A 144,179-nucleotide genomic window follows, 5' to 3' on the forward strand; every position below is an offset into this window, starting at 1 on the left:
ATGACATTGAATAATAACATTTTAGCTATGTCTGAATCTGAGTTCAAGAGAGGTATGAGCAACCTAGAATACCATGTGGATTCCTTCTGGAGAACATGCCCAGAATTGAGGTGAAACTTCTGATTATGTTAGCACTGAAGAAACCCGTCTAGTTTCCATTTGTAACCACTGAATCTGCAAATACACAGAGAAGCCATCTCACTTCAAATCCATGGGAAGTGCATAGATCCTGTAATCACTGAGAATGTGCTCCATGCAAATCTTCCCAGCGTATGCATGGACATTAAAGGTGATTGTGATGTAGAAACAGAACAGCACCCTGTAAGTCTATGGCTAGTGTAAGGCAATTTGTGAGAGGACAGAAGACAAAATGTCCTCAGATCTTTCCAGAGAGATCACAGGAAGAAAGGAGTAGAACATAGCAAGAAATCCAGAGGATCATATATATTGTTTCATGGGCAAAATTCACATGAACTGTACCAGAACTATACTCTGAGTAGCTCTTTAGCTGCCTGAGGCTGAAATCCATGTAGGTGGTCATTCACCCAAAACGGGTAATTATATAGGGAAAGGATATTCAAATGGATTCCAGCCTGTGTTCCTACCTGAACATTAATGCTTAATGTAAAGATTCCCCAGGATTCGCTGGAGGCATAAAAACAAATGTTGAGTGGGATATGTACATAGTGAATAGAGCCTATAGATAGCTCAGTCAATGATGTGCTGTCCTCTCATAAACCGACATAGACTCAGGGTTCTTTCCCTATTACCAATCTTGCTTTCCAAGTTCCTGAGGCTGTGTAGAGCAGTCTTGTTCCCCAGCAAAGGATCATATGTTGGTGGTAGACTAGACTCTTGTTCTTGTTCACTGTTTCAGACTTTCCCCAAAGTGTGCAGCTTCTTCTAATCTGAGCTGTCTTTACCATAGCCTGAGTGACTTCATGCCCAAAGCTAGAATCATAGGAAATCTCCATAACCAGGATCCAAATCAAGAATTTTTCTCCCTGTAATGTGATTGTGCCACAGATATTTTGAGTAAGTACGTAAAAGCTTGCATGGATTTTCTCAGACTGAATCAGAATCTATGGAAGGGCTCCACCCTATGGTACACTTTTACTCCTTTCCTGATGGACGTCTGGATAGATTCTCCTTCAGGGCTACTCTGGGACCACTACAACACTGATGTGCCCTAGTTGCAATGGCAATACCTACTCCTTGTTGTGGAATCACTGGGTTAACTAAAACTTCTGTTCCACTTTCTGAACATGGCTTTTCATAGGGCTACCTGTTCTTACACTCCCAGACCCATCTGAATTTCATCATTTCTCCTAACTCCATTTAGGCTGAAATTAACTGAGAGAAAATGATGTTGATTGACAGCACTTGCAGAATGCTACACAGATAACATAGGGGAGAGCTTTAGATTATCTGTGCACCTAAAGGGGCTCCTGACACTGCCCTTTTCTTGCACCACAGCATAGCTATGGGACTTTTGCTGGATGACAATACAACTCCAAGCAACTCAAAATCTCAGTGAATATAATCCAAGCCAAACTCCCAGGGGAAGCTGTAGTGTGCCAAGGTAGCTGGGAAGAAATGGTAGCAGGCAATGTTGAAAGCAACCTTGGAGAAGACACAGTGAGTGACACAACTTTCCAGTGGGCTTTCACCATTCACAAAGAACAGAGAAGCCGCATAAACTCATGGATTTTATAGAGAAGCCTAGCCCTTACCTCCCTTAATTCCACTCCTATGATGTGCTCCAAAGGATTTCAATGCAGGTCAGTAGTTTTGCCCACAATCACTTGAAAATCTAACTTTACAGGTGTTTTTGTGTCCTCTTTTTGGGGGTTGCATTTCTACAGGACTTTATTGTCCTGCCTCTACACCATAACAAAAAGGGACCTGCAAGCTCCAGGCCTGTACCATTTGTTACCACTGTGAAAAACGACTCACTTGAACATATTTCCACTCCTCCCCCAGACTTCACAAGATAATTCTGTTGCGATTTTTTTGTAAACAGAATAAATTAATAACTTAGGTGTCCTTTTGCTACATGGAGATGCCAAATGACTGGGCAGCTGTATTTCATGTTTCATGGATGTAAAGTGAACTCTTAGAATTCTTTTCTTATGATACTTGGAAATAGAGGGAAACACATTCACTACTGCAAACACAAACACACACACACACACACACAAATACACACTCGCATGCACAAATGAAAACTTTGCTCTTACGCAGCACATTTCCTGTTGAGTGAGAAATTAGTGGGAACAATGCTGTGTACGAGTCTCTTAGACTCAAGCAGGCTGTGCTGCCCTGGTCTGTACTCATTTCCACTTCAGGAAACCTTTCTATGCAGATACTTTCTGGTCCTACGAGTAAGTTACATGTTCTGCACAGATAGCCTAAACAACACAACATCAAATTCCCAAGAGAGAGGGAAAAGACTCCATCAAGCTCTATGTTGACTCATCATAGGCCCCTCACTAAAACTACCCTGTTTCCTTCTTAGAAGACCTTGGAAGCATCAGAGAAGACAGCGATTCATGGTCATTTACCAGGAACTTTTCATCACATTAGTGTTCATGTGATGTTAAAACAACCTCAATGTCAGTCAGAAGGAGGCTAAATAAATAACATACAGTGACTTTTCTGAAATGCAGCACTGTGTACAATATTGAGAGGGAATCTATCCTGAAAGAATGCCGTGCCCATGATATAGTCAGCAAAGCATGTCAGCAGAGGGTTGCACTCTAGGATTCCATGCAATATCATGGTGAAGCCAATAAGACAAACCAGAATCTTCCTGGGGGATTCCTCTGTTCAGGTAAAGTAAAGAAATCTAATCATTATTTTTAAAATAGCTGAATGGTTTAAGAATGTGTTGAGACAAATAAGAGAGGGGGCTCCACCTGGAACTGGACTGGAGATGCAAAGACTGCTGGCCAGAACAAAACACTAAGCTTCAGGTTTGTTGAGAGACCTGGGCTTAAAGGACTAAGTTGGATAATGACTGGACAAAATTCCATGTCATGAACTGGCCTCTCCACATGCTCCCTAAGATGCAGGTCAGCACAGCAATGCACCTTTCTTGGTGAGAATTGGGGGTACATACGTATAACTTTGTTCTTGAAGTCTCAAATCTCTCATGGCAACCGTCAGCCTTTGAGAAACATTTCCACATCCTTGCTCTTCTAACCAGCTTCAGATTGTAAGGCCCAGTTATGAACTCTCCAGGAGCACTCAAATAAGACAGGACTGACATGCTGCTCCTCAGGCTCTGTAGTTACCCAAGATCTATGAAGCATGAAGGCACCATCTTCATATAGAGGGGAAGGGGGGAGGAAGAACAAAAGCCACCACAAATGACAATGAGAACCATTTCTTTGGCATTTCCATGAGGGTCTCCTCCTTGAAAACTATTTACTTCCTGGAGTCTCACAAGATCCCTGAAAAGAAAATGAGCTTCAGGGTTTTGCTTCATCCCTCAAAGCCATGCTCTAGTCTAAAGAGGGGCTCCCACATAGCACCCTCCACACATAATGGCATGTAGTGCTGTGATGTGTGATCAACCTATCTCCCTTAATGAAGTGCAGATTCTCGAAGAGCAGGAGCATTTGCTTTCCAAACATGCAGTTTCTTGAAGAGGGGCTATCTCCACAGAAAGCCTTGTAAACCATCACATAAATGAACACTTGGATGAGACCTAGGTCAGGACATGGATCCATCAATAGACAGTTACATTGGTTTGTCTATGTTTACGGTAAGACATGAGGACAGCCTGACCCTGAGGACTAACCCTACCTGCTGTTGCTTGGCTCTGAGGACACAGATGTTCATTCCGGCCTCTTCACAGAACCTCTTTGTCTCCACAGAGGATGCTGGCAGTTCAGTCTGCTCCACCAGCTGTTCTCTCTTCTCATTCAGCAAAATCTGTATATTCTTCAATTGAGTTTGTTCACGCAGGAGCTGGGAGTGCCTGATGCTGAACCACAAACAAACAATGGTAAATCCCAGCCAGCTTCTATTTGCCTGTCACTCTTGCAAGTACAATCATCCCTTCAAGGGTCCTCATCCCCAGAAATCCCCAGAATAGAGCCACACTATACAGGTTAGCACCAATTAGAGGAGGTCAAATCCAGAATCCACATTCCACATGAATCAAATACTTCTCATAATCCTGACACGAAGACGGTTTATATAAATCAAGGAAGAAGAAATGGTCCATAAGGGAGCTCGTATGTCCATGGTATGGTGAAACCATCTTCATGTGGTGGGGAAAGCCCCTCTGAGGGAGGATAGAAGACCCAATAACTGTACAATCTTTCCATGTGTTTCTCATGGATCATAGATCTTTAAATCTCCTGTCAGAGTCCTAGAGATTCAGAGTTGATTGAAATTCCCATTATGGTACAAAACTTTCTATCTAGAGGATCCTTAATGGGGAAAATAACAATTGGAGGGTCTTCTACACCCTTCACATGTACGACAACTGAGTCCAAGAGCTACAAATCTAAGACCCTTGCCATAAGGCAGGCTTCTTGTTAAGAGTCAGACACTACAGAACCAGAGCCCTGACTTTGGTTCAAAGTCATACAGGACAGAAGCATCCCTGCCTAGTGCTGGGTTCTCATCTCTGTCAGCGACTCACTGGTAGGAACTGTTCACTTGTATGAACTCCTTGTACCTCTCCATGGCATCACTTATTGATTTAGTCATCATTTGCATAGCCATCATTCTCATCTCATGTTCGGATTGAAGTATTGGCAATTCGACATCCAGCCTGTGTTGGGACATGGCCCAAGGAATAAATAACCACCTGAACTCATGATTTCAGAATTAGGTGAATTGTAAATAAAAAAACCCAATAAAAAATTCAAATTTAAGAAATGAGGGGGAGGGAAGAATGTGGCAAATACAAAGACCAAAGCAAAAACACAACAGTGAGACTCCAAAAACAATTCTTTCAAGGAAATATTTCTACACAAATCAGCAAAGAATTATTTTGAAATATGGACTCTTTAAAAAGCTGTGGCAATATGGTTCTCCAAAGACCCTCTGTACTGCAGTGGCTTGGGTCCAACAGATAGTTGTGATGACATTTCTTTTGTTATGAAAACAGGGATTCTCAAACCTTGTTTCCTACTGTTCCATGAATTCCCAGAGGGCATAACTACTTTGACAGGGAAGAGGATTTGTAACCCCTCCTTCCCTCAGGAGAGTCCTATCTACCACCTAAGTAAATAGAAGATGCAAAGTGCTCAGTTGATCCATGTGGGCATCCCCACCATCATGACCTGCAAACTATCCACCACACAAATCCTCAGATCCCATCAAACTCCCCAGACTCCCTGACCGAGAGCTTAAACCCCACAAACACTTTCACAAACATACAAACCAACCCATATACAAGCACAAGCAGAATCCCAACTACATGCATGGAGGTGCCATAGAATCAGTGTATAATGAACAAAATCAGAGGAAAAGAATGATGACGTGCAGGCATTTCATTCCCTCACTTACAGGCAGCCAGTGTGACCAGGTCCTTCTAGCTGTTGACAGAACCAACGCTAATCCAAGGAGCTCAGGGTCAAGTACAAAAGAGGTTGACCCTAAACACACAGCACCTAGCTTATCTCACAAGCAAATGCTTGCCAAATCTCCTTAAAATCCAGGATGAGAGGTGAAACTCTCTCGTGCTATGAGGAAATCCTGGGTTAGCAGAGAGAGAGCACAAGACAGTGAACAGGTTACTGGGCATAATGACTACCTGTGGTCCCAATCATCATAGATATAAAGGTCCAGGATTTGATAAAGTTCATCCCTCTCCTTTTTTTTTTTTCCCAGAGCTGGGGACCGAACCCTGGGACTTGCGCCAAGCGCTCTACTGCTGAGCTAAATCCCCAACCCATTAAGTTCATCCCTCTTGAATTGACACTTCTGGATTCAAATTTGACTTCCTCCAGTTCCTTTAGATGCTCCTTTTCCTTACTGATGACAGTTTGGGATGATGCCTTCCTACCAAAACCTGTAGATAGATAAACCCAAGTGAATTCGCATATTTGATGGACCATGGGAGGAAAAGTTCATTCTGAATCCCAAAAGGAGGTTGAGGAAGGGGAAATGGCAGAGACTGGGTGAATCCCTGAAAGAGCAGAAAAGCTTGCTAAACGGGAGATTCTTAAGCTATGTCCCTCTTCCAAACCTCTAATGCCGTACACGTGCCACACTCACTATCACAGGACCCCTCACCCTGAACAGTGGGTAATGTATGCATGATGAACTTGAAATTCACAGAGTTGGAAACGCAGTGAACAGTGACTGTATAAATGCCTTTGAATCTCAGTCTCACTGGGAAGTAAGACTGATGCCCAGTCCCCATGCGAATGCAGAGATCCATCCCTCCCTGATCACTGTGGGACTTCAGATGTTGACATTAGTGATCAATAAAGAAGGTTCTTAAGAGTGAAGAGTTTGAGATTACTCCTTTATTTACCAGAATACATCCAATTTACTTGATAGTAACCAGATGCAGGTAGTCAATATATACAGTCTATATCCTTATCAAAATAGAAAACAAAATGAACAAAACAACAACAGATTAATAACAAATCTTCAAATGAATAGAAGGAAAACCAAATAACCAAATTAACAAAAACCGAAGCAAACTTTAAATAGAGGAATTGCGCTAAGCATTCGTTTGCTGCTCCTTTTGCAGAATAGACTTACAGCCTGTGGCTTGCCTTGGAGACATAGTAGACAAGCAGTTACTGATGGTAATAATATTTTCAAGAGAAGTGGAAGTAGGTCTGTTTTGTTGGAGTGGGAGTATTAAGGTAAAAGCCTACCAATACTGAGTATAAATGATATTACAGACTTTGTCTCAAAGACTTTCCAATATTGTGAACTGATCTCCATGAAACTCTTCTGGATGACCCATCAGGACAAGTACAAATTTACACGTGCACAGTCTTTCTGGATGACCAGCAGCTCTTGATTGATGTGCATCAACACTTCTCTGGGTCCCTCTAAAAGTGCACACTTGCTGGAGAGAGCTGGGGTGAAAGTACGGCCTATTCAATCCAAAGAAGTTAAACTAAAGGAGGAAAATGCAGTCCACAATTGCTATGGACATTACAGGTGAGATGCAATAGTGGTGTATTTGCTGTGCATACTTAGTTCTCCTCCTGTAGCTCTTCTCTCCAAGGGAGATCTTGTCCTGGTCTGTGTCATGTTCGAGTTTCTGCTGGAGAATTTCAGACCTAGCAGAGCAAGGGAATAAAGGTTTAGTGAGTGGTTGTCAATTCAGCTCTCCCTCTTACATCAGCTCTATTCAGTTGGACAATCAGCTGAGGTCAGTCCCTGCATTCCCAAGTGTCATAGAGTACCTGGGCTTGGATAAATATCTCAGCTTTTCAAACTGCTAGAATTTGAACTGTGGAATATGCACTGTACTGGAATTAAGAGAAAAATGAGCATATTTTGTCACTGGTCCAGGTTTATTATATTGAATAATAACATTGTAGCTGGGTCTGAATCTGAGTTCAAGAATGGCATGAGCAACCTAGAATACCATGTGGATTCCTTCTGGAGAACATGCACAGAATTGTGGTGAAAGTTCTGATTATGTTAGCACTGAAGGAACCTGCCTAGGTTCAATTTGTAACCACTGAATCTGCAAATACACAGAGAAGCCATCACACTTCAAATTCATGCTCACCGCACAGATCCTGTAATCACTGAGAATGTGCTCACAGCAAATCCTCACAGCATACACAAGGAACAGTAAAGTTTATTGTGATGGAGATACATAACAGCACCCCTGTAAGACTATGGTTATTGTAATGCAATTTGTGAGACAACAGAAGAGAAAATGACCTCAGATCTTATCAGAGAGTTAACAGGAAGAAAAAGTACAAAATACAAAGAAATCCTGAGGATTATACATATTGTGTCATGGACAAAATTCACATAAACTGTACCAGAACAAAACTCTGGCTAGTTCTTTAGGTGACTGATGGGGAAAACCTTGTCAGTGGTCAGCCATCCAAAAAGGATATTTATATAGAGACAGGAAATCCAATTGGCTTCTTCCAGTCTGTGTTTCTACCTGACCTCAAAAATATCAGAATGCTTCTACATTGTTCCACCCAAGCCACTTTCCTGGGTGATCAGTTCTTTCTGCTTCAGAATGTCCTGCATTCTTTCCTGTAATCCTTCCTTATCCTGGTCATCAGATGAGTGTACTGTCAATGGAAGCATGCATGCATGTGTGCACACACAAACAGACACACAGACACACAGACACACTAATACAAACTCGTAAACACACAAGCCATTTGTGCTTACACAATATAAACATAGTACATTGCAGTGTTTACTTTCCCTTTCAATGCTTAATACAATGATTCCCCAGGATACTCTGGAGGCATAAAAACAAATGTTGAGTGGGATATGTACATAGTGGTCATAGCCTACAGAAAGCTCAGTCAGTGATGTGTTGTCCTCCAATAAGCCGACATAGAATCAGTGTTCTTTCCCTATTACCAATCTGGCTTAGCAAGTTCCCAAGCCTGAGTAGAGCAGTATTGTTTCCCAGCAAATGATCATATGTTGGTGGTGGACTAGACTCCTCTTCTTGTTCACTGTTTCAGACTGTCCCCATAGTGTGCAGCTTCTTCTAATAGGAGCTGTCTTTACCATACCCTGTGTGACTTCATGCCCAAAGCTATGACCCCAGATCTTAGGAAATCTCCATAACCAGGATCCATATGAACAATTTTTCTACCTATAATGTGATTGTGTCACAGATATTTGGAGTAAATAAATAAATGCTTACATGGATTATCTCACACTGAGTCATAACCCATTGAAGGGCTCCAACCTCTCATACAGTTTCCCTCCTTGGACCACTACAACCCAGATGTGCTCTAGTTGCTCTAGTTAGACACCTATTCTTTTCTCTGGGATCTCTGGGTCAACTAACACTTCTGTTCCACTTAAAGAACATGGCTTCTCACAGGCCTTTCTGATCGTCCACTAACAGACCCATCTGAATTTCATCATTTCTCCTGACTCCATTGAGGCTGAAATTAACTGAGAGAAAATGATGTTGATTGACAGCACTTGCAGAATGCTACACAGATAACATAGGGGAGTGCTTTAGATTATCTGTGCACCTAAAGGGGCTCCTGAAACTGCCCTGTTCTTGCACCACAGCATAGCTATGGGACTTTTGCTGGATGACGATACAACTCCAAGCAATTCAAATTCTCAATGAATAAAATCCAAGCCAAATTCCCAGGGGAAGCTGTAGTGTGCCAAGATAGCTGGAAAGAAGTGGTAGCAGGCAATGTGGAAAGCAACCTTGGAGAAGACACAGTGAGTGACACAACATTCCAGTGGGCTTTCACCATTCACAAAGAACAGAGAAGGATCATAAATCAATGGATTTTATAAAGAAGCCCCCTTACCTCCATGTAATCTATTCCTTTGATGTGATCCAAAGGATTTCAATGCAGATCAGTCATTTTTCCCTAATCACTTGAAAATCTAACTTTACAAGTGTTTTGGGTTCTTTTGCTGTACAGAGCTAGGTGGAGATTCCAAGTGATTGGGGTTCTATATTTGATATTCATGGAGGCAAAGTGAACACTTAGATTCTTTTTCTCATGAAACAGGGTAATAGAGACTCAGCTGTGCAATTATGCACAGGGAAACACACACACACACACACACACACACACACACACACAAAGAACCCATACAAGAAGAACTTGAAAAATCATCCAGAATTAAACCCACAACATGAGCATAAAGATGCTGAGCCACAGCTGGTACACACACACACACACACACACACACACACACACACACACACACACTCACACACACACACAAAAGAACCCATACTAGAAACACTTCAAAAATCATACAGAATTAAATCCACAACATGAGCATAAACATGCTGAGCTACAGCTGGTACACACACACAGGCACACACACACACAGAGTCACATATACACACACTCACTAACACACACTCACACACACACTCACACACACACACAAACACACACATACTCTATCACACACACATGCAGACACACACACAAACAAGCACAAACAGACACACACACACACAGACACACACACACAGACACACACACACACACACACACACACACACACACACACACACACACCAAAAATCGCAAGTCGGCAGAAAACAATGAAAATCCCATCATACTGGAGGAACAACATAATATAGACTATTCAAAGCAAGTATTTTAAGAGAGAATCACTACTCAGCCATTTTTCCTGAGAGGAACAAAAAGGCCTAGATAGCACTCTTCTTGATGAGAATGGGGGTAGATAACTCTGTTCTTGAAGTCTCAAATCTCTCATGCCAATTGTCAGGTTTTGAGAACACCTTTCCACATCCCTGCTTTTCCAAGCATCTACAGAGTATAAGGTCAAGATATGAACTCTCCAGCAACACTCAAACAAAACAGGACTGACATGCTGCTACTCATTCTCTGTCACGTACCCATGATTTAGGAAGCATGAAGAGATGGTCTTGATATACAGGGAAAATGGTGGAGAAAGAACGAATCCACCAAAAGATGACAATGACAACCATTTCTTTGGCATTTCCACCAGGCTCTCCTCCTTCTAAACTATTTAGTTCCTGGAATCTCACAGGACCCCTGCAAAGAAAATGGGCTCTGGGCTTTTGCTTCATCCCTCAAAGCCCTGCTCTAGTCTAAAGAGGGGCACCCACATAGCACCCTCCACACATATGGCATGTAGTGCTGTGATGTGTGATCAACCCATCTCCCTTAATAAACTGCAGATTCTCGAAGAGCAGGAGGATTTGCTTTCCAAACATGCAGTTTCTTGAAGATGGGCTATCTCCACAGAAAGCCTTGTAAACCATCACATAAATGAACACTTGGATGAGACCTAGGTCAGGACATAGATCCGTCAATAAACAGTTACATTGGTTGACTATGTTTATGGTAAGACATGAGGACAGCCTGACCCTGAGTCCTAACCCTACCTGCTGTTGCTTGGCACTGGGGTCACAGATGTTCATTCTGGCCTCTTCACAGAGCCTCTTTGCCTCCACAGAGGATGCTGGCAGTTCAGTCTGCTCCACCAGCAGTTTTCTCTTCTCATTCAGCAAAATCTGTATATTGTTCTTCAATTGAGTTTGTTCACGCAGGAGCTGGGAGTGCCTGATGCTGAAACACAAACAAAAAATGGTAAATCCCAGCCAGCTTCTATTTGCCTGTCACTCTTGCAAGTACAATCATCCCTTCAAGGGTCCTCATCCCCAGAAATCCCCAGACTAGAGCGACACTATACAAGTTAGCACCAATTAGAGGAGGTCAAATCCAGAGGACACATTCCCTGTGAATGAAAGTATTTCTGAAAATCCTGACACTAAGACGGTTTATATAAATCAAGGTAGAAGAAATGGTCCATAAGGGAGCTCATATGTCCATAGTATGCTGAAATCATCTGCAAGTAGAGGTCAAATCCCCTCTGAGGGAGGATAGACCACCCAATAACTATATAGTCTTTCCATGTGTTTCTCATGGATGACAGGTCTTTATATCTCCAGTTAGAGTCCTAGAGATTCAGAGTTGATTGATATTCCCATCATGGTGCAAACCTTTTCTATCTAGAGGATCCTTATTGGGGAAAATAACAATTGGAGGGTCTTCTACACCCTTCACATGTAGGACAACTGAGTCCAAGAGCTACAAATCTAAGACACTTGCCAGGAGGCAGGCTTCTTGTTAAGAGTCAGACACCATGGAACCAGAGCCCTGACTTTTGTTCAAAGTCATACAGGACAGAAGCATTCCCTGCCTAGTGCTGGGTTCTCATCTCTGTCAGCGACTCACCGGTAGGAACTGTTCACTTGTATGAGCTCCTTGTACCTCTCCATGGCATCACTTATTGAGTTGGTCATCATTTGCATAGCCATCATTCTCATCTCATGTTCGGATTGAAGTACTGGCAATTCGACATCCAGCCTGGGTTAGGTCATGGCCAAAGGAACAAATAATGTTTTGAACTCATGATTTCAGAATTAGGTGAAGTGTAAATAAAAAATATATAATAAAAAGTTCAAATTCAAGGAATGGTAGAAGGGAAGAAAGTGGCAAAATCAAAAACCAGACCAAAACCCAACAGTGAGACTCAATCCACAGAAAATATTTCCATGTAAATAAGCAAATTTTGTTTTGAAATAAGGACTCCTTGGAATCCTGGGGAGATATGGTTCTGCAAAGACTTACTATATAGGAGTGGGCAGAGCCTGAGACCTGCCTGTTTGGAGTAACAACTGTCAAGAATTTATTCCCACAGTGACCCTTTCTAGGTCACAATAAACCATCACTGGATAGTTAAAAAAATAAAAAACTAACGATCAAAGCAGGTAAAAAAAATTAGGTGAAATCAGACTGTTCTCTCAATTACTTAAACCCAGTATATAGCACATTCTTGCTCCTTTGAAGTAGTTGTACTGATTAAACTTATTATCCTGGGCACAGGAAAACAGAGCCACGGTACCAGTTGGAGGGACCTGACCTTCAAGAGCTGGCCAGGTGAGCATGATGGAATTGACTAGTTCAGGAAGAAGATTGCTCCAGTCTGTGCCACAGCTTTGGGCCCAGCGAAAGCTGTGATGACATTTCTCTTGTTTTGAAAGCAGGTATACTCAATCCTTGGTTTCTATCATTACATGAATTCTCAGAGGGCATAACTATGTTTGACAGGGAAGAGGATTTATAGCACTTCCTCCCCTCAGGAGAGTCCTGTGTGCCACCAAGGTATACAGAAGGAGCAAAGTGCTCTTTTGATCAGTGTGGGCCTCCACGTACTCATCACTATCATGACCTGCAAAGTGTTGATCAAACAAATCCTCAGACCCCATCAAAGGTCCCAGATGTCCTGATCCTGAGTAAAACACCACATATACTTCCACATACATACATACCAACCCATATCCAAACACATTTAGAATGCCAACTACATCCATGGAGGTGCCATAGAATCAGTGTATAATGAACAAAATCAGAGTAAAAGAGTGATGCCGTGCAGGCATTTCTTTCACTCCCACAGTTGCAGCAAGTGTGACCAGGTCCTTCTAGCTGCTGACAGAACCAATGCCTCTCCAACCACCTCAGGCTAAACTACAAAAAAGGTTAACCCTAAACACACACAGCACCTAGCTTATCTCACAAGATAATGCCTGCCAAGGCTCCTTAAAATCCAGCATGAGAGGTGAAACTCTCTCGTGCTATGAGGAAATCTCAGGTTAGCAGAAAGAAAGCACAAGAATGTGAACAGGTTACTGGGCATAATGACTACCTGTGGTCCCACTCATCATAGATATAAAGGTCCAGGATTTGATAAAGTTCATCCCTCTAAAATTGACACTTCTTGATTTCAAATTTGAGCTCCTCCAGTTCCTTTAGAAGCTCCTCTTGTTTACTGATGACACTTTGGGATGATGCCTTCCTATCAAAACCTGTAGATAGATAAACCCAAGTGAATTTGTATATTTGATGGACCACGGGCAGAAAAGATCCTTCTGAATCCCAAGAGGAGGTTGAGGAAGGGAAAATGGTAGAGACTGGGTGAATCCCTAAGAGAGCAGAAAAGCTTTCTTAAAGGTGGATTCTTAAGCTATGTCCCTCTTCCCAACCTCTAATGCCATACTCGTGCCACACTCACTATTACAGGACCCCTCACCCTGAAAAGTATAACCTGACTGATACATGAACATCTGGGACAATGTTATCTCATATCAGATGTGGTGCAGTTAATCCTGGAGTTCATAATGCTTAGCACCATCAAGCTCTAATCATCTGTGTTGCAGCCAAAAGTGTCTAAGAACTCAATTCAAGACTAGGGGTGCATCCTTCCTTGTTCTCGCCATCAGAGACTTATGTAACCTACAGTAATCTAGAGGATGAAATGCTTCAACTCCCAACCATGGATGGTCACATTGTTAATCTCACAGTGCCTCCTCCTGCCATTCATTGACACTCACATTTAAAAAGCTTCAAGAAAAGACACTGAAGGCACCACTTTCTGGCTTTCTCTCAAATTAAAGATTAGGAACTCCTGACTCTTGGTTTGCCTTTGAGAAATCCCAAGGCTCCTGCTTGTAAGGCCAGTCTTAGAAGGCACATCTCAAACCTACCTCCTTGAGGATATACCCCAACTCTGCCTAGGACTCACCAAGCCTTCCCCAGCATGATTTCCTCCTTCTTGTTTCACTAGAGAGGGGGTCAGCTTCCCTCTGACCTGGTGTGGTCTCTCCTTGATCTCCCTTTTCCTTCCAAAATAGCCTGAGCAGCTGGCGAAACATGCCTGCTTGTGAACCCAAAGGGAACTGAAGGAATATCTCAAAGGCAGTTGGTGTCACCACAACACTGGTGACATCACAGAAGATTCTAGGGATCTCTTAGATACAAAAGATTGTCCAGTGAAGGGCTTACTGATGATGTCAATGGAAAGTTCTATGGCCTACCTACTAACCAACTCTCTCCAAAGTGATGAATTTCTGTGGAGACCCATTCCTCCAGTCTCTCATGTGTCACTGGGAATACCATTTGGCAACCTCTATTTCAAAGCTAGATGTTTCTCTCTGCTTCATTAAAAGTCAACAATGCTTTTGCTGGGGAGAGTTGCTTACAACCCTCAATTGGAGAACAGATTTTTCTTAGCACCCAAATCTCTAGGGGCCAAGGGGGAGGCAGTTTTTTCTTAAAAGTAAATCTACTACCTGAGACAATGCATGTGATACACATATCGATTCCTAAGCTTTTCCCTTTTTCTGGAGGCCAATATGTTTCTTCTATACCTCTGAATATATAAAACCAAGAAATAGTTGATTAGTGTGCAGTCCTTGACAGCTGGCATTGTTTCCAATTACATAGCCATGTATTTCACAAAATCAATGGTATATAATCCTATTTTTTTGCAATAAAAACTCCTTTTTCTTGGGAACATAGGGACCAACTACAGGGCATATATAAAATAATAAATTTCTTTCCCTTTTATATATAAAGTAGGGCATCCTCCCTTTCTCAAATATAACAAGAAAATTAAATTGGACATCAGTGAGCAAATGTCAACTTGGAGCTTGTGTTACTACATTGTAACCACATAGCCATCACTTCTCCAATATCATTCTTCCTGAATAGGCAAGTCTAGGCATGAGAATATTGGGGGCTGCACCATGATCCTTTACTCCTACCAAACATAAGAATCAGGAGGATGGGAAGGGAGTGTAATGGCCTGAGTTCAGGTTGAACCTCAATTTTAATGGGTCCATAAGTTCAGGAGGGAGTCCATTTGGCATTGTGATATATGGATTCTGTATTCTTATCCTAGGTGTTATAATAATTCAACATGAATGTGTGCTATAATGCCACCCCACCTCACAGATGTAAGAGTGAAAATCATGTTTGACCTTTCTGGGAAGAGCTCTGCCTTTTCCTACCATCTACAGTTATACAACATCACTTTACAAAGCTCAGAAGAGAGGGGTGCAGATGTGCACCCCTTAGAAGTTGAGGATCTTTTCTTCTGATTAGGGCACTTGTTTTTCCTATGTAATTTTTCCCTTGCTCTTTTACTAATGGTGGCTGACTTCTTTCCTGGCCTGAGGTAAACTAGAGTCCAATCTTTTGGATTACTGAACCTTCTATTTTTGAGATGACAGGCCCACCAAGGGTCCTACTGCATACAGAATGTATGAATAATTCTCATGGGCTGGAGTAAGTTAAAAACGTCTGTGACAACAAAGAACTGATTAAGAAAACAAGAGACCAGCTGCTCGTCAAGATCACAGTTGTATGATAGTAAGAAAATGTGAATAGGCATCAGGTGAAAAGATAAATTAATTAGGAGGTCATAGACCTAGAAGGGTTATCCTTTGCTCTCAGTGGAGCTGCCATTCTTTCTGCCATTCCTCACCCTCTACCACAGGACCAGAGACTTCCCCAAACAACTGGCTGGCCTTGTCAAAGACCTGGCAGGGCTTCTCCCTGTAGAATAGGACACTTAGAGTCCTTGTGGACTCACCAAGAGGTCTCCTCCACACAGGTTCCTTGTTGTCAAAGGGAAATGTTCCTGCAGAATCCTGCCATGGCAGCAGGAATTTCAACCTGGCTGCTCTTGGTCCAGCTCACTGGGTGCAGGCTTGAGGCCCAGGGGTATCTGGGGAAAGAAGCAGCACGCACTACCTCACAGCTCTCTCTTTGTTGGATGCAACTGCTAGGACTGTGATGGGATTTTTGTTTCTTTGTGTGTTTATTAGAAATACCTACAAAGCTGATTAAAGTTGTAACATGCCTTCATACCCAGCGTGCAGAATGTTTTTAAATCATTGTTGTTCCTGTTTTATGTTTGGATTTTGTTTTTTAATCCCCTCACGAAATTTCCCTGTGCTTAGAATGTTAAGCATGTGCTTGGGAGGGATCGATTATTCAAGTTAGGCAAAGCTTTTGTTCTCACCATCCACTCCACAGATGATGCCATTTCTTACTTTCAAATAAGAAAACAGTCATAGAGAAGTAAATTAACCTATAAGCTATCACAGAAGAAACACATCATGATTGTGGAATGGCACCCCAGTATTTTGTATTTCCTAAGTTATTTTTATTTTAAACTTTTTTTCTTTTTCTTTTTTTTTCTTTTTTTTTTTTTCTTTTTTTTCCGAGCTGGGGACCGAACCCAGGGCCTTGCGCTCGCTAGGCAAGCAATCTACAGCTGAGCTAAATCCCCAACCCCTATTTTAAACTTTTTATTGGATTTTTTGGGTACATTTCATTTTTTTTAAATCCTTAAAGGTATCTTTTATTCCTCTCCTCCCATTTACAAGGTGGAATTTCACCTGTGATTGTTAGTACAGATAGTTTGGTCAATGGCTTAGATATCACCCTGGCCTAGTTTCCTTGGCATAAGCTGAGTTAGAAACAGGCTCAAAGATTCAGGACCAACAAATAATGAATTCCACTACATCTGGATACCTAGCCTCACACCCAGGAAGGGACTGGATTTCCATTCACTATGTAAAAAAAAGATGCAGTTCATTAACATGTAAAAATATTTCTCACGTATATTAAAGTGTTTACCATGGTCATAGAGTTTTTCAAATACCTGGCATTCATCTTTTTCCAAATCCTAAAATTTCTTTCTTATTCACATTTTCTTTTTTTGATTATTTCTTAGTATTATTATCATATTTTTAAATTTTATTTTTTTAATAGATATATACTTTTTATTTACATTTCAAACCTATTCCCTTTCCCAGCTTTTGGTCCATAAGCCACCCTGCCGTGCCCTCTCCCATATGTATGGTCCCCCAATCCAGGCCACTTAGAAACCCCTTCCTGGACATTCCCCTGCACTGAGTGTCCAACCTTGTTAAGAACAAGGGCTTCCACTTCCACAGGTGCCCCAACAAGGCTATTCTCTCCTACATATGCAGTTGGACCCCTGGGTCAGTCCATGTATAGTCTTTTGCTAGTGGTTTATTTGGTTGGCATAGAGTTCTTATGGGGTTGCAAGCCCTTCAGCTCTTTGAATCCTTCTTCTAATTCCCATAAAGGGCGTCCTGTTCTCAGTTCAGTAGTTTACTGCTAGCACTGACCTCTTTATTTGACATGCTCTGGATGTGTCTGGAGATATATATCCGGTCGCTTTCAGTAATCACTTTTTAGCTTCATCAATCTTACCTAGTTTTGGTGGCTGTATATATATGGGCCACATGTGTGGCAGACTCTGAATGGCTGTTCCTTCAGTCTCTGCTTTAGATTTGGCCTCCATATCCCCTCCTATGGATATTTTTGTTCCCCATTTTAAGAAGGAGTGGGAGTATCTGCACTTTGGTCATCCTTCTTCTTGAGTTTCCTGAGATCTGCAGATTGCATCTTGGGTAATTCGAGGTTTTGGTCAATATCCACTTATCAATGAGTGCATATTGTCAACGAGGGGTGCTGAGTACCTGGAAGAGAATGAGGGACAAGAGATGCGAAGAAGGACTCCAAGACAAGAGTCTGATCAAGGCGACAATTTTATTTTTCCCCAAGGCTGAATTTGTACCATAAAATGGGTAACAGAGAGAGGAGAGAAGTAAGAAACATTTATGCACGCCAAGGACACAATATTCATGTGGTCAGGGAATCCGCTGATGTTGACAGGTTTCAGAAAGGTCACAGGTTTGTCATATCTATTAGTCAGCAGGCTGTTGGTTTTTCAGAGAGGTTACAGGACATGACATTTGGTATCTTAACGTCACACATGATCATATGATTATTCATTTTGACCACCACATTTGTATTAGTCTTCTGCAGCTGGCTGGGGATTTTCCATGAACCCAGTCATACTTAATGCTAACCATAATAATAACATCAATAATGGAGGGCTTCAAGGCCATCGCTCCCAACAGCATACCAAGTGTGTTTTTCTGTGATTGGATTACCTCACTGTGGATGATATTTTCTAGTTCTTTCCATTTGCCTATTTATTGAACGTAGTCATTGTTTTTTTTTTTTTTTTTTTTATTAACTTGAGTATTTCTTATATACATTTCGAGTGTTATTCCCTTTCCCGGTTTCCGGGCAAACATCCCCCTCCCCCCTCCCCTTCCTTATGGGTGTTCCCCTCTCAACCCTCCCCCCATTGCCGCCCTCCCCCCATGGACTAGTTCACTGAGGGTTCAGTCTTAGCAGGACCCAGGTCTTCCCCTTCCACTGGTGCTCTTACTAGGATATTCATTGCTACCTATGGGGTCAGAGTCCAGGGTCAGTCCATGTATAGTCTTTAGGTAGTGGCTTAGTCCCTGGAAGCTCTGGTTGCTTGGCATTGTTGTACTTTTGGGGTCTCGAGCCCCTTCTAGCTCTTCCAGTTCTTTCTCTGATTCCTTCAATAGAGGACCTATTCTCAGTTCAGTGGTTTGCTGCTGGCATTCGCCTCTATATTTGCTGTATTCTGGCTGTGTCTCTCAGGAGCGATCTACATCCGGCTCCTGTCGGTCTGCACTTCTTTGCTTCATCCATCTTGTCTAATTGGGTGGCTGTATATGTATGGGCCACATGTGGGGCAGGCTCTGAATGGGTGTTCCTTCAGTCTCTGTTTTAATCTTTGCCTCTCCCTTCCCTGCCAAGGGTATTCTTTTTCCTCATTTAAAGAAGGAGTGAAGCATTCACATTTTGATCATCCGTCTTGAGTTTCGTTTGTTCTAGGCATCTAGGGTAATTCAAGCATTTGGGCTAATAGCCACTTATCAATGAGTGCATACCATGTATGTCTTTCTGTGAGTGGGTTAGCTCACTCAGGATGATATTTTCCAGTTCCAACCATTTGCCTACGAATTTCATAAACTCGTTGTTTTTGATAGCTGAGTAATATTCCATTGTGTAGATGTACCACATTTTCTATATCCATTCCTCTGTTGAAGGGCATCTGGGTTCTTTCCTTTTTCTGGCTATTATAAATAAGGCTGCGATGAACATAGTGGAGCACGTGTCTCTTTTATATGTTGAGGCATCTTTTGGGTATATGCCCAAGAGAGGTATAGCTGGATCGTCAGGCAGTTCAATGTCCAATTTTCTGAGGAACCTCCAAACTGATTTCCAGAATGGTTGTACCAGTCTGCAATCCCACCAAAAATGGAGGAGTGTTCCTCTTTCTCTGCATCCTCGCCAGCATCTGCTGTCACATGAGTTTTTGATCTTAGCCATTCTCACTGGTGTGAGGTGAAATCTCAGGGTTGTTTTGATTTGCATTTCCCTTATGACTAAAGATGTTGAACATTTCTTTAGGTGTTTCTCAGCCATTCGGCATTCCTCAGCTGTGAATTTTTGTTTAGCTCTGAACCTGCTGCAGGCTTTTGAGATGTCTCCATCCAGGCCCTCTTCTGGCAGTCCCTGTCATTGTATGTTGTCCCCAGCATTAGCCAGAGCAATCAGACAACAGGAGGAGGTCAAAGGGATACAGATTGGAAAGGAAGAAGTCAAAATATCACTATTGCAGAGGATAGGATAGTATACATGAGACACCCCAAAAGTTACACCAGAGAACTCCTAAGTCTGATAAACAACTTCAGCAAAGTGGCTGGGTATAAAATTAACTCAAACAAATCATTAGACTTCCTCTACACAAAAGATAAACAAGCTGAGAAAGAAATTAGGGAAATGACACCTTTCATAATAGTCTCAAATTATATAAAAATACCTCAGTGTGACTTTTATGAAGCAAGTGAAAGATCTGTGTGACAAGAACTTCCAGTATCTGAAGAAACAAATTGAAGGTCTCAGAAGATGGAAAGATCTCCCATGCCCATGGCTTGACAGGATGAAGATAGTAAAAATGGCCATTTTTCCAAAAGTGACCTACAGATTGAAAGCAAAATGCCAAATCAATTGTTCATAGGGTTAGAAGAAATAATTTGCAAATTCATTTGGAATAACAAGTAAGGCAGGACAGCTAAAACTATCCTCAACAATAGAAGACTTCCCTGGGAATCACCATCCATGAACTCAAGCAGTTTACAGAGCATTAGTGATAAAAACTGTATGGTATTGGTACAGAGACAGGAAGATAGACCAGTGGAATAGAACTGCAGACACAGAAATGAACCAGCACACCTATGGTCACTTGGTTTTCGACAAAGGAGACAAAACCATCCAGTAGAAAAAAGATAGCATTTTCAGCAAATGGTGCTGGTTCCACTGGAGGTCAGCATATGGAAGAGTACAAATCATCCCCTTCTTATTGCCCTGGACAAAGCTTAAGTCCAGGTGGATCAAGGACCTCTACATCAAACCAGATACACTCAATCTATAGAAGCAAAAGTGGGGAAGCATTTTGAACACAAGGACACTGGAAAATTTTCCTGAGCAAAACATGAATGGCTTATGCTCTACGATCAAGAGTAGTCAAATGGGACCTCATAAAAGTACAAAGCTTCTGTAAGGCAAAGGACACTGTGGTTAGGACAAAACACAAACCAGCAAATTGAGAAAAGACCTTTACCAATCCTACAACTGATCGAGGGTTAATATCCAAAATTTAGAAAGAACTCATGAAGTTGGACAGTTGGAATGTAGGGAGACTAATAACCCTATTAAAAATTGTGGTTCAGAGCTGAACAAAGAATTCACAGCTGAGGAATATGGAGTCGCTGAGAAGCACCAAAAGAAATGTTTAACATCTTTAGTTATAAGGGAAATGGAAATCAAAAAAACCCTGAAATTCCTCCTCACACCAGTCTGAATGGCTAAGATAAATCACTCAGGTGACAGAAGATACTTGTAGGGATTTGAGAAGGAGGAACACTCCTCCATTGTTGGTGAGATTGCAGACTGGTACAACCATTCTGGAGGTTCTTCAGAAAATTAGACATTGCACTAGCTGAGGCCCAGCTATACCTCTCTTGCACATATACCCAAAAGATGCTCCAACATACAACAACACACACCCTCCACTATGTTCATAGCAGCCTTATTAATAATAGTCATAAAATGAAAAGATCCCAGATGCCCTTCAACAGAGGAATGGAAACAGAAAGTGTGGTACATCTACACAATGGAGTACTACAGAGGTATCAAAAACAATGACTTCATGAATTTCATAGGCAAATAGAATGAACTAAAACATATCATCCTGAGTGAGTTAACCCAATCACAGAAACACACACATGGTATGCACTCATTGATAAGTGGATATTAACCCAAATGCTCGAATTCCCCAAGATTCACAGACCAAATGAAATTCAGGAAGGATGACCAAAATGCTGATTCTTGACTCCTTCCTTTAAAGGAGAAGTAGAATCACTATTGATGGGGTAGGGAGGCAAAGTTTAGAACAGAGCCTGGAGGAATGGCCATTCAGAGTCTACCCCACGAGTGGCCTATACACATACAGCCTTCAAACTAGATAAGGTGGATGAAGCTAAGAGGTGCAGGTTGACAGGAACTGGATATAGATGTCTCCTGAGAGGCACAGCCAGATCATGTCAAATACAGTGGCGAATGCTAGCAGCAAACCATTGAACTGAGAACTGGACCTCAGTTGGAGGAATTACAAAAAGATTGAAAGAGCTGAAGGGACTTGCAACCCCATAAGGACAACCATGCCTGCCAAGCAGAGTTCCCAGAGACTAAACCACTACCCAATCACTATACAGGGACTGAGGCATGGCTCCATCTGCATGTGTATCAGAGGATGGTCTTCTTGGGCACAAATGGAATGAGCAGCCCTTGGTCCTGCCTAGGCTGGGAAAGTGGCTGGATGGTGAAGGGAACACCTTTATAGAAGAGGGGGAGGTCGATGGTATTCAGACTTATTTCTGGAAAACAAGGAAGGAATAACATTTGACTTCGAAATGAAAAATATCCAATTAAAATTCAACAACAACAAAATGGTGTTTAGAGCTTCAAATAAAAAAAGCCACAATCAGGAAACAGAGAATTGTATGCCTCTAGTTTTCGTCAAATATGCTCAGGGCCCAGGTAGATTCTGGGCCCAGGCTGAACCAAGCAGGTTCCTGCCGCTGACTGCTCCTCTATTCCTGTTTCCAGAGGCATCATGCAGATTAATATGGGGCCAGAGATATGGGAAGAGCTGGTCAGAAGTGGCTTTCTTTCCTGTGGTCTCAGGATTATCTGCATTCCTGGGTGTTCAACACCCTCTGCCCCGGGATTTGGGTGCAGGATTTCTGATTGCTTTAAAATCCCTTATACCATGTTTATATGTCCTAGGATCTATTACAGAAAAATTAATGTTTATCCCATTAATTTGTTCAACTTGCTCATCCACAGAGTATAAGTTAGAGGTAACTATATATTTGACAGCAAGCATACACAGTGGGTACGATATGCATGATGAACTGGAAATTCACAGAGTTGGAAACACAGTGAACAGTGACTGTATAATTGCCTTTGAATCTCAGTAAGATTGATGCACAGTGCCCATGAGAATGCAGAGATCGATCCCTCCCTGATAGCTGTGGGACTTCAGATGTTGACATTAGTGATCAATAAAGAAGGTTCTTAAGAGTGAAGAGTTTGAGATTACTCCTTTATTGACCAGAATACATCCAATTTACTTGATAGTAACTAGATGCAGGTAGTCAATATATACAGTCTATATCCTTATCAAAATAGAAAACAAAATGAACAAAACAACAACAACACATAAATAACAAATCTTCAAATGAATAGAAGGAAAACCAAATAACCAAAATAATCAAAACTCAAGGAAATGTTAAATAGAGGAATTTCGCTAAGCATTCTTTTGCTGCTCCTTTTGCAGAATTGGCTTATAGCCTGTGGCTTGCCTTGGAGACATAGTAGACAAGCAGTTACTGATGGTAATAATATTTTCAAGAGTAGTGGAAGTAGGTCTGTTTTGTTGGAGTGGGGGTATTAAGGAAAAAGCCTACCAATACTGAGTATAAATGATATTACAGACTTTGTTTCATTGTCTGTCCAATGTTGTGAACTAATCTCCATGAAACTCTTCTGGATGACCCATCAGGACAAGTACAAATTTACACGTGCACAGTCTTTCTGGATGACCAGCAGCTCTTGATTGATGTGCATCAACACTTCTCTGAGTTCCTCCAAAAGTATACACTTGCTGGAGAGAGCTGAGGTGAAAGTAAGGCCTATTCAATCCAAAGAAGTTAAACTAAAGGAGGAAAATGCAGTCCACAATTGCTATGGACATTACAGATGAGATACAATAGTGGTGTATTTGCTGTGCACACTTAGTTCTCCTCCTGTAGATCTTCTCTCCAAGAGAGATCTTGTCCTGGTCTGTGTCATGTTCGAGTTTCTGCTGGAGAACTTCAGACCTAGCAGAGCAAGGGAATAAAGGTTTAGTGAGTGGTTGTCAATTCAGCTCTCCCTCTTACATCAGCTCTGTTCAGTTGGATAATCCAGCATGACCTGTCAGCTGAGGTCAGTCCCTGCATCCCCAAGTGTCATAGAGTACCTGGGCTTGGATTTATATCTCAGCTTTTCAAACTGCTAGAATTTGAACTGTGGAATATGCACTGTACTGGGGTTAAGAGAAAAATGAGCATATTTTGTCACTGGTCCAGGTTTATTATATTGAATAATAACATTGTAGCTGGGTCTGAATCTGAGTTCAAGAATGGTATGAGCAACCTAGAATACCATGTGGATTCCTTCTGGAGAACATGTCCAGATATGTGGTGAAAGTTCTGATTATGTTAGCACTGAAGGAACCTGCGTAGGTTCAATTTGTAACCACTGAATCTGCAAATACACAGAGAAGCCATCTCACTTCAAATCCATTCTCACTGAACAGATCCTGTAATCACTGAGAATGTGCTCACAGCAAATCCTCACAGCATACACAAGGAACAGTAAAGTTTATTGTGATGGAGATACGTAACAGCACCCCTGTAAGACTATGCTTATTGTAATGCAATTTGTGAGAAGACAGAAGAGAAAATGTTCTCAGATCTTATCAGAGAGTTAACAGGAAGAAAGAAGTACAAAATACAAAGAAATCCTGAGGATTATACATATCCTGTCATGGACAAGGTAGCTGGAAAGAAATGGTAGCAGGCAATGTGGAAAGCAACCTTGGAGAAGACACAGGGAGTGACACAACCTTCCAGTGGGCTTTCACCATTCACAAAGGACAGAGAAGGATCATAAATCAATGGATTTTATAAAGCAGCCCCCCTTACCTCCATGTACTCCATTCCTTTGATGTGCTCCAAAGGATTTTGATGCAGACCAGTCATTTTTCCCTAATCACTTGAAAATCTAACTTTACACGTGTTTTGGGTTCTTTTGCTGTACAGAGCTAGGTGGAGATTCCAAGTGATTGGGGTGCTATATTTGATATTCATGGAGGCAAAGTGAACTCTTAGATTCTTTTTCTCATGAAACAGGGCAATACAGACTCACCTGTGCAATTATGCACAGGGAAACACACACACACACACACATACATACACACACACACACACACACACACACACACACACACACACACACAAAAGAACCCACACTAGAAACACTTGGAAAATCATCCAGAATTAAACCCACAACATGAGCATAAACATGCTGAGCCACAGCTGGTACACACATACACACATACACACACTCACACACACATACACCCACTCACACACACATACTCTATCACACACCCATACAGACACACACACAAACAAGCACAAACAGACACACACACACACACACACACACACACACACACACACACACACACCCCAAAAATCGCAAGTCGGCAGAAAACAATGAAAATCCCATCATACTGGAGGAACAACATAATATAGACTATTCAAAGCAGGTATTTTAAGAGAGAATCACTACTCAGCCATTTCTCCTGAGAGGAACAAAAAGGCCTAGATAGCACTCTTCTTGATGAGAATGGGGGTAGATAACTCTGTTCTTGAAGTCTCAAATCTCTCATGCCAATTGTCAGGTTTTGAGAACACCTTTCCACATCCCTGCTTTTCCAAGCATCTACAGAGTATAACGTCAAGATATGAACTCTCCAGCAACACTCGAACAAAACAGGACTGACATGCTGCTACTCTTTCTCTGTCAGGTACCATGATTTAGGAAGCATGAAGAGATGGTCTTGATATACAGGGAAAATGGTAAACAAATCCACCAAAAGATGACAATGACAACCATTTCTTTGGCATTTCCACCAGGCTCTCCTCCTTCTAAACTATTTAGTTCCTGGAATCTCACAGGACCCCTGCAAAGAAAATGGGCTCTGGGCTTTTGCTTCATCCCTCAAAGCCCTGCTCTAGTCTAAAGAGGGGCACCCACATAGCACCCTCCACACATATGGCATGTAGTGCTGTGATGTGTGATCAACCCATCTCCCTTAATAAACTGCAGATTCTCGAAGAGCAGGAGGATTTGCTTTCCAAACATGCAGTTTCTTGAAGATGGGCTCTCTCCACAGAAAGCCTTGTAAACCATCACATAAATGAACACTTGGATGAGACCTAGGTCAGGACATAGATCCGTCAATAAACAGTTACATTGGTTGACTATGTTTATGGTAAGACATGAGGACAGCCTGACCCTGAGTCCTAACCCTACCTGCTGTTGCTTGGCACTGGGGTCACAGATGTTCATTCTGGCCTCTTCACAGAACCTCTTTGCCTCCACAGAGGATGCTGGCAGTTCAGTCTGCTCCACCAGCAGTTTTCTCTTCTCATTCAGCAAAATCTGTATATTGTTCTTCAATTGAGTTTGTTCACGCAGGAGCTGGGAGTGCCTGATGCTGAAACACAAACAAAAAATGGTAAATCCCAGCCAGCTTCTATTTGCCTGTCACTCTTGCAAGTACAATCATCCCTTCAAGGGTCCTCATCCCCAGAAATCCCCAGACTAGAGCGACACTATACAAGTTAGCACCAATTAGAGGAGGTCAAATCCAGAGGACACATTCCCTGTGAATGAAAGTACTTCTGAAAATCCTGACACTAAGACGGTTTATATAAATCAAGGTAGAAGAAATGGTCCATAAGGGAGCTCATATGTCCATAGTATGCTGAAATCATCTGCAAGTAGAGGTCAAATCCCCTCTGAGGGAGGATAGATGACCCAATAGCTATATAGTCTTTCCATGTGTTTCTCATGGATCACAATCTCCTGTTAGAGTCCTAGAGATTCAGAGTTGATTGATATTCCCATCATGGTGCAAACCTTTTCTATCTAGAGGATCCTTATTGGGGAAAATAACAATTGGAGGGTCTTCTACACCCTTCACATGTAGGACAACTGAGTCCAAGAGCTACAAATCTAAGACACTTGCCAGGAGGCAGGCTTCTTGTTAAGAGTCAGACACCATGGAACCAGAGCCCTGACTTTTGTTCAAAGTCATACATGACAGAAGCATTCCCTGCCTAGTGCTGGGTTCTCATCTCTGTCAGCGACTCACCGGTAGGAACTGTTCACTTGTATGAGCTCCTTGTACCTCTCCATGGCATCACTTATTGAGTTGGTCATCATTTGCATAGCCATCATTCTCATCTCATGTTCGGATTGAAGTACTGGCAATTCGACATCCAGCCTGGGTTAGGTCATGGCCAAAGGAACAAATAATGTTTTGAACTCATGATTTCAGAATTAGGTGAAGTGTAAATAAAAAATATATAGTAAAAAGTTCAAATTCAAGGAATGGTAGAAGGGAAGAAAGTGGCAAACTCAAAAACCAGACCAAAACCCAACAGTGAGACTCAATCCACAGAAAATATTTCCATGTAAATAAGCAAATTTTGTTTTGAAGTAAGGACTCCTTAAAAGCCTGGGGAGATATGGTTCTGCAAAGACTTACTATATAGGAGTGGGCAGAGCCTGAGACCTGCCTGTTTGGAATAACAACTGTCAAGAATTTATTCCCACAGTGACCCTTTCTAGGTCACAATAAACCATCACTGGATAGTTAAAAAAATAAAAAACTAACGATCAAAGCAGGTAAAAAAAATTAGGTGAAATCAGACTGTTCTCTCAATTACTTAAACCCAGTATATAGCACATACTTGCTCCTTTGAAATAGTTGTACTGATTAAACTTATTATCCTGGGCACAGGAGAACAGAGCCACGGTACCAGTTGGAGGGACCTGACCTTCAAGAGCTGGCCAGGTGAGCATGATGGAATTGACTAGTTCAGGAAGAAGATTGCTCCAGTCTGTGCCACAGCTTTGGGCCCAAGAGAAAGCTGTGATGACATTTCTCTTGTTTTGAAAGCAGGTATACTCAATCCTTGGTTTCTATCGTTACATGAATTCTCAGAGGGCATAACTAAGTTTGACAGGGAAGAGGATTTATAGCACCTCCTCCCGTCAGGAGAGTCCTGTGTGCCACCAAGGTATACAGAAGGAGCAAAGTGCTCTTTTGATCAGTGTGGGCCTCCACGTACTCATCATTATCATGACCTGCACTCTGTTGATCAACCAAATCCTCAGACCCCATCAAAGGTCCCAGATGTCCTGATCCTGAGTAAAACACCACATATACTTCAACATACATACATAGCAACCCATATCCAAACACATTTAGAATGCCAACTACATCCATGGAGGTGCCATAGAATCAGTGTATAATGAACAAATTCAGAGGAAAGAGTGATGACGTGCAGGCATTTCATTCACACACACAGTTGCAGCAAGTGTGACCAGGTCCTTCCAGCTGCTGACAGAACCAACGCTAATCCAAGGAGCTCAGAGTCAAGTACAAAAAGGCTGACCCTAAACACACAGCACCTAGCTTATCTCAAAGGTAATGCCTGCCAAATCTCCTTAAAATCCAGGATGAGAGGTGAAACTCTCTCGTGCTATGAGGAAATATCGGGTTAGCAGAAAGAGAGCACAAGAATGTGAACAGGTTACTGGGCATAATGACTACCTGTGGTCCCACTCATCATAGATATAAAGATCCAGGATTTGATAAAGTTCATCCCTCTCGAATTGACATTTCTGGATTTCAAATTTGAGTTCCTCCAGTTCCTTTAGACACTCCTCTTGCTGACTGATGACATTTTGGGATGATGCCTTCCTACCAAAACCTGTAGATAGATAAACCCAAGTGAATTTGCATATTTGATGGCCCACAGGCAGAAAAGATCATTCTGAATCCCAAAAGGAGGTTGAGGAAGGGGAAATAGTAGAGACTGGGTGAATCCCTGGAAGAGCAGAAAAGCTTTCTTAAAGGTGGATTCTTAAGCTATGTCCCTCTTCCCAACCTCTAATGCCATACACGTGCCACACTCACTATTACAGGACCCCGCACCCTGAACAGTATAACCTGACTGATACATAAACATCTGGGACATTGTTGTCTCATATCAGATGTGGTGCAGTTAATCCTGGAGTTCATAATGCTTAGCACCATCAAGCTCTAATCATCTGTGTTGCAGCTCAAAGTGCCTGAGAACTCAATTCATGACTAGGGGTGCATCCTTCCTTGTTCTCGCCATCAGAGACTTATGTAACCTACAGTAATCTAGAGGATGAAGTGCTTCAACTCCCAACCATGGATGGTCACATTGTTAATCTCACAGTGCCTCCTCCTGCCATTCATTGACACTCACATTTAAAAAGCTTCAAGAAAAGACACTGAAGGCTTACCACTTCCTGGCTTTCTCTCAAATTAAAGTTTGGAACTCCTGACTCTTGGTTTGCCTTTGAGAAATCCCAAGGCTCCTGCTTGTAAGGCCTAGTCTTAGAAGGCACATCTCAAACCTACCTCCTTGAGGATGTTCCCCAACTCTGCCCAGGACTCACCAAGCCTTCCGCAGAATGATTTCCTCCTTCCTGTTTCACTAGAGAGGGGGTCAGCTTCCCTCTGACCTGGTGTGGTCTCTCCTTGATCTCCCCTTTCCTTCCGAAATAGCCTGAGCAGCTGGCGAAACATGCCTGCTTGTGAACCCAAAGGGAACTGAAGTAATATCCCAAAGGCAGTTGGTGTCACCACAACACTGGTGACATCACTGAAGATTCTAGGGATCTCTTAGATACAATAGAGTGTCCAGTGAAGGGCTTACTGATGATGTCACTGGAAAGTTCTATGGCCTACCTACTAACCAGCTCTCCACAAAGTGATGAATTTCTGTGGGGACCCTTTCCTCCAGTCTCCCATGTGTCACTGGGAATACCATTTGGCAACCTCTATTTCAAAGCTAGATATGTCTCTCTGCTTCATTAGAAGTCAACAATGCTTTTGCTGGGGAGAGTTGCTTACAACCCTGAATTGGAGAACAGATTTTTCTTAGCACCCAAATCTCTAGGGGCCAAGGAGGGGGCAGTTTTTTCTTAAAAGTAAATCTACTAGCCGAGACAATGCATGTGACATACATTTCGATTCTTAAGCTTTTCCCTTTTTGTGGAGGCCAATATGTTTCTTCTATACCTCTGAGTGTATAAAACCGAGAAATAGTTGATTAGTGTGCAGTTTTTGACAGCTGACATTGTTTCCAATTACATATCCATGTATTTCACAAAATCAATGGTCTATAATCCTATTTTTTTTGCAATAAAAACTCCTTTTTCTTGGGAACATAGAGACCAACTACAGGGCATATATAAAATAATAAATTTCTTTCCCTTTTATATATTAAGTAGGGCATCCTCCTGATCTTTCCAGGACTTTATTAATGAAAGGTTACTGAATTTTGTCAAATGATTTCTCAGCATCTAATGAAATGATCATGTGGGTTTTTTTCCTATGAGTTTGTTTATATGGTGAATTTTGTTGATGGATTTCTGTATATTAAACCATCCCTGCATCCTTGCCATGAGGCCAACTTGATCATGATGGATGATTGTTTGGATGTGTTCTTGGACTCAGTTTGCAAGAATTTTATTGAGCATTTTTTTCATCAATATTCATAAATCAAATTGGTCTGAATTACTCTATCTTTGTTGTTTCTTTGTGTTGTTTAGGTATAAGAGTAATTGTGGCTTTATAGAAGGAATTTGGTAGTGCTCTGTCTGTTTCTATTTTGCGGAATAATTTGGGCAGTATTGGTATGAAGTCTTCTATGAAGTTCTGATAGAATTCTGCACTAAATCCATCTGGTTCTGGGCTCCTTTTGGATGGGAGATGTTTAATAACAGTTTCTATTTCTTTATGAGTTATGGGGTTGTTTAGATGGTTTATTTGTTCCTGATTTCACTGTGGTACCTGGTATCTGTATAGAAAATTGTCCATTTCCTCCACATTTTCCAGTTTTGTTGAATATATGTTTTTGTAGTAGGATCTGATGATCTTTTTAATTTCTTCAGAATTTGTTGTTATGTCTCCCTTTTATTTCTGATTTTATTAATTTGGATATATTCTCTGTGACCTCTGGTTAGTATGGCTAAGTGTTTATTTATCTTGTTGATTTTCTCAAAGAACAAGTTCCTGGGTTTGCTGATTCTTTTGATCCTCGGTTTTGTTTCTTCTTGTTTGATTTCAGCCCTGAGTTTGATTATTTCCTGCCTTCTACTCCTCTAGGGTTTATTTAATTGTTTTCTAGAGCTTTGAGGTGTGCTGTCAAGCTGCTGAGATATGCTCTCTCTTGTTTCTTTTTGCAGGCACTCAGAGCTATGAGTTTTCCTCTTAGCGCTGCTTTTATTGTGTCCCATAAGTTTGGGTATGTTGTATCTTCATTTTCATTAAATTCTAAGAAATCTTTAATTTCTTTCTTATGTCTCCAATGACCAAGTTGTCATTGACTTCAACTTCCACGTATATGTGGGCTTTCTGTCCTATTTGTTGTTATTGATCAGCAGCCTTAGTCCGTGGTGTTTTGAAAGGATGCATGGGATTATTTCTATCTTCCTGTACATGTTGAGGCTTCTTTTGTGACCGATAATATGGTCAATTTTGGAGAAGGTACCATGAGATGCAGAGAAGAAGGTATATCCTTTGGTTTTAGGGTGGAATGTTCTATAAATATATGTTAAATTCATTTGTTTCATAACTTCTGTTAGTCTTTCTATGTCTCTGTTTAATTTCTGTTTCCCTGATCTGTCCATTGATGAAAGTAGGGTGTTTAAATCTCCTACTATTATTGTTTGGTGCAATTTATGATTTTTTTAGAAAGGTTTCTCATTGTTTAGGGACACAACTGCTATATACTTGACAAATACAGCAATAACCCAGAACATCCGCAGGAAGCCTGTGACCGTTGGCCACATGAGGATGACTGTCTTTCAAAATTCATCATGATTTTTGGTAAGATCTTCCATGTCAGTGGCTTGGCTTCCCACAAACATGGTCCAGTTGTCTAGAATCTACTCCATGGACAGCATCTCATGCTTGTTTTTGTCTGACTCATACACCAGATGCCGGGCTTCAGCCTTTGCATGGTCATAGTCCTGAGGAAGGATCCAATGGTGAATCTCATCCTAGTCCAGCTTCCCATCCTTGTTCAGATCTGGGAAATCATTGAACTGCTCCCCAGACAAAACCCAGTCTGTCTCAGGGCAATTGTCCTCGTGAGAAAAAGATGTCCACAATGTACTCATCCTGGTCCACAAAACCATCCCCGTTCTTGTCGATATCCTCCAGGGTTTCCAGAACTACAATCTCCTTCATATGTTCTAAATCCTCTTAGTGCAGAAAAGCAATGAACCAGTCCTGAGTAGCTGTCAGGTCAACTTCAAGGCCTTAAACCTCCTCTCATCTCGTGGAGGCATCTTTTTTTTTTTTTTTTTTATTAACTTGAGTATTTCTTATATACATTTCGAGTGTTATTCCCTTTCCCGGTTTCCGGGCAAACATCCCCCTCCCCCCTCCCCTTCCTTATGGGTGTTCCCCTCCCAACCCTCCCCCCATTGCCGCCCTCCCCCCATAGACTAGTTCACTGTGGGTTCAGTCTTAGCAGGACCCAGGTCTTCCCCTTCCACTGGTGCTCTTACTAGGATATTCATTGCTACCTATGGGGTCAGAGTCCAGGGTCAGTCCATGTATAGTCTTTAGGTAGTGGCTTAGTCCCTGGAAGCTCTGGTTGCTTGGCATTGTTGTACTTTTGGGGTCTCGAGCCCCTTCAAGCTCTTCCAGTTCTTTCTCTGATTCCTTCAATAGGGGACCTATTCTCAGTTCAGTGGTTTGCTGCTGGCATTCGCCTCTATATTTGCTGTATTCTGGCTGTGTCTCTCAGGAGCGATCTACATCCGGCTCCTGTCGGTCTGCACTTCTTTGCTTCATCCATCTTGTCTAATTGGGTGGCTGTATATGTATGGGCCACATGTGGGGCAGGCTCTGAATGGGTGTTCCTTCAGTCTCTGTTTTAATCTTTGCCTCTCCCTTCCCTGCCAAGGGTATTCTTTTTCCTCATTTAAAGAAGGAGTGAAGCATTCACATTTTGATCATCCGTCTTGAGTTTCGTTTGTTCTAGGGATCTAGGGTAATTCAAGCATTTGGGCTAATAGCCACTTATCAATGAGTGCATACCATGTATGTCTTTCTGTGATTGGGTTAGCTCACTCAGGATGATATTTTCCAGTTCCAACCATTTGCCTACGAATTTCATAAACTCGTTGTTTTTGATAGCTGAGTAATATTCCATTGTGTAGATGTACCACATTTTCTGTATCCATTCCTCTGTTGAAGGGCATCTGGGTTCTTTCCAGCTTCTGGCTATTATAAATAAGGCTGCGATGAACATAGTGGAGCACGTGTCTCTTTTATATGTTGAGGCATCTTTTGGGTATATGCCCAAGAGAGGTATAGCTGGATCCTCAGGCAGTTCAATGTCCAATTTTCTGAGGAACCTCCAGACTGATTTCCAGAATGGTTTTACCAGTCTGCAATCCCACCAACAATGGAGGAGTGTTCCTCTTTCTCCACATCCTCGCCAGCATCTGCTGTCACCTGAGTTTTTGATCTTAGCCAATCGCACTGGTGTGAGGTGAAATCTCAGGGTTGTTTTGATTTGCATTTCCCTTATGACTAAAGATGTTGAACATTTCTTTAGGTGTTTCTCAGCCATTCGGCATTCCTCAGCTGTGAATTCTTTGTTTAGCTCTGAACCCCATTTTTTAATAGGGTTATTTGTTTCCCTGCGGTCTAACTTCTTGAGTTCTTTGTATATTTTGGAAATAAGGCCTCTATCTGTTGTAGGATTGGTAAAGATCTTTTCCCAATCTGTTGGTTGCCGTTTTGTCCTAAACACAGTGTCCTTTGCCTTACAGAAGCTTTGCAGTTTTATGAGATCCCATTTGTCGATTCTTGATCTTAGAGCATAAGCCATTGGTGTTTTGTTCAGGAAATTTTTTCCAGTGCCCATGTGTTCCAGATGCTTCCCTAGTTTTTCTTCTATTAGTTTGAGTGTGTCTGGTTTGATGTGGAGGTCCTTGATCCACTTGGACTTAAGCTTTGTACAGGGTGATAAGGATGGATCGATCTGCATTCTTCTACATGTTGCCCTCCAGTTGAACCAGCACCATTTGCTGAAAATACTATCTTTTTTCCATTGGATGGTTTTGGCTCCTTTGTCAAAAATCAAGTGACCATAGGTGTGTGCGTTCATTTCTGGGTCTTCAATTCTATTCCATTGGTCTATCTGTCTGTCTCTGTACCAATACCATGCAGTTTTTATCACTATTGCTCTGTAATACTGCTTGAGTTCAGGGATAGTGATTCCCCCTGAAGTCCTTTTATTGTTGAGGATAGCTTTAGCTATCCTGGGTTTTTTGTTATTCCAGATGAATTTGCAAATTGTTCTGTCTAACTCTTTGAAGAATTGGATTGGTATTTTGATGGGGATGGCATTGAATCTGTAGATTGCTTTTGGTAAAATGGCCATTTTTACCATATTAATCCTGCCAATCCATGAGCATGGGAGATCTTTCCATCTTCTGAGGTCTTCTTCAATTTCTTTCCTCAGTGTCTTGAAGTTCTTATTGTACAGATCTTTTACTTGCTTGGTTAAAGTCACACCGAGGTACTTTATATTATTTGGGTCTATTATGAAGGGTGTCGTTTCCCTAATTTCTTTCTCGGCTTGTTTCTCTTTTGTATAGAGGAAGGCAACTGATTTATTTGAGTTAATTTTATACCCAGCCACTTTGCTGAAGTTGTTTATCAGCTTTAGTAGTTCTCTGGTGGAACTTTTGGGATCACTTAAATATACTATCATGTCATCTGCAAATAGTGATATTTTGACCTCTTCTTTTCCGATCTGTATCCCTTTGATCTCCTTTTGTTGTCTGATTGCTCTGGCTAGAACTTCAAGAACTATATTGAATAAGTAGGGAGAGAGTGGGCAGCCTTGTCTAGTCCCTGATTTTAGTGGGATTGCTTCAAGTTTCTCTCCATTTAGTTTAATGTTAGCAACTGGTTTGCTGTATATGGCTTTTACTATGTTTAGGTATGGGCCTTGAATTCCTATTCTTTCCAGGACTTTTATCATGAAGGGTGTTGAATTTTGTCAAATGCTTTCTCAGCATCTAATGAAATGATCATGTGGTTCTGTTCTTTCAGTTTGTTTATATAATGGATCACGTTGATGGTTTTCCGTATATTAAACCATCCCTGCATGCCTGGGATGAAGCCTACTTGATCATGGTGGATGATTGTTTTGATGTGCTCTTGAATTCGGTTTGCCAGAATTTTATTGAGTATTTTTGCGTCGATATTCATAAGGGAAATTGGTCTGAAGTTCTCTTTCTTTGTTGTGTCTTTGTGTGGTTTAGGTATAAGAGTAATTGTGGCTTCATAGAAGGAATTCGGTAGGGCTCCATCTGTTTCAATTTTGTGGAATAGTTTGGATAATATTGGTATGAGGTCTTCTATGAAGGTTTGATAGAATTCTGCACTAAACCCGTCTGGACCTGGGCTCTTTTTGGTTGGGAGACCTTTAATGACTGCTTCTATTTCCTTAGGAGTTATGGGGTTGTTTAACTGGTTTATCTGTTCCTGATTTAACTTCGATACCTGGTATCTGTCTAGGAAATTGTCCATTTCCTGAAGATTTTCAAATTTTGTTGAATATAGGTTTTTATAGTAAGATCTGATGATTTTTTGAATTTCCTCCGAATCTGTAGTTATGTCTCCCTTTTCATTTCTGATTTTGTTAATTTGGACACACTCTCTGTGTCCTCTCGTTAGTCTGGCTAAGGGTTTATCTATCTTGTTGATTTTCTCAAAGAACCAACTTTTGGTTCTGTTGATTCTTTCTATGGTCCTTTTTGTTTCTACTTGGTTGATTTCAGCTCTGAGTTTGATTATTTCCTGCCTTCTACTCCTCCTGGGTGTATTTGCTTCTTTTTGTTCTAGAGCTTTTAGGTGTGCTGTCAAGCTGCTGACATATGCTCTTTCCTGTTTCTTTCTGCAGGCACTCAGCGCTATGAGTTTTCCTCTTAGCACAGCTTTCATTGTGTCCCATAAGTTTGAGTATGTTGTATCTTCATTTTCATTAAATTCTAAAAAGTTTTTAATTTATTTCTTTATTTCTTCCTTGACCAGGTTATCATTGAGTAGAGCATTGTTCAATTTCCACGTATATGTGGGCATTCTTCCCTTATTGTTATTGAAGACCAGTTTTAGGCCGTGGTGGTCCGATAGCACGCATGGGATTATTTCTATCTTTCTGTACCTGTTGAGGCCCGTTTTTTGACCAATTATATAGTCAATTTTGGAGAAAGTACCATGAGGAGCTGAGAAGAAGGTATATCCTTTTGCTTTAGGATAGAATGTTCTATAAATATCCGTTAAGTCCATTTGGCTCATGACTTCTCTTAGTCTGTCGACATCACTGTTTAATTTCTGTTTCCATGATCTGTCCATTGATGAGAGTGGGGTGTTGAAATCTCCCACTATTATTGTGTGAGGTGCAATGTGTGTTTTGAGCTTTAGTAAGGTTTCTTTTACGTATGTAGGTGCCCTTGTATTTGGGGCATAGATATTTAGGATTGAGAGTTCATCTTGGTGGATTTTTCCTTTGATGAATATGAAGTGTCCTTCCTTATCTGTTTTGATGACTTTTAGTTGGAAATTGATTTTATTTGATATTAGAATGGCTACTCCAGCTTGCTTCTTCTGACCATTTGCTTGGAAAGTTGTTTTCCAGCCTTTCACTCTGAGGTAGTGTCTGTCTTTGTCTCTGAGGTGTGTTTCCTGTAGGCAGCAGAATGCAGGGTCCTCGTTGCGTATCCAGTTTGTTAATCTATGTCTTTTTATTGGGGAGTTGAGGCCATTGATATTGAAAGATATTAAGGAATAGTGATTATTGTTTCCCTTTATATTCATATTTGGATGTGAGGTTATGTTTGTGTGCTTTCATTCTCTTTGTTTTGTTGCCAAGACGATTAGTTTCTTGCTTCTTCTAGGGTATAGCTTGCCTCCTTATGTTGGGCTTTACCATTTATTATCCTTTGTAGTGCTGGATTTGTAGAAAGATATTGTGTAAATTTGGTTTTGTCATGGAATATCTTGGTTTCTCCATCTATGTTAATTGAGAGTTTTGCTGGATACAGTAACCTGGGCTGGCATTTGTGTTCTCTTAGGGTCTGTATGACATCAGTCCAGGATCTTCTGGCCTTCATAGTTTCTGGCGAGAAGTCTGGTGTGATTCTGATAGGTCTCCCTTTATATGTTACTTGACCTTTTTCCCTTACTGCTTTTAATATTCTTTCTTTATTTTGTGCGTTTGGTGTTTTGACAATTATGTGACGGGAGGTGTTTCTTTTCTGGTCCAATCTATTTGGAGTTCTGTAGGCTTCTTGTATGTCTATGGGTATCTCTTTTTTTAGGTTAGGGAGGTTTTCTTCTATGATTTTGTTGAAGATATTTACTGGTCCTTTGAGCTGGGAGTCTTCACTCTCTTCTATACCTATTATCCTTAGGTTTGATCTTCTCATTGAGTCCTGGATTTCCTGTATGTTTTGGACCAGTAGCTTTTTCCGCTTTACATTATCTTTGACAGTTGAGTCAATGATTTCTATGGAATCTTCTGCTCCTGAGATTCTCTCTTCCATCTCTTGTATTCTGTTGGTGAAGCTTGTATCTACAGCTCCTTGTCTCTTCTTTTGGTTTTCTATATCCAGGGTTGGTTCCATGTGTTCTTTCTTGATTGCTTCTATTTCCATTTTTAATTCCTTCAACTGTTTGATTGTGTTTTCCTGGAATTCTTTCAGGGATTTTTGTGATTCCTCTCTGTAGGCTTCTACTTGTTTATTAATGTTTTCCTGTGTTTCCCTAAGTGTGTTCATGTCTTTCTTGAAGTCCTCCAGCATCATGATCAAATATGATTTTGAAACTAGATCTTGCTTTTCTGGTGTGTTTGGATATTCCATGTTTGTTTTGGTGGGAGATTTGGGCTCTGATGATGGCATGTAGTCTTGGTTTCTGTTGCTTGGGTTCCTGCGCTTGCCTCTCGCCATCAGATTATCTCTAGTGTTACTTTGTTTTGCTATTTCTGACAGTGGCTAGACTGTCCTATAAGCCTGTGTGTCAGGAGTGCTGTAGACCTGTTTTCCTCTCTTTCAGTCAGTTATGGGGACAGAGTGTTCTGCTTTCGGGCGTGTAGTTTTTCCTCTCTACAGGTCTTCAGCTGTTCCTGTGGGCCTGTGTCTTGAGTACACCAGGCAGCTTTCTTGCAGCAGAAAATTTGGTCTTACCTGTGGTCCCGAGGTTCAGGTTTGCTCGTGGGGTGCTGCCCAGGGGCTCTCTGCAGCGGCAGCAACCAGGAAGACCTGTGCCGCCCCTTCCGGGAGCTTCAGTGCACCAGGGTTCCAGATGGTCTTTGGCTTTTTCCTCTGGCGTCCGAGATGTGTGTGCAGGGAGCAGTCTCTTCTGGTTTCCCAGGCTTGTCTGCCTCTCTGAAGGTTTAGCTCTCCCTCCCACGGGATTTGGGTGCAGAGAACTGTTTATCTGGTCTGTTTCTTTCAGGTTCCGGCGGTGTCTCAGGCAGGTGTCCTGCTGCTCCTGGGCCCTCCCCCACGGGAGCCCAGAGGCCTTATACAGTTTCCTCTTGGGCCAGGGATGTGGGCAGGGGTGAGCAGTGTTGGTGGTCTCTTCCGCTCTGCAGCCTCAGGAGTGCCCACCTGACCAGGCGGTTGGGTCTCTCTCTCACCGGGTCTGGGAGCAGAGAGCGGCTGCGGGCAGGGATCCGCGGGTGTGGGACTTCCGGTAAACACAGAATGTGCCTGGTCCTAGAGAAATTCTGCTTCCGTGTGTCCCAAGCTCACCAGGCAGCTTTCTTGCAGCAGAAAATTTGGTCTTACCTGTGGTCCCGAGGCTCAGGTTCGCTCGTGGGGTGCTGCCCAGGGGCTCTCTGCAGCGGCAGCCAACAATCAGATTTCTTAATCACTCCAATAAGATAAAATATATAGTTTCCAAATATAAAACATTTTATTTAAATAATAAACATTAAATATTAAAAATATTATATATGTAACAATTGTATAAAATTTTATTATGTTATTATAGGCAGAAGATTCGAGTGAAATAATGGAGATGACTACCATCACAAATGTTTAAACCCAGTTATTTTTGGAAGTTCAAAGAACTTCCAAAAGTACACAAAATTTATTCATTACTCCCTTATATTTTACATTATTTACTGACACACTTTGAGTAAATTCTGAATTATAGTGCTTTCAGTCAAGTGTTTTCAGTTACCAGTTCACTCATAGCTCTTACTAAAAATTCCCAGTAAAAGGGTGACTCCTGTGTGTGTGTGTGTGTGTGTGTGTGTGTGTGTGTGTGTGTGTTTGTAAGTGTTTATGTATTGAAACCCTGTGGACAGTGAGATTTGATCTCCAGTTATAAAGCATATCTTCTATTTATCTGGCATATGATTTTTTTTTATTTCCAACTAGAGTTGCTTTAAGCAAAATGTGAAAGGTGCATGAAAGGAGGTATTTAGGAAGATTTTAAAATGTGTCTTCCACAACACTATGGAACCCTTACATGAGTGACAAATGACCCATTACCTGCCAGGGATGAATAAACTGTCCTTTGCTACTGTCCACTGGTTTCATATCTACATCTTTTAATAGCATCTCATGGAGGCCGTGGGCCACAGCATAAACTGCATTATATATGTGGTAGCTCCCCTCACTCAATTTCACGTCAAAGCGATCCCAAGGCAACAAGGCCAAGGATCCTTTAGATGAACAGTTCTTTCTTGTTTTACAGGAATACCCTGCGACTGGACAATTAAAATATAAAGTCCATATTTCTGAAAGGAAAGCGTCATCTGGGTTATTGGAAGGTTTTACATTCTTAATAAAATCTTTAAAAGCAGAAATATCTGGATGATGTTGTGAAAAAATGAGAGTTCCATGGAAAGAGTCCAGGATGAAGTGTCTCGTGCTGCTAGTAACATCCTACTGTGAGGTGGCTATCCATACTTTCCATGGGAATATATGTTCCCATCGCATAAATACTGTTCCTATAGAAGACTCAGTGTCACCAAAAACAATGACGACATTTGCCGTTTCCCTCATGATTGGGCTATGGTAGATGAATGAATCACTCAAGTGGAAAGTAAAGTTGACTCTGATCATTTGCACAAAGGCAGCACACACATTGTTCTTCTCCATTTCTCTCCTCAAGTCTGAAAGGAATCTAATACCTTTTTCATTCTCTGAGATGACCAGCCCCGCCCGAGTCCACCTACAATGAACCATCAAAGAGACCATGCCACAGGCTAGTGTTGTGTCTTTAGGGGCCATCTGACAGAGAGAAGGAAACGTGATATCGTCACTCAGCATCGGATCAAAAGGCCCAATGGTTAGCTGAAGGAAATAGTTAAGAAAATACATAAAGAACATAATCCAATCAAGCTCAGTGATGTAGTTAATGGCAATATCAATGAAAATAGTAATGATAGTATGTTCATCACTGTGAAATCATCACCAACTTCCTACAACTCTGAAAACTTAGTCTTGATTGTTGTATGTTGCTGAGTGTGCCTACTTGGAAAACTGGTCTCCAGGACATTTAGCTGGGTCTAGTCAGGACACATCTGCTACAGCGTTTGCTTCTTTCTTCCTACCCCTTACCCCCAAGGATATCTCAACGCCCTTATACAGCTTGAAGAAGTGATGGAGGAGTCGTCACCCCAATTCCCTGGATTTTGGGGGGCTGGAAGCGGTTATTCTGCGGTGGTTTTCTTGAGGAATTTAGAAATGGGTGTAATTTAACAGGGAGGAAGTCGGTAGATTGCCTTACACAGTCACAATCTCATTTGGCAACAAAGATAATAATCAGACCTTTGCTTTGGTATAGAAATTATTTGACAAAAAAAATATGTAAGACGTACAAGGTTTAGAGCCAGGCCCAGTATTGATGTCACTACATGGTTCTGGGTTGATTACACCTGTGGGTGAAGTGCCAAATAACAGATTCATGGCTCCAAGTTTGTGATAATTCTTTCAAGATACTATTTAGGGTTTGGAGACAACAGTCCAGATTACTTTCTGTAGAAAGTTGGTTTTCAAAACCGTCTAAAAGGCACAAAATTTGAGATTTAAAGTTATTTATCTTCTGTTGAGACACATCTGCTCCTAACAGTTCCCCTTTGGTGGACTGAATGAAGAATTTGAACATCTCTACCTCCAGGCAAGGCAATACTCTGCAGCTGTGCAGACACTGGACAAAAGTGCCTGTTTCATCTCCAGACTGATACTGTCCAGAAAAGGACAAATTGTGCAGAGGACTTGACTGATTAAGCCCTGACAAGATGGGGTGATCAGCCCTTTCAAATCTGCATTTCAACAGTCTGTCAGTTGATTTTGGGCCGGAAGGCTGAAGCCTTGAGCTCACATGTTGCAAGCATGGGGCTGTGCTAGTGGAAATTTGTCTCTACAACCTCTCAGTTCTGCAAGCCGTGTTAGGCTTCCAATGTGTATAGCTATTTGGTCGTTCTGAGATTTCTGACGGGGTTGACGACTGACTAGAGTCTCATAGCCTATCAGGCTGTTTAACTCTGAATATGCATACTTTATTGGATGGTTATCAGATAGTATACAAGCTAGGCAAGATATAATATAGATTTTAAGCCTTTCTGAAGCAGGAATGGAAACTAAATGTTGTGTTTAATGATAGAGTGTTGTTTACACATTACATAATCTTTGGCTTTTTAGCACCAGTAAGAGATTAAGATTAAAAGAGTAGAGTTCTCTTTGTCACCTTGAATGTGAAGGTTGGCCCTTCAGTGCCTCTGCAGCCTGAGGCAGAGTTCTGTTGGGAACACAAGAGCACTTGGCCAGTGATCATAGGGGACTGCATTTTGGTTGAGCCCTGAGACCTGGATGAGCAGAGGCTTCCACAGTCCTGATAAAGGGAAGCAGAGTCACATAGATGTGTGGGAACAATGGATCTTTGATCTTCAAGTTCTCCATTTCATTTATATTTGCTGTGTACATAGTATATGTAAATGACTAGAGCATCCTACTTTATCACATCTAGGCTCTCTAGATATTACAGCGTTTACTAGTAGAACCATAGTAGAGTTAGCACAGCAATACATTGTGTCCCATTTTGTTAAAGAACTTTATTTTATTTTTATTTATATATATTTTCTTATTCACTTTACATTCTGCTCTATGCATGCTGACACCTAATTACTCTCTCCCACAATCCTCCCCCAATCCTCCTGGCACAGTCTTCTCTGAGTGTATGAGGGCCAACTGTCTCAGTACCTCCCTTATTTGAGCAAAGCCTTCCCTGTGGGCATTGGTGAGGATGCTGGTTTTGAATGCCTTGGACTTGGCTTTCTTCATGCTCCAATTTGCTGGCTTTGGAAAGTTCGTACAGAACTGTCTGTGAACTTGGTACTTCATCCAGATGGTACACAAATAGCACTGATTTTGTTAATAATCTTGAGAGTGTATTTCTATCAAAGTATTCCTACAAATATCCTAACAATGACAAAGGTAATGGGAGGCTACACATCTATTCCATTAGTTTTCAGTTCTTCCCAGAGCAGCAGAGTAGAAGCCCAATAAGCTGGGTGAGTTAACTGAGGTCATGCAGGGATCCTAATAGCACAGTCCTACTTTCTTAGAGTAACTCCTAGGGACTTACCATATCCATACACCCGTAGCTCCATATGTACTGGACCCAGGGAAGTGCTCAACATTCATTGCTTTTGTCGCTCAGTTTGCCACAAATGTTAGAAATCTGAAAAGTTCAGGAAACTTGAAGGTGTGAATAAGTCCCAGTGACTGGAGTAAGCTCAAACAGTCTGTGACAACAAAGAACTGACTGAACAGCCAAGAGACAAGATGCTCAACAGGACCATAGTTGTATCCCAGTAAGAAAATTTGAGTAATAAGGCTTCAGGTGAAAAGATAAATTACGAGGTCTAGGCCAAAAAGTTTTATCCTTTGCCCTGAGGGTTGCAGCCATTCTTTCAGCCTTTCCTGGCCCTCTCACAGGATAAGAGTTCTCAACTGGAAGGCACATAATATAGATATACAGACTACTCTTTGGGTACAAACTGATAGGCAATTTCAAGGCTTAAAGTCATTCTCTCTTTCTCGCTCACTGTCTCTCTGTCTCTCTCTCTGTGTCTCTCTCTGTCTCTCTGTCTCTCTGTCTCTCTTGCTCTCTCTCCCCCTCAAACACACACACACACACACACACACACACACACACACACACACACACAGCTTGACGCTGCACACACTCTGCATTCTTTTGTGCACTCTGCTTTTTTTTATTGCAGTTTTCTTTTCTCAGACTCCCATTCTCACGCACACTCTTCATACACAGCTCATACATATCTCACACACACCACATGCACTCTCCTGTCACTCACACACACAGTCTTCCTACACACCTCACATTCTTTCTTCACTCATTTTCACATTCTCTCCTCGTGCTCTCTCCCTGGCTCTCACATTTGTTCTCAGACTCGCTCTCTCATTAGCTCTCTCATTAGCTCCCTCATTTACTCTTCACATTCTCTCTCCACTCACTCTTCACATGCTCTTCTCATGCTCTCGCATTTGCAATCACATTTGTTCTTACATTCGCTCTGTCACTTACTCTCTCATTCACTCCCTCATGCTCTCTCTCATTTACTCTTCACATGTTCTGTAGCCTTTTTCTTGCCCCAGTCCTTTATTAATAATCCAGAAGCAGGTAGAAAAAAGACATTTTATAATCATTGCAAAATCAAATGCAAAGAATGACTACATCTCACCAAGAACTAAGAATTACAACTGTTCTCCAAAGTTTCAGGCTTCCCCTATACCCAGACCTGTGGCCAATATAATAATAATAATTGTAAACTTACCATTATTTAAACTTTAACTTTTTACTTTTATACTTCAGAGACCAAAGCTCCGAGGTCAGCTACCTGCACTTTCCTGTGAAGCTCTAATGATAAATGACATAGGCAAAACTGCCAGGCAGTGGCCAGAAAGAATCAAGGTAACTCTTAGCACAGTAATTCCACTAGCTTTCTGTTCCTTGCACACAATGACTCTCATAAGAGTTCCAGTAGCTTGACTTAGTTTACTAGTATATTATTTTATATATTCTATACTTCCATATCCAGTAACCAGTCTGAAATATTATGGAAAATTTATATCCTAACTTAAATAACTTTTTCCTTTCTTAGGGTCCCAATGTTGTCTCTAATTCATTTTCTCTTATTTTCTTCAAGCTATCTTTGCAAGTCAAACCTTAATCTGGAACTACAATTGTGCAGTTATTACATTTTTTCCAAGATGAGAACACACAGTATGCAACTGGGCCTCTAGGGCTGTGCTGTGCTGTGCCCCTATGCATCAATTTCCAATTGTCTAAGAATCATAACATCAAGGAACATCTAATTTCACAGAATTCACCAGAGCAGAAGGAGAAAGAAGTAGGAAAGTCAGATATAATACTATAATTGTGCACACCAAGGCCAACTGATAGGCAGTCACACACAAATGAAATCTATACAGCCCTTGTCCAGTGATAAGGTTAGGGAAATGGAAACAACCAGTTTTTACAAAGAGCTACTGCGGACTATTGAGATGTCTCCATCCAGGACTACTGAAGGCAGCCTCTTATTTCAGATGGTGGGTCTCGTGGAGGGATGTGTGTCCTGATACTCAGGGTTCCCAAAGCCACCCTACTTTACAAGAACCTGCTGCAGGCTTCTGACATGTCTCCATCCCGGCCTACTACTGGCAGTCCCTGTCATTGTATGTTGTCCTCAGCATTAGCCAAAGCAATCAGAAAACAAGAGGAGGTCAAAGGGATACAGATTGGAAAGGAAGAAGAAAATTATCACTATTGAGGACGATAGGACAGTATAATTGAGACACCCAAAAAGTTACACCAGAGAACTCCTAAGACTGATAAACAACTTCGGCAATGTGGCTGGGTATAAAATTAACTCAAACAAATCAGTAGCCTTCCTCTACACAAAAGATAAACAAGTTGAGAAAGAAATTAGGGAAATGACACCTTTCATAATAGTCCCAAATAACATAAAAATACCTCAGTGTGACTTTTATCAAACAAGTGAAAGATCTGTGTGAAAAGAACTTCATGTGTCTGAAGAAAGAAATTGAAGAAGATCTCAGAAAATGAAAAGATCTCCCATGCTCGTGGGTTGGCAGGATTAAGAGAGTAAAAATGGCCATTTTTCCAAAAGTGACCTAGAGATTCAATGCAATCCCCATCAAAATTCCAATACACTTCTTCATAGGGTTAGACAAAACAATTTGCAAATTCATTTGGAATAAAAAGTAACCCAAAATAGCTAAAACTATCCTCAACAATAAAAGGACTTCCCTGGGAATCACCATCCCTGAACTCAAGCAGTTTACAGAGCATGAGTGATAAAAACTGTATGGTATTGGTACAGAGACAGACAGATAGACCAGTGGAATAGAACTGCAGACCCAGAAATGAAACCACACAAATATGATCACTTGATTTTTTGACAAAGGAGAAAAAACCATCAGGTGGAAAAAGGATAGCATTTTCAGCAAATGGTGCTGGTTCCACTGGAGGTCAGCATATGGAAGAGTCCAAATCATCCCCTGCTTATTGCCCTGGACAAAGCTTAAGTCCAGGTGGATCAAGGACCTCTACATCAAACCAGATAACACTCAAACTAATAGAAGCAAAAGTGGGGAAGCATCTTGAACACAAGGACACTGTAAAAAATTTCCTGAACAAAACACGAATGGCTTATGCTCTAAGATCAAGAGTAGACAAATGGGACCTCATAAAGGTACAAAGCTTCTGTAAGGCAAAGGACACTGTGGTTAGGACAAAATACCAATCAACAGATTAGGAAAAGAACTTTACTAATCCTACAACTGATAGATGGCTAATATCCAAAATATACAAACAACACATGAAGTTGGACTGTAGGAAGACTAATAATCCTATTAAAAGTTGAGGTTCAGAGCTGAACAAGAATTCACAGCTGAGGAGTAGGGAATCGGTGAGAAGCACCAAAAGAAATGTTCAACATCTTTAGTCATAAAGGAAATGCAAATCAAAACAACCCTGAGATTCCACCTCACACCAGTCTGAATGCCTAAGATAAAACACTCAGGCGATAGAAGATGCTTGCGCGGATGTGAGAAGGGGAACACTCCTCCATTTTTGGTGAGATTGCAGACTGGTACAACCATTCTGGATATCAGTCTGGAGGTTCCTCAGAAAATTAGACATTGCAATAGCTGAGGACCCAACTATACCTCTCTTACACATTTACCCAAAAGATGCTCCAACATACAACAGGGCACACGCTCCACCATGTTCATAGCAGCCTTATTTATACTAGTCAGAAAATGAAAAGATCCCAGATGCCCTTCAACAGTGGAATGGAAACAGAAAGTGTGGTACATCTACACAATGGAGTACTACAGAGATATCAAAAACAATGACTTCATGAAATTCATAGGCAAAGAGAATGAACTAAGACATATCATCCTGAGTGAGCTAACCCAATCACAGAAACACACACATGGTATGCATTCATTGATCAGTGGATATTAGCCCAAATGCTGGAATTCCCCAAGATTCACAGACCAAATGAAATTCAGGAAGGATGACCAAAATGCTGATGCTTCACTCCTTCCTTTAAAGGAGAAGAAGAATCACTATTGAAGGGATAGGGAGGCAAAATTTAGAACAGAGCCTAGAGGAATGGCCATCCAGAGTCTACCCCACGAGTGGCCTATACATATACAGCCTTCAAACTAGATGAGGTCGATGAAGCTAAGAGGTGCAGGCTGATAGGAACTGGATATAGATGTCTCCTGTGATTCACAGCCAGATCATGTCAAATACAGTGGTGAATGCTAGCATCAAACCATTGAACTGAGAACTGGACCTCAGGTGGAGGAATTACACAAAGATTGAAAGAGCTGAAGGGACTTGCAACCCCATAAGCACAGCCATGCCTGCCAAGCAGAATTCCCAGTGACTAAACCACTACCCAATCACTATACAGGGACTGTGCCATGGCTCCATCTGCATGTGTATCAGAGGATGGTCTTCTTGGGCACAAATGGAATGGGCAGCCCTTGGTCCTGCCTAGGCTGGGAAAGTGGCTGGATGGTGACAGGAATACCTTATAGCAGAGGGGGAGGGCGATGGTATTCAGACTTATTTCTGGAAAACAAGGAAGGAATAACATTTGAATTCGAAATGAAAAATATCCAATTAAAATTCAACAACAACAAAATGGTGTTTAGAGCTTCAAATAAAAAAAGCCACAATCAGGAAACAGAGAATTGTATGCTTCTGGTTTTTTTCAAATATGCTCAGGGCCCTGGTCAGTTCTGGGCCCAGGCTGGACAAAGCAGGTTCCTGCCACTGACTGCTCCTCTATTCCTGTTTCCAGAGGCATCATGCAGATTAATATTGAGCCAGAGATGTGGGCAGAGCTGGGTAGAAGTGGCTTTCTGTCCTGTGGTCTCAGGATTATCTGCATTTCTGGGTGTTCAGCATTCTCTGCCATGGGATTTCGGTGCAGGATTCCCGATTGCTTTAATCTCCCTCATACCATGTTTATATGTCCTGGGACATATTACAGAAAAATTAATGTTTATCCTATTAATTTGTTCAACACTCTCATCCACAGAGTATAACTTAGAGGTAACTATATATTTGACACCAGGCATACACAGTAGGTAATATATGCATGATGAACTTGAAGTTCACAGAGTTGGGAACACAGTGAACAGTGACTGTGTAACTGCCTTTGAATCTCAGTCTGACTGGGAAGGAATTTTGATGCCCAGTCCCGATGAGAATGCAGAGATCCATCCCTCCCTGGTAGCTGTGGGACTTCAGAGGTTGATACCAGTGATCAATAAAGAAGGTTCGTAAGAGTGAAGAGTTTGAAATTACTCCTTTATTCACCAGAATACATCCAATTTACTTGATAGTAACCAGATGCAGGTAGTCAATATATACAGTCTATATCCTTATCAAAATAGAAAAGCAAATGAAGAAAATAACAAGACATAAATAACAAATCTTCAAATGAATAGAAGGAAAACCAAAAAACCAATATAATCAAAACTCAACCAAACTTTAAATAGAGGAATTGCTCTAAGCATTCTTTTGTTGCTCCTTTTGCAGAATAGACTTATAGCCTGTGGCTTGCCTTGGAGACATAGTAGACAAGCAGTTATTGGTGGTAATGATCTTTTCAAGAGGAGTGGAAGTAGGTCTCTTTTGTTGGAGTAGGGGTATTAAGGAAGAAGCCATCCAATATTGAGTATAAATGATATTACAGACTTTGTCTCAAAGTCTTTCCAATGTTGTGAACTGATCTCCATGAAACTCTTCTGGATGACCCATCAGGACAAGTACAAATTTATACGTGCACAGTCTTTCTGGATGACCAGCAGCTTTTGACTGATGTGCATCAGCACTTCTCTGGGTCCCTCCAAAAATTTACACTTGCTGGAGAGAGGCGAGGTGAAAATACAACATATTCAATCCAAAGAAATCAAACTAAAGGAGGAAAATGCAGTCCACAATTGCTATGGACATTACAGATGAGACGCAATAGTGGTGTATTTGCTGTGCACACTTAGTTCTCCTCCTGTAGCACTTCTCACCAAGGGAGATCTTGTCCTGGTATGTGTCATATTCTAGTTTCTGCTGGAGAATTTCAGACCTAGCAGAGAGAGGGAAAAAGATTTAGTGAGTGGTTGTCAATTCAGCTCTCCCTCTTACATCTGGTCTATTTAGTTGGACAATCCAGCATGACCTGTCATCTGAGTCAGTCCCTGCATCCCCAAGTGACATAGAGTACCTGGGCTTGGATTTATATCTCACCTTTTGAAACTGCTAGAATTTGAACTTTGGACAATGCACTGTACTGGAATTAAGAGAAAAATGAGCATATTTTCCCACTGGTACAGGAATATGATATTGACTAATAACCTTGTAGCTATGTCTGAATCTGAGTTCAAGAGAGGTATGAGCAACCTAGAATACCATGTAGATGCCTTCTGGAGAACATGCCCAGAATTGAGGTGAAAGTTCTGATTATGTTAGCACTGAAGGAACTGTAGGTTCAATTTGTAACCACTGTACCTGCAAATGCACAGGGAAGCCATCTCACATCCAATCCATGGGAAGTGCACAGATCCTGTAATCACTGAGAATGTGCTCCATGCAAATCTTCCCAGCGTACACATGGACATTAAAGGTGATTGTGATGTAGAAACAGAACAGCACCCCTGTAAGTCTATGGCTAGTGCAAGGCAGTTTGTGAGAGGACAGAAGAGAAAATGTCCTCAGATCTTTCCGGAGAGATCACAGTAAAAAAGGAGTAGAAAATACCAAGAAATCCAGAGGATCATATATATTGTTTCATGGGCAAAATTCACATGAACTGTACCAGAACAATACTCTGAGTAGCTCTTTAGCTGCCTGAGGTTGAAGCCATGTGGGTGGTCATTCACCCAAAAAGGGTATTTATATAGGGAAAGGATATTCAAATGGCTTCTTCCAGCCTGTGTTCCTACCTGAACATTAATGCTTAATGTAAAGATTCCCCAGGATACTCTGGAGGCATAAAAACAAATGTTGAGTGGGTTATGTACGTAGTGGCCAGAACCTTTAGACAGCTCAGTCAGTGATGTGCTGTCCTCCCATAAACCGACATAGACTCAGGGTTCTTTCCCTATTACCAATCTTGCTTAGCAAGTTCCCAAGGCTGTGTAGAGTAGTCTTGTTTCCCAGCAAAGGATCATACATTGGTGAAGGACTAGACTCTTGTTCTTGTTCACTATTTCAGACTTTCCCCAAAGTGTGCAGCTACGTCTCATCGGAGCAGTCTTCACCATAACCTGAGTGACTTCAGGCCCAAAGCTAGAATCATAGGAAATCTCCATAACCAGGATCCAAATCAACAAATTTTCTCCCCGTAATGTGATTGTGCCACAGATATTTTGAGTGAGTAAGGAAAAGCTTGCATGGATTATCTCACACTGAATCAGAATGCATGGAAGGGCTCCAACCTACGGTACACTTTTACTCCTTGGCTGATGGACATCTGGATAGATTCTCCTTCAAGGCTGCTCTGGGACCACTACAACACTGATGCTCCCTAGTTGCAATTGTAACACCTACTCCTTGTTGTGGAATCACTGGGTTAACTAAAACGTCTGTTCCACTTTCTGAACACGGCTTCTCATAGGGCTACCTGTTCTTATATTCCCAGACCCATCTGAATTTCGTCATTTCTCCTAACCCCATTGAGGCTGAAATTACCTGAGAGAAAATGATGTTGATTAACAGCACTTGCAGAATGGTACACAGATAACATAGGGGAGTGCTTTGGATTATCTGTGCACCTAAAGGGGCTCCTGAAACTGGCCTGTTCTTGCACCACATCATAGCTATCTGACTTTTGCTTGATGACAATGCAACTCCAAGCAAATCAAATTCTCAATGAGTAAAATCCAAGCCAACTCCCAGGGGAAGCTGTAGTTGCCAAGGTAGCTGGAAAGAAATGGTAGCAGGCAATGTGGAAAGCAACCTTGGAGAAGACACAGTGAGTGACACAACCTTCCAGTGGGCTTTCACAATTCACAAAGAACAGAGAAGCAACATAAACTCATGGATTTTCTAGAGAAACCTTGCCCTTACCTCCCAGTACTACATTCCTTTGATGTGCTCCAAAGGATTTCAAAGCAGATGAGTAGTTTTGCCCACAATCACTTGAAAATCTAACTTTAAAGGTGTTTTTGTGTCCTCATTTTTGGGGGTTGCATTTCTAAAGGACTTTATTGTCCTGCTTCTACACCATAACAAAAAGAGACCTGCAAGCTCCAGGCCTGTACCATTTGTTACCCCTGTGAAACAGGACTCACTTGAACATATTTCCACTCCTTCCCCACACTTCACAAGATAATTCTGTTATGAATTTTTTGAAAACTGAATAAGTTAATAAATTAAGTGTCCGTTTGCTCTACACAGCTAGATGGAGATGCCAAATGACTGGGCAGCTGTATTTCATGTTTCATGGATGTAAAGTGAACTCTTAGAGAACGTTTCTCATGAAACTTGGAAATAGAGGGAAACACAGGTTCACTACTGCAAACACACACACACACACACACACACACACACACACAAACACACATACACCCTCACACACCCTCCTATATATAAAGTCCCATACCGAAAAGACTTGAAAAATCACCCAGCATTAGAAAAACACAGCATGAACATCAACATGCTCAGCCACTGCTGATAAACACACACACACACACACACACACACACACACACACACACACAGACATACAGAGATACACACTCGCAAGCACAAATGAAAACATTGCTGTTACGCAGCACATTTCCTGTTGAGTGAGGAATTAGTGGGAACAATGCTGTGTACAAGTCTCTTTGACTCAAGCAAGCTGTGCTGCCCTGGCCTGTACTCATTTCCACTTCAGGAAACCTTTCTATGCAGATACTTGCTGGTCCTACAAGTAAGTGACATGTTCTGCACAGATAGCCTAAACAACACATCAAATTCCCAAGAGAGAGATTCTAGGAAAAGACTCCATCAAGTGCTATGCTGACTCATCATAGGCCCCACTAAAACTAACCTGTTTCCTTCATAGAAGACCTTGGAAGCATCAGAGAAGACAGTGTCTCATGGTCATTTACCAGGAACTTTTCATCACATTAGATTTCATGTGATATTAAAACAACCTCAATGTCAGTCAGAAGGAGGCTAAAGGAATAACATACAGTGACTTTTCTGAAATGCAGCACTGTGTACAATATTGAGAGGGAATCTATCCTGAAAGAATGCAGTGACCATGATATAGTCATCAGAGCAATGTCAGAAGAGGGATGCACTCTAAGATTCCATGCAAGATCATGGTGAAGCCCATAAGACAAACCAGAGTCTTCCCGGGGGATACCTCAGTTCAGGTAAAGTGAAGAAATCTAATCCTTATTTTTAAAATAAGTGAATGGTTTAAGAATGTGTTGAGAAAATAAGAGAGGGGGCTCCACCTGGAACTGGACCGGTGATGCAAAGACTCCTACTTCCAGCACAAAACAGGAAGCTTCAGGTTTGTTGAGAGACCTAGGCTTAAAGGACTAAGTTGGATAATGACTGGACAAAATTGCTTGTCATTAACTGGCCTCCCCGCATGCTCCCTAAGATGCAGGTCAGCACAGCAATGTACCTTTCTTGGTGAGAATTGGGGGTACATACGGATAACTTTGTTCTTGAAGTCTCAAGTCTCTCATGCCAACCCTCAGCCTTTGAGAAACCTTTTCCACATCCTTGCTCTTCTAACCAGCTTCAGGTTGTAGGCCCAGTTATGAACTCTCCAGGAGCACTCAAATAAGACAGGACTGACATGCTGCTCCTCAGGCTCTGTGGTTACCCAAGATCTATGAAGCATGAACTCACCATCTTCATATAGAGGGGGAGGGGGGTGGAACAACAAAAGCCACCACAAATGACAATGAGAACCATTTCTTTGCCATTTCCACCAGGCTCTCCTCCTTGAAAACTACATACTTCCTGGAGTCTCACACAATCCCTGAAAAGAAAATGAGCTCCAGGCTTTTTCTTCATCCCTCAAAGCCCTGTTCTAGTCTAAAGAGGGACTCCCACATAGCACCCTCCACACATAATGGCATGTAGTGCTGTGCTGTGTGATCAACCTATCTCCCTTAATAAACTGCAGATTCTCAAAGAGCAAGAGCATTTGCTTTCCAAACATGCAGTTTCCTGAAAAGGCGCTGTCTCCACAGAAAGCCTTGTAAACCATCACATGAATGAACACTTGGATGAGACCTAGGTCAGGACATGGATCAGTCAATAGACAGTTACATTGGTTTGTCTATGTTTATGGTAAGACATGAGGACACCCTGACCCTGAGGCCTAACCCTACCTGCTGTTGCTTGGCTCTGGGGTCACAGATGTTCATTCCGGCCTCTTCGCAGAACCTCTTTATCTCCTCAGAGGATGCTGGCAGTTCAGTCTGCTCCACCAGCTGTTCTCTCTTCTCATTCAGCAAAATCTGTATATTGTTCTCCAATTGAGTTTGTTCACGCAGGAGCTGTGAGTGCCTGATGCTGAACCACAAACATAAATGGTAAATCCCAGGCAGCTTCTATTTGCCTGTCACTCTTGCAAGTACAATTATCCCTTCAAGGGTCCTCATCCCCAGAAATCCCCAGACTAGAAGAACATTATACATGTTAGCACCAATTAGAGGAGGTCAAATCCAGAGGACACATTCCACATGAATCAAAGTATTTCTGAAAATCCTGACACTAAGACAGTTTATATAAATCAAGGTAGAAGAAATGGTCCATAAGGGAGCTCATATGTCCATAGTATGCTGAAATCATCTACAAGTAGAGGTCAAATGCCCTCTGAGGGAGGATAGAAGACCCAATAGCTCTACAATCTATCCATGTGTTTCTCATGGATCATAGACATCCTGTCAGAGTCCTAGAGATTCAGAGTTGATTGATATTCCCATCATGGTGCAAACCTTTTCTATCTAGAGGATCCTTAATGGGGAAAATAACAATTGGAGGGTCTTCTACACCCTTCACATGTAGGAAAACTGAGTCCAAGAGCTACAAATCTAAGACCCTTGCCACAAGGCATGCTTCTTGTTAAGAGTCAGACACTACAGAACCAGAGCCCTGACTTTGGTTCAAAGTCACACAGGACAGAAGTATTCCCTGCCTAGTGCTGTGTTCTCATCTCTGTCAGCGACTCACCGGTAAGAACTGTTCACTTGTATGAGCTCCTTGTACCTCTCCATGGCATCACTTATTGAGTTGGTCATCATTTGCATAGCCATCATTCTCATCTCATGTTCGGATTGAAGTACTGGCAATTCGACATCCAGCCTGGGTTAGGTCATGGCCAAAGGAACAAATAACGTTTTGAACTCATGATTTCAGAATTAGGTGAAGTGTAAATAAAAAATATATAATAAAAAAGTTCAAATTCAAGGAATGGTGGAAGGGAAGAAAGTGGCAACCTCAAAAACCAGACCAAAACCCAACAGTGAGACTCAATCCACAGAAAATATTTCCATGTAAATAAGCAAACATTTGTTTTGAAATAAGGACTCCTTGGAATCCTGGGAGATATGGTTCTGCAAAAACTCACTATATAGGAGTGGGCAAGGCTGAGACCGGCCTATTTGGGAATAACAACGGTCAAGACCACAGTGACCATTTCTAGGTCACAATAAACAATCCCTGGATAGTTAAAAACATAAAAAACTAAAGATCAAAGCAGGTGACACAAATTAGGTGAAATCAGACTGTTCTCTCGATTACTTAAACTCAGTATGCAACACATACTTGCTCCTTCAAAGTATTTGTACTGGTTAAGTTTATTATCCTGGGCACAGGACAACAGAGCCACGGGACCAATTGGAGGGACCTGACCTTCAAGAGCTGGCCAGGTGAGCATGATGGAATTGACTAGTTCAGGAAGAAGATTCCTCCAGTCTGTGCCACAGCTTTGGGCCCAAGAGAAAGCTGTGATGACATTTCTCTTGTTTTGAAAGCAGGTATACTCAATCCTTGGTTTCTATCGTTACATGAATTCCCAGAGGGCATAACTAAGTTTGACAGGGAAGAGGATTTATAGCACCTCCTCCCCTCAGGAGAGTCCAGTGTGCCACCAAGGTATACAGAAGGAGCAAAGTGCTCTGCTGAATATGTGGGCCTCCACATACTCATCACTATCATGACCTGCAAACTGTTGATCAAAAAATCCTCAGACCCCATCGAAGGTCCCAGACGTCCTGATCCTGAGTAAAACACCACATATACTTCCACATACATACATACCAACCCATATCCAAAAACATGTAGAATGCCAACTACATGCATGGAGGTGCCATAGAATCAGTGTATAATGAACAAATTCAGAGGAAAGAGTGATGACATGCAGGCATTTCATTCACACACACAGTTGCAGCAAGTGTGAGCAGGTCCTTCCAGCTGCTGACAGAACCAATGCCTCTCCAACCACCTCAGGCTCAACTACAAAACAGGTTGACCCTAAACACACAGCACCTAGCTTACCTCACAAGCCAATGCATGCCAAGGCTCTTTAAAATCCAGGATGAGAGGTGAAACTTCTCGTGCTATGAGGAAATCTGGGGTTAGCAGAGAGAGAGCACAAGTGAGTGAACAGGTTACTGGGCATAATGACTACCTGTGGTCCCAATCATCATAGATATAAAGGTCCAGGATTTGATAAAGTTCATCCCTCTCGAATTGACACTTCTGGATTTCAAATTTGAGTTCCTCCAGTTCCTTTAGACACTCCTCTTGCTTACTGATGACATTTTGGGATGATGCCTTCCTACCAAAACCTGTAGATAGATAAACCCAAGTGAATTTGCATATTTGATGGCCCATGGGAGGAAAAGACCATTCTGAATCCCAAAAGGCACTTGAGGAAGAGGAAATGATAGAGACTGGGTGAATCCCTGAAAGAGCAAAAAAGCTATTTTCAAGCTGGACTTTAAGCTATGTCCCTCTTCCCAACCTCTAATGCCATACACATGCCACACTCACTATTACAGGAACCTTCACCCTGAACAGTATAACCTGACTGATACATAAACATCTGGGACATTGTTATCTCATATCAGATGTGGTGCAGTTAATCCTGGAGTTCATAACACTTAGCACCATCAAGCTCTAATCATGTGTGTTCCAGACCAAAGTGTGTGAGAACTCAATTCATGACGAGGGGTGCATCCTTCCTTGTTCTCACCATCAGAGACTTGTGTAACCTACAGTAATCTAGAGGATGAAGTGCTTCAACTCCCAACCATGGATGGTCACATTGTTAATCTCACAGTGCCTCCTCCTGCCATTCATTGACACTCACAGTTAAAAAGATTCCAGAAAAGAAACTGAAGGATTACCACTTTCTGGCTTTCTCTCAAATTAAGGATGAGGAACTCCTGACTCTTGGTTTGCCTTTGAGAAATTCCAAGGCTCCTGCTTGTAAGGCCTAGTCTTAGAAGGCACATGTCAAAAGTACCTCCTTGAGGATGTTCCCCAACTCTGCCCAGGACTCACCAATCCTTCCCCAGAATGATTTCCTCCTTCCTGTTCCATTAGAGAGGGGGTCAGCTTCCCTCTGACCTGGTGTGTTCTCTCCTTGATCTCCCCTTTTCTTCCAAAATAGCCTGAGCAGCTGGCGAAACATGTCTGTTTGTGAACCCAAAGGGAACTGAAGGAATATCCCAAAGGCAGTTGGTGTCACCACAACACTGGTGACATCACAGAAGATTCTAGGGATCTCTTAGATACAATAGATTGTCCAGTGAAGTGCTTACTGATGATGTCACTGGAAAGTTCTATGGCATACCTACTAACCAGCTTTCCCCACACTGATGAATTTCTGTGGGGACCCTTTCCTCCAGTCGCTCATGTGTCACTGGGAATACCATTGGGCAACCTCTATTTCAAAGCTAGATATTTCTTTCTGCATAATTGGAAGTCAACAATGCTTTTGCTGGGGAGAGTTGCTTACAACCCTGAATTGGAGAACAGATTTTTCTTAGCACCCAAATCTCTAGGGACCAAGGAGGAGGGAGATTTTTCTTAAAAGTAAATCTACTACTCGAGACAATGCATGTGAAACATGTTTCGATTCCTAAGGTTTTCCCTTTTTCTGGAGGCCAATATATTTCTTCTATACCTCTGAGTGTATAAAACCTGGAAATATTTGCTTACTCTGCAGTCCTTGACAGCTGACATTGTTTCCATTTACATATCCATGTATTTCACAAAATCAATGGTCTATAATCCTATTTTTTTGCAATACAAACTCCTTTTTCTTGGAAACATAGGGATCAACTACAGGGCACATATAAAATAATAAATTTCTGTCCCTTTTATATATTAAGAAGGACATCCTCCCTTTCTCAAATATAACAAGACAATTAAATTGGACATCAGTGAGCAAATGTCAACCTGGACCTTGTGTTACTACATTGTAACCACATAGCCATCCCTTCTCCATTATCATTCTTCCTGAATAGTCAAGTCTAGGCATGAGAATATTGGGGGCTGCACCATGATCTTTTACTTCTAGCAAACATAAGAATCAGGAGGATGGGAAGGGAGTGGAATGGCCTGAGGTCAGGTTGAAGCTCAATTTTAATGGGTCCATAAGTTCAGGAGGGTGTCCATTTGGCAGTGTGATATATGGATTCTGTCTTCTTATCCTAGGTGTCATAATTCCACCTGGATGTGTGCTATACTGCCACCCCACCTCACAGATGTAAGGGTGAAAATCATGTTTGACGTTTCTGGGAATATCTCTGTCTTTTACTACCATCTGGAGTTATACCACATCACTATGCAAAGCTCAGAACAGAGGGGTGCAGATGTGCGCGCCTTAGAAGTTGAGGATCTTTTCTTCTGATTAAGGCACTTATTTGTCTTATGTAATTTTTCCCTTGCTCTTTTACTAATGGTGGCTGACTTCTTTCCTGGCCTGAGGTAAACTGGAGTCCAATCTTTTGGATTACCTAAGCTTCTATTTTTGAAATGACAGGCCCACCAAGGGTCCTACTGCATACAGAAGGTGTGAATAAGTCTCAGGGGCTGGAGTAAGTTAAAAACATCTGTGACAACAAAGAACTGATTAAGAAAAGAAGAGCCCAGCTGCTCATCAAGATCACAGTTGTATGAAAGTAAGAAAATGTGAATAAGGCATCAGGTGAAAAGATAAATTATTTAGGAGGTCACAGGCCTAGAAGGGTTATCCTTTGCTCTCAGTGGAGCTGCCATTCTTTCTGCCATTCCTCGCCCTCTGCCACAGGACCAGAGACTTCCCCAAACAACTGGCTGGCCTTGCTCAAAGACCTGACAGGGCTTCTCCCTGTAGAATAGGACATGTAGAGTCCTTGAGGACTCACCAAGAGGTCTCCTCCACACAGGTTCCTTGTTGTCAAAGGGAAATGGTCCTGCAGAATCCTGCCATGGCATCAGGAATTTCAACCTGGCTGCTCTTGGTCCAGCTCACTGGGTGCAGGCCTGAGGCCAAGAGGTATCTGGGGAAAGAAGCAGCATGCACTACCTCACAGCTCTCTCTTTGTTGGATGCAACTGCTAGTACTGTGATAGGATTTTTGTTTCTTTGTGTGTTTATTAGAAATACCTACAAAGCTGATTAAACTTGTAACATGCCTTCATACCCAGAGTCCAGAATGTTTTTACATCGTTGTTGTTCCTGTTTTATGTTTGGATTTTGTTTTTTAATCTCCTCAGTAAATTTCCCTGTGCTGAGAATGTTAATCACAAGCTCAGGAGGGATCGATTGTTCAAGTTAGGCAAACTTTTGTTCTCACCATCCACTCCACAGATGATGCCATTACTTACTTTCAAATAAGAAAACAGTCATAGAGAAGTAAATTAACCGGTAAGCTATCACAGAAGAAACACATCATGATTGTGGAATGGCACCCCAGTATTTGTATTTCCTAAGTAATTTTTAATTTAAACTTTTTTATTGGATTTTTTGGGTACATTTCATTTTTTTTTAAATCCTTAAAGGTATATTTTATTCCTCTTGTCCAATTTACAAGGTGGAATTTCACCCATGATTGTTAGTCCAGATGGTTTGGTCAATGGCTTAGACATCACCCTGGCCTAGTTTCCTTGGCATAAGCTGAGTTAGAAGCAGACTCAAAGGTTCAGGACCAACAAATAATGAATTCCACTACATCTGGATACCTAGCCTCACACCCAGGAAGGGACTGGATTTCCATTCACTATTTAAAAAAAAAGATGCAGTTCATTAACATGTAAAAAAATTTCTCAAGTATATTAAAGTGTTTACCATGGTCATACAGTTTTTCAAATACCTGGCATTCATCTTTTTCCAAATCCTAAAATTTCTTTCTTATTCACATTTTCTTTTTTTAATTATTTCTTAGTATTATTATCATTTTTTAAAATTTTAGTTTTTTTAAAAGATATATATTTTTATTTACATTTCAAACGTTATTCCCTTTCCCAGCTTTTGCTCCATAAGCCCCCCTACTGTCACCCACACACCTATGGTCACTTGATTTTTGACAAAGGAGCCAAAACCATCCAATGGAAAAAAGATAGCATTTTCAGCAAATGGTACTGTTTCAACTGGAGGTCAACATGTACAAGAATGCAGATCAATCCATGCTTATCACCCTGTACAAAGCTTAAGTCCAAGTGTATCAAGGACCTCCACATCAAACCAGATACACTCAAACTAATAGAAGAAAAAGTGGGGAAGCATCTCGAACACATGGGCACTGGAGAAATTTTCCTGAACAAAACACCAATGGCTTATGCTCTAAGATCAAGAATCGACAAATGGGATCTCATAAAACTGCAAAGCTTCTGTAAGGCAAGGGACACTGTGGTTAGGACAAAACAGCAACCAACAGATTGGGAACAGATCTTTACCAATCCTACAACTGAAGAGGGCTTATATCCAAAATATACAAGGAACCCAAGAAGTCAGACAACAGGGAGACAAATAACCCTATTAAAAATGGGGTTCAGAACTAAACAAAGAATTCACACCTGAGGAATGCCAAATGGCTGAGAAACACTTAAAGAAATGTTCAACATCTTTAGTCATAAGAGAAATGCAAATCAAAACAACCCTGAGATTTCACCTCACACCAGTGAGAATGGCTAAGATCAAACATTCAAGTGACAGCAAATGCTGGCGAGGATGTGGAGAAGGAGGAACACTCCTCAGTTGTTGCTGGGATTGCAAACTGGTACAAGCACTCTGGAAATCAGTCTGAAGGTTCCTCAGAAAATTGGACATTCCACTACCTGAGGACCCAGCTATACTTCTCTTGGGCATATACCCAAAAGATGCCCCAACATATAAAAAAGACACGTGCTCAACTATGTTCATAGCAGCCTTATTTATAATAGCCAGATGCCCTTCAACAGTGGAATGGATACAGAAAATGTGGTACATCTATACAATGGAATATTACTCAGCTGTCAAAAACAGTGACTTTATGAAATTCACAGGCAAATGGAGGGAACTGGAAAATATCATCCTGAGTGTGGTAACCCAATCACAGAAAAACACACATGGTATGCACTCATTGATAAGTGGCTATTAGCCCAAATGCTTGAACTACCCTAGATTCACAGAACACATGAAACTCAAGACGGATGATCAAAACGTGAATGCTTCAGTCCTTCTTTAAAAGGGGAACAAGAATACCCTTGGCAGGGAAGAGAGAGGCAAAGATTAAAACAGAGACTGAAGGAACACCCATTCAAAGCCTGCCCCACATGTGGCCCATACATATACAGCCACCCAATTAGACAAGATGGATGAAGCAAAGAAGTGCAGGCTGACAGGAACCGGATGTAGATCTCTCCTGAGAGACACAGACAGAATACAGCAAATACAGAGTCGAATGCCAGCCGCAAACCACTGAACTGAGAACAGGACCCCAGTTGAAGGAATCAGAAAGGACTGGAAGAGCTTGAAGGGGCTCGAGACCCCATATGAACAACACTGCCAAGCAACTAGAGCTTCTAGGGACTAAGCCACTACTCAAAGACTATACATGGACTGACCCTGGACTCTAACCTCATAGGTAGCAATGAATAGCCTAGTAAGATCACCAGTGGAAGTGGAAACCCTTGGTCCTCCTAAGACTGAACCCCCAGTAAATGTGATTGTTGGGGGGAGGGCGGCAATGGGGGGAGGATGGGGAAGGGAACTCCCATAAAGAAGGAGAGGGGGAGGAGCTAGGCGGATGTTGGCCCGGAAACCGGGAAAGGGAATAACATTCGAAATGTAAATAAGAAATACTGAAGTTAATTAAAAAAAAAACATGCAGTTCATTAACATGTAAAAAATTTCTCAAGTATATTAAAGTGTTTACCATGGTCATACAGTTTTTCAAATACCTGGCATTCATCTTTTTCCAAATCCTAAAATTTCTTTCTATTTCACATTTTCTTTTTTTGATTATTTCTTGGTATTTATCATTTTCTAAAATTTTAGATTTTTTTAATACATATATATTTTTTATTTACATTTCAAACCTTATTCCCTGTCCCAACTTTCGGTACAGCAGCCCCCCTCCCGTGCCCCTCCAACATATGTATGGTCCCCCAATCCATGCCACTTAGAAACCCCTTCCCGGACATTCCCCTGCACTGAGGGTCCAACATTGTTAAGAACAAGGGCTTCCCCTTCCACAGGTGCCCCAACAAGGCTATTCTCTCCTACATATGCGGTTGGACCCCTGGGTCAGTCGATGTATAGTCTTTTGCCAGTGGTTTATTTGGTTGGCATTGCTGTTCTTATGGGGTTGCAAGCCCTTCAGCTCTTTGAATCCTTCCTCTAATTCCCATAAAGGGTGTCCTGTTCTCAGTTCAGTAGTTTACTGCTAGCTCTGACGTCTTTATTTGACATGCTCTGGATGTGTCTCTCAGGGGAGATGTATATCCGGTCCCTTTCAGTAAGCACTTTTTAGCTTCATCAATCTTACCTAGTTTTGATGGCTGTATATATATATGGGCCACATTAGGACAGACTCTGAATGGCTGTTCTTTCGGTCTCTGCTTTAGATTTGGCCTCCATATCCCCTCCTATGGATATTTTTGTTCCCCATTTTAAGAAGGAGTGGGAACATCTGCACTTTGGTCATCCTTCTTCTTGAGCTTCCTGATATCTGCAGATTGCATCTTGGGTAATTCGAGGTTTTAGTCAATATCCACTTATCAATGAGTGCATACTGTCAACGAGGGGTGTTGAGTACCTGGGAGAGAATGGGGGACTAGAGACTCGAAGAAGCACTACAAGACAAGAGTCTGAGCAAGGTGACAATTTTATTTTTCTCCAAGGCTGAATTTGTACCATAAATGGGTAACAGAGAGAGGGGGGAAGTCAGAAACATTTACCCACACCAAGGACACAATATTCGTGTGGTCAGGGAACCGGCTGATGTTGACAGGTTGTCAGAAAGGTCACAGGTTTGTCATATCTATTAGTCAGCAGGATGTTGGTTTTTCAGAAAGGTTACAGGTCATGACATTGGATATCTTAACGTCACACGTTATCATATGATTTTTCATCTTGACCAGCACATTTGTATTAGTCTTCTGCAGCTGGCTGGGGATTTTCCATGAACCCAGTCATACTTAATGCTAACCATAATAATAATATCAATAATGGAGGGATTGGAGGCCATCGCTCCCAACAGCATACCAAGTGTGCTTTTCTGTGATTGGATTACCTCACTGTGGATGATATTTTCTAGTTCTTTCCATTTGCCTATGAATTGAATGTAGTTATTGTTTTTGATAGCTGAGTGGTACTCCATTGTGTAGATGTACCACATTTCTTGAATCAATTCCTCCGTTGAAGGGCATCTGGGTTCATGCCAGCTTCTGGATATTATGAATAAGGCTGCTATGAACATAGTGGAGCATGTGTGTTGTTGTATGTTGGAGCATCTTTTGGGTATATGCCCAGGACAGGTATAGCTGGGTCCTCAGGTAATGGAATGTCCAATTTTCTGAGGAAGCCCCAGACTGATTTCCAGAGTGCTTGTACCAGTTTGCAATCCCAGCAACAATGGAGGAGTGTTCCTCTTTCTCCACATCCTCGCCAGCATCTGTTGTCACCTGAGTTTTTGATCTTAGCCATCCTGACTAGTGTGAGGTGGATTCTCGGCGTTGTTTTGATTTGCATTTCCCAGATGACTAAGGATGTTGAGCATTTCTTTAGGTGCTTTTCAGCTGTTTGATATTCCTCAGCTGAGAATGTTTTCTTTACCTCTGAACCCCATTTATTAACAGGGGTGTTTGGCTCTCTGTACTCTAACTTCTTGTGTTTTGTGTATACTTTGGATATTAGCCCTCTATCAGATGCAGGATTGGTAAAGATTCTTTCCCAATCTGTTGGTTGCCTTTTTCTCCTACTGACACTCTCCTTTGCCTTACAGAAGCTTTTCAGTTTTATGAGGTCCCCCCATTTGTCGATTCTTGATCTTAAAGCATAAGCCATTGGTATTTTCTTCTGGAAATTTTCCTTAGTGCTCATGTCTTTGAGACTCTTCCCTACTTTTTTCTATTAATTTTAGTGTATCTGGTTTGATGTGGAGGCCCTTGATCCACTTGGACTTAAGCTTTTTATAGGGTAATAAGAATGGGTCAACTTGCATTCTTCTACCTGTTGAACTCCAGTTTAACCAGCACTATTTATTAAAACTGCTATCTTTCTTCCATTGGATGTTTTAACTCCTTTGTCAAAGATCAAATGACCATAGGTATGTGGGTTCATTTCTGTGTCTTCAATTATGTTCCACTGAGCTGCCTGTCTGTATGCCAATACCATACACACTATTGCTCTGTAATACTGCTTGAGGTCAGAGATGGTGATTCCCCCAGAAGATCTTTTATTGTTGAGTATAGTTTTTGCTATCCTGAGTTTTATGTTATACCAAATGACGGTAAATTGCACTTTCTACCTTTATAAAGAATTGAGTAGGAATACTGATTTTGATGGCATTGAATCTGTAGATTGCTTTTTGCAAAATGGCCATTTTTTACCATATTCATCCTGCCAATCTATGAGCATGGGAGATCTTGACATCTTCTGAGATCTTCTTCAATTTCTTTCTTCAGAGATTTGAAGTTCTTGTCATACAGATTTTTTACTTGCTTGGTTCAAGTAACAGCAAGTTATTTTATAGTATTTGGGACTATTGTGAAGTGTGTCATTTCCTTAATTTCTTTCTCAGCCTGTTTACCCTTTGAGTAGAGGAAGGCTACTGAATTGTTTGAGTTAATTTTTCACTCAGACAGTTTTCTGAAGTTGTTGATCACGGTAAGTAGTTCTCTGGTGGAATTTTGGTGTTGCTTAAGTAGACTATCATATCATCTTCAAATATTACTATTTTGACTTCATCCCTTCTAATTTTTATCCCTTTGACCTACTTTCATTGTTTGATTGCTATGGCTAGGACTTTAAGTACCATATTGAAAAAGTAGGGAAAGAGTGGGCAGCCTTGTCTAGTCCCTGATTTTAGTGGGATTCCTTCAATTTTCTCAGTTTAGTTTGATGTTAGCTACTGGTTTGATGTATTTTGCATTTTCCTATATTTAGATATGGGCCTTGCTCTCAGCTGAATGGTTGGCTGCAAGCATCTGCCTCTGTATTTGTCATGCTCTTTACCACACTCCTTTGAGCAGATCACCACAGAGCAGCGAAGATGTATTGTCTTGGAGTGATGATGTATAAACAAATAGATGATTTCTTAATTCCTAATGATGGTTCTATAAGAATTCCTTTAAATAGATTAGTAATTTTAAGCTTTTATAATAGGACTGCTATTATGTTTTCTCTGGTAATCAAAATTGCATTGAGAACCCTGCCATTCTTAAAGTGTCATGAGTGAATTGCTTCTGCAATACCAAGCAGGCATTTACAAATTATAGCCCATCCTAAGAGGGTATAAACCAATTAACCAAACTTCATAAAAAGAGAACTAATGATTTACTATAGGTGCAAGGACTGAACTAAATAATTGACTGGATTTTCATATAGGTAATTTCACTTATTCTTTTCTCATAAAAATTACAGCTTTTAACTCTCCATGAATGTGCAGAGCCAGTAACAGATGGTGACAGTTTATCCTGAGGATTAACCTTCATGGATATGCATGTAAACATTCTCTGTCGTAAACTGATTATCCAACTTATGATTTGAATTCCTGTGCAAACTTGTGGTGAACTTTTCACCATGTGTTGCTGTGTTCAGAAAGATATACAAATGCTGAGGAGAAAGAGAGAGAAGCTTTTTAGACAGAACTGAACTGAAGAGAACAGAACTCAAGAAGAACTTAGAAGTAAAGGCATAGCGTTGAGAGTAAGGCATTGAGAGTAAGGAGATTATTGTGTCATAAGAGCAAGAGGAAAGGAGATAAGAAGAAGAGAGCCAGGAGAACCTTCTAAGTCAAACTTTATGGAGGCAAACTTTTGTAGAAACTTTTAGGAAAACTGAAGAACTTAGAAATAAAGGTTAAAATCACTGCTCTTCAGCCTTCAGCGAGGCTCACTGGCTAGCCTCTGTTCTTCAGTCAGGCTCACTGGCTAGCCTCTGCTCTTCAGTCAGGCTCACTGGCTAACCTCTGCTCTTCAGTCAGGCTCACTGGCTAGCCTCTGCTCTTCAGTCAGGCTCACTGGCTAGCCTGTCCTCTTCAGTCAGGCTCACTGGCTAGCCTGTCCTCTTCAGCTGGGCTCACTGGCCTATGGGGCCCTAGCACATCGCTTATCCATCTGCTCATGACTGCCTGACCACAATGACAACCTGGCTGCACTGACTTCTTAAAGTCATTCTCTAGAAAGAGCACAGGAAACCAAAGACAAACACCATAGGGACCTTTTCCATTGGCTTTGCTTAAGCTTAAGTACTTTCATTATTTCTTTAAAAAAGTGAAATATAATTTCTGCTTTTCACATGGCCAAGAGAGCTGAGCAGTAGTCATTGCTTTATGGAATTTGGTGCGAAATCAAAAGATTCCTTTATTCTATTACGATGTTATCTGTATGCTGTACGATGTATCTTTAGAAAACACAACACCAAATTCCTAAAATCTAGATGATTTAAGACATCAGCTCATGGAGAAACTCGGGCCTGGTCGAAAGGCAGGGTGGGAAGGACACGTGTGCCCACTCCCTGGGGCAGACAACACTAGGAGGCGCGACACCGGGAGGCGCGAGGTGCGGAGCTCCTGGCTCTGCCCACGCCTGTCAGTCCCCTCTCTGGGCTCTGCGGAGGCCAGGGCGGCTTCTTTGGGCCTCCAGGCTCACCGTGACCAACCCGAGGCCATCACAGCCGGATCTTCCAGGTGCCCCAGGCTGGAGGCTTGGGCATGGCGATTGTGGTTGCCACTCTCCTAGGCTGGCTCAGCAGGGCACAAGCCACCACCTGCTGTCCTCACCTGAAATCATCCTGACAGGGCTGAGAGCTCACATCCATCAGGCGAGCCTCAGGGCACGGGGCCATGGTCTTGGCTCTGCACCTTGTTGCCAGCCCCTCACACATATTGCAGCATCACACATATGGCTTCTTCTACCAACTGCCACTAATCACCATTTGGACATTCCATCACAGTGTTCTCAAGAAGAAAGATTGCAAACAAACACAAAAAGAATGAAATTTAAAATCTTTTTTATCAGATTGGAGAGATGGCTTGGTGGTTAAGAGCGCTGCTTCTCCAGTGCTCCCAAGTTCAATTCCCAGCAACCACATGGTGACTGACAACTATCTGTAGTGGGATCCAATGCCCTCTTCTGTCTGAAGCTCTCTTCTGACATTCAGGGACACTCGCAGAGTGTTCATGTACAGAAATAAATAAATCTTTAAAAATAAAACCTTCTAATCAGTTAATATATCTACATCTAGAAGCTAGAAAAGGGTTACAGCAATATTAAAAATAATTCAGAAATGGTAAAGGGATGTACGAGAGTCACAAAATTCACTGGGCAAGATGGTGTATGCCTGGAATCCCAACACTCACAAGGCTGAGGTAGGTGGATTGCCTTGATTGCAAGGCTAGACTAAAGTGTGAGAACTTGTATTAGAAAACAAAACAATTGGGGAGGGGATGGAGAGAGAGACAGAGAGACAGAGAGACAGAAGAGACAGAGAGACAGAGAGAGACAGAGAGGGAGACAGAGACAGAGGGACAGAGACAGAGAGAGACAGAAACAGAGAGAGACCTCGATGTCATTAACTGCACTGATGACAAGCTACTGAAGAATGTGAATGTCTCCTACCAAGCACTGAGATAATGCCAATGACAGAATGGGTTTCTTATTAAGATATCATAAAATGTAGATGGAAAATTAAAGGAAGGTATAATAATTAAAAGAGAAATCAGACATTGGAAAGCCTAAATTTAGAAGACTGTATATGTTGAAGTCCTAGGGGAGGGGATGGGACGATGTGGGGGAGAGAATAATCAGAATAAATTATATATGCATATAAAAGATGTTAACTAAGAGCAACCAATTAAAAGAGAAAAGCAGGTTTATTTTACAATGAAATTGAGTTCCCATATGACACTATGTAACATTTTGTAAATTGATTATATGAATTATCTGCAATAAAAAATTAATTGTTATTAAAGATGTGGTTGTGTTCATCTTAATTACAAATGTTTTAAATTCTTTTTATTTATTTGCTTATTTATTGATTGATTTTTTCAAGATAGGGATTTCCTATATGAACCAGGTTGACCTCAAAAAAGAGATCCACCTGTCTATACTTCCAAAGAGTTAGGATCAAAAGTGTATAGTCACACATGAAAGTTACATTCTTAAAGGGATAAAAAAAGTACAGTTATAAACTTGGTACAATTATTGAACAGTGATCAAGTGAATGGAAATATCAGAAACACATTTAAGGCATTAGGTCACTGTTGTTAAAAGGATCTTGAGCAGCATATGTAATTCAAATCATCCAGGAGACACATTTTGAAAAAAAAAACAAGAAACTGGGTAAAATGATTTAAATATTTTAATCTATTAAAAATTGTAAAGTGCATTCGATATGAAAGCTGTAAGTGATATTCTTCACATTTTTGCTTATATACCATCTTCAATTTTATGTGCATTCTGCAAATATTGTCCATGTTTATTCAGGCTCTTAATATTTCCCCATGACTGATAACATTCACAGAAATCATATTGAGCAAACTGTATATGTTGACGTATAATAGAATTGTATTCTACACAGTACAGCATAGAAATATGTATACATAACTTTCCATATGTGTGTATATACATATGTAAATGGCTCAAGAAAATGAGTATCCCTTTATCATTGTAGTATTATTGTCATCAAAATCCTGAGAACATTGAAATGGCATCAAATAGTGACCAGATCGGCAAAAAAATCCACAAAATAAAACTCTTATAAAGAATCTAACAATACTAGCAAAAGATGCAAAAATATTAAAGTCTCAATGTAATAAAAAGCCCAGATGAAATATTGTATAATATTTTCTCAACTCTAGGATAATGTATTTTTGTAAAACTATCAATAAAAGGCCTGAATTTTGAAGAAATCAAAAGTAGTACAGTATAATTATGCAGTGGTCAATATTGATGCATACCATTTTTACATAACTGCATAAACTGTCTTTCTTTTGTTCCGTGGTCTACCGTCGAACTCGGATAGATTTATGGGGAACCATTACATTGTAGACTTAAACTGGATTAATTTCGAGGTGAGTAAGTCATATTTTGGTAAAGTTGCTTTAAAAATAAACCTTTTGATATTAGTACCGCAAATAATTCTCCCTGAAGGAAAAACCAGACACCAAGAACCTAGACCACTGCTGTCCAGGAGAAATTTCTAGATGATAGAAATATTCTATATCTGCTGTGCTTCTGGCTATGGATTCTGGCTGGCTGTGTGCCTCCTGGTTTGCCTGCTGTGACTAAAGAGGCAGATTTTAGTTCTAAGTTTAGTTCATCTCAAATAGCCATGTGTGACCAGTGGGTGCCATTTGGACAGTGTAGCCACAGAAAACTGAAGCAGTGTAACCAAAGACTCACCTAGGAGTCAGTTGACCTCCTAGAAGTGACTTGGGAAAACGTTGGCAATGATAGCCTCGTGGGGAGCTCAGCTTCACCAAAAGCAAACTGTGAATCCTTTACTCTTCTGCAATACTCATAATGCAACTGGTCTCACACCCACCCCAACTCTCACCAAAGACACTTGAGAGGGAGCTGAACCCACTGTGTGCTTTAGATTTCAGTTTAGAAAGTACTTCCTTCAAAGTGGAGCAGACTTAGATTGCCAAGTCCTTTGTGTGGCTCCAGGGACTTGGGCCTGACCAGTGGTGAGGAGGAAATGAAGAATGACATTGGACACACATACATGGGGAAGGCTGGGTCCGTGGGCTGGAGAAAATGCAGCATCCCAGAAGCTCAGCATGTTTATTGTATAGAGTTGGCCAGGAAGCAGGGCTGTTGCACAGGGCAGCAAGGAGGTGGGCATTACATGCAGATAAACAAGGAGGGGAGGACTATGCATATGCAACTGATAAGGGGCAGATTTAGCTAATCTCAGTAGGAGCAGTCTCTGCAGGGAGCAGTCTTCAGGCTATAAATATCCAGATGGGGCCAGGGAGAAAGGTAGAGTAGATTTTTCTGCACACACTATCAACACCATCCTGAGAAGGCATTGTCATGTCTCTGAGCCTCAAGGGGTATGGGGGCCTTTGCCTTTTCCCCATGGATAAATGGCTTTGGGTGCAAGGCATGGTCATATCATGTTTACAGCACACATGCACTTAGGGCTGTACTTCCTCAGGGCTTCCTCTGCTCCCACAGTGAGATCTCAAAAGAAAAACAGAAACCAAACAAAAAAAAATGTGCTCAGTGAACTGGTTAATTCCCTTAACTGTACAGATCCAGTGTCCTAAGTCTAGGACTTCCTCCAAGGCTACAGAAAATCCTGTGGACCTAAAATAAGCAAACAAACAAACAAACAAACAAAAAGAAAACCAAAAAACAAAACAAAAACAAAAAACAAACAAAGACCCTTGCGCCCCCCCCAAAAAAATGAATGGGAGAAAAAATTATTAAAGGTTTTCATAGAAAAATGTTTAAGAAAAACACACGGGAATTTACTTAATATAGTTAGTGTCCTGAGATGTGAGGCCCACTCACATCATGCAGCATTTGGAAGTCTCAGACAACTTAACAGAAGAGGACTCCTAAATATTCTTTGTGACCACTCTCCACATACTACTCACAGCTTAATACTAACCTTCATAATTGAGTTGGGGACAGTATTCACCATAGCAGATAATTGAAGCATTAGTGCACACAGACACAGACACAGACACACACACACTCATACACACACTCACACACACACACACACACAAAACACACACACTCACACCTGCATACACACTCACACACATACACACACAGACACACAGACACTCACACACACAAGTACACACACATACACACACACTCACACCTGCATACACACTCACACACATACACACACAGACACACAGACACTCACACATACAAGTACACACACATACACACACACTCACACATACACATAAAACACACACAAAACACATACAAAACACACACACTCAGGAGCACACACAAGAGAAATGTATATTCTATGAAGTTTCTTGGCATATTTTTATTTGTAATCCTCAATGCTTTAGTATTCTTGGTTTTGCTTAAAGGGGGGAAAAGTCAGGCTTCATTTTCCCCCTTTTGAAATGACAGATATCTGTGTGTTAAACATACTCTGATGGCTGTCCAGGCTGCCTCGGCCTATTTGACAGCATCCAGGTCACCTTGGTCAGGACAGTGGTTGCTCTTCTTATTGGCAACTGGTTTGCATCACAAGAGTTTTCCACATCCTTACCAATATTAGAAGTTTGGTGACAGAAGCAGCTTGAGAAACAGTAAAATTATTGTGGTGTTGTCTTTCTGGAGGACATTAAAATTTACATGGTTTGCATATCACTTTTTTTTCTTAGCATTTAGTCCTGCTTTAGTGTTGTTCAAATGTGGCCATGCAGCCAGCATCCCTTTGCTCCAGGCTTTCAGCACCCCATTCCCGTCACTGATGTGATGCATACTTGGTCCCAGAGATGGACAGCAGAGGGATTTGACACACAGCGTCCACTCTGCTCCACTGCTTTGCTTTTTGTAAATTCTTTACAATGGCTATTTCTTGATTTATTATTAAATAATAATAAATCTTGACTTTTCTTGACATTTTGAGATAGGATCTTATTAGGCAGGGTAATTCTGTACCCTAAGGTCTGGTTGCTTCAAACAAGGAGACCCTCATGTATACTAGATTTTTTTTTTTTTGCCTCCTAAGTTATCCCTGATTGGTTAATAAAATCCCTACAACACGGGCTGGGCAGAAGAGAGGGGAGAGAGCAAAGTTGCCCTTGGCTTGGGGGCTCAGGCAGGGTCCATGAGGAGAGGGAAAGGACATGGGAGGAGAAGGAAGGAGACACCACCCCATAGGGTAGTTGGATCATGAGTGTATTGCCATGTGGGCCAGTCTTGTTAGAACAGGCGTGGCCCAGGCAGAGCATGGCAAGCAATACCTCAGGGTTATTGACAGGGAAGCAGAAAAAGTAGCACAGAGGGTTGATGTCTGCCCAGTTCTAGTATTTTAAAGCTCATTGTAAATCTAAAAGTTTTGTGTCTTTTATTTGGGAACTAAATGATCTACGGTCGGGTAGAAACCCCCTTATAATATTTACTGTAGCAATGGCCACTCAATTATTGTGGTATTTTAAATATAACACACATTGAATTTCACAATTCAGATGCAAGGCTTTTTATGTTTCCAATGTGACTGTACACCTGAGGTCATGTCTAGGTATAGAGACAGAACATGGCAGAAATGCCTAGAACATTTTAAGGTCATCACACTGACCACATGAAAGCCACAGGCTATACAGACTATGATGGATGAGGAGAAGGCTTAGTGCTCTCTGGGAGTCCCCTTCCCTAGACTTGGGATAAGACTTCCAGTAAGCCAAGACCATATTCCTCTTTCATTTCTCAAGGAGCCAGGGGTAGACCCAGATACATGATTTATTGCCTGCAGGGTTTTTTTTTTTTTTTTCTGCAAGCGCTGCCCTGTTTGAGGACTTGTCAATGGTAAGCACTGTCAGAGGAAGGCCAGCATATGAATTCTGTATAACTCTGCTCTGACAGCATGTAGCACAATCCTATCAAGTACTGGAAGCCTTGCTGGAAAGATTAATCAACCTCTAGGATCAAAAGGAAGCAACCCGAGGGGCACATGGTTGTAAATCAAGTCTGAAACCATAGTCCATTATGGAAGTTCATCTTTGGATCTTATATCAAACAGCGTTAGCCTCTAAAAGAAACACAAAATTAAAATGGCAAGGTGACGGGTAATGACCCCATAGCAAGGATATCTAAGTAATGTGGAAAGATCCCAGTGCAAAGACATCTAGCAAAGATACTTAAAGAGTGTACCCCAAAATGGGGAGCCCCGTCTCTCGCTCCAATCGCGGGCTTGGGTGCCCTCAGGAATCACGAGTAGCCATTCTTGATGTAACAGCAAGAGGTAGCTTTAATTAACGAGATCCCGGGTCTTAGCGGGATCCCGGGTCGAGACATATCTCACACAGGAGACAGAGGAATCGACCCCGAGACTCAAAACTCGGGGGTTTATATAGGGGAGGGTAGGGGCATTCGCGAGGTTACACATGATTGGTCAATTCAAATGGTGCACAGTTACTTTCAGTGTGAAATTACATCAGCAAGGAGTACGTGCTCTCTAGCAGCTCGGCAGGCAGGTAGGGTGGCTCATCTCACTCAGGCGGGTGAAGGAAGGGGAGGGGGTGGCTATAGATAGTCAATGTCCTTGGGGCTGATAGCTGGTCCGGCAAGTCCTATCTCTGGCTCTCCCTCAGGCACGTCCGGCCCTGAACATCCGGACTCTGACAATGAGTATCCTTTTTAAAACTCTAGTTCTACATTCCCTTCTCCTTTTTTGTTAATAGTCCTAATCTTAGAACTTCATGGAGAACTCAGCTTCATCTAGCATAACAGCTTGGTATTGTTGTCTTAACATGAGGATTCTAATCTGGACACTATCTAAGCCTATACACCAAGGTCATGACTAGCTTTTAGAACTTCTAAGCTTGTACAGACTGTGATCCCTGAGGCACGGTCCCAAGAAGTATTAAGAGTACTAACATATGCATTGTTACATCATTTGTAATGGAAATCAAGCCTATCCCACACCTATCTTGATAGAACCCAGGACAAACATGACTGAATTTCCCTCTAGGTCCCAGCTCTCAGCCCCAACATATAGTACACGACTGGTGAGGCCTGAGAATTGACAGCTGTCAGGGTGGTCAGCAGCACCAGGTATGGTCCTTTCCAGCGAGGCTCGAGTGTCTGGGCTCAGTGTAGCTGCAGTCTCCGACCTGGAACTGATGGGATGTCTCAGGGGTCTCCAGGGCATAGGCTGCTGTCAGCTGTGAGCAGATTTCTTTCTGTATCACCTGTAGGTCTTTTAGCCTTGCAAACAAATCATTATTACTATGGCACTATGACGTGTTGGTTCAGTAACATCATCTAATACAGTCAGGGGGGCTGAGGCCCCATATAAGATCTCAAAGGGGGTAAGGCTGAATCTGGAAGGGGTATTTCTTGCTCTGAAGAGAGCAAGAGGGAAGGAGTGTCACCCAGTCTGCGCCAGTCTCCATGGTTAATTTAATTTGGTCAGGGTCTCTTTTAGAGTTTTATTTATTTACTCTACCTGTCCTGAACTTTGAGGTCTGTAGATACAATGTAATTTCCAATCGACCTCTAAATACTTGGCCATACCCTGGCTTACCTTGGCAACGAAAATAGGGCTGTTGTCTGACCAGATCACCTTGGGTACTCCAGACTGGGGGAAGATTTCTTCCAGTATCTTCTTGATGACTATCGAGGCCGTCTCTTGCAGTTGTTGGCTTCACCAGGGCATCCAAGAGATGGTAAAGGCATCTGAAGTGCTGATGTGCTGGGGGGTAGAAGTTCAGCCATCCCAGATGACATCGTGTTGTCCACCATGGCAGCACCCACTTGTCTCTGACCTTCATTCATGAAGAGAACTGTTCCCGTTTGTGGACAAGGTCCTTGGCTTTCAGCAGGGGTCAATCAGCCAGTTGCACAGGTCTTTCCTCCACCCATGGGCTTCTGTCAGTGCTTGACACTCGTGCTGTGGTGGCTCCAGGTCTGGATTGGGCAGCAAGGTGACCAAATTGTCCCCAACCGGTGGAGAACCTAGTACATGGCAGCTGACCGTGGTCCCATCTTTTGGGACACTCTATTTAAAGGCAAAACATCAGCCACTCTATCACAGTTTAAGTCCTGGATTGGGTGATAATTGCCAGTGCCCGGCTGGCAGGAACGGTGTGTTCCAAGCAGAACAGCGCTAAACCACACACCTCCCAGCATCAGGTACTGGTGCACTGAGACAGGTCTTAAGCTCCACATTCACAGTCTGTAGATATGCATACACATGGCCTCACCCAGCGATTTCAGCCCACGCAAGCCAATTTGGAGAGCAATTTTCTCATGAGCAAGGGATAGGGGAAGTCAGGGATGACCATGAATTAGTGGGTGGGTTACCCGGCCCACGCCAAGGTCCACTGTTCTTCGGGCAGTCCATAAGTATTGTTCGTTGCCAGGAACCCCTTGCACTCAAAGTCTTTGGATATTGGCCCACTGGGGGGCATAGGAGCACAGAGCATTGGGTCCCTTTCCAGCACTCTAGGACCAAGAAACTCTCCAGTGGCCCCTCTTGTTCTTTCTTGGGCAGTCCCTGCCCCAGTGCCCTTTTTCTTGGCATTAGGCACACTGATATTTAGCCAGGAATTCTCTTCTGTTGCCAGGTACTATCTTCCTAGGTTCCCTAACTACTGTGGCCAGTATATGTTCCTCTCTCATCTTTTATCTAACTTTAGCTCTCTAACTTCTTCTTCTTTTTGTCTCTTTTCTTCCCTAGCTTCCTGCTCTTTTTATCCTCTTTCTTTCTTTCTTTTTTTCAATCTCTCTGTCTGCACCTTCTTCTACAGCTATTTTTCTCTGCAACTTACAATAACTCTCTCAGTGACTTAGCTTAACCCTTCAAGTTTCTGTAACTTTCTCTTCATATCCTTTCCTTATCTTAGCCAAATTGGTGGGGCATTTTCCAGCCCCTCAGAGACCCACCCTTGGAGCCTGGCGGCAGACCTGGAGCACTCCCTACCTTCAGGCGTCTGAAGAGAGCAGGCAGAAGTGAGGGCCTTCTATCCGTGTCTGGAACATTTTTTCTGGCCTCTAGTAGGATCCCGTCTTTCCTCAGTGGTAAAGAAAACCTGTAACAGGTACTAACAAGCATGAAGAGGGCAAACAGCATTTAGTCACACAGCTAAACCAGGAGGCCTTCTTGGACAAAAAGCCATTGTACAAATAAGCACAAGCTTTGTCTATGAAACGGAAAGGTGAGCAGAGAGGCAGCAGATCTGTTATCGACTATCTCTCTAGACTTAGATTTTTCCCTCAAGGAGTATAACCAAAGGATGGAGAGATGGTTAGAACCTGGGTGCTAGATGCCAGGTGGCTGACAAAAGAATCGTAACCAATTCACCTGGGGCTATCAGGACCTCAGTAGCAGCCCTTTACCAAACTGTCTCACTGGGTTTAAAGGCCCATGGAAAAGAAAACAACAATCCTGACCTTGGCCACCGCCTGATAAGGCAGGCTCCCTTAAAGAACTTCTCTAAATGAGCGCTCTCCTACTGTGAGCAAATGTCAGAAATTCCTTTCTTGTTCTTGTTTTCCTTATAGTCCTCTCCCACCTCGCTCTCAGCCTTTTCACATAGTTCCTCCTGTAGCATTTCTAACACAGCCTCTCTCTCTCTCTCTCTCTCTCTCTCTCTCTCTCTCTCTCTCTCTCTGTCGATAGCCTGTTGACAGCATTTCTGATCTTTTAGGCAGCTACTCACTAACTGTCAAAACGGCTGAAACTCTGCCTTTAAGATTCCTTACTCACAAGCAAAATTTAAATCTTTCTCTAGCTTATCTCAGCTGCCTGCGAGCACAAGCACAGATAAAAACACTGTTTTAACAATTAACTTTGGCTATCAACCAACACACCGCCACTAGAGCAGGGTCCATAAGATTAAGTTTCTTACTCACTAAGCATTAAGGGGACCAAGTAAAACTCTTCGACGAACAAAGCAAAACATGATTTCAAACACAGTCGTCGGTCCAAGATTTTAAACACAGTCAGATCTTTTTGACTGTCAGTTGCCGGGTCCTCCCTGCAAAATTCAGCTCGTGGAACGTTCTCATGCGTCCCAGATCCTGCGCGATTGGGGCGTCCCCCTGTGCGCTTTCTAAAAAGGAAAAAGAAAAAAAAAAGACTATTTGGAGTAGGAATCCTTCATCTACTCACAGGCGCCTATTCGGGGTGGGGAACCTTCTTCCACACGAGCACAGGGCAGGAATCCTTCATCTGCCCAGACAGTGCACTCTCAAGCTAGCTTTCTACGGAGTGGGAATCCTTCTTCCACCCGTGCACAGGGCAGGAATCCTCCTTCTGCCCAGACAGTGCACTCTCAAGCTAGCTTTCTACGGGGTGGGAATCCTTCTTCCACCCGTGCACAGGGCAGGAATCCTTCTTCTGCCCAGACAGTGCACTCTCAAGCTAGCTTTCTACGGGGTGGGAATCCTTCTTCCACCCGTGCACAGGGCAGGAATCCTTCATCTGCCCAGACAGTGCACCAAGACCTTAAACCGGTACTGAAAAACACAGACTACAAGACTTAATTCACACAAACTCACACACAGCAGCCGCTTTCCAGCACTCACACTAACGTACCTCCAAGTGGCATTGGTGTTTCCGGGGGGTCACGCTCAGATCCCGGACGAGCCCCCAAATGAAAGAGCATACCCCAAAACGGGGAGCCCCGTCTCTCGCTCCGATCGCGGGCTGGGGTGCCCCCAGGAATCACGAGTAGCCATTCTTGATGTAACATCAAGAGGTAGCTTTAATTAACATGATCCTGGGTCTTAGTGGGATCCCGGGTCGACACGTATCTCACACAGGAGACAGAGGAATCGACCCCGAGCCTCCAAACTCGAGGGTTTATATAGGGGAGGTTAGGGGCATTCTCGCGGTTACACATGATTGGTCAATTCAAATGGTGCACAGTTATGTTCGGCGCGAAATTACATCAGCAAGGAGTACGTGCTCTCTAGCAGCTCGGCAGGCAGGTAGGGTGGCTCATATCACTCAGGGGGGTGAAGGAAGGGGAGGGGGTGGCTATAGATGGTCAATGTCCTTGGGGCTGATAGCTGGTTTGGCAAGTCCTATCTCTGGCTCTCCTTCAGGCATGTCCGGCCCTGCACATCCGGACTCTAACAATGAGTAACCTTTTTAACTCTAGTTCTGCAATACATGTCCATGAAGCTTTCACCAAGAATCCCCATTCTGTGTTCTAAAATACTATATATATATATACACACACACAGTGAATCCTCATTTATGGTCAGCTATGGGGATTGATTCTCTGGGAACCTGACTTTGAGATAGAGATAGATGTATAAATGTGTTTGAAAAGTGCCCTTGGGGACCATGGCTGTGACAAAGAGGAGAGAAGAGGATGGGGCGGAGAGCACTCTGGCTCTAATGCAGTCACAAGAGTATGCAGGCAGCCCTGTGTGGGGCTCAGGAGCTGGCCTGACCCTGAAGTCTTAGCCTGCACTGGAACAAGCAGGAGGCCCGGCCTTAAAGTCCCCATTGGCTAAGGACGAGGTTCCTGGTCAGAACCTAGTTACCACATTGTAACCGCATAGCCATCCCTTCTCCAATATCATTCTTCCTGAATTTCCAAGTCCTATCATGAGGATATTTGGGGGTCCACTCTGATCTTTTACTCAGAGCAAACATAAAAATCAGGTGGATGGGCAGGGAGTGGAATGGCCTAAGGTTAAGCTAAACCTCAATTTTAATGGGTCCATAAGTTCAGGAGGGAGTCCATTTGGCATTGTCATCTGTGGCTTCTGTGTCCTTATCCCAGGTGTGCTGACTCTGTGATAAGATGCCACCTCAACTCACATATGTCAGGGTGAAAATCATGTATGACTTTTCTGGGAAGAACTCTGCCTTTTCCTACCATCTGGAGTTATACAACATCTCTATGCAAAGCTCAGAAGAGAGGGGTGGAGATTGTGGAGGCCTTAGAAGTTGAGGATCTTTTCTGATTAAGGCACATATTTTTTCCTGTATAATTTTTCCCTTGCTCTTTCACTAATGATGGTTGACTTCATTCCTGGCCTGAAGTAAACTGGATTCTAAGGTTTGGATTAGGGAAGCCCCTCTTTTTGAGATGATAAGCCCAGCAAGGGATCCCACTGCATACAGGTTCCTATTCCCAAGGAAGTTGTTGCTGCAGAATCACAGCATGGGGGCAGCAGCACAGGATATCTCCCAGCTTTCTCTCCTGCACCTGCTGCAACTGTAATAAGGCTGTTTGTTTGTTTGTTTGTTTGTTTGTTTGCTTTTTATTGGAAATACCTAAAAGCTGGTCAGAGTTAATACATGCCTTTAATACCAGCACCCACAAGGTATTTTTGTTTTTGCTTTTGTTTTTGTTTTATTTCATTTCATTATTTCTGTAATTGTTGTTAGGATTCTTATTGTTTTCTTTGGTAATTCCCTCTACCTCTTCACTCTGTACCCAGAATGTGAAGCCCATGCTCTGCATGGTCCTATTATTCATGTTAAGAATTTTATTCTTACCACCAACACCACAGATGATCACATTATTTACTTTCAAATCAGGAAAACAGGCATAAAGAAGAGAGCTATGTTGTTTGGTTTCAGGTAACCAGCCAATCAGGAGTGTAGGATGGCTTCCCAATGTTTTGGATTAGGTAAGCTTCTGTTATTGAGATGAAAGGCCTCTGTTGAAACCTCCAGTTGAGTAACAGAGAGCCTGGAAAGACTGAAAGAGAGGTTGCACCTTGAAGGTGAAGGCTGGCCCTTCAGTGCCTCTGCAGCCTGAGGCAGAGTTCTGTTGTGAACACAGGAGCACTTGGCCAGAGATCATAGGGGACTGCATTTTGGTTGAGCCCTGAGACCTGGATGAGCAGAGGCCTCCACAGTCCTGATAAAGGGAAGCAGAGCCACATAGATGTGAGGGAACAATGGATCTTTGAACTGCTTGTTCTCCACCTCATTTATCTTGTATACATAATATATGTAAATGACAAGGGCATCCTACTTTATCACATCTAGTCTTTCTATCTGTTAAAGCATGTGCAAATGTAAATACAGTAGAGTTAGTTCAGCAATACATTGTATCCCATTTTGTTAAAGAACTTTGTTTTATTTCTATTTATATATTTTTTCTTTTTCACTTTACGTTCTGCTCACTGACTACTGATACTTAATTCCTCTCCCACAATCCTTCCCCAATTCTCCTGGCACAGTCTTCTCTGAGTGTATGAGGGCCAACTGTCTCAGTACCTCCCTTCTTTAACCAAAGCCTTTCCTGGGGGCATTGGTGAGGATGCTGGTTTTGAATGCCTAGGACTTGGCTTTCTTCATGCTCCAATTTGCTGGCTTTTGGAAGTTTATGAAGAAATGTCTGTGAACTTGGTCCTTCATCCAGATGGTACACAAGAGGCAATGGTTTTGTTAATATTTTTGAGAGTATATTTCAATCAAACCTATCCTACTAATATCCTAACAATAACAAAGGTAATGGGAGGCTACACATCTATTCCCTTAGTTTTCAGTTCTTCTCAGAGCAGCAGTGTAGAAGCCCACAAAGCTGGCAAAGTGAAGTGAGGTCAGGCAGGGGTCTTAAGAGCACAGTCCTACATTCTTAGAGTAACTCCTAGGGATTTACCATATCCATACACCCGTAGCTCCATATGCACTGGACCCCAGGGAAGTGCTCAACATTCATTGCTTTTGCCACGCAGTTTGCCACAAATGTTAGAAATCTGAAAAGTTCAGGAAAATTGAAAGTGTGAATAACTCCCAGTGACTGGAGTAAGCTCAAACAGTCTGTGACAACGAAGAAATGACTAAGTATCCAAGAAACAAGACGCTCACCAGGATCGTAGTTTTATCCCAGTAAGAAAATTTGAATAATAAGTCTTCAGGTGAAAAGATAAATTAGGAGGTCATAGACCTAAAAGTTTTATCCTTTGCCCTCAGGGGAGCAGCCATTCTTTCAGCCTTTCCTGGCCCTGGGTCACAGGATCAGAGTTCTCACCTGGAAGCAGGGTTATCTGGAAGGCAGATAATACATATCCACAGACTCCCCTTTGGGTACAAACTGATAGGCAACTTCAAGGCTTAAAGTCATTCTCTCTCTCTCTCTCTCTCTCTCTCTCTCTCTCTCTCTCTCTCTCTCTCTCTCTCAGCTTGAGGCTGCACACACGCTGCATTCTTTTGTACATTCCGGTTTTTTTATTGCAGTTTTCTTTTCTCAAACTCCCACAATCATGTACACGTCTGTTCATTACCCTTTCATTCTCACACACACTCTTCATACACACCTCGTACATATCTCACACACACCACATGTACTCTCCTGTCACATACACACACATAATCTTCACACACACCTCACACATATCTCACACACAGCACATGCACTCTCCTGTCACGTACATACACATAATCTTCATACACACCTCACACATATCTCACACACACCACATGCACTCTCCTGTCACTCACACACACAGTCTTCACACACACCTCACACATATCTCACACACACCACATGCACTCTCCTGTCACTCACACACACAGTCTTCATACACACCTCATACATATCTCACACACAGCACATGCACTCTCCTGTCATGCACACACACAGTCTTCATACACACCTCATACATATCTCACACACAGCACATGCACTCTCCTGTCATGCACACACACAATCTTCACACACACCTCACACATATCTCACACACACCATATGCACTCTCCTGTCAGGCACACACACACAATCTTCATACACACCTCATACATATCTCACACACACCACTTGCACTCTCCTGTCATGCACACACACAATCTCCACACACCTCACACATATCTCACACACAGCACATGCACTCTCCTGTCACGCACACACACAGTCTTCACACACACCTCACACATATCTCACACACAGCACATGCACTCTCCTGTCATGCACACACACAGTCTTCACACACACCTCAAGTTCTCTCCTCACTCATTCTCAAATGCTCTCCTCATGCTCTCTCCCTGGCTCTCACATTTGTTCTCAGACTCGCTCCCTCATTAGCTCCCTCATTAGCTCCCTCATTCACTCTTCACATTCTCTCTCCTCTCACTCTTCACATGCTCTTGTCATGCTCTCTCATTCGCTCTCACATTTGTTCTCACATTAGCTCTGTCATTTACTCTCTCATTCACTCCCTCATGGTCTCTCTCATTTACTCTTCACATGTTCTGTAGCCTTTCTCTTCTCCCAGTCCTTTATTAATAATCCAAAGGCGGGTAGAAAAAAGAGATTTTATAATCATTGCCAAATCAAATGCAAAGAATGACTACATCTCACCAAGGACTAAGAATTACAACTGTTCTCCAAAGTTTCAGGCTTGCCCTATACCCAGGCCTGTGGCCAATATAATAATAATAATTGTAAACTTATCGTGATTTAAACTTTAACCATTTACTTTTATACTTCAGAGTCCAAAGCTCCGAGATCAGCTAATTGAATTTCATGTGACACTCTAATGATAAATGACATAGGCAAAACTGCCAGGCAGTGGCCAGAAAGAATCAAGGTAACTCTTAGCACACTAATTCCACTAGCTTTCTGTTCCTTGCACACAATGACTCTCATAAGGGTTCCAGTAGTTAGACTTAGTTTACTAGTATATTATTTTATATATTCTATACTTCCTTAACCAGTCTATAATATTATGTAAAACTTACTTCCTAACTTCAATAACTTTTTCCTTTCTTAGGGTCCCAATGTTGGTTCTAATTCATTTTCTCTTATTTTCTTCAAGCTGTCTTTGCAAGTAAAACCCTAATCTAGAACTACAATTCTGCAGTTATTACATTTTTTTCCAAGATGAGAATACACAGTATCCACCTGGGCCACTAGGGCTGTGCTGTGCTGTGCCCCTATGCATCAATTTCCAATTGTCTAAGAATCATAACATCAAGGAACATCTAGTTTCACAGAATTAACCAGAGCAGAAGGAGAAAGAAGTAGGAAAGTCAGATATAATACAATAATTGTGCACACCAAGGCCAACTCATAGGCAGTCACACACAAATGAAATCTATAAAGCCGTTGTCCAGGGCTAAGGTTTTGAGAAATGGAAACAACCAGTTTTTACAAAAAGCTACTGCGGGCTACTGCGATGTCCCCATTGTATGTTGTCCCCAGCATTAGCCAGAACTCAGACAACAAAGGGAGGTCAAAAGGATACAGATTGGAAAGGAAGAAGTCAAAATATCACTGTTGCAGAGGATAGGGTAGTATACATGGGACACCCCAAAAGTTACAACAGAGAACTCCTAAGCCTGATAAACATCTTCAGCAAAGTGGCTGGGTATAAAATTAACTCAAACAAATCAGTAGCCTTCCTCTACACAAAAGATAAACAAGCTGAGAAAGAAATTAGGGAAATGACACCTTTCATAATAGTCCCAAATCATATAAAAATACCTCAGTGTGACTTTTATCAAACAAGTGAAAGATCTGTGTGACAAGAACTTCATGATCTGAAGAAAGAAACTGAAGAAGATCTCAGAAAATGCAAAGATCTCCCATGTTCATGGCTTGGCAGTATGAAGATAGTAAAAATGGCCATTTTCCCAAAGTGACCTACAGTTGCAATGCACTCTCCATCAAAATTCGATTGCAATTCTTCATAGGGTTAGACAGAACAATTTGCAAATTCATTTGGAATAACAAGTAATGCAGGATAGCTAAAACAATCCTCAACAATAAAAGGACTTCCCTGGGAATCACCATCCTTGAACTCAAGCACTTTACAAAGCATTAGTGATAAAACTGTATGGTATTGGTACAGAGACAGGAAGATAGACCAGTGGAATAGAACTGCAGACCCAGAAATGAACCAGCACACCTATGGTCCCTTGATTTTTGACAAAGGAGACAAAAGCATCCAGTGGAAAAAGGATAGCATTTTTAGCAAAGGGTGCTGGTTCAAATGGAGGTCAGCATATGGAGGAGTACAAATCATCCTCTTCTTATTGCCCTGTGTAAAGCTTAAGTCCAGGTGGATCATGGACCTCTACATCAAACCAGATCACTCAAACTAATAGAAGCAAAAGCGGGGAAGAATCTTGAACACAAGGACACTGGAAAAAATTTCCTGAACAAAACACGAATGGCTTATGCTCTATGATCAAGAATAGACAAATGGGACCTCATAAAGGTACAAAGCTTCTGTAAGGCAAAGGAAACTGTGGTTAGGACAAACCAGCAACCAACAGATTGGGAAAAGACCTTTACTAATCCTACAACTGATAGAGGGCTAATATCCAAAATATACAAGAACTCATGAAGTTGGACTGCAGGGAGACTAATAACCCTATTAAAAATTGCAGTTCAGAGCTAAACAAAGAATTCATAGCTGAGGAATATGGAGTGGCTGAGAAGCACCAAAAGAAATGTTCAACATCTTTAGTTATGTGGGAAATACAAATCAAAACAACCCTGAGATTCCACCTCACACCACTCTGAATGGCTAAGATCAAACACTCAGGCTATAGAAGACGCTTGCACGGATGTGAGAAAGAGGAACAATCCTCCATTGTTGGTGAGATTGCAGACTGGTACAACCATTCTGGATATCAGTCTAGAGGTTCCTCAGAAAATTAGACATTGCACTAGCGGAGGACCCAGCTATACCTCTCTTGCACATATACCCAAAAGATGCTCCAACATACAACAGGGCACATGCTCCACCATGTTCATAGCAGCCTTATTTATAATAGTCATAAAATGAAAAGATCCCAGATGCCCTTCAACAGAGGAATGGAAACAGAAAGTGTGGTACATCTACACAATGGAGTACTACAGAGATATCAAAAACAATGACTTCATGAAATTCATAGGCAAAAAGAATGAACTAAAACATATCATCCTGAATGAGTTAACCCAATCACAGAAACACACACGTGGTATGCACTCATTGATAAGTGGATATTAGCCCAAATGCTCAAATTCTCCAAGATTCACAGACCAAATGAAACTCAGGAAGGATGACCAAAATGCTGATTCTTCACTCCTTCCTTTAAAGGAGAAGAAGAATCCCTATTGAAGGGATAGGGATGCAAAGTTTAAAACAGAGCCTAGAGGAATGTCCATTCAGAGTCTACCCCACATGTGGCCTATACATATACAGCCTTCAAACTAGATAAGGTGGATGAAGCTAAGACGTGCAGGCTGATAGGAACTGGATATAGATGTCTCCTGAGAGGCACAGCCAGATCATGTCAAATACAGCGGTGAATGCTAGCAGCAAACCATTGAACTGAGAACTGGACCTCAGTTGGAGGAATTACAGAAAGATTGAAAGAGCTGAAGGGACTTGCAACCCCATAAGAACAACCATGCCTACCAAGCAGAGTTCCCAGAGACTAAACCAGTACCCAACCACTATACAGGGACTGTGCCATGGCCTCATCTGCATGTGTATCAGAGGATGGTCTTCTTGGGCACAAATGGAATGAGCAGCTCTTGGTCCTGCCTAGGCTGGGAAAGTGGATGGCTGGTGAAGGGAATATTTTATAGCAGAGGTGGAGGGCGATGGTATTCGGACTTATTTCTGGAAAACAAGGAAGGAATAACATTTGAATTAGAAATGAAAAATATCCAACTAAAAATCAACAACAACAAAATGGTATTTTGAGCTTCGAATCAAAAAAAGCCACAGTCAGGAAACAGAGAATTGTATGCCTCTGGTTTTCTTCAAATATGCTTGAGGCCCAGGTAGGTTCTGGGCCTAGGCTGAACCAAGAGGGTTCCTGCCACTGACTGCTCCTCTATTCCTGTTTCCAGAGGCACCATGCAGATTAATATTGGGCCAGAGATGTGGGAAGAGCTGGTCAGAAGTGGCTTTATTTCCTGTGGTCTCAGGATTATCTGCATTCCAGGGTGTTCAGCATTTTCTGCCCCAGGATTTGGGTGCAGGGTTCCCGATGGCTTTAAACTCCCTTATACCATGTTTATATGTCCTGGGAGGTATTACAGAAAAATTAATGTTTATCCTACTAATTTGGTCAAAACTCTCATCGACAGAGTATAATTTAGAGGTAACTATATATTTGACAGCAAGCATACACAGTGGGTAATGTATGCATGATGAAGTTGAAATTCAGAGTTGGAAACACAGTGCACAGTGACTGTATAAATGCCTGGGAATCTCAGTCTGACTGGGAAGTGATTTGATGCCCAGTCCCCATGAGAATGCAGAGATCCATCCCTCCCTGATAGCTGTGGGACTTCAGATGTTGACACTAATGATCAATAAAGAAGGTTCTTAAGAGTGAAGAGTTTGAGATTACCCCTTTATTGACCAGAATACATCCAATTTACTGGATAGTAACCAGATGCAGGTAGTCAATATATACAGTCTATATCCTTATCAAAATAGAAAAGCAAATGAACAAAACAACAACAGATAAATAACAAATCTTCAAATGAATAGAAGGAAAACCAAATAACCAAAACAATTAAAAATTAACCAAACTTTAAATAGAGGAATTGCACTAAGCATTTTTTGCTGCTCCTTTTGCAGAATAGACTTATAGCCTGTGGCTTGCCTTGGAGACATAGTAGACAAGCAGTTAGTGATGGTAACAATCTTTTCGAGAGGAGGGGAAGTAGGTCTGATTTGTTGGAGTGGGGGTATTAAGGAAAAAGCCATCCAACACTGAGTATAAATGATATTACAGACTTTGTCACAAAGTCTTTCCAATATTGTGAACTGATCTACATGAAACTCTTCTGGGTGACCCATCAGGACAAGTACAAATTTACACGTGCACGGTCTTTCTGGATGACCAGCAGCTCTTGATTGATGTGCATCAGCACTTCTCTGCGTCCCTCAAAAAGTGCACACTTGCTGGAGAGAGGCAAGGTGAAAATACAGCGTATTCAATCCAAAGAAGTTAAACTAAAGGAGGAAAATGCAGTCCACAATTGCTATGGACATTACAGATGAGACGCAATAGTGGTGTATTTGCTGTGCACACTTAGTTCTCCTCCTGTAGCTCTTCTCTCCAAGGGAGATCTTGTCCTGGTCTGTGTCATGTTCGAGTTTCTGCTGGAGAATTTCAGACCTAGCAGAGCAAGGGAATAAAGATTTAGTGAGTGGTTGTCAATTCAGCTCTCCCTCTTACATCAGCTCTATTCAGTTGGATAATCCAGCATGACCTGTCAGCTGAGGTCAGTCCCTGCATCCCCAAGTGTCCTAGAGTACCTGCGCTTGGATTTATATCTCACCTTTCAAACTGCTAGAATTTGAACTGTGGACTATGCACTGTACTGGGATTAAGAGAAAAATGAGCATTTTTCCCACTGGTACAGGTATATGACACTGAATAATAACATTGTAGCTATGTCTGAATCTGAGTTCAAGAGAGGTATGAGCAACCTAGAATACCATGTGGATTCCTTCTGGAGAACATGCCCAGAATTGAGGTGAAATTTCTGATTATGTCAGCACTGAAGGAACCCGTCTAGTTTCCATTCGTAACCACTGAATCTGCAAATACACAGAGAAGCCATCTCACTTCAAATTCATGCTCACCGCACAGATCTTGTAATCACTGAGAATGTGCTCCATGCAAATCTTCCCAGCGTACACATGGACATTAAAGGTGATTGTGATGTAGAAACAGAACAGCACCCCTGTAAGTCTATGGCTAGTGCAAGGCAGTTTGTGAGAGGACAGAAGAGAAAATGTCCTCAGATCTTTCCGGAGAGATCACAGGAAGAAAGGAGTAGAACATAGCAAGAAATCCAGAGGATCATATATATATTGTTTCATGGGCAAAATTCACATGAACTGTACCAGAACAATACTCTGAGTAGCTCTTTAACTGCCTGAGGCTGAAATCCAGGTGGGTTGGTCATCCACCCAAAAAGGGTATTTATATAGGGAAGGATATTCAAATGGCCTCTTCCAGCCTATGTTCCTACCTGAACATTAATGCTTAATGTAAAGATTCCCCAGGATTCGCTGGAGGCATAAAAAAAATGTTGAGTGGAATATGTACATAGTGGCCAGAGCCTATAGACAGCTCAGTCAGTGATGTGCTGTCCTCCCATAAACCGTCATAGACTCAGGGTTCTTTCCCCATTAACAATCTGGCTTAGCAAGTCCCAAAGGCTGTGTAGAGCTGTCTTGTTGCTCAGCAAAGGATCATATGTTGGTGGTGGACTAGACTCTTGTTCTTGTTCACTCTTTCAGACTTTCCCCAAAGTGTGCAACTTCTTCTAATCGGAGCTGTCTTTACCATAGCCTGAGTGACTTCATGCCCAAAGCTAGAATCATAGGAAATCTCCATAACCAGGATCCAAATCAACAAATTTTCTCCCCGTAATGTGATTGTTCCACAGATAATTTGAATAAGTAAGTAAAAGCTTGCATGGATTATCTCACACTGAATCAGAATCTATGGAAGGGCTCCATCGTATGTACACTTTTACTCCTTGGCTGATGGACGTCTGGATAGATTCTCCTTCAAGGTTACTCTGGGACCACTACAACACTGATGTGCCCTAGTTGCAATGGCAATACCTACTCCTTGTTGTGGAATCACTGGGTTAACTAAAACTTCTGTTCCACTTTCTGAACATGGCTTCTCATAGGGCTACCTGTTCTTACACTGTCAGACCCATTTGAAGCTCATCATTTCTCCTAACCCACTGAGGCTGAAATTAACTGAGAGAAAATGATGTTGATCGACAGCACTTGCAGAATGCTACACAGATAACATAGAGGAGCGCTTTGGATTATCTGTGCACCTAAAGGGGTTCCTGAAACTGCCCTGTTCTTGCACCACAGCATAGCTATGGGACTTTTTCTGGATGACGATACAATTTCAAGCAACTCAAATTCTCAATGAATAAAATCCAAGCCAAACTCCTAGGGGAAGTTGTAGTGTGCCAAGGTAGCTCGAAAGAAATGGTAGCAGGCAATGTGGAAAGCAACCTTGGAGAAGACACAGTGAGTGACATAACCTTCCAGTGGGCTTTCACAATTCACAAAGAACAGAGAAGCAGAATAAACTCATGGATTTTTCTAGAGAAGCCTTGCCCTTACCTCCCAGTACTCCATTCCTTTGATGTGCTCCAAAGGATTTCAATGCAGATCAGTAGTTTTGCCCCTAATCACTTGAAAATCTAACTTTAGAGGTGTTTTTGTGTCCTCTTTTTGGGGGTTGCATATCTAATGGATTTTATTGTCCTGCTTCTACACCATAACAAAAAGGGACCTGCAAGCTCTAGGCCTGTACCATTTGTTACCCCTGTGAAACATGATTCACTTGAACATATTTCCACTCCTCCCCCAGACTTCACACGATAATTCATTCTGAAATTTTTGGAAAGAATAAATTAGTAATTTAAGTGTCCTTTTGCTGTACAGAGCTAGATGGAGAAACCAAATGACTGGGCAGCTCTATTTCATGTTTCATGGATGTAAAGTGAACGCTTAGAGTACTTTTCTCATGAAACTTGGAAATAGAGGGAAACACATGTTCACTACTGCAAACACACACACACACACACACACACATATATTCACACACACACATATACCCACACACACACCACACACACACACACACACACACACAAACACACACACAAACACAGACACACAGATACACACTTGCATGCACAAATGAAAACTTTGCTCTTATGCAGCACATTTCCTGTTGAGCGAGGAATTAGTGGGAACAATGCTGTGTACAAGTCTCTTAGACACAAGCAAGATGTGCTGCCCTGGCCTGTACTCATTTCCACTTCAGGAAACCTTTCTATACAGATACTTGCTGGTCCGACAAGTAAGTTACATGTTTTGCACAGATAGCCTAAACAACACAACATCAAATCCCCAAGAGAGATTTCTAGGAAAAGACTCCATCAAGCTCTATGCTGACTCATCATAGGCCCCTCACTAAAACTACCCTGTTTCCTTCATAGAAGACTTTGGAAGCATCAGAGAAGGCAGTGACTCATTGTCAGTTCCCAGGAACATTTCATCACATTAGAGTTCATGTGATATTAAAACAACTTCAATGTCAGTCAGAAAAAGGCTAAATAAATAACATACAGTGAATTTTCTGAAATGCAGCACTGTGTACAATATTGAGAGGGTATCTATCCTGAAAGAATGCAGTGCCCATGATATAGTCAGCAAAACAATGTCAGCAGAGGGTTGCACTCTAGGATTCCATGCAAGATCATGGTGAAGCCAATAAGACAATCCAGAAACTTCCCGGGGGATAACTCTGTTCAGGTAAAGTGAAGAAATCTAATCCTTATTTTTGAAATAGCTGAATGGTTTAAGAATGTGTTGAGACAAATAAGAGAGGGGGCTCCACCTGGAACTGGACGAATGATGCAAAGACTGCTGGCCAGCACAAAACAGGAAGCTTCATGTTTGTTGAGAGACCTAGGCTTAAAGGACTAAGTTAGATAATGACTGGACAAAACTGCATGTCATGAACTGGCCTCCCCGCATGCTCCCTAAGATGCAGGTCAGCATAGCAATGCAACTTTCTTGGTGAGAATTGGGGGTACATATGGATAACTTTGTTCTTGAAGCCTCAAGTCTCTCATGCCAACCCTCAGCCTTTGAGAAACCTTTTCCACATCCTTGGTCTTCTAACCAGCTTCAGGTTGTAAGGCCCAGTTATGAACTCTCCAGGAGCACTCAAATAAGACAGGGCTGACATGCTGATACACAGGCTCTGTAGTTACCCAAGATCTATGAAGCATGAAGTCACCATCTTCATATACAGGGACATGAGGGGAGGAAGAACAAAAGCCACCACAAATGACAATGAGAACCATTTCTTTGGCATTTCCACAAGGCTCTCCTCCTTGAAAACTACTTACTTCCTGAGTCTCACACGATCCCTGTAAAGAAAATGGGCTCTGGGCTTTTGCTTCATCCCTCAAAGCCCTGCTCTAGTCTAAAGAGGGGCTCCCACATAGCACCCTCCATACATAATGGCATGTAGTGCTGTGCTGTGTGATCAACCTATCTCCCTTAATGAAGTGCAGATTCTCAAAGAGCAGGAGCATTTGATTTCCAAACATGCAGTTTCTTGAAAAGGGGCTATCTCCACAGAAAGCCTTGTAAACCATCACATGAATGAACACTTGGATGAGACCTAGGTCAGGACATGGATCAGTCAATAGACAGTTACATTGGTTTGTCTATGTTTATGGTAAGACCTGAGGACAACCTGACCCTGAGGCCTAACCCTACCTGCTGTTGCGTGGCACTGGGGTCACAGATGTTCATTCCGGCCTCTTCCCAGAGCCTCTTTGTCTCCACAGAGGATGCTGGCAGTTCAGTCTGCTCCACCAGCAGTTCTCTCTTCTCATTCAGCAAAATCTGTATATTGTTCTTCAATTGAGCTTGTTCACGCAGGAGCTGGGAGTGCCTGATGCTGAACCACAAACAAAAAATGGTAAATCCCAGCCAGCTTCTATTTGCCTGTCACTCCTGCAAGTCCAATCATCCCTTCAAGGGTCCTCATCCTCAGAAATCCCCAGAATAGAGCCACACTATGCAGGTTAGCACCAATTAGAGGAGGTAAAATCCAGAATCCACATTCCACATGAATCAAAGTACTTCTGAAAATCCTGACACTAAGACGGTTTATATAAATCAAGGAAGAAGAGATGGTCCATAAGGGAGCTCGTATGTCCATGGTATGGTGAAACCATCTTCATGTTGTGGGGAAAGCCCCTCTGAGGGGTAGTTGAAGACCAAATAGCTATACAATCTTTCCATGTGTTTCTCATGGATCACAGATCTTTAAATCTCCTGTCAGAGTCCTAGAGATTCAGAGTTGATTAATATTCCCATCATGGTGCAAACCTTTTCTATCTAGAGGAACTTTAACTGGGAAAATAACAATTGGAGGGTCTTCTACACCCCTCACATGTACGACAACTGAGTCCAAGAGCTACAAATCTAAGACCCTTGCCAGGAGGCAGCCTTCTTGTTAAGAGTCAGACACTACAGGACCAGAGCCCTGACTTTGGTTCAAAGTCACACAGGACAGAAGCATTCCCTGCCTAGTGCTGGGTTCTCATCTCTGTCAGCGACTCACCGGTAGGAACTGTTCACTTGTATGAGCTCCTTGTACCTCTCCATGGCATCACTTATTGAGTTGGTCATCATTTGCATAGCCATCATTCTCATCTCATGTTCAGATTGAAGGACTGGCAATTCGACATGCAGCCTGGGTTAGGTCATGGCCAAAGGAACAAATAATGTTTTGAACTCACGATTTCAGAATAAGGTGAAATGTAAATAAAAATATATAATAAAAAATTTCAAATTCAAGGAATGTTGGAAGGGAAGAAAATGGCAAACTCAAAAACCAGACCAAAACCCAACAGTGAGACTCAATCCACAGAAAATATTTCTATGTAAATAAGCAAACATTTGTTTTGAAATAAGGACTCCTTGGAATCCTGAGAGATATGGTTCTGCAAAGACTCACTATATAGGAGGGGGCAGAGCCTGAGAGCTGCCTGTTAGGGAATAACAACTGTCAAGACCACAGTGACCATTTCTAGGTCACAATAAACAATCCCTGGATAGTTAAAAAAATAAAAAAACTAAAGATCAAAGCAGGTGAAACAAATTAGGTAAAATCAGACTGTTCTCTCTATTACTTAAACTCAGTATGTTCCACATACTTGCTCCTTCAAAGTATTTGTACTGGTTAAGTTTATTATCCTGGGCACAGGAAAACAGAGTCACGGTACCAGTTGGAGGGACCTGACCTTCAAGAGCTGGCCAGGTGAGCATGATGGAATTGACTAGTTCAGGAAGAAGATTCCTCCAGTCTGTACCACAGCTTTGGGCCCAAGAGAAAGCTGTGATGACATTTCTCTTGTTTTGAAAGCAGGTATACTCAATCCTTGGTTTCTATCATTACATGAATTCCCAGAGGGTATAACTATGTTTGACAGGGAAGAGGATTTATAGCACCTCCTCCCCTCAGGAGAGTCCTGTGTGCCACCAAGGTATACAGAATGAGCAAAGTGCTGTGTTGATCAATGTGGGCCTCCATGTACTCATCACTATCATGATCTGCAAAGTGTTGATCAAACAAATCCTCAGACCCCATCAAAGGTCCCAGACGTCCTGATCCAGAGTAAACCACCAACAAATATTGCCACATACATACACACCAACCCATATCCAAACACACTTAGAATGCCAACTACATTCATGGAGGTGCCATAGAATCAGTGTATAATGAACAAATTCAGAGGAAAGAGTGATGACGTGCAGGCATTTCATTCACACACACAGTTGCAGCAAGTGTGACCAGGTCCTTCCAGCTGTTGACAGGACCAAGGCTAATCCAGGAGGCTCAGGGTCAAGTACAAAAGAGGTTGACCCTAAACACACAGCACCTAGCTTATCTCCCAAGCTAATGCCTGCCAACTCTCCTTAAAATCCAGGATGAGAGGTGAAACTTTCTCGTGCTATGAGGAAATCTTGAGGTAGCAGAGAGAGAGCTCAAGACAGTGAACAGGTTACTGGGCATAATGACTACCTGTGGTCCCACTCATCATAGATATAAAGATCCAGGATTTGATAAAGTTCATCCCTCTCGAATTGATACTTCTGGATTTCAAATTTGAGTTCCTCCAGTTCCTTTAGACACTCCTCTTGCTTACTGATGACATTTTGGGACGATACCTTCCTACCAAAACCTGTAGACAGATAAACCCAAGTGAATTTGCATATTTGAACCAATGGGCAGAATAGATCATTCTGAATCCGAAAATGAGGTTGAGGAAGGGGAAATGGTAGAGACTGGGTGAATCCGTGAAAGAGCAGAAAAGCTTTCTTAAAGGTTGATTCTTAAGCTATGTCCCTGTTCCCAACCTCTAAAACCATACACGTGCCACACTCACTATTACACAACCCGCGGCACTGAAAGTTATAATATGACTGATACATAAACATCTGCGACATTGTTATATCAGATGTGGTGCAGATCATCCTGGAGTTCATAATGACTTCATAATGTTTAGCACCATCAAGCTCTAACCAAGTGTGGTCCAGCCCAAAGTGTCTGAGAACTCAATTCATGACTAGGGGTGCATCCTTCCTTGTTCTCGCCATCACACACTTATGTAACCTACAGTAATTTAGAGGATGAAGTGCTTCAACTCCCAAACATGGATGGTCACATTGTTAATCTCACAGTGCCTCCTCCTGCAAATCATTGACACTCATAGTTAAAAAGCTTCAAGAAAAGACACTGAAGTCTTACAACTTTATGGCTTTCTCTCAAATTAAAGATCAGGAACTCCTGACTCTTGGTTTGCCTTTGAAAAATCCCAAGGCTCCTGCTTGTAAGGCCTAGTCTTAGAAGGCACATCTCAAACCTACCTCCTTGAGGATGTTCCCCAACTCTGCCCACGACTCACCAAGCCTTCCCAAGAATGATTTCCTCCTTTCTGTTTCACTAGAGAGGGGGTCAGCTTCCCTCTGACCTGGTGCGGTCTCTCCTTGATCAACACTTCCCTTCCGAAATAGCCTGAGCAGCTGGCGAAACATGCCTGCTTGTGAACCCAAAGGGAACTGAAGTAATATCCCAAAGGCAGTTGGTGTCACCACAACACTGGTGACATCACAGAAGATTCTAGGGATCTCTTAGATACAATAGAGTGTCCAGTGAACGGCTTACTGGTGATGTCACTGGAAAATTCTATGACCTACCTACTAACCAGCTCTCCCCACACTGATGAATTTATGTGGGGACCCTTTTCTCCATTCTCCCATGTGTGACTGGGAATACCATTTGGCAACCTCTATTTCAAAGCTACATATGTCTCTCTACTTCATTAGAAGTCAACAATGCCTTTGCTGGGGAGGGTTTCTTACAACCCTGAATTGGAGAACAGATTTTTCTTAGCACCCAAATCTCTAGGGACCAAGGAGGAGGGAGATTTTTCTTAAAAGTAAATCTACTACTCGAGACAATGCATGTGACATGTATTTCGATTTCTAAGCTTTTCCCTTTTTCTGGAGGCCAATATATTTCTTCTATACCTCTGAGTGTATAAAACCTGGAAATATTTGCTTACTGTGCAGTCCTTGAAAGCCGACATTGTTTCCATTTACATATCCATGTATTTCACAAAATCAATGGTCTATAATCCTATTTTTTTGCAATAAAAACTCCTTTTCCTTGGGAACATAGGGATCAACTACAGGGCATATATAAAACAATAAATTTGTCTGTTTTATATATTATGTAGGACATCCTCCCTTTCTCAAATATAACAAGACAATTAAATTGGACATCAGTGAGCAAATGTCAACCTGGACCTTGTGTTACTACATTGTAACTACATAACCATCACTTCTCCAATATCCTTCTCCGTGAATAGACAAGTCTAGGCATGAGAATATTGGGGACTACAACATGATCTTTTACTTGTAGCAAACATAAGAATCCGGAGGACGGGAAGGGAGTGGAATGGCCTGAGTTCAGGTTGAACCTCAATTTTAATGGGTCCATACGTTCAGGAGGGAGTCTATTTGGCATTGTGATATATGGATTCTGTCTTCTTATCATAGGTGTTATAATAATTCAACATGAATGTGTGCTATAATGCCAGCCCACCTCAGAGATGTAAGAGTGAAAATCATGTCTGACCTTTCTGGGAAGAACTCTGCCTTTTACTACCATCTGGAGTTATACAACATCACTATACAAAGCTCAGAAGAGAGGGGTGCAGATGTGCGGGCCTTAGAAGTTGAGGATCTTTTCTACTGATTAAGCCACTTGTTTTTCCTATGTAATTTTTCCCTTCCTCTTTTACTAATGGTGGCTGACTTATTTCCTGGTCTGAGGTAAACTGGAGTCCAATCTTTTGGATTACTGAACCTTCTAATTTTTGAGATGACAGTCCCACCAAGGGTCCTACTGCATACAGAAGGTATGAGTAAGTCTCAGGGGCTGGAGTAAGTTAAAAACGTCTGTGACAACAAAGAACTGATTAAGAAAACAAGAGCCCAGCTGCTCATCAAGATCACAGTTGTATGATAGTAAGAAAATGTGAATAGGGCTCAGGTGAAAAGATAAATTAATTAGGAGTTCATAGGCCTAGAAGGGTTATCCTTTGCTCTCAGTGGAGCTGCCCTTCTTTCTGCCATTCCTCACCCTCTGCCACATGACCAGAGACTTCCCCAAACAACTGGCTGGCCTTGGTCAAAGACCTGCCACGGCTTCTCCCTGTAGAATAGGACATGTAGAGTCCTTGAGGACTCACCAAGAGGTCTCCTCCACACAGGTTCCTTGTTGTCAAAGGGAAATGTTCCTGCAGAATCCTGCCATGGCATCAGGAATTTCAACCTGGCTGCTCTTGGTCCAGCTCACTGGGTGCAGGCCTGAGGCCCAGGGGTATCTGGGGAAAGAAGTAGCAGGGACTACCTCACAGCTCTCCTTTGTTGGATGCAACTACTAGGACTGTGATGGGATTTTTGTTTCTTGTGTGTTTATTAGAAATACCTACAAAGCTGATTAAAGTTGTAACATGCCTTCATACCCAGCGTGCAGAATGTTTTTAAATCGTTGTTGTTCCTGTTTTATGTTTGGATTTTGTTTTTTAATCCCCTCAGGAAATTTCCCTGTGCTTAGAATGTTAAGCACATGCTCAGGAGGGATCGATTATTCAAGTTCGGCAAAGATTTGTTCTCACCATCACTCCACAGATGATGCCATTACTTACTTTGAAATAAGAAAACAGTTATAGAGAAGTAAATTAACCTGTAAGCTATCACTGAAGAAACACATCATGATTGTGGAATGGCACCCCAGTATTTTGTATTTCCTAAGTTATTTTTATTTTAAACTTTTTTATTGGATTTTTTTGGGTACATTTCATCTTTTTTAAATCCTTAAAGGTATCTTTTATTCCTCTCGTCCCATTTACAAGGTGGAATTTCACCTGTAATTGTTAGTCTAGATAGTTTAGTCAATGGCTTAGATATCATCTTGGCCTAGTTTCCTTGGCATAAGCTGAGTTAGAAGCAGACTCAAAGGTTCAGGACTCAACAAATAATGAATTCCACTACATCTGGATACCTAGACTCACAGCCAGGAAGGGACTGTATTTCCATTCACTATTTAAAAAAAAGATGCAGTTCATTAACATGTAAAAAATTTCTCAATTATATTAAAGTGTTTACCATGGTCATACAGTTTTTCAAATACCTGGCATTCATCTTTTTCCAAAACCTAAAATATCTTTCTTATTCACATTTTTTTTATTATTTTTTGGTACTAGTACCATTTTTTTTAAATTTCAGGTTTTTAATAGATATATATGTTTTATTCAAACGTTATTCCCTTTTCCCAGCTTTTGGTACATAAGCCCCCCTGCCGTGCACTCTCCCATATGTATGCTCCCCCAATCCATGCCACTTAGAAACCCCTTCCCGGACATTTCCCTGCACTCAGGGTCCAACCTTGTTAAGAACAAGGGCTTCCCCTTCCACAGGTGCCCCAGCAAGGCTATTCTCTCCTACATATGCAGTTGGACCCCTGGGTCAGTCCATGTATAGTCTTTTGCTAGTGGTTTATTTGGTTGGCATTGCTGTTCTTATGGGGTTGCAAGTCCTTCAGCTCTTTGAATCCTTCCTCTAATTCCCATAAACGGCGTCCTGTTCTCAGTTCAGCAGTTTACTGCCAGCACTGACCTCTTTATTTGACATGCCCTGTATGTGTCTCTCAGGGGAGATGTATATCCGGTCCCTTTCAGTAAGCACTTTTTAGCTTCATCAGTCTTACCTAGTTTTGGTGACTGTATATATATGGGCCACATGTGGGGCAGACTCTGAATGGCTGTTCCTTCGGTCTCTGCTTTAGATTTGGCCTCCATATCCCCTCCTATGGATATTTTTGTTCCCCATTTTAAGAAGGAGTAGGAGCATCTGCACTTTGGTCATCCTTCTTCTTGAGTTTCCTGAGATCTGTTGATTGCATCTTGGGTAATTTGAGGTTTTGGTCAATATCCACTTATCAATGAGTGCATACTGTCGATGAGGGGTGCTGAGTACCTGGAAGAGAATGGGGGACAAGAGACGCGAAGAAGGACGCCAAGACAAGAGTCTTATCAAGGTGACAATTTTATTTTTCCCCAAGGCTGAATTTGTACCATAAAAAGGGTAACAGAGAGAGGAGAGAAGTAAGAAAATTTACCCACGCCAAGGACACAATATTCGTGTGGTCAGGGAATCGGCTGATTTTGACAGGTTGTCAGAAAACTCACAGGTTTGTAATATCTATTAGTCAACAGGATGTTGGTTTTTCAGAAAGGTTACAGGTCATCACATTGGGTATCTTAACGTCACACGTTATCATATGATTATTCATCTTGACCACCACATTTGTATTAGTCTTCTGTAGCTGGCTGGGGATTTTCCATGAACCCAGTCATACTTAATGCTAACCATAATAATAACATCAATAATGGAGGGATTGGAGGCCATCGCTCCCAAGAGCATATCAAGTGTGCTTTTCTGTGATTGGATTACCTCACTGTGGATGATATTTTCTAGTTCTTTCCATTTGCCTATGAATTGAACGTAGTCATTGTTTTTGATAGCTGAGTGGTACTCCATTGTGTAGATGTACCACATTTTTCGAATAAATTCCTCTGTTGAAGGGCATCTGGGTTCATTCCAGCTTCTGGCTATTATGAATAAGGCTGCTATGAACATAGTGGATCATATGTGTTGTTGTATGTTGGAGCATCTTTTGAGTATATGCCCAGGACAGGTATAGCTGTGTGGTCAGGTAGTGCAATGTCCAATTTTCCAGGAACGTTCAGACTGATTTCCAGAGTTCTTGTACCAGTTTGCAATCCCAGCGATAATGGACGAGTGTTCCTCTTTCTCCACATCCTCGCCAGCGTCTGCTGTCACCTGAGTTTTTGATCTTAGACATCCTGACTGGTGTGAGGTGGATTCTTAGGGTTGTTTTGATTTGCATTTCCCTGATGACTAAGGATATTGAGCATTTCTTTAGGTGCTTTTCAGCTATTCTATATTCCTCAGCTGAGAATGTTTTCTTTAGCTCCGAACCCCATTTATTAACAGGGGTGTTTGGCTCTCTGTACTCTAACTTCTTCTGTTTTGTGTATACTTTGGATATTAGCCCTCCATCCGATGCAGGATTGGTAAAGATTTTTTCCCAATCTCTGGGTTGCCTTTTTGTCCTAATGACACTGTCCTTTGCCTTACAGAAGCTTTTCAGTTTTATGAGGTCCCATTTGTCGATTCTTGATCCTAAAGCATAAGCCATTGGTATTTTGTTCAGGAAATTTTCCTTAGTGCTCATGTCTTCTAGACTCTTCCCTACTTCTTATCCATTACTTTTAGTGTATCTGGTTTGATGTGGAGGTCCTTGATCCACTTGGACTTAAGCTTTGTACAGGGTAATAAGAATGGGTCAACTTGCATTCTTCTACATGTTGACCTCCAGTTGAATCAGCACCATTTGTTAAAAATACTATCTTTCTTCCATTGGATGTTTTACCTCCTTTGTCAAAGATCAAATGACCATAGGTGTGTGGGTTCTTTTCTGTGTCTTCAATTATGTTCCACTGAGCTGCCTGTCTGTATGCCAATACCATACAAACTATTGCTCTGTAATACTGCTTGAGGTCAGAGATGGTGATTCCCCCAGAAGGTCTTTTATTGTTGAGTATAGTTTTGCTATCCTGGGTTTTATGTTAACCAAATGACGGCAAATTGCACTTTCTACCTTTATAAAGAATTATGTAGGAATATTGTTGGTGATGGCATTGAATCTGTAGATTGCCTTTGACAAAATGGTCATTTTTTACCATATTCATCCTGCCAATCTATGAGCATGGGAGATCTTTCCATCTTCTGAGACCTTCTTCAATTTCTTCAGAGATTTGAAGTTCTTGTCATACAGATTTTTTACTTGCTTGGTTCAAGTAACAGCAAGTTATTTTTTATTATTTGGGACTATTGTGAAGGGTGTCATTTCCCTAATTTCTTTCTCAGCCTGTTTACCCTTTGAGTAGAGGAAGACTACTGAATTGTTTGGGTTAATTTTATACTCGGACAGTTTGCTGAAGTTGTTGATCAGGTTAAGTAGTTCTCTGGTAGAATTTTGGTGTTGCTTAAGTAGACTATCATATCATCTTCAAATATTAGTGTTTTGACTTCATCCCTTCTAATTTTTTCCCTTTGACCTACTTTCATTGTTTGATTGCTATGGCTAGGACCTTAAGTACCATTTTGTACTTAAGTAGGGAAAGAGTGGGCAGCCTTGTCTAGTCCCTGATTTTAGTGGGATACCTTCAATATTCTAAGTTTAGTTTGATGTTAGGTACAGGTTTGATGTATTTTGCATTTTCCTATATTTAGATTCAGGCCTTCAATTCCTGATCTTTCCAGGACTTTATTAATGAAAGGGTAATGAATTTTGTCAAATGATTTCTCAGCATCTAATGAAATGATCATGTGGTTTTGACTTTGTTTATATGATGAATTTCATTGATGGACTTCCGTATATTAAACCATCCCTGCATCCTTGCCATGAGGCCTACTTGACCATGATGGATGATTGTTTGGATGTGTTCTTGGATTCAGTTTGCAAGAATTTTATTGAGCATTTTTGATCAATATTCATAAATCAAATAGGTCTGAATTTCTCTACCTTTGTTGTATCCTTGTGTGGTTTAGGTATAAGAGTAATTGTGGCTTCATAGAGGGAGTTTGGTAGTGCTCTGTCTGTTTCCATTTTGCGGAATAGTTTGGACAGTATTGGTATGAAGTCTTCTATGAAGGTCTGATAGAATTCTGCACTAAATCCATCTGGTCCTGGGCTCTTTTTGGATGGGAGATGTTTAATAGCAGTTTCTATGTCTTTATGAGTTATGGGGTTGTTTCGATGGTTTATTTGTTCCTGATTTAACTGTGGTACCTGGTATCTGTATAGAAAATTGTCCATTTCCTCCACAGTTTCCAGTTTTGTTGAATATATGTTTTTGTAGTAGGATCTGATGATCTTTTTAATTTCTTCAGATTTTGTTGTTATGTCTCCCTTTTATTTCTGATTTTATTAATTTGGATACACTCTCTGTGACCTCTGGTTAATATGGCTAAGCGTTTATGTATCTTGTTGATTTTCTCAAAGAACCAGCTCCTGGGTTTGCTGATTCTTTTGATACTCGGTTTTGTTTCTTCTTATTTGATTTCAGCCCTGTGTTTCATTATTTCCTGCCTTCTACTCCTCTAGGGTTTATTTAATTTTTTCTAGAGCTTTTAGGTGTGCTGTCAAGCTGCTGACATATGCTCTCTCCTGTTTCTTTTTGCAGGCATACAGAGCTATGAGTTTTCCTCTTAGCGCTGCTTTCATTATGTCCCATAAGTTTGGGTATGTTGTATCTTCATTTTCATTAAATTCTAAGAAGTCTTTAATTTCTTTCTTATGTCTGCCATGACCAAGTTTTCATTGACTTCAACTTCCATGTATATGTGGGCTTTCTGTCCTATTTGTTGTTATTGATCAGCAGCCTTAGTCCGTGGTTTTTTGATACGAGGCATGGGATTATTTCTACCTTCCTGTATCTGTTGAGGCCGGTTTTGTGACCGATTATATGGTCAATTTTGGAGAAGGTACAATGGGATGCTGAGAAGAAGGTATATCCTTTGGTTTTAGGGTGGAGTGTTCTATAAATATATGTTAAATCCATTTGTTTCATAACCTGTTAGTCTTTCTGTGTCTCTGTTTAATTTCTATTTCCCTGATCTGTCCATTGATGAAAGTGGGGTGTTTAAATCTCCTACTATTATTGTTTGTGGTGTAATGCATGATTTTTTGAGCTTTAGAAAGGTTTCTTATTGTTTAGAGACACAACTGCTATATACTTGACAAATATAGCAATCGGCCAGAATAGAAAGCATGTGACTGTTGGCCACATGAGGATGAGTTTCTTTCAAAGATCATCATGATTTTTGGTAAGATCTTCCCTGTAATTGGTGGCATGGCTTCTCACAAACATGGTCCAGTTGTCTAGAATCTCCTCCTTGGTCAGCATCTCATCCTTGTTTTTATCTGACTCATACACCAGATGCTGGGCCTCAGCCTGTGCATGGTCATAGTCCTGAGGGAGGATCCAATGGTGAATCTCATCCTAATCCAGTTTCCCATCCTTGTTCAGATCTGGGAAATCATTGAACTGCTCCCCAGACAAAACCCAGTCGGTCTCAGGGCAATTGTCCTCGTGAGTAAAAGATGTCCACAATGTACTCATACTCGTCCACAAAACCATCCCCGTTCTTGTCGATATTCTCCAGTGTTTCCAGAACTACAATCTCCTTCATATGTTCTAAATCCTCTTAGTGCAGAAAAGCAATGAACCCGTCCTGAGTAGCTGTCAGGTCACCGTCAAGGCCTTAAACCTCCTCTCATCTCGTGGAGGAAACTTTTTAAAGTTGTGATGATCAGAGCTATCTTGGAATTCAGCAAGGTTTCCCAGGTAGTAGCCATAGGTAGCCTGCTTGTATTCTTCCCAGGAGATTTTTCATCTATGTCCCTATCATAATCCTTCCAGAGTTTAGCCACATTTTGGTTGATGTATCTTTTCTGTACCTGTTTGATCCAAACTTTCAGATCCTCAGTAGTAACAAGGTTGCATTCATCACTGTCAATTGGATCAACAATTTTCCCCAGCCTCTCCTGCTCTCGTCCAGGATTAGCTATCAAAGGTCTTGGAGTCCTCCTTGCCCAGGAAGACCTCATGATCGTACAGGAAGCTGTGCTTATGCTCTGGTGGCCACTCGCCCTGCTCTGAATTGGGACAAACCATGTGCTCCTTGCTCATCATGCTCTTGGCATGAACGCCAGGACCAGTGCCAGCAGCAGCCCATGGAGAGTCCCAGGCTGACACCATGCACCACAGTCGCGATCAAAGGGAGGCAGCAGGGAAGTAGGGGCTCAGCGCAGCTTATCCGCTGTCCCTTCCCCAGAGAGGGCTTTTGTTACATTTCGAATGTTATCCATTTTCCTGGTTTCCACAAAACCCCTTATAAAAACCCCTCCCCCTTCTACTGTGAGGGTGTTACCACACCCACCCAAACACCCAGGCCTATCTGCCTCCCTGTTCTGGTTTCCTCTACACTGGGGCATCAAGCCTTGACAAGACCAAGGGCTTCTCCTCCCATTTGTGCCCAAGAAGGCCATCCTCTTCTACATATGCAGCTGTAGCCATGGGTCTGTCCATGTGTACTCTTTGGATGGTGGTTTCGGTCCTGGGAACTCTGGGTGTTTCTTAGTGTTGTTCTTATGGGACTGTAAACCCCTTCAGCTCCCTCAATCCTTTCTCTTACTCCTCCATTGGGGACCCTGCTCTCAGCTGAATGGTTGGCTGCAAATATCTGCCTCTGTATTTGTCATCCTCTTTACCCCACTCTTTTGAGCAGATCACCACAGAGCAGCGAAGATGTATTGTCTTGGCCTGATGATGTACAGACAAATAGATGATTTCTTAATTCTTATGATGGCTCTATAAGAATTCCTAAAATTAGATTAGTAATTTTAAGCTCCCTTATAATGGGACAGCTATTATGTTTTCTCTGGTAATCAAAATTGCATTGAGAACTCTTCCTTCTTAAACTTTCACGAGTGAATTGCTTCTGCAATACCAAGCAGGCATCTACAAATTAGAACCCAATCTAAGAGGGTATAAAGCAATTAACAAAAGTTCATTAAAAGAGAACTAATGATTTACTATAGGTGCAAGGACTGAACGTAAATAATTGACTGGATTTGCCTATAGGCAATTTCACTTATTCTTTTCTCATAAAAATTACAGCTTTTAACTCTCCATGAACATGCAGAGCCAGTGACAGATGGTGACAGTTTATCCTGATGATTACTCTTCATGGATATGCATGTAAACATTCTCTGTCGTAAACTGATTATCCAACTTATGATTTGAATTCCTGTGCAAACTTGTGGTGAACTTTTCACCATGTGATGCTGTGTTCAGAAAGATATACAAATGCTGAGGACAAAGAGAGAGAAAGCTTTTTAGACAGAACTGAACTGAATAGAACAGAACTCAAGAAGAACTTAGAAGTAAAGGCATAGCGTTGAGAGTAAGGCATTGAGAGTAAGGGAATTATTGTGTCATAAGAGCAAGAGGAAAGGAGATAAGAAGAAGAGAGCAAGGAGAACCTTATAAGTCAAACTTTATGGCGGGAAACCTTTGTAGAAATTCTAGGAAAACGGAAGAACTTATAAATAAAGGTTAAAATCACTACTCTTCAGTCTTCAGCCTGGCTCACTGGCTAGCCTGTGCTCTTCAGTCAGGCTCACTGGCTAGCCTCTGCTCTTCAGTCAGGCTCACTCTCTAGCCTCTGCTCTTCAGCCTGGCTCACTGGCTAGCCTCTGCTCTTCAGTCAGACTCACTGGCTAGCCTCTGCTCTTCAGTCAGGGTCACTGGCTAGCCTCTGCTCTTCAGCCTGGCTCACTGGCTAACCTGTGCTCTTCAGTCAGGCTCACTGGCTACCCTCTGTTCTTCAGTCAGCCTCACTGGCTAGCCTCTGCTCTTCAGTCAGGCTCACTGGCTAGCCTGTTCTCTTCAGTCAGGCTCACTGTCTACCCTGTGCTCTTCAGTCAGGTTCCCGGCTAGCCTCTGCTCTTCAGTCAGGCTCACTGGCTAGCCTCTGCTCTTCAGTTAGGCTCACTGACTAGCCTCTGCTCTTCAGTCAGGCTCACTGGCTAGCCTCTGCTCTTCAGCCTGGCTCACTGGCTAGCCTCTGCTCTTCAGTCAGACTCACAGGCTAGCCTGTGCTCTTCAGCCTGGCTCACTGCCTAGACTCTGCTTTTCAGCTGGGATCACTGGCTAGCCTCTGCTCTTCAGTCAGGCTCACTGGCTAGCCTCTGCTCTTCAGCTAGGCTCACTGGCTAGCCTCTGTTCTTCAGCTTGGCTCACTGGCTAGCCTCTGCTCTTCAGTCAGGTTCACTGTCTAGCCTCTGCTATTCAGTTAGGCTCACTGGCTAGACTCTGCTTCTCAGCTGGGCTCACTGGCCTATGGGGCCCTAGCACATCGCTTAACCATCTGCTCATGACGGCCTGACCACACTGACCACCTGACTGGTCACCCTGACTTCTTAAAGTCATTCTCTAGAAAGAGCACAAGAAACCAAAGAGAAACACCACAGCAAACTTTTCCCATGGGCTCCTCTTTAACCTTAAGTGCTTTCATTATTTCTTTAAAAGAGTGAAATATAATTTCGGTTATTCATATGGCCAAGAGAGCTGTGCAGTAGTCATTGCTTTAGGGAATTTGGTGGTAAATCAAAAGATTCCTTTATTCTATCACAATGTTATCTGTATGCTGTAAGATGTATGTTTGAAAACACAACACCAAATTCCTAAAATCTAGATGTTTTAAGACATCAGCTCATGGAGAAACATAACTGCTTCCTATCTAGACTGGGCTTTTTTGCTATACTGCAGGTACAATCAATTTTCCACACTACTTCCATGATTTTCAAGAATGATTAAGAGAAAAATAAGTTGAACATAATGGCCAGAAAGGGGGTTCTGTCAAGTTGTCTTATGTGGGACAAGATACCAAAGTATGATGGTAAACCTAAAACCACCTGTTCCCAAAACTAACAGAACTTACAGAAAATACATACTTTCTTATCATTCCTCCTCCCCAATGATCAGTGATTTAATGAGCACCTACTACGATCCTAGCACTGTGCATCTAAGTGTGTAATGGTGATTAAAAAACTTAATAAAAAGCCTCATTAGGAATAAAGAAAAATGAAACATAACTTTGAAACTCAGAATTCAATATAAGCAAAACCACCACCATTTCTTCAACTGGTGATTTCTGAAAACTTCATCATTTTTTCCATGGGCTTCTATAGTAATGATACTGAGTCTTGATTTGGTAAATCACAAAAAGCAAGTCACACTTCTTTCTTGGCTCCCACAACTGTCAAAGGGAACAACACTGTTGCTGTCCATTGTGCTTCCCTATCAATCCTTTTATGGATGGTAATGAATTCCAGTCTTTTCAATGTGAAAACAGGCCACCACTTGAGGGCAAAGGTTATTAAAATTACCCAAACCGGTATATTCTGTAAAATTTTCACATAGCATTTTACTGATATCACAATGTAAATTCACCACAAATATTTAACCAATGAAAATATTGAATAGCTCTGCAAATAGGAGCGATAATCATATATACTTGAAATCAACTATTATGGAAACAAAGGACGTACTAGGAGAAAAGATACATCACTAAAAGCTACACAAGCAGCAAAAAAGACACTACATTTCTTGGTTTAAAAGTTAGATGATACACTTGATCTTTAAAGACAGGCAATATACTTGATCTTTAATCCCTTCAACTGTGCCCTGTCCACATAGAAACTGCAGTAGATGACAATCTTTTGTAAGATTTATTTATTTATATGTGAGACAATGCAGCTGTCTTCAGACACACCAGAAGAGGGCATCAGTACTCCTTACAGATGGTTGTGAGCCACCATGTGGTTGCTGGCATTTGAACTCAGGACCTCTGGAAGAACACTTGGTGCTCTTACCCACTGAGCCATCTCTCCAGCCTTCACAATGGCCTCTTACACAGCATCACAGTGGTCTATTTCACTAGATGGCTCCACGGTGATAACAGAGAAACTTTCACAGTTCCTGAGCACTTCTGAGTTCAAACACCACCAGTGCCAACTCTGTGCTGTTGGCACATTCTGACCTTCTCCTAAGGGTTGTCAGCCACAAAAGGGACAGGTTAGCACCACACAGCACTCACTGCCCAATCCTAAAAACCCCCTCGATTCTGAAAAAGCCACATTCCATGCTTGCTCCATATTTGAGGAAGCCAAATGTTGATCCGGCTCAAGGCTCTTCTTTTCTTAGCTCATCAACTTTCTTTTTCCACTTCTTGTCACAAGAAGTATTTTTTTTATGCTGCAACTACACTGCAATGTGTGAAGAAAACCAACATCAACTCTGGGTGTCACCTCTTGAAATTTAAAATTCACAAAACAATTCATGGCTTTCTAATCAGCACCATGAAAAATAAACAAAAACAAGCAAAACCATTCCAAAGGAACTTGCTGATCTGGAGGCCTGCTCATAGCAGGTAGGAAAGAATTAAATTATGCAGAACTGTAATCTCTCAGAGCTTTGGAGGCTAAAAAAGAGGAAATCTCTGTTTATGTTCCCTTTTCCCGAGTAATTGAAGGAGGGTATTTTACATCTTCCAAATACAATCTCTTGCAAGGGGCAACCAATTTCAAAGTAGATCAGAAGAAATCTATTAAATAATACATTCATTGCCTGAGGTTTTAAGAAAATATTTGCCCACGATCCCAGTCCTTTAACAGCACACTCCAGATTACCTCTCCACTCTTTCCCAATGCCATGGGCTTTCCAATCCCTGCTTCAGCTCTCCATACATCCCTGAACCCTCCCTTCCCCTACCCAATGGGCTCACTTTGCATTGCCTCCTTCTGCCACTGCTTTCCCAGGACAGGGGGAAGGGGGGCGGGGGGGCAGGGCCAGAACCAGCCAAGGAGGGACATGGGTCTCCTACCTACCTTGATTCTGCTGCTCTGGCGGTGCAGCCCGCCCTGCTTGCTGCTTGCTGTCCCTGGGGACCAGACCGAGGTCCGGCTAGGGGTCCGGGCAAGCGCCAGGCCTCGAGGTCCCCTGGCAGGGCTGGCCTGGGCTTCTTCCCTGGACACTGCGAGGCTGCAGTCTCTGTTGGAAACCCCACCACTGTCATAGCGCGCCTGCCCCAGGCGGAGCTGACCCCCAAAGCCGCTAAGGTCCCCTTCCCTGGTCTCTTCTTCTGCTTTTTCTTTTCTTTTTTTCTTTCTCTTTTTGTTCGCGACCTGGCGCCTGCGAAGAGCTCGTCTCCAGGAAGGAGGACATCGTGCAGGCAGAATCACCTCTGGGCCCTGCCGGGGTTGGAGAGGGAGAGAGAGGAGTCAGCTTGGGCGGCGGCGCCCCGGCTGCCGGCACCTGCGGAAGGAAAACTCGCCCAGGCACACGCGCTGCTGCGGGCGCCAAATATAACGCGCGCGCCCCGCCCCCTCAGTCCCCGCGCTCACCCACGAGCTCCGCGTGCCCTGAGGCCCGGCTCGGGCGCGGTCGAACGGCGGGGTGGGAAGGACACATGTGCCCACTCCGTGGGGCAGACAACAGGGCGAGGGGCGACACCGGGAGGCCTGTGGTGCGGAGCTCCGGGCTCCGTCCAGGCGGGTCAGTCCCCTCTCAGGGCTCTGAGGAGGCACAGGGCGGCTTCTGCGGCCCCCAGGCCCAGCGTGACCTAACTGCGGCCATAGCCTCAGGAGCTCCCAGCTGCCCCAGGCTGGAGGCTTGGGCATGGCGATTGTGGTTGCCACTCTCCTAGGCTGGCTCAGCAGGGCGCAAGCCACCACCTGCTGTCCTCACCTGAAGGCATCCTGATGGCCATGAGAGCCCACATCCAGCAGGTGAGCCTCAGGGCACAGGGCCATGGTCTTGGGTCTGCACCTTGTTGCCAGCCCCTCACATATATGGCAGCATCACACATATGGCTCCTTCTACCAACCGCCACTAATTACCATTTGGACATTCCATCACAGTGTTCTCAAGAAGAAAGATGCAAACAAACACGAAAAGAATGAAATTTAAAATCTTTTTTATCAGGCTGGAGAGATGGCTTGGTGGTTAAGAGCGCTGCTTCTCCAGTGCTCTCAAGTTCAATTCCCAGCAACTACATGGTGACCTACAACTATCTGTAGTGGGATCCAATGCCCTCTTCTGTCTGAAGTTCTCTTCTGACATGCAGGCACACTCGCAAACAGAGTGCTCATGTACATAAATAAATAAATCTTTAAAAATAAAACCTTCTAATCAGTTAATGTATCTACATCTAGAAGCTAGAAAAGGGTCACAGCAATATTAAAAATAATTCAGAAATGGTAAAGGGATGTACGAGAGTCACAAAATTCATTGGGCAAGATGGTGTATGCCTGGAATCCCAAAACTCAGAAGGCTGAGGTAGGTGGATTGCCTTGAGTTCAAGGCTAGACTAAAGTGTGAGACCTTGTATTAGAAAACAAAACAATTGGGGAGGGGATGGAGAGAGAGACAGAGAGACAGAGAAAGACAGAGAGGGAGACAGAGACAGAGAGCCAGCGCCAGAGAGAGACAGAGACAGAGAGAGAGAGAGAGAGAGAGAGAGAGAGAGAGAGAGAGAGAGAGAGAGAGAGACCTCGACATCATTTCTTGCACTGATGACAAGCTACTGAAGAATGTGAATGTCTCCTACCAAACACTGAGATAATGCCAATGATAGAATGGGTTTCTTATTAAGATATCATAAAATGTAGGTGGAAAAGTAAAGGAATGTATAATAAGTAAAAGAGAAATCCTAAATTTGGAAAGCCTAAATTTAGAAGACTGTATAAGTTTAAGTCATAGGGGAGGGGATGAGACGATGTGGGGGAGAGAATAATCAGAATAAATTATATATGTGTATGAAAATGTTAACTAAGAGCAACCAATGAAAAGAGAAGAGCAGGTTTATTTTACGATGAAATTGAGTTCCCATATGACACTATATAACATTTTGTGAATGGATTATATGAATTATCTGCAATAAAAAAATCAATTGTTATTAAAGATGTGGTTGTGTTCATATTAATTTCAAGTGTTTTAAATTCTTTTTTTACTTGCCTATTTATTGATTGATTTTTTTTAAGATAGGGTTTTCCTATGTAGACCAGGTTGACTCAAAAAAGAGACCCACCTGCCTATGCCTCCAAAGAGTTAGGATCAAAAGTGTATACACACACATGAAATTTACATTCTTAAAGTCATAAAAAATTACAGCTATCAACTTGGTACAATTATTGAACAGTGATCAAGTGAATAGAAATATCAGAAACAAATTTAAGGCATTAGGTTACTGTTGTTTAAAGGATCTTGAGCAGCATATATATTTCAAATCATCCAGGAGATACATTGTGAAAAAAAAATGAAACTGGGTAAAGATGATTTAAATTTTTTTAATCTATTAAAAATTTTAAAGTGCATTCGATATGAAAGTGTAAGTGATATACTTCACACTTTTGCTTATATACCATCTTCAATTTTATGTGCATTCTGCAAATATTGTCCATGTTTATTCAGGCTCTTATTATTTCCCCATGACTGATAACATTCACAGAAATCATATTGAGCAAACTGTATATGTTGACGTATAATAGAATTGTATTCTACACAGTATAGCATAGAAATATGTATACATAACTTCTCATATGTGTGTATATACATATGTAGATGGCTCAAGAAAATGAGTATCACTTTATCATTGTGGTATTATTTTAATCAAAATCCTGAGAACATTGAAATGGCATCAAATAGTGACCAGATCTGCAAAAAAATCCACAAAATAAACTCTTACAAAGAATCTAAAGATACTGGCAAAAGATGCAAAAATATTAAAGTCTCAATGAAATATAAAGTCCAGATGAAATTCTGTATAATATTTTCTCAACTCTAGGATAATGTATTTTTGTACAACTATCAATAAAAGGCCTGAATTTTGAAGAATTCAAAAGTAGTGCAGTATAAATATGCAGTGGTCAATACTGTTGCATACCATTTTACATAACTGCATACACTCTTGTTCTTTTGTTCCGTGGTCTAGCGACGAACTCGGGTAGATTTATGGGGAACCATTGCATAGTAGACTTGAACTGGATTAATTTGGGGGTGAGTAAGTCATATTTTGGTAACGTTGCTTTAAAAATAAACCGTTGGATATTAGTACAGCAAGTAATTCTCCCTGAAGGAAAAACCAGACACCAAGAACCTAGACCACTGCTGTCCATGAGAAATTTGTAGATGATAGAAATATTCTATATCTGCAGTGTTTCTGGCTATGGATTCTGGCTGGCTGTTTGCCTCCTGGTTTGCCTGATGTGACTAAAGATGCAGATTTTAGTTCTAAGTTTAGTTCATCTCAAATAGCCATGTGTGACCAGTGGATGCCATTTGAACAGTGTAGCCACAGAAAACTGAAGCAGTGTAACCAAAGACTCACCTAGGAGTCAGTTGACCTCCTAGAAGTGACTTGGGAAAACGTTGGCAATGATAGCCACTACTTAACTACTAAATATATTGACTCATCAGTCCCAAAGACAACTCAGTGAATTAAACACTCGTTATCATCCTCACTGTGCAGATAAGGGAACTGAGTCACACAAAGGTAAAATAACTTCTCCAGGGTTGAACATCTAACGGGTGTGAGAGCCAAGCTTTGAGTCCAACTACAAAGTAGATCGGCATATAATGGGTTGGTCTGTGCTGCTGTATATTCAAATGCTAAATTCTGTACCCTAAAGCCTGGTTGCTCCAACACAAGGAGATCCTCATGTATACCAGATTTTTTTTTGCCTCCTATGTTATCCCTGATTGGTTAATAAAATCCTTACAACAAGGGCTGTGCAGAAGAGAGGGGACAGAGCAAAGTTTCCCTGGGCCTGGGGACTCAGGCAGGGTCCACGAGGAGAGAGAAAGGACATGGGAGGAGGAGGAAGGAGACACCACCCCATAGGGTAGGTGGATCGTGAGTGTATTGCCATGAGGGCCAGCCTGTCAGAACAGGAGTGGTCCAGGCAGAGCATGGCAAGCAGTACCTCGGGGTTATGGACAGGGAAGCAGAAAAAATAGCACAGAGGGTTGATGTCTACCCAGCTCTAATGCTTTAAGGCTTATTATAAATCTAAAAGTTTTGTGTCTTTTATTTGGGAACTAAATGATCTACGGTGGGTTAGAAACCCCCTAATAATATTTACTGTAGCAATGGTCACTCATTTATTGTGGTATTTTAAATATAACACACATTGAATCTCACAATTCAGGTGCAAGGCTTTTTATGTTCCCAATGTGACTGTACACCTGAGGTCATGTCTAGGTATAGAGACAGAACATGGCAGAAATACCTAGAACATTTTAAGGTCACCACACCGACCAAATGAAAGCCACAGGCTATACAGACTATGATGGATGAGGAGAAGGCTTAGTGCTCTCTGGGAGTCCCCTTCCCTAGCCTTGGGATAAGACTACCAGTAAGCCAAGACATATTCCTCTTTCATTTCTCACAGAGCCAGGGGTAGACCCACATATATGATTTCTTTGCCTGCAGTGTATTTTTCCAAGCGCTGCCCTGTTTGAGGACTTGGCAAAGGTAAGCACCGTCAGTGGAAGGACAGCATATAAATTCTGTATATCTCTGCTCTGACAGCATGTAGCACAGTCCTATCAAGTACTGGAAGCCTTGCTGGAAAGATTAATCAACCTCCAAGATCAAATGGAAGCAACCCAATGGCCACATGGCTGTAAATCAAGTCTGAAACCATAGCCCATTATGGAAGTTCATCCTTGGATCTTATGTCAAAGAGCATTAGCTCCCACAACTGTCAAAGGGAACAACACTGTCGCTGTCCATTGTGCTTCCCTATCAATCCTGCTATGGATGGTAATGAATTCCAGTCTTTTCAATGTGAAAACAGGCCACCACTTGAGGGGAAAGGTTATTACAATTACCCAAACCGGTATATTCTCTAAAATTTTCACATAGCATTTTACTGATATCACAATGTAAATTCACCACAAATATTTAACCAATGAAAATATTGAATAGCTCTGCAAATAGGAGCGATAATCATATATACTTGAAAACAACTATCATGGAAACAAACGACATAATAGGAGAAAAGTTACATCACTTAAAGGTACAGAAGCAGCAAAAAAGACACTACATTTCTTGGTTTGAATGTTAGGTGATACACTTGATCTTTAAAGACAGGCAATGTACTTGATCTTTAAGCCCTTCAACTGTGCCCTGTCCACATAGAAACTGCAGTAGATGAGAATCTTTTGTAAGATTTATTTATTTATATGTGAGACAATGCAGCTGTCTTCAGACACAACCGAAGAGGGCATCAGTACTCCTTACAGATGGTTGTGAGCCACCATGTGGTTGCTGGCATTTGAACTCAGGACCTCTGGAAGAACACTTGGTGCTCTTACCCACTGAGCCATCTCTCCAGCCCTCACAATGGCCTCTTACACAGCATCACAGTGGTCTATTTCACTAGATGGCTCCAGGGTGATAACAGAGAAACTTTCACAGTTCCTGAGCACTTCTGAGTTCAAACACCACCAGTGCCCACTCTGTGCTGTTGGCACATTCTGACCTTCTCCTAAGGGTTGTCAGCCACACAAGGGACGGTTAGCCCCAGACAGCATTCACTGCCCTATCCTAAAAACCCCCTCGATTCTGAAAAAGCCACATTCCATGCTTGCTCCATATTTGAGGAAGCCAAATGTTTGATCTGGCTCAAGGCTCTACTTTTCTTAGCTCATCAACTTTCTTTTTCCAGTTCTTGTCACAAGAAGCATTTTTTTATGCTGCAACTACACTGCAATGTGTGAAGGAAACCACCATAAACTCTGGGTGCCACCCTTGAAATTTAAAATTCACAAAACAATTCATGGCTTTCTAATCAGCACCATGGAAAATAAACAAAAACAAGCAAAACCATTCCAAAGGAACTTGCTGATCTGGAGGCCTGCTCATAGCAGGTAGGAAAGAATTAAATTATGCAGAAGTGTAATCTCTCAGAGCTTTGGAGGCTAAAAAAGAGGAAATCTCTGTTTATGTTCCCTTTCTACGAGTAATTGAAGGAGGGTATTTTACATCCTCCAAATACAATCTCTTGCAAGGGGCAACCAATTACAAAGTAGAACAGAAGAAATCTATTAAATAATACATTCACTGCCTGAGGTTTTAAGGAAATATTTTCCCATGATCCCTGTCCTTTAACATACAATGGAAACATTACAGGGAGTGTGCCACCAGGCTAAGGTGCCTCTGAAATGCCTGTCCTGCCCTGGCAGGTACAGGCCATTTAATTCCAAGTCATCTGGAGAGGTGTGACAGCCCCAAGTTGCTCTGGGGATGTCAGAGCACAGCTCTCATGCACACTCCAGAGCACCTCTACACTCTTTCCCAATGCCATAGGCTTTCCAATCCCTGCTTCAACTCTCCATCCATCCCTGAACCCTCCCTTCCCCTACCCAATGGGCTCACTTTGCATTGCCTCCTTCTGCCACTGCTTTCCCAGGGCGGGGGTGGGGGGGCCCAGAAGGAGCCTAAGGACTGGCGCTGGTCTCCTACCTACCTTGATGATGCTGCTCTTAAGGTGCAGCCCGCCCTCCTTGAGGCTTGCTGTCCCTGGGGACCAGACCGGAGGTCGGGCAGGGGTCCGCGCGGGCGCCAGGCCTCCAGTTCCCCAGGCAGGACTAGCCTCAGCTTCTTCCCTGGAAACTGCTTGGTGGAGTCGCCCTTGGAAACACCGCCGCTGTCTTAGCGCGCCCTCCCGTGGCCGAGGTGACCCCCAAAGCCGTTACCTCCCCCTTCTCTGTCAGCTTCTTCTGATTTTTCTTTTCTTTTTTTTCTTTTCTCTTTTTGTTCGCGACGTGGCGCCTGCTAAGAGCTCGTCTACAGGAAGGAGGACATCGTGCAGGCAGAATCACCTCTGGGCCCTGCCGGGGTCGGAGAGGGAGAGAGAGGAGTCAGCTTGGGCGGCGGCGCCCTGGCTGCCGGCACCCGCGGAAGGAAAACTCGCCCAGGCACACGCGCTGCTGCGTGCGCCAAATATAACGCGCGCGCCCGGTCCCCTCAGGCCCCGCGCTCACCCACGAGCTCCGCGTGCCCTGAGGCCCGGCTCGGGCGCGGTCCTACGGCGGGGTGGGAAGGACACGTGTGCCCACTCCGGGGTGCAGGAACACCGGGAGGCGCGACACGGGGAGGCGCGTGGTGCGGACCCCCGGCTCCGCTCAGGCCAGTCAGTCCCCTCTCAGGGCTCGGCGGAGGCCGGGGTGGCGTCTGCGGCCCCCAGGCCCACCGTGACCTAACCGCGGCCATCGCCTCCGGAGCTTCCAGCTGCCCCAGGCTTGAGGCTTGGACATGGCGATTGTGGTTGCCACTCTCCTAGGCCGGTTCAGCAGGGCACAAGCCACCACCTGCTGTCCTCACCTGAAGGCATCCTGATGGGGCTGAGAGCCCACATCCAGCAGGGGAGCCTCAGGGCAGGGGGCCATGGTCTTGGCTCTGCACCTTGTTGCCAGCCCCTCACACATATGGCAGCATCACACATATGGCTCCTTCTACCAACTGCCACTAATTACCATTTGGACATTCCATTACAGTGTTCTCAAGAAGAAAGATGCAAACAAACACGAAAAGAATGAAATTTAAAATCTTTTTTATCAGGCTGGAGAGATGACATGGTGGTTAAGAGCGCTGCTTCTCCAGTGCTCCCAAGTTCAATTCCCAGCAACCACATGGTGACCAACAACTATCTGTAGTGGGATCCAATGCCCTCTTCTGTCTGAATCTCTCTTCTGACATGCAGGCACACTCGCAGAGTGTTCATGTACATAAATAAATAAATCTTTAAAAATAAAACCTTCTAATCAGTTAATGTATCTACATCTAGAAGCTAGAAAAGGGTCACAGCAATATTAAAAATAATTCAGACATAACATGGCAGAAATACCTAAAACATTTTAAGGTCATCACACCGACCAAATGAAAGCCACAGGCTATACAGACTACGATGGATGAGGAGAAGGCTTCGTGATCTCTGGGAGTCCCCTTCCCTAGACTTGGGATAAGACTACCAGTAAGCCAAGACATATTCCTCTTTCATTTCTCACAGAGCCAGGGGTAGACCCACATATATGATTTCTTTGTTGCAGTGTTTTTTTATCCAAACGCTGCCCTGTTTGAGGACTAGTCAAGGGTAAGCATCATCAGAGGAAGGCCAGCATATAAATTCTGTATATCTCTGCTCTGACAGCATGTAGCACAATCCTATCAAGTACTGGAAGCCTTGCTGGAAAGATTAACCAACCTCTAGGATCAAAAGGAAGCAACCGGAGGGCCACATGGCTGTAAATCAAGTCTGAAACCATAACCCATTATGGAAGTTCATCCTTGGATCTTATGTCAAACAGCAGTAGCATCGAAAAGAAAAACAAAAGTGAAATGGCAAGGTGACGGGTAATGACCCCATGGCAAGGATATCTAAGTCATGTGGAAAGATCCCAGTGCAAAGAGATCTAGCAAACATACATGTCCATGAAGCTTTCACCAAGAATCCCCATTCTGTGTTCTAAAACATTATATATATATATACACACACACAGTGAATCCTCATTCATGGTCAGCTACAGGGATTGATTCTCTGGGAACCTGACTTTGAGACTGAGATAGATATATAAAGGTATTTGACAAGTGCTCTTGGGGACAATGGCTGTGACAAAGAGGAGAGAAGGGGATTGGGCAGAGAGCACTCTGGCTCTAATGCAGTCACAAGGGCATGCAGGCAGCCCTGTGTGGGGCTCAGGAGCTGGCCTGACCCTGAAGTCTTAGCCTGTACTGGAACAAGCAGGAGGCCTGGCCTTGAAGTCCCCATTGGCTAAGGATGAGGTTCCTGGTCAGAAACTAGTTACCACATTGTAACCACATGGCCATCCCTTCTCCAATATCATTCTTCCTGAATTTCCAAGTCCAATCATGAGGATATTTGGCGCTACACTCTGATCTTTTACTCGGAGCAAACATAAAACTCAGGCAGATGGGCAGTGAGTGGAATGGCCGAAGGTTAGGCTAAACCTCAATTTTAATGGGTCCATAATTTCAGGAGGGAGTCCATTTGGCATTGTCATCTGTGGCTTCTGTGTTCTTATCCCGGGTGTGGTGACTCTGTCCCGCGCTGTCTCTCGCCAGCAAGAATACGCAGGAACCCTTCATGATAAAAGTCCTGGAAAGAATAGGAATTCAAGGCCCATACCTAAGCATAATAAAAGCCATATACAGCAAACCAATTGCTAACATTAAACTAAATGGAGAGAAACTTGAAGCAATACCACTCAAATCAGGGACTAGACAAGGCTGCCTACTCTCTCCCTACTTATTCAATACAGTTGTTGAAGTTCTAGCCAGAGCAATCAGAAAACAAAAGGAGGTCAAGGGGATACAGATTGGAAAAGAAGAAGTCAAAATATCACTATTTGCAGATGATATGATAGTATATTTAAGTGATCCCAAAAGTTCCACCAGAGAACTACTAAAGCTGATAAATAACTTCAGCAAAGTGGCTGGGTATAAAATTAACTCAAATAAATCTGTAGCCTTCCTCTACACAAAACAGAAAAAAGCCGAGAAAGAAATCAGGGAAACGACACCCTTCATAATAGACCCAAATAATATAAAGTACCTCGGTGTGACGTTAACTAAGCAAGTAAAAGATCTGTACAATAAGAACTTCAAGACTCTGAAGAAAGAAATTGAAGAAGTCCTCAGAAGATGGAAAGATCTTCCATGCTCATGGATTGGCAGGATTAATATAGTAAAAATGGCCATTTTACCAAAAGCGATCTACAGATTCAATGCAATCCCCATCAAAATACCAATCCAATTCTTCAAAGAGTTAGACAGAACAATTTGCAAATTCATCTGGAATAACAAAAAACCCAGGATAGCTAAAACTATCCTCAGTATAAAAGGACTTCAGGGGGAATCACTATCCCTGAACTCAAGCAGTATTACAGAGCAATAGTGATAAAAACTGCATGGTATTGGTACAGAGACAGACAGATAGACCAATGGAACAGAATTGAACACCCAGAAATAATCCCACACACCTATGGGCACTTGATTTTTGACAAAGAAGCCAAAACCATCAAATGGAAAAAAGATAGCATTTTCAGAAAATGGTGCTGGTTCAACTGGAGGGCAACATGTAGAAGAATGCAGATAGATCCATGCTTATCACCCTGTACAAAGCTTAAGTCCAAGTGGATCAAGCATCTCCACATCAAGCCAGACACTCAAACTAATAGAAGAAAAACTAGGGAAGCATCTGGAACACATGGGCTCTGGAAAAAATTTCCTGAACAAAACACCAATGGCTTATGCTCTAAGATCAAGAATCGACAAATGGGATCTCATAAAACTGCAAAGCTTCTGTAAGGCAAAGGACACTGTGGTTAGGACAAAATGGCAACCAACAGATTGGGAAAAGATCTTTACCAATCCTACAACAGATAGAGGCCTTATATCCAAAATATACAAAGAACTCAAGAAGTTAGACCGCAGGGAGACAAATAACCCTATTAAAAAATGGGGTTCAGAGCTAAACAAAGAATTCACAGCTGAGGGATGCCGAATGTCTGAGAAACACCTAAAGAAATGTTCAACATCTTTAGTCATAAGGGAAATGCAAATCAAAACAACCCTGAGATTTCACCTCACACCAGTGAGAATGGCTAAGATCAAAAACTCAGGTCACAGCAGATGCCGGTGAGGATGCGGAGAAAGAGGTACACTCCTCCATTGTTGGTGGGATTGCAGACTGGTACAACCATTCTGGAAATCAGTCTGGAGGTTCCTCAGAAAATTGGACATTGAACTGCCTGAGGATCCAGCTATACCTCTCTTGGGCATATACCCAAAAGATGCCCCAACATATAAAAAAGACACGTGCCCACTATGTTCATTGCAGCCTTATTTATAATAGCCAGAAGCTGGAAAGAACCCAGATGCCCTCAACAGAGGAATGGATACAGAAAATGTGGTACATCTACACAATGGAATATTACTCAGCTATCAAAAACAATGACTTCATGAAATTCGTAGGCAAATGGTCGGAACTGGAAAATATCATCCTGAGTGAGGTAACCCAATCACAGAAAAACACACATGGTATGCACTCATTGATAAGTGGCTATTAGCCCAAATGCTTGAATTAGCCTAGATGCCTAGAACAAATGAAACTCAAGACGGATGATCAAAATGTGAATGCTTCACTCCTTCTTTAAAAGGGGAACAAGAATACCCTTGGCAGGGAATAGAGAGGCAAAGATTAAAACAGACACAGAAGGAACACCCATTCAGAGCCTGCCCCACATATGGCCCATACATATACAGCCATCCAATTAGACAAGATGGATGAAGCAAAGAAGTGCAGGCCGACAGGAGCAGGGTGTAGATCTCTCCCGAGAGACACAGCCAGAATACAGCAAACACAGAGGCATATGCCAGCAGCAAACCACTGAATTGAGAATAGGACCCCCGTTGAAGGAATCAGAGAAAGGACTGGAAGAGCTTGAAGGGGCTCAAGACCCCATATGTACAACAATGCCAAGCAACCAGAGCCTCCAGAGATTAAGCCACTACCTAAAGACTATACATGGACTGACCCTGGACTCTGACCTCATAGGTAGCAATGAATATCCTAGTAAGAGCACCAGTGGAAGGAGAAGCCCTGGGTCCTGCTAAGACTGAACCCCCAGTGAACTAGATTGTTGGGGGGAGGGTGGCAAGGGGGGGAGGATGGGGAGGGCAACACCCATAAAGTAGGGGAGGGAGGAGGGGGATGTTTGCCCGGAAACCGGGAAAGGGAGTAACACTCGAAATGTATATAAGAAATACTCAAGTTAATAAAAGAAAAAAAAAAAAAAGAATACGCGGGAACACATGAATCCTTCTGTAGCCAAAATGCTTATATTTATTAATAATAGAGGGCGGCGGGGCGCCAGCATGGTGCGGCTTATATATACCATAGCGGGGCGCATCCACACCTGATTGGTTGCTTACCCATGATCTCATTAGGCACGCCCCAGAGTGGGCAAAGACCTGGCACAAAGGTACTCTTGCACATGCGCATACAATTAACTTCCTGAAAGGAAGTCGGCTGGCGCCATCTTGTAATGGCGAAACTATCTCGGCTTTCCACATGGGGCACAGTGGAAGCCAGCGCCATCTTGTGGTGGCAAATGTTATTGCGGCCCTCTACATCTACCCCTTATTATTTTATTAATTAATAATAAATTATTTTCTAGGCTGGTCTAGGTCTCTGCAGTTATGTCCATCTGCTGTGGCTCCTGTCTTAGGTCGTTCCTCTATGTCACAGCCTTATCTGTCGAAGGGTAACCCTATCGCCACCGGGCCCCATGTACTGTGCATGAGGAAAGTTGCCCATCTATGGATACCACAGTGCTGTGTGACAGTAACTGTTAAGTGACCTAGGGCAAACTCTAAAAAGAGGCCAGCCAGAAAATGAGTTAGTGGGGAAGTCATGATCACCCTATCGCGTGCAATGAGGAAACCTCAGCGATGTGGAAGGGCTGATCAAAGAATCATTGAGTGTCTCTCATCCCAGTGCAATGGATCCACAGATCCATGGGGTGCAAGAGCAGAGAACTCAGATACCGACTAATTTTTGAAGATAGATAACCAAATTTCAGTGGGGGGGGCCTTGTTCAGTGGCCACAAGTGCTTGAGTGACAACGAACTCGTCAAGTTTCTGTTGAGATCTGATTTTGCAAACCAACCATAGCATGAACACTAATCCACAGCATAGGGCTGCACCAAACAGAGCCACTCCAGATAAGTAGTGGGCACCTCATCTGGTTCACCTCAGCTGTTACCAGCAAGGGCCATAGTCAAGCCGCTCCTATAATAAAATTTAGAATTCCCAATTGTTAACAACTACTCCGGAAAGTTCACCCACTGTGCTTCTCTAACCATAGATTGGGGGAGGGTAACTCCAGACACTGTAGACACAATGGCTATAGCAGTAAATGGCTGCTACAATAGCAGCGAAAGTGTCAAGGTCTTTCCCAGGACAGTTCAGGATCAGTCATTCCTCTCTGGAACAACCAGCAGGCAATGGAACCATGTCTGAGATCTGCATAACCAGGACAGAGTTCCCCAGTCCACAGCAGCTTTATGCAGGTGGCATTCCTCTGAAGGTATAGACTGCAAGATGACAACACCAGTTAAGGCAGCAAGAGTCACCAGGGGAATGAGGGGGGCAGCAACGGCTGGAGTCCAGTCTTTTACAGCAAGCAGCAGTGCACAGAGGGTCAGAGAGCAGGCCACAGTGGGACGGGACACACGCAGCAGTAACACGGACTGCAGCAATGCCAAAATCTCTGTGATGACAAAAGATGAGGGGGAATCTTCCATCTTCTTCTCAGGGCAGAGGAATGACTCCAGGGACCCGAACCAGGAGAGCTGAATTTTTATGTAACCAGGATCAGCAAGTCTCAGCAACCACCTCTGGCAGCTGGCACACTCTTGTAGCATCCTGTAGAAAAAGCACAAACATTCCCTCTTCCCCATATACAATATCTGGACAGGATCATGTCAATATGTGAATCTTTCTATTTCACCTAGGCAGAAGTATGCCTAGTTGTAGGGTGCCATAAAGTTTGGCATCCAAATTTTAAAATTGAAATAAAAGGAGCATTATTTAGCATACAGGGATAACTCCCCCTTTTTATTTATTAAGATATAGTTAAGATATTATTTATTAAGGTAAGTCCTCGAGGATTGAATTGAGGACACTGAGCACTTGTATTTATAAATTGACTTGTATACCAAATTATTGTTTCTAGCATTATTGTTTTGGATATATAAAGAATGAGATTTTTTGACTAATTGTTCCTATGTAAGGCTTATAATCTGACTGGTATCATTGTCCTCCCTTGTTAAGGAGTCTAGGCAATCTAGTTTGAGTTCTTAAATGGTCTGTCAAGGAACAGTACTTAGTGCTCTTAACCACTAAGCCATCTCTTCAGCCCCTCACCAGATTTATTTACCTAAACATAAGCATTAATTAGAAATGTCAAAACCTGTAAATATTGCCTAGATTTAGTTGTACTAGAAATCCCTGAGTTGGGAGGGTGAGGCTGAAAATTGAAAGTAAGCAAATGGAGTCTTCTTCTTTTCATATTAACTCCATTACCATTTTCAAAGAGCTGGGTCTATGGTTTTGTTTAGTTGTCTGAGCCAGAGCACTGAAAGGACAGTGAGTTGTCAGACAATCACACTGAAATCACTCATTGATTTTAAATAGAAAACCTGTCTCTAGTAAAGAATTAAGTAATTGAAATCAATTGTAAACCACAAGCCATACATTGGCTATCAGTATGTGAATTGAAAGCTTGATTTAAAAACAGTGGCTAAACCACAGAAATTAATAATCTGTGTTGAAGCAGCAGAAACTCAAGAGAATAAACAAGTGATCCAATCATACATGTAGCCTTTTCATTTGATGAACCACCTATAAACACAGTAAGCTCATTTCCTATGGGTTGTATGCACAAATATATAGGAAGTACAAAAGCATGTAAAGAGTAAAATTATCAATTTTGCCTGAAAAATTTGTATATGTAATAGGCCAAATATCAGTATTTTGTAATAACCAATTTAACTGTTGTTTGGAATAAGATGTTTTACCAGGTTTCTTTTTAAAATACTTCCATGACTCTAGCCTACAATTTTGTATTAACACAACTGAAGCTTTATCTCCAATGTGGATAACAAAGACCTAAGTCCTCTGGTAAGGTGAGGTACTTAGCCAATTAACATATCCTTAGAAGCTTAAAATTAGTTTCAAATATTCTTTTCTGGAGTAGTGCAACAGCTACTCCCCAAATTTTAAAGCTCATTTTGAGAGCAAAAGTTTGTAGTAAAAGTTTCCATATACACTGAAAGATTTAAAGTTCTGACTTCTTACATTGAAGAAGTGACAAAATTACATAATATAAGGCTATTAGCCATTCTTTTGTAAAAATTTTTAATGATATCACTTTATGGGCTCTCTAAAATTATAAGCAAGCTCACGAAATGGAAACTCACAATCGCCAGGACGTAAATAAATTGCATAAAAACAATCATCTGAATCAATCTTGAAATGGCAGTTGGAGTAAACAAACTGGCTGTAATGCTCTCACAAGTTTCAAAACCTCATCAATCCTTCGTAAATCTTATAACAATCTCTATCTGTTTGATTTTTTCTTAATTACAAATAAATTTGAGTTAGTCAATGTAACACTGGCAATCCTTAATCACAATCTTTAAGTTCTCCTTGTAACACCAGAACACAGCCACAACTTTGGAAAGTCACCTGAGTCCTGAGTATGTGACTAGGCAGCTGTTCTTGGGGCAGTGGAATTAGCATCAAAATACAGATAACTTCAGGGCAAATCACAACTTTGGAAAGCAAAACTCAACTTCTAACAAACTAGCCTCTAAAATCCAGTCTCCAAAACACCGTTACAAGGTTTGACTGCCAATTCCTACAAATGAATGCACGATGGTGTGGTCTCCAATACCTGAACAAAGAGACATTGCCCTAAAATCTTTTAGAAGCCTGGTTTCTAGAATAAGAATTCCATAAAAATATTATCTCAATTTAGACTTGTTTCCCTAGGTTGGCCCATGTCACATGTGGTCTAGAATGACTTTATCCAAATTAGTTTTAAGCCAACTTTCTGTTACCAATGTTATACCTTTTTAACCATATCTAATAACTTGAAAGACAATAGCCCATAACCAAGGCACGTAGAGCATATTTATACATTTAAAACCAATGAGAAACAAAATTGAAGTGGCTACACATATCTTAATATTTAGACCAAACACCATTTTTACCTTTTTAGCTATGATTTTAAGAGAAGCACCTTGTCACCTGTTGAGTCAAAGAAGAAGTCAGGGATTTTTCTAAGAGAAACAGCTATCAGCTCTTGCACCAAAGAAGCTGAGGAGCTGCTGGCGCCTTTAAGATCAGCTCGTGCAGACGCTTAGCCCCTGGGCAGCTTCTCCAGCTGACCTAGACTCCTGGCTACATGTGCAGGGCTTCAAAGGCCGATAGAAGCTGCTTTTTATTCATTTGTTCCTTTTTGAAACGAGTTAAAACCAAATCAAGATGTGAACGATTGACAGATAAAGTTTTCACCATTTTTTCTTTTGAACATGAAACATAAAACATTTAAGCAACAAGAAACAAAAACCACAGACATAAACTGACATACAGGGACAGCTTGGTGCACCAAGGACAGACAATAGACAAAGAGGGGAAAAAACAGATGGTATCAGCAGAGAGGTAGGATTTTCCCTTTCCCACCACTTCCATGGTGACTATCCACTCGAGTGGAGTTGATATGGACGATGGATTGTCTCAATTCCTGGACTAGTCCATCAACGTGTTGAAACCAAATTCCTGTAAGATACTGAGATATATTACGGGATATCTAAGCAGCCCGACTGACATTCACAAATGGTATGGAAGTGAAACACAGTCCTGAATATTTTTACTCACAACCCAATTACATTAACTCCATCAAGCTGTGCGTGGGCGTTGAGATGTCCTTTTGTTTGATTCTCCTGAATAAATTTTCAGGCGGTCTACCTCTATCAAGTCTGATCAGTATGACTCTGTGAAGCTTCCAGAGCCTAATCACACCTTTTACAAGCACAAAGACAAAATTTTTCTCCTAAAATACTGTGTTCCTTTTATCTCCTCCTTTTTTCTCTCCCGGCATTTTTTCCCCAATCTCTCGCCTCTGAAGATCTGAAGTCTTCAGAGAGGACTGTCTGCTTATTATCTTTTTTCCTTGAGCTCTTTAATTTTTTACCCAACGCTGTTTCTGACATGCCGCCTTGTACCTCCTCCAGCACTCTCTGCTTTGCTATTACAGCTGGGCAGCTCCCATGCGACCTCTGACGCCATCTGGCAGTAGCTAGAAACTCAAAGGCCAATAAAGAAAGCCCGAGGGCTGCCAAAATGATAATAAAAACTTCCGCCGCATCTAGCAGGGGAGTGAAGTAGAACAAATCAAGATGCATGTCTCTCAGGGCCTACCTTTTAAACACTACAGTTCTGGATTCCTTCCGCAGGCGGAAGACCCCCTCTTGGCGCCTGGCGATGGCGTGGCGTCCCGGGTTCTCGGCACCAAATGTCCCACGCTGTCTCTCGCCAGCAAGAATACGCGGGAACACATGAATCCTTCTGTAGCCAAAATGCTTATATTTATTAATAATAGAGGGCGGCGGGGCGCCAGCATGGCGCGGCTTATATACACCCTAGCGCGGCGCATCCACACCTGATTGGTTGCTTACCCATGATCTCATTAGGCACGCCCCGGAGTGGGCAAAGACCTGGCACGAAGGCACTCTTGCACATGCGCACACAGTTAACTTCCTGAAAGGAAGTCGATTGGCGGGGAGGAGGCCAGTGCCATCTTGTAATGGTGAAACTATCTCGGCCTTCCACGTGGGGCACAGTGGAAGCCAGTGCCATCTTGTGGTGGCGAATGTTATTGCGGCCCTCTACACTGACTCTGTGAAACGATGCCAACTAACCTCACATATGTTAGGGTGAAAATCATGTATGACTTTTCTGGGAAAGAAATCTGCCTTTTCCTACCATCTGGAGTTATACAACATCACTATGTCAAGCTCAGAATAGAGGGGTGGAGATTGTGGAGGCCATAGAAGTTGAGGATCTTTTCTGATTAAGGCACATATTTTTTCCTATGTAATTATTACTTTGCTCTTTCACTAATGATGGTTGACTTCATTCCTGGCTTGAAGTAAACTGGATTCCAAGGTTTTGGATTAGGGAAGCCCCTATTTTTGAGATGACAGGCCCAGCAAGGGATCCCACTGCATACAGGTTCCTATTCCCAAGGAAGTTGTTGCTGCAGAATCACAGCATGGGGGCAGCAGCACAGGACATCTCCCAGCTTTCTCTCCTGCAACTGCTGCAACTGTAATAAGGCTGTTTGTTTGTTTGTTTGTTTGCTTTTTATTGGAAATACCTACAAAGCTGAGCAGAGTCAATACATGCCTTTAATTTCAGGACCCACAAGGTATTTTTTTTTTTGCTTTTGTTTTTGTTTTATTTCGTTTGATTATCTGTAATTGTTTTTAGGATTCTTATTGTTTTCTTTGGTAATTCCCTCTAGCTCTTCACTCTGTACCTAGAATGTGAAGCCCATGCCCTGCATGGGCCTATTATTCATGTTAAGCATTTTATTCTTACCACCAACACCACAGATGATCACATTATTTACTTTCAAATCAGGAAAACAGGTAGAAAGAAGAGAGCTATGTTGTTTGGTCTCAGGTAACCAGCCAATCAGGAGTGTAGGATGGCTTCCCAATGTTTTGGATTAGGTAAGCTTCTGTTATTGAGATGAAAGGCCTCTGCTGAAGCCTCCAGTTGAGTAACAGAGAGCCTGGAAAGACTGAAAGAGTGGTTGTGCCCTGAAGGTGAAGGCTGGCCCTTCAGTGCGTCTGCAGCCTGAGGCAGAGTTCTATTGGGAACAGAAGAGCACTTGGCCAGAGATCATAGGGGACTGCATTTTGGTTGAGCCCTGACACCTGGATGAGCAGAGGCCTCCACAGTCCTGATAAAGGGAAACAGATCCACATAGATGTGAGGGAACAGTGGATCTTTGAACTGCATGTTATCTACTTCATATATCTTGCTGTGAACATAGTATATGTAAATGACAAGGGCATCCTACTTTATCACATCTAGTCTCTCTAGATTTTCAAATGTGTGCAAGTTTAAACACAGTAGAGTTAGTTCAGCAATACATTGTGTCCCATTTTGTTAAAGACTTTATTTTATTTCTATTTATATATTTTTTTCTTTTTCACTTTACATCTTGCTCACTGACTACTGATACCTAATTACTCTCTCCCACAATCCTTCTCCAATTCTCCTGGCACAGTCTTCTCTGACTGTATGTGGGCCAACTGTTTCAGTACCTCCCTTCTTTTAACAAAGCCTTTCCTGGGGGCATTGGTGAGGATGCTGGTTTTGAATGCCTTGGACTTGGCTTCTTCATGCTCCAATTTGCTGGCTTTGGGAAATTTGTGAAGAACTGTCTGTGAACTTGGTACTTCCTCCAGATGGTACACAAGAAGCAATGGTTGTTAATATTTCTGAGAGTATATTTCAATCAAACCTATCCTACTAATATCCTAACAATGACAAAGGTAATGGGAGGCTACACATCTATTCCCTTAGTTTTCAGTTCTTCTCAGAGCAGCAGTGTAGAAGCCCACAAAGCTGGCAAAGTGAAGTGAGGTCACGCAGGGGTCCTAAGAGCACAGTCCTACTATCTTAGAGTAACTCCTAGGGATTTACCATATCCATACACCCATAGCTCCATATGCACTGGACCCCAGGGAAGAGCTCAACATTCATATCTTTTGTCACTCAGTTTGCCACAAATGTTAGAAATCTGAAAAGTTCAGGAAACTTGAAGGTGTGAATAAGTCCCAGTGACTGGAGTAGGCTCAAACAGTCTGTGACAACAAAGAACTGATTGAGCATCCAAGAAACAAGACGCTCACCAGGATCATAGTTTTATCCCAGTAAGAAAATTTTAATATTAAGGCTTCAGGTGAAAAGATAAATTAGGAGGTCTAGGCCAAATAGTTTATCCTCTGGCCCCAAGGTTGCAGCCATTCTTTCAGACTTTCCTGGCCCTTTGTCACAGGATCAGAGTTCTCAACAGGAAGCAGGGTTATCTGGAAGGCGCATAATACATATCCACAGATTACTCTTTAGGTACAATCTGATAGGCAATTTCAAGGCTTAACGTGATTCTCTCTGTCACTCTCTCTCTCTGTCTCTCTCTCTCTCACTCTGAATCTCTCTCTGTCTCTCTCACTCTGTCTCTCTGTCTCTGTCTCTGTCTCTCTCTCTCTCTCACACACACACATACACACATACACACAGTTTGTGGCTACAGTCACTTTGCATTCTTTTGTGCACTCTGCCTTTTTTATTGCAGTTTTCTTTTCTCAAACTCCCACTCTCATGCACACGTCTGTTCATTACCCTTTCATTCTCACACACACTCTTCAAACACACCTCACATTCTCTCTCCACTCATTCTTCACATGCTCTTCTCATGCTCTCTCATTCGCTCTCACATTTGTTCTTACATTAGCTCTGTCATGTACTCTCTCATTCACTCCCTGATGCTCTCTCTCATTTACTCTTCACATGTTCTGTAGACTTTCTCTTGCCCCACTCCTTTATTCATGATGCAAAAGCGTGTAGAAAAATGACATTTTATAATCATTGCCAAATCAAATGCAAAGAATGACTACATCCCACCAAGAACTAAGAATTACAACTGTTCCCCAAAGTTTCAGGCTTGCCCTATACCGAGGCCTGTGGCCAATATAATAATAATAATTGTAAACGTATCATTATTTGAACTTTAACTCTTTACTTTTATACTTCAGAGTCCAAAGCTCCCAGATCAGCTAATTGCATTTTCCTGTGACACTCTAATGATAAATGACATAGGCAAAACTGCCAGGCAGTGGCCAGAAAGAATCAAGGTAACCCTTAGCACACTAATTTCACTAGCGTTCTGCTCCTTGCACACAATGACTCTCGTAAGGGTTCCAGTAGTTAGACTTAGTTTACTAGTATATTATTTTATATATTCTATACTTCCTTAACCAGTCTATAATATTATGTAAAACTTACTTCCTAACTTCAATAACTTTTTCCTTTCTTAGGGTCCCAATGTTGGCTCTAATTCATTTTCAATTATTTTCTTCAAGCTGTCTTTGCAAGTCAAACCCTAATCTTGAACTACAATTCTGCAGTTATTACATTTTTTCCAAGATGAGAATACACAGTATCCACCTGGGCCACTAGGGCTGTGCTGTGCTGTGCCCCTATGCATCAATTTCCAATTGTCTAAGAATCATAACATCAAGGAACATCTAGTTTCACAGAATTCACCAGAGCAGAAGGAGAAAGAAGTAGAAAAGTCAGATATAATACAATAATTGTGCACACCAAGGCCAACTGATAGGCAGTCCCACACAAATGAAATCTATACAGCCGTTGTCCAGGGCTAAGGTTTGGAGAAATGGAAACAACCAGTTTTTACAAAGAGCTACTGCGGGCTACTGAGATGTCTCCATTGTATGTTGTCCCCAGCATTAGCCAGAACTCAGACAACAAAGGGAGGTGAAAAGGATACAGATTGGAGAGGAAGAAGTCAAAATATCACTGTTGCGTTGCAGAGGATAGGGTAGTATACATGGGACACCCCAAAAGTTACAACAGAGAACTCCTAAGCATGATAAACAACTTCAGCAGAGTGGCTGGGTATAAAATTAACTCAAACAAATCAGTAGCCTTCCTCTACACAAAAGATAAACAAGCTGAGAAAGAAATTAGGGAAATGACACCTTTCATAATAGTCCCAAATCATATAAAAATACCTCAGTGTGACTTTTATCAAACAAGTGAAAGATCTGTGTGACAAGAACTTTATGATATGAAGAAAGAAATTGAAGAAGATCTCAGAAAATGGAAAGATCTCCCATGTTCATGGCTTGGCAGTATGAAGATAGTAAAAATGGCCATTTTCCCAAAGTGACCTACAGTTGCAATGCAATCTCCATCAAAATTCGATTCCAATTCTTCATAGGGTTAGACAGAACAATTTGCAAATTCATTTGGAATAACAAGTAACGAAGGATAGTTAAAACTATCCTTAACAATAAAAGGACTTCCCTGGGAATCACCATCCCTGAACTCAAGCAGTTTACAGAGCATTAGTGATAAAACTGTATGGTATTGGTATAGAGACAGGAAGATAGACCAGTGGAATAGAACTGCAGACCCAGAAATGAACCAGCACAACTATGGTCCCTTGATTTTTGACAAAGGAGACAAAAGCATCCAGTGGAAAAAGGATAGCATTTTAAGCAAAGGGTGCTGGTTCAAATGGAGGTCAGCATATGGAGGAGTACAAATCATCCCCTTCTTATTGCCCTGTATAAAGCTTAAGTCCGGGTGGATCAAGGACCTCTACATCAAACCAGATCACTCAAACTAATAGAAGCAAAAGCAGGGAAGAATCTTGAACACATGGATACTGGAAAAAATTTCCTGAACAAAACACGAATGGCTTATGCTCTAAGATCAAGAATAGACAAATGGGACCTCATAAAGCTACAAAGCTTCTGTAAGACAAAGGACACTGTGGTTAGGACAAAACAGCAACCAACAGATTGGGAAAAGACCTTTACTAATCCTACAACTGATAGAGGGCTAATATCCAAAATATACAAGAACTCATGAAGTTGGACTGCAGGGAGACTAATAACCCTATTAAAAATTGCAGTTCAGAGCTAAACAAAGAATTCATAGCTGAGGAATATGGAGTGGCTGAGAAGCACAAAAAGAAATGTTCAACATCTTTAGTTATGTGGGAAATGCAAATCAAAACAACCCTGAGATTCCACCTCACACCAGTCTGAATGGCTAAGACCAAACACTCAGGCTATAGAAGATGCTTGCACGGATGTGAGAAAGAGGAACACTCCTCCATTGTTGGTGAGATTGCAGACTGGTACAACCATTCTGTATATCAGTCTGGAGGTTCCTCAGAAAATTAGACATTTCACTAGCTGAGGACCCAGCTGTTCCTCTCTTGCACATATACCCAAAAGATGCTCCAACATACAACAGGGCACATGCTCCACCATGTTCATAGCAGCCTTATTTATAATAGTCATAAAATGAAAAGATCCCAGATGCCCTTCAACAGAGGAATGGAAATAGAAAGTGTGGTACATCTGCACAATGGAGTACTACAGAGATATCAAAAACAATGACTTCATGAAATTCATAGGCAAAGAGAACGAACTAAAACATATCATCCTGAGTGAGTTAACCCAATGACAGAAACACACACATGGTATGCACTCATTGATAAGTGGATATTAGCCCAAATGCTCAAATTCTCCAAGATTCACAGACCAAACGAAATTCAGGAAGGATGACCAAAATGCTGATTCTTCAATCCTTCCTTTAAAGGAGAAGAAGAATCCCTATTGAAGGGATAGGGATGCAAAGTTTAAAACAGAGCCTACAGGAATGGCCATTCAGAGTCTACCCCACTTGTGGCCTGTACATATACAGCCTTCAAACTAGATAAGGTGGATGAAGCTAAGACGTGCAGGCTGATAGGAACTGGATATAGATGTCTCCTGAGAGGCACAGCCAGATCATGTCAAATACAGTGGCAAATGCTAGCAGCAAACCATTGAACTGAGAACCGGACCTCAGTTGGAGGAATTACAGAAAGATTGAAAGAGCTGAAGGGACTTGCAACCCCATAAGGACAACCATGCCTGCCAAGCAGAGATCCCAGAGACTAAACCACTACCCAATCACTATACAGGGACTGTGCCATGGCCTCATCTGCATGTGTATCAGAGGATGGTCTTCTTGGGCACAAATGGAATGAACAGCCCTTGGTCCTCCCTAGGCTGGGAAAGTGGATGGCTGGTGAAGGGAATACTTTTATAGCAGAGGTGGAGGGCGATGGTATTCAGACTTATTTCTGGAAAACAAGGAAGGAATAACATTTGAATTCGAATTGAAAAATATCCAACTAAAAATCAACAACAACAAAATGGTATTTTGAGCTTTGAATCAAAATAAGCCACAGTCAGGAAACAGAGAATTGTATGCCTATGGTTTTCTTCAAATATGCTCAGGGCCCAGGTAGGTTCTGGGTCCAGGCTGGACCAAGCAGGTTCCTGCCACTGACTGCTCTTCTATTCCTGTTTCCAGAGGCACCATGCAGATTAATATTGGGCCAGAGATGTGGGCAGTGCTGGTCAGAAGTGGCTTTGTTTCCTGTGGTCTCCGGATTGTCTGCATTCCTGGGTGTTCATCATTTTCTGCCCCGGGATTTGGGTGCAGGATTCCCGATGGCTTTAAACTCCCTTATACCATGTTTATATGTCCTGGGAGGTGTTACAGAAAAATTAATGTTTATCCTATTAATTTGGTCAAAACTGTCATCGACAGAGTATAATTTAGAGGTAACTATATATTTGACAGCAAGCATACACAGTGGGTAATATATGCATGATGAAGTTGAAATTCAGAGTTGGAAACACAGTGAACAGTGACTGTATGACTGCCTTTGAAACTCAGTCTGACTGGGAAGTGATTTGATGCCCAGTCCCCATGAGAATGCAGAGATCCATCCCTCCCTGATACCTGTGGGACTTCAGATGTTGACACTAATAATCAATAAAGAAGGTTCTTAAGAGTGAAGAGTTTGAGATTACTCCTTTATTGACCAGAATACATCCAATTTACTTGATAGTAACCAGATGCATGTAGTCAATATATACAGTCTATATCCTTATCAAAATAGAAAAGGAAATGAAAAAAACAACAACAGATAAATAACAAATCTTCAAATGAATAGAAGGAAAACCAAATAACCAAAACAATTAAAAATTAACCAAACTTTAAATAGAGGAATTGCACTAAGCATTTTTTGCTGCTCCTTTTGCAGAATAGACTTATAGCCTGTGGCTTGCCTTGGAGAAATAGTAGACAAGCAGTTAGTGATGGTAATAATCCTTTCAAGAGAGTGGAAGTAGGACTGTTTTGTTGGAGTGGGGGTATTAAGGAAAAAGCCTACCAATACTGAGCATAAATGATATTACAGACTTTGTCACAAAGACTTTCCAATATTGTGAACTGATCTCCATGAAACTCTTCTGGATGACCCATCAGGACAAGTACAAATTTACACGTGCACAGTCTTTCTGGATGACCAGCAGCTCTTGATTGATGTGCATCAGCACTTCTCTGAGTCCCTCAAAAAGTGCACCCTTGCTGGAGAGAGGCAAGGTGAAAATACAGCGTATTCAATCCAAAGAAATCAAACTAAAGGAGGAAAATGCAGTCCACAATTGCTATGGACACTACAGATGAGACGCAATAGTGGTGTATTTGCTGTGCACACTTAGTTCTCCTCCTGTAGCTCTTCTCTCCAAGGGAGTTCTTGTCCTGGACTGTGTCATGTTCGAGTTTCTGCTGGAGAATTTCAGACCTAGTAGAGCAAGGGAAAAAAGGTTTAGTGAGTGGTTGTCAATTCAGCTCTCCCTCTTACATCAGCTCTATTCAGTTGGACAATCCAGCATGACCTGTCAGCTGAGGTCAGTCCCTGCATCCCCAAGTGTCATAGAGTACCTGGGCTTGGATTTATATCTCAACTTTCAAACTGCTAGAATTTGAACTGTGGACTATGCACTGTACTGGGATTAAGAGAAAAATGAGCATTTTTTCCCACTGGTCCAGGTATATGACATTTAATAATAACATTTTAGCTATGTCTGAATCTGAGTTCAAGAGAGGTATGAGCAACCTAGAATACCATGTGGATTCTTTCTGGAGAACATGCCCAGAATTGAGGTGAAACTTCTGATTATGTTAGCACTGAAGGAACCCGTCTAGTTTCCATTTGTAACCACTGTATCTGCAAATACACAGAGAAGCCATCTCACTTCAAATTCATGCTCACCGCACAGATCCTGTAATCACTGAGAATGTGCTCCATGCAAATCTTCCCAGCGTACACACGGACATTAAAGGTGATTGTGATGTAGAAACAGAACAGCACCCCTGTAAGTCTATGGCTAGTGTAAGGCAATTTGTGAGAGGACAGAAGAGAAAATGTCCTCAGATCTTTCCGGAGAGATCACAGGAAGAAAGGAGTAGAACATAGCAAGAAATCCAGAGGATCATATATATTGTTTCATGGGCAAAATTCACATGAACTGTACCAGAACAATACTCTGAGTAGCTCTTTAACTGCCTGAAGCTGAAATCCAGGTGGGGTGGTCATCCACCCAAAAAGGGTATTTATATAGGGAAGGATATTCAAATGGCTTCTTCCAGCCTGTGTTCCTACCTGAACATTAATGCTTAATGTAAAGATTCCCCAGGATTCGCTGGAGGCATAAAAACAAATGTTGAGTGGGATATGTACATAGTGGCCAGAGCCTATAGACAGCTCAGTCAGTGATGTGCTGTCCTCCCATAAACCGTCATAGACTCAGGGTTCTTCCCCATTAACAATCTGGCTTAGCAAGTCCCAAAGGCTGTGTAGAGCTGTCTTGTTGCTCAGTAAAGGATCATATGTTGGTGGTGGACTAGACTCATGTTCTTGTTCACTCTTTCAGACTTTCCCCAAAGTGTGCAACTTCTTCTAAACGGAGCTGTCTTTACCATAGCCTGAGTGACTTCATGCCCAAAGCTAGAATCATAGGAAATCTCCATAACCAGGATCCAAATCAACAAATTTTCTCCCCGTAATGTGATTGTTCCACAGATAATTTGATAAGTAAGTAAAAGCTTGCATGGATTATCTCACACTGAATCAGAATCTATGGAAGGGCTCCATCGTATGGTACACTTTTACTCCTTGGCTGATGGACGTCTGGATAGATTCTCCTTCAAGGTTACTCTGGGACCACTAGAACATTGATGCTTCCTAATTGCAATGGCAATACCTACTCCTTGTTGTGGAATCACTGGGTTAACTAAAACTTCTGTTCCACTTTCTGAACATGGCTTCTCATAGGGCTACCTGTTCTTACACTGTCAGACCCATTTGAAGCTCATCATTTCTCCTAACCCACTGAGGCTGAAATTAACTGAGAGAAAATGATGTTGATTGACAGCACTTGCAGAATGCTACACAGAGAACATAGAGGAGCGCTTTGGATTAACTGTGCACCTAAAGGGATTTCCTGAAACTGCCCTATTCTTGCACCACAGCATAGCTATGGGACTTTTTCTGGATGACGATACAATTCCAAGCAACTCAAATTCTCAATGAATAAAATCCAAGCCAAACATCTAGGGGAAGTTGTAGTGTGCCAAGGTAGCTCGGAAGAAATGGTAGCAAGCAATGTGGAAAGCAACCTTGGAGAAGACACAGTGAGTGACATAACCTTCCAGTGGGCTTTCACAATTCACAAAGAACAGAGAAGCAGAATAAACTCATGGATTTTTCTAGAGAAGCCTTGCCCTTGCCTCCCAGTACTCCATTCCTTTGATGTGCTCCAAAGGATTTCAATGCAGATCAGTAGTTTTGCCCCTAATCACTTGAAAATCTAACTTTACAGGTGTTTTTGTGTCCTCTTTTTGGGGGTTGCATTTCTAAAGGATTGTATTGTCCTGCTTCTACACCATAACAAAAAGGGACCTGCAAGCTCTAGGCCTGTACCATTTGTTACCCCTGTGAAACACGACTCACTTGAACATATTTCCACTCCTCCCCCAGACTTCACAAGATAATTTTGTTCTGAAATTTTTGGAAACAGAATAAATTAGTAATTTAAGTGTCCTTTTGCTGTACAGAGCTAGATGGAGATGCTAAATGACTGGGCAGCTCTATTTCATGTTTCATGGATGTAAAGTGAACACTTAGAGTACTTTTCTCATGAAACTTGGAAATAGAGGGAAACACACGTTCACTAATGCAAACACACACACACACACACACACACATATACCCACACACCACACACACACACACACACACAAACACACACACACACACACACACAGACATACACAGATACTCACTTGCACGCACAAATGAAAACTTTGATCTTGTGCAGCACATTTCCTGTTGAGTGAGGAATTACTGGGAACAATGCTGTGTACAAGTCTCTTAGACTCAAGCAGGCTGTGCTGCCCTGGCCTGTACTCATTTCCACTTCAGGAAACCTTTCTATGCAGATACTTACTGGTCCGACAAGTAAGTTACATGTTCTGCACAGATAGCCTAAACAACACAACATCAAATCCCCAAGAGAGATTTCTAGGAAAAGACTCCATCAAGCGCTATGCTGACTCATCATAGGCCCCTCACTAAAACTACCCTGTTTCCTTCATAGAAGACTTTGGAAGCATCAGAGAAGACAGTAACTAATGGTCAGTTCCCAGGAACTTTTCATCACATTAGAGTTCATGTGATATTAAAACAACCTCAATGTCAGTCAGAAAAAGGCTAAATAAATAACATACAGTGAATTTTCTGGAATGCAGCACTGTGTACAATATTGAGAGGGAATCTATCCTGTGAGAATGCAGTGCCCATGATATAGTCAGCAAAGAAATGTCAGCAGAGGGATGCACTCTAGGATTCCATGCAAGATCATGGTGAAGCCAATAAGACAATCCAGAAACTTCCCGGGCGATAACTCTGTTCAGGTAAAGTGAAGAAATCTAATCCTTATTTTTAAAATAGCTGAATGGTTTAAGAATGTGTTGAGACAAATAAGAGAGGGGGCTCCACTTGGAACTGGACGAATGATGCAAAGACTGCTGGCCAGCACAAAACAGGAAGCTTCATGTTTGTTGAGAGACCTAGGCTTAAAGGACTAAGTTAGATAATGACTGGACAAAACTGCATGTCATGAACTGGCCTCCCCGCATGCTCCCTAAGATGCAGGTCAGCACAGCAATGCACCTTTCTTGATAATTGGGGGTATATACTGATAACTTTGTTCTTGAAGTCTCAAATCTCTCATGGCAACCCTCAGCCTTTGAGAAACCTTTTCCACATCCTTGCTCTTCTAACCAGCTTCAGGTTGTAAGGCCCAGTTATGAACTCTGCAGGAGCACTCAAATAAGACAGGACTGACATGCTGATACACAGGCTCTGTAGTTACCCAAGATCTATGAAGCATGAAGTCACCATCTTCATATACAGGGACATGAGGGGAGGAAGAACAAAAGCCACCACAAATGACAATGAGACCCATTTCTTTGGCATTTCCACCAGGCTCTCCTCCTTGAAAACTACTTACTTCCTGAGTCTCACACGAACCCTGTAAAAAAAATGAGCTCCAGGATTTGCTTCATCCCTCAAAGCCCTGTTCTAGTATAAAGAGGGGTTCCCACATACCACCCTCCATACATAATGGCATGTAGTGCTGTGCTGTGTGATCAACCTATCTCCCTTAATGAAGTGCAGATTCTCAAAGAGCAGGAGCATTTGCTTTCCAAACATGCAGTTTCTTGAAAAGGGGCTATCTCAACAGAGGGCCTTGTAAACCATCACATGAATGAACACTTGGATGAGACCTAGGTCAGGACATGGATCAGTCAATAGACAGTTACATTGGTTTGTCTATGTTTATGGTAAGACCTGAGGACAACCTGACCCTGAGGCCTAACCCTACCTGCTGTTGCGTGGCACTGGGGTCACAGATGTTCATTCCGGCCTCTTCCCAGAGCCTCTTTGTCTCCACAGAGGATGCTGGCAGTTCAGTCTGCTCCACCAGCAGTTCTCTCTTCTCATTCAGCAAAATCTGTATATTGTTCTTCAATTGAGCTTGTTCACGTAGGAGCTGGGAGTGCCTGATGCTGAACCACAAACAAAAAATGGTAAATCCCAGCCAGCTTCTATTTGCCTGTCACTCCTGCAAGTCCAATCATCCCTTCAAGGGTCCTCATCCTCAGAAATCCCCAGAATAGAGCCACACTATAAAAGTTAGCACCAATTAGAGGAGGTCAAATCCAGAGGGCACATTCCACAAGAATCAAAGTACTTCTGAAAATCCTGACACTAAGACGGTTTATATAAATCAAGGAAGAAGAGATGGTCCATAAGGGAGCTCGTATGTCCATGGTATGGTGAAACCATCTTCACGTTGTGGGAAAAGCCCCTCTGAGGGCTAGTTGAAGACCCAATAGCTATACAATCTTGCCATGTGTTTCTCATGGATCACAGATCTTTAAATCTCCTGTCAGAGTCCTAGAGATTCAGAGTTGATTGATATTCCCATCATGGTGCAAACCTTTTCTATCTAGAGGATCTTTAACGGGGAAAATAACAATTGGAGGGTCTTCTACACCCTTCACATGTACAACAACTGAGTCCAAGAGCTACAAATCTAAGACCCTTGCCAGGAGGCAGCCTTCTTGTTAAGAGTCAGACACTACAGAACCAGAGCCCTGACCTTTGTTAAAGTCATACAGGACAGAAGCATTCCCTGCCTAGTGCTGGGTTCTCTTCTCTGTCAGCGACTCACCGGTAGGAACTGTTCACTTGTATGAGCTCCTTGTACCTCTCCATGGCATCACTTATTGAGTTGGTCATCATTTGCATAGCCATCATTCTCATCTCATGTTCAGATTGAAGGACTGGCAATTCGACATGCAGCCTGGGTTAGGCCAAAGGAACAAATAATGTTTTGAACTCACGATTTCAGAATTAGGTGAAATGTAAATAAAAATATATAATAAAAAATTTCAAATTCAAGGAATGGTGGAAGGGAAGAAAATGGCAAAGTCAAAAACCAGACCAAAACCCAACAGTGAGACTCAATCCACAGAAAATATTTCTATGTAAATAAGCAAACATTTGTTTTGAAATAAGGACTCCTTGGAATCCTGAGAGATATGGTTCTGCAAAGACTCACTATATAGGAGGGGGCAGAGCCTGAGAGCTGCCTGTTTGGGAATAACAACTGTCAAGACCACAGTGACCATTTCTAGGTCACAATAAACAATCCCTGGATAGTTAAAAAAATGAAAAACTAAAGATCAAAGCAGGTGAAACAAATTAGGTAAAATCAGACTGTTCTCTCTATTACTTAAACTCAGTATGTACCACATACTTGCTCCTTCAAAGTATTTGTACTGGTTAAGTTTATTATCCTGGGCACAGGACAACAGAGTCACGGTACCAATTGGAGGGACCTGCCCTTCCAGAGCTGGCAAGGTTAGCATGATGGAATTGACTAGTTAAGGAAGAAGATTCCTCCAGTCTGTGCCACAGCTTTGGGCCCAAGAGAAAGCTGTGATGACATTTCTCATGTTTTGAAAGCAGGTATACTCAATCCTTGGTTTCTATCATTACATGAATTCCCAGAGGGCATAACTAAGTTTGACAGGGAAGAGGATTTATAGCACCTCCTCCCCTCGGGAGAGTCCTGTGTGCCACCAACGTATTCAGAAGGAGCAAAGTGCTGTGTTGATCAGTGTGGGCCTCCACGTACTCATCACTATCATGACCTGCAAACTGTTGATCAAACAAATCCTCAGACCCCATCAAAGGTCCCAGACCTCCTGACCCTGAGTAAAACACCACATATACTTCCACATACATACATACCAACCCATATCCAAACACATTTAGAATGCCAACTACATGCATAGAGGTGCCATAGAATCAGTGTATAATGAACAAAATCAGAGGAAAGAGTGATGACGTGCAGGCATTTCATTCACACACACAGTTGCAGCAAGTGTGACAAGGTCCTTCTAGCTGTTGACAGAACCAATGCTAATCCAAGAGGCTCAGGGTCAAGTACAAAAGTGGTTGACCCTAAACACACAGCACCTAGCTCATCTCACAAGCAAATGCCTGCCAAATCTCCTTAAAATCCAGGATGAGAGGTGAAACTTTCTCGTGCTATGAGTAAATCTTGAGGTAGTAGAGAGAGAGAGAGCAAGACAGTGAACAGGTTACTGGGCATAATGACTACCTGTGGTCCCACTCATCATAGATATAAAGATCCAGGATTTGATAAAGTTCATCCCTCTCGAATTGACACTTCTGGATTTCAAATTTGAGTTCCTCCAGTTCCTTTAGACACTCCTCTTGCTGACTGATAACATTTTGGGATGATGCCTTCCTACCAAATCCTGTGGACAGATAAACCCAAGTGAATTTGCATATTTGAACCAATGGGCAGAATAGATCATTCTGAATCCGAAAAGGAGGTTGAGGAAGGGGAAATTGTAGAGACTGGGTGAATCCCTGAAAGAGCAGAAAAGCTTTCTTAAATGTTGATTCTTAAGCTATGTCCCTCTTCCCAACCTCTAATGCCATACACGTGCCACACTCACTATTACACAATCACCGGAACTGAAAGTTATAATCTGACTGAGACATAAACATCTGCGACATTGTTATCTCATATCAGATGTGGTGCAGATAATCCTGGAGTTCATAATGAGTTCATAATGCTTAGCACCATCAAGCTCTAAGCAAGTGTGGTCCAGCCCAAAGTGTCTGAGAACTCAATTCATGACTAGGGGTGCATCCTTCTTTGTTCTCGCCATCAGAGACTTATGTAACCTACAGTAATCTAGAGGATGAAGTGCTTCAACTCCCAACCATGGATGGTCACATTGTTAATCTCACAGTGCCTCCTCCTGCCATTCATTGACACTCACAGTTAAAAAGCTTCAAGAAAAGACACTGAAGTCTTACCACTTTATGGCTTTCTCTCAAATTAAAGATCAGGAACTCCTGACTCTTGGTTTGCCTTTGAAAAATCCCAAGGCTCCAGCTTGTAAGGCCTAGTCTTAGAAGGCACATCTCAAACCTACCTCCTTGAGGATGTTCCCCAACTCTGCCCACGACTCACCAAGCCTTCCCAAGAATGATTTCCTCCTTCCTGTTTCACTAGAGAGGGGTTGAGCTTCCCTCTGACCTGGTGCGGTCTCTCCTTGATCAACACTTTCCTTATGAAATAGCCTGAGCAGCTGGCGAAACATGCCTGCTTGTGAACCCAAAGGGAACTGAAGTAATATCCCAAAGGCAGTTGGTGTCACCACAACACTGGTGACATCACAGAAGATTCTAAGGATCTCTTAGATACAATAGAGTGTCCAGTGAACGGCTTACTGGTGATGTCACTGGAAAATTCTATGGCCTACCTATTAACCAGCTCTCCCCACACTGATGAATTTATGTGGGGACCCTTTCCTCCAGTCTCCCATGTGTCACTGGGAATACCATTTGGCAACCTCTATTTCAAAGCTAGATATGTCTCTCTGCTTCATTAGAAGTCAACAATGCTTTTGCTGGGAAGGGTTGCTTACAACCCTGAATTGGAGAACAGATTTTCTTTAGCACCCAAAACTCTAGGGACCAAGGAGGAGGGAGATTTTTCTTAAAAGTAAATCTACTTCTCGAGACAATGCCTGTGACACACATTTCGATTCCTAAGCTTTTCCCTTTTTCTGGAGGCCAATATATTTCTTCTATACCTCTGAGTGTATAAAACCTGGAAATATTTGCTTACTGTGCAGTCCTTGAAAGCCGACATTGTTTCCATTTACATATCCATGTATTTCACAAAATCAATGGTCTATAATCCTATTTTTTTGCAATAAAAACTCCTTTTAATTGGGAACATAGTGATCAACTACAGTGCATATATAAAATAATAAATTTCTGTCCGTTTTATATATTATGTAGGACAGCCTCCCTTTCTCAAATATAACAAGACAATTAAATTGGACATCAGTGAGCAAATGTCAACTTGGACCTTGTGTTACTACATTGTAACTATATAGCCTTCACTTCTCCAATATCATTCTTCGTGAATAGACAAGTCTAGGTATGAGAATATTGGGGACTGCACCATGATCTTTTACTTGTAGCAAACATAAGAATCAGGAGGATGGGAAGGGAGTGGAATGGCCTGAGTTCAGGTTGAACCTCAATTTTAATAGGTCCATACGTTCAGGAGGGAGTCTATTTGGCATTGTGATATATGGATTCTGTCTTCTTATCATAGGTGTTATAATAATTCAACATGAATGTGTGCTATAATGCCAGCCCACCTCAGAGATGTAAGAGTGAAAATCATGTCTGACCTTTCTGGGAAGAACTCTGCCTTTTACTACCATCTGGAGTTATACAACATCACTATACAAAGCTCAGAAGAGAGGGGTGCAGATATGTGGGCCTTAGAAGTTGAGGATCTTTTCTACTGATTAGGGCACTTGTTTTTCCTATGTAATTTTTCCCTTGCTCTTTTACTAATGGTGGCTGACTTCTTTCCTGGCCTGAGGTAAACTGGAGTCCAATCTTTTGGATTACCGAATATTCTATTTTTGAGATGACAGTCCCACCAAGGGTCCTACTGCATACAGAAGGTATGAATAATTCTCAGGGGCTGGAGTAAGTTAAAAACGTCTGTGACAACAAAGAACTGATTAAGAAAACAAGAGCCCAGCTGCTCATCAAGATCACAGTTGTATGATAGTAAGAAAATGTGAATAGGGCATCGGGTGAAAAGATAAATTAATTAGGAGGTCATAGGCCTAGAAGGGGTAGCCTTTGCTCTCAGTGGAGCTGCCATTCTTTCTGCCATTCCTCGCCCTCTGCCACAGGACCAGAGACTTCCCCATACAACTGGCTGGCCTTGCCAAAGACCTGGCAGGGCTTCTCCCTGTAGAATAGGACAGTAGAGTCCTTGAGGACTCACCAAGAGGTCTCCTCCACACAGGTTCCTTGTTGTCAAAGGGAAATGTTCCTGCAGAATCCTGCCATGGCAGCAGGAATTTCAACCTGGCTGCTCTTGGTCCAGCTCACTGGGTGCAGGCCTGAGGCCCAGGGGTATCTGGGGAAAGAAGCAGCACACACTACCTCACAGCTCTCTCTTTGTTGGATGCAACTGCTAGGACTGTGATAGGATTTTTGTTTCTTGTGTGTTTATTAGAAATACCTACAAAGCTGATTAAAGTTGTAACATGCCTTCATACCCAGAGTGCAGAATGTTTTTAAATCGTTGTTGTTCCTGTTTTATGTTTGGATTTTGTTCTTTAATCACCTCAGGAAATTTCTCTGTGCTTAGAATGTTAAGCACATGCTCAGGAGGGATCGATTATTCAAGTTAGGCAAAGCTTTTGTTCTCACCATCACTCCACAGATGATGCCATTACTTACTTTCAAATAAGAAAACAGTTATAGAGAAGTAAATTAACCTGTAAGCTATCACCGAAGAAACACATCATGATTGTGGAATGGCACCCCAGTATTTTGTATTTCCTAAGTTATTTTTATTTTAAACATTTTTATTGGATTTTTTTGGGGTACATTTCATTTTTTTTAAATCCTTAAAGGTATCTTTTATTCCGCTCCTCCCATTTACAAGGTGGAATTTCACCTGTGATTGTTAGTCCAGATAGTTTAGTCAATGGCTTAGATATCACCCTGGCCTAATTTCCTTGGCATAAGCTGAGTTAGAAGCAGACTCAAAGGTTCAGGACCAACAAATAATGAATTCCACTACATCTGGATCCCTAGCCTCACAGCCAGGAAGGGACTGGATTTCCATTCACTATTTAAAAAAAAGATGCAGTTCATTAACATGTAAAAAATTTCTCAAGTATATTAAAGTGTTTACATGGTCATACAGTTTTTCAAATACCTGGCATTCATCTTTTTCCAAATCCTAAAATTTCTTTCTTATTCACATTTTCTTTTTTTGATTATTTCTTAGTATTATTATCATTTTTTAAAATTTTATTTTTTTTAATAGATATATACTTTTTATTCAAACCTTATTCCCTTTCCCAGCTTTTGGTCCATAAGCCCCCCTGCCGTGCCCTCTCCCATATGTATGGTCCCCCAATCCACGCCACTTAGAAACCCCTTCCTGGATATTCCACTGCACTGAGGGTCCAACCTTGTTAAGAACAAGGGCTTCCCCTTCCACAGGTGCCCCAACAAGGCTAGTCTCTCCTACATATGCAGTTGGACCCCTGGGTCAGTCCATGTATAGTCTTTTGCTAGTGGTTTATTTGGTTGGCATTGCTGTTCATATGGGGTTGCAAGCCCTTCAGCTCTTGGAATCCTTCCTCTAATTCCCATAAAGGGCGTCCTGTTCTCAGTTCAGTAGTTTACTGCTAGCTCTGACCTCTTTATTTGACATGCCCTGGATGTGTCTCTTAGGGGAGATGTATATCCAGTCCCTTTCAGTAAGCACTTTTTAGCTTCATCAATCTTACCTAGTTTTGGTGGTTGTATATATATGGGCCACATGTGTGGCAGACTCTGAATGGCTGTTCCTTCAGTCTCTGCTTTAGATTTGGCCTCCATATCCCCTCCTATGGATATTTTTGTTCCCCATTTTAAGAACGAATGTGAGCATCTGCACTTTGGTCATCCTTCTTCTTGAGTTTCCTGAGATCTGTAGATTGCATCTTGGGTAATTCGAGGTTTTGGTCAATATCCACTTATCAATGAGTGCATATCGTCAATGAGGGGTGCTGAGTATCTGGAAGAGAATGAGGGAGAAGAGATGTGAAGAAGGACGCCAAGACAAGAGTCTGATCAAGGCGACAATTTTATTTTTCCCCAAGGCTGAATTTGTACCATAAAAAGGGTAACAGAGAGAGGAGAGAAGTAAGAAACATTTACCCACGCCAAGGACACAATATTCATGTGGTCAGGGAATTGGCTGATGTTGACAGGTTGTCAGAAAGGTCACAGGTTTGTCATATCTATTAGTCAGCAGGATGTTGGTTTTTCAGAAAGGTTACAGGTCATGACATTGGGTATCTTAACGTCACACGTTATCATATGATTATTCATCTTGACCACCATATTTGTATTAGTCTTCTGCAGCTGGCTGGGGATTTTCCATGAACCCCATCATACTTACTTCTAACCATAATAATAACATCAATAATGGAGGGCTTCAAGGCCATCGCTCCCAACAGCATACCAAGTGTGTTTTTCTGTGATTGGATTACCTCACTGTGGATGATATTTTCTAGTTCTTTCCATTTGCCTATGAATTGAACGTAGCATTGTTTTTGATAGCTGAGTGGTACTCCATTGTGTAGATGTACCACATTTTTCGAATCCATTCCTCTGTTGAAGGGCATCTGGGTTCATTCCAGCTTCTGGCTATTATGAATAAGGCTGCTATGAACTTAGTGCAGCATGTGTGTTGTTGTATGAGGGAGTATCTTTTGGGTATATGCCCAGGACAGGTATAGCTGTGTGCTCAGGTAGTGCAATGTCCAATTTTCTGAGGAACCTTCAGACTGATTTCCAGAGTGCTTGTACCAGTTTGCCATCCCAGCAACAATGGACGAGTGTTCCTCTTTCTCCACATCCTCACCAGCATTTGTTGTCACCTGAGTTTTTGATCTTAGACATCCTGACTGGTGTGAGGTGGATTCTTAGGGTTGTTTTGATTTGCATTTCCCTGATGACTAAGGATGTTGAGCATTTCTTTAGGTGCTTTTCAGCTGTTCGATATTCCTCAGCTGAGAATGTTTTCTTTACCTCTGAACCCCATTTATTAACAGGGGTGTTTGGCTCTCTGTACTCTAACTTCTTGTGTTTTGTGTACACTTTGGATATTACCATCCATCAGATGCAGAATTGGTAAGGATTCTTTCCCAATCTGTTGGTTGCCTTTTTGTCCTAATGACACTGTCCTTTGCCTTACAGAAGCTTTTCAGTTTTATGCGGTCCCCCCATTTGTCGATTTTTGATCTTAAAGCATAAGCCATTGGTATTTTGTTCAGGAAATTTTCCTTAGTGCTCTTGTCTTCGAGACTCTTTCCTACTTTTTTTCTATTAATTTTAGTGTATCTGGTTTGATGTGGAGGCCCTTGATCCCCTTGGACTTAAGCTTTGT

At 42.1% G+C, this 144,179-nt stretch overlaps 4 protein-coding genes and 1 pseudogene across 17 annotated transcripts in view; all 5 read right to left on the bottom strand.

The window, feature by feature from the left end:
- Window positions 1–23,100: 23,100 nt before the first annotated feature.
- On the bottom strand, window positions 23,101–106,622 carry LOC148003373 (disks large homolog 5-like). Of its 2 annotated transcripts, none has more exons than XM_087568517.1 (5): window positions 106,570–106,622; window positions 28,477–28,636; window positions 27,010–27,141; window positions 26,166–26,349; window positions 23,101–23,899 (listed from the first exon to the last, which is right to left on the bottom strand). In XM_087568517.1, the coding sequence occupies exons 3-5, from the start codon at window positions 27,099–27,101 to the stop codon at window positions 23,894–23,896; spliced, it is 282 nt and encodes a 93-aa protein (XP_087424643.1). In that variant the 5' UTR covers window positions 27,102–27,141; window positions 28,477–28,636; window positions 106,570–106,622; the 3' UTR covers window positions 23,101–23,893. The 2 variants fall into 2 exon arrangements, with proteins under 2 accessions (XP_087424643.1, XP_087424644.1); XM_087568518.1 differs by lacking the exon at window positions 106,570–106,622 and adding an exon at window positions 29,355–29,578.
- Window positions 47,876–56,307, bottom strand: LOC148003374 (disks large homolog 5-like). The gene is made up of 5 exons (XM_087568516.1): window positions 56,107–56,307; window positions 55,229–55,388; window positions 53,770–53,901; window positions 52,926–53,109; window positions 47,876–48,667 (listed from the first exon to the last, which is right to left on the bottom strand). The coding sequence occupies exons 1-5, from the start codon at window positions 56,234–56,236 to the stop codon at window positions 48,662–48,664; spliced, it is 612 nt and encodes a 203-aa protein (XP_087424642.1). The 5' UTR covers window positions 56,237–56,307; the 3' UTR covers window positions 47,876–48,661.
- LOC148003375 (disks large homolog 5-like) lies at window positions 85,205–113,629 on the bottom strand. Of its 9 annotated transcripts, XM_087568508.1 has the most exons (6): window positions 113,215–113,343; window positions 95,213–95,347; window positions 92,479–92,638; window positions 91,015–91,146; window positions 90,162–90,345; window positions 85,205–85,995 (listed from the first exon to the last, which is right to left on the bottom strand). In XM_087568508.1, exons 2-6 carry the CDS (start codon window positions 95,280–95,282, stop codon window positions 85,990–85,992), a joined length of 552 nt encoding a protein of 183 aa, XP_087424634.1. In that variant the 5' UTR covers window positions 95,283–95,347; window positions 113,215–113,343; the 3' UTR covers window positions 85,205–85,989. The 9 variants fall into 9 exon arrangements, with proteins under 9 accessions (XP_087424634.1, XP_087424641.1, XP_087424639.1 ...); XM_087568515.1 differs by lacking the exons at window positions 95,213–95,347; window positions 113,215–113,343 and adding an exon at window positions 113,444–113,629; XM_087568513.1 differs by lacking the exon at window positions 95,213–95,347 and having other exon boundaries at window positions 113,215–113,629.
- LOC148003376 (reticulocalbin-1 pseudogene) lies at window positions 100,843–101,875 on the bottom strand (annotated as a pseudogene).
- A 14,071-nt stretch (window positions 113,630–127,700) lies between the features above and the next one.
- Window positions 127,701–144,179, bottom strand: part of LOC148003377 (disks large homolog 5-like) — a 24,629-nt gene continuing 8,150 nt past the window's right edge. Inside the window, exons 2-7 of one of the 5 annotated variants that reach the window (XM_087568523.1) lie at window positions 142,534–142,802; window positions 141,009–141,143; window positions 138,270–138,429; window positions 136,812–136,943; window positions 135,960–136,143; window positions 131,018–131,812 (exon numbers count right to left, since the gene is read on the bottom strand). In XM_087568523.1, the coding sequence (XP_087424649.1) occupies window positions 131,807–131,812; window positions 135,960–136,143; window positions 136,812–136,903 (282 nt within the window). In that variant the 5' untranslated portion in view covers window positions 136,904–136,943; window positions 138,270–138,429; window positions 141,009–141,143; window positions 142,534–142,802 and the 3' untranslated portion in view covers window positions 131,018–131,806. Of the gene's footprint in view, window positions 131,813–135,838; window positions 136,144–136,811; window positions 136,944–138,269; window positions 138,430–139,157; window positions 139,308–141,008; window positions 141,144–142,533; window positions 142,803–144,179 lie in introns of those variants that run through there. The other 4 variants (XM_087568522.1, XM_087568521.1, XM_087568524.1 and 1 more) reach the window with 4 other exon arrangements.

The sequence above is a fragment of the Rattus norvegicus genome, chromosome 9 (genome assembly GCF_021556685.1).
Source record: "Rattus norvegicus strain SHRSP/BbbUtx chromosome 9, alternate assembly SHRSP_T2T, whole genome shotgun sequence".
In the NCBI taxonomy this organism is placed as follows: domain Eukaryota; kingdom Metazoa; phylum Chordata; class Mammalia; order Rodentia; family Muridae; genus Rattus; species Rattus norvegicus.

Excerpts from the sequence above, each read along its gene's own strand:
- LOC148003373 (XM_087568518.1), bottom strand. The coding sequence starts at position 29,484 with ATGTTTCGCCAGCTGCTCAGGCTATTTCGGAAGGAAAGGGGAGATCAA. Across the intron at positions 28,637-29,354 it reads ATCATTCTGCGGAAGGCTTG|GTTTTGGTAGGAAGGCATCA; the intron begins GTGAGTCCTGGG and ends ATCTATCTACAG. Across the intron at positions 26,350-27,009 it reads CAAGTGAACAGTTCCTACCG|CATCAGGCACTCCCAGCTCC; the intron begins GTGAGTCGCTGA and ends TTTGTGTTTCAG.
- LOC148003375 (XM_087568506.1), bottom strand. The coding sequence starts at position 93,491 with ATGTTTCGCCAGCTGCTCAGGCTATTTCGGAAGGGAAGTGTTGATCAA. Across the intron at positions 92,639-93,361 it reads ATCATTCTTGGGAAGGCTTG|GTTTTGGTAGGAAGGTATCG; the intron begins GTGAGTCGTGGG and ends ATCTGTCTACAG. Across the intron at positions 90,346-91,014 it reads CAAGTGAACAGTTCCTACCG|CATCAGGCACTCCCAGCTCC; the intron begins GTGAGTCGCTGA and ends TTTGTGGTTCAG.
- LOC148003374 (XM_087568516.1), bottom strand. The coding sequence starts at position 56,236 with ATGTTTCGCCAGCTGCTCAGGCTATTTTGGAAGAAAAGGGGAGATCAA. Across the intron at positions 55,389-56,106 it reads ATCATTCTGGGGAAGGATTG|GTTTTGGTAGGAAGGCATCA; the intron begins GTGAGTCCTGGG and ends ATCTATCTACAG. Across the intron at positions 53,110-53,769 it reads CAAGTGAACAGTTCTTACCG|CATCAGGCACTCACAGCTCC; the intron begins GTGAGTCGCTGA and ends TTTGTGGTTCAG.